Source organism: Spea bombifrons, chromosome 4 (genome assembly GCF_027358695.1).
Source record: "Spea bombifrons isolate aSpeBom1 chromosome 4, aSpeBom1.2.pri, whole genome shotgun sequence".
Lineage (NCBI taxonomy): Eukaryota > Metazoa > Chordata > Amphibia > Anura > Pelobatidae > Spea > Spea bombifrons.
This window is the reverse complement of record NC_071090.1, coordinates 63254622-63398800: the sequence shown is the minus strand read 5'-3', so window position 1 is coordinate 63398800 and position 144179 is coordinate 63254622. Positions and strand designations below refer to the sequence as shown.

At 35.7% G+C, this 144179-nt stretch overlaps 2 protein-coding genes across 5 annotated transcripts in view; both read left to right on the top strand.

The window, feature by feature from the left end:
* Window positions 1-37030, top strand: part of CACNA2D1 (calcium voltage-gated channel auxiliary subunit alpha2delta 1) — a 247077-nt gene extending 210047 nt beyond the window's left edge. The window contains exons 17-39 of one of the 4 annotated variants that reach the window (XM_053465051.1): window positions 837-911; window positions 1596-1670; window positions 5668-5739; window positions 5919-5990; window positions 7940-8001; window positions 12139-12215; window positions 14188-14208; window positions 14971-15031; window positions 16453-16550; window positions 18793-18877; window positions 19693-19755; window positions 22291-22394; window positions 22963-23049; window positions 23929-23996; window positions 24422-24460; window positions 25498-25569; window positions 26354-26506; window positions 26601-26653; window positions 27146-27201; window positions 28629-28758; window positions 29231-29343; window positions 29941-30023; window positions 36007-37030. In XM_053465051.1, the coding sequence (XP_053321026.1) occupies window positions 837-911; window positions 1596-1670; window positions 5668-5739; window positions 5919-5990; window positions 7940-8001; window positions 12139-12215; window positions 14188-14208; window positions 14971-15031; window positions 16453-16550; window positions 18793-18877; window positions 19693-19755; window positions 22291-22394; window positions 22963-23049; window positions 23929-23996; window positions 24422-24460; window positions 25498-25569; window positions 26354-26506; window positions 26601-26653; window positions 27146-27201; window positions 28629-28758; window positions 29231-29343; window positions 29941-30023; window positions 36007-36123 (1836 nt within the window). In that variant the 3' untranslated portion in view covers window positions 36124-37030. Of the gene's footprint in view, window positions 1-836; window positions 912-1595; window positions 1671-5667; window positions 5740-5918; window positions 5991-7939; window positions 8002-12138; window positions 12216-14187; window positions 14209-14970; window positions 15032-16452; window positions 16551-18792; window positions 18878-19692; window positions 19756-22290; window positions 22395-22962; window positions 23050-23928; window positions 23997-24421; window positions 24461-25497; window positions 25570-26353; window positions 26507-26600; window positions 26654-27145; window positions 27202-28628; window positions 28759-29230; window positions 29344-29940; window positions 30024-31085; window positions 31394-36006 lie in introns of those variants that run through there. The other 3 variants (XM_053465049.1, XM_053465052.1, XM_053465050.1) reach the window with 3 other exon arrangements.
* Window positions 37031-79115: 42085 nt separating this feature from the next.
* HGF (hepatocyte growth factor) lies at window positions 79116-129864 on the top strand. Its single transcript, XM_053463536.1, has 18 exons — window positions 79116-79235; window positions 91596-91761; window positions 94338-94450; window positions 96503-96617; window positions 100818-100960; window positions 101460-101580; window positions 108980-109098; window positions 112346-112511; window positions 116899-117026; window positions 117419-117521; window positions 118787-118920; window positions 119745-119783; window positions 119915-120008; window positions 121945-122019; window positions 125325-125468; window positions 126935-127041; window positions 128038-128183; window positions 129051-129864. The coding sequence occupies exons 1-18, from the start codon at window positions 79178-79180 to the stop codon at window positions 129225-129227; spliced, it is 2148 nt and encodes a 715-aa protein (XP_053319511.1). The 5' UTR covers window positions 79116-79177; the 3' UTR covers window positions 129228-129864.
* Window positions 129865-144179: the final 14315 nt, after the last annotated feature.

The window sequence follows — 144179 nt, the reverse complement described above, 5'->3', positions numbered from 1 at the left end:
TCATTTTTGCAGGACTGCCGTCACATTACGTTTGTCCAAATTATTATTTGATGCGCTACTTTTTATATCCTGATTGCCCTTTGTACAGGGCTGTGGAATATGATGGCGCTAAACCATTAATCAGCGTTTTAAATAATAATAAAGAGTCTGCATTTAAGAAATAGACATTAATAGTTGAAGTAAATGTGTTGTCATTATGCTTGGCGAGGATGAATACAGAAAAACTATGACAAGATCTGGTCTGCAAGCATTGATCAGATTTTACCAGTGATGTCAGATTTTCTATATCGCTCTGCATAGATCTATTTATATACACACACAGATATATATACTTTTTAACAGAAATCATAGGAGTTCCGAAATCCCCTTCTTTTCTGTGGCGTTATTGATTGTGCTATTAAGCAAGCCACGGTATAAATCTCGCAGACATTATTAAAACATTTGTTTTATTAGACTGCATATCCTCTGAGGGAAAACTCACTCTGGGCTTCCTGACAAAAGGCCATGTAATGTAAACTTGGCCACACACACTCCATATTCTTTATTGGTTTCACGGGACCAAAGGCAAACGCTAATGTTTAATTGAAGTCAAGGGTAAAATACTATCAATAATCTCTGTTTAGATAGGAAGGATATTAACATATGCACTTTTAGTTACATCATCTCGGTGAACTGTAGGAATTGTATAGGCTTTCTGAATCTTTAGGTACATTGGAGGCTTCACAATCTGCTGTATGCTCTATGACATTCAAACCATGTTTATCTTAACTAAGCAAACGAAACATCTCAAATTGTGTTTACTAATGTCATTCTTTTTTTTTTCTTTTTCTTCATAGAACCAGCTCATCCTTGGAGTCATGGGAGTTGACGTGTCCTTGAAAGATATTAAAAGACTTACACCTCGTTTTACAGTGAGCTCTTAATTTTACACAAACCGTTAAGGGTCTGTTAACGTTATATATGTTTGGGGGCTTGCTGGCAAGCCTATGCAATAATGACGTAGCAGTGTAGGTCCCAATGGGCTGGTTATGCATTCTCAGGCATGCCAAGGGTTAAATGCCTTTTCAAATAGCACAAATGGACAAAAGATTATATAGTGTTTTTGCTCATAGAATATAATATATAGAATATAAACCAAAAAAATATAATTTCACTCTGATTCCTGCGTCCATTTTTTTTAAATGTTCCTTTTTTGTAGTCACTGTGTGCTGGGACAGTTTACAAGAACATTTGGAATGTTTTCTCAAATAGTATTCAAAGCAGCTACCACAAGAGGATATCATTTATAACAATATTTATTTAACACAATACTGTAATTGGATGTATTTTGATAAATTTACATAAATGTAGCATTTTTGTGTGCCTGTCACAATTAATTATGGGTTATATTGAACAATCTTAAGATTCCTGAACTCTTGCAACTCAAGAATGCAAGACGGGGGAGAGTCTGTGTGAAATCTTGCATATAACAGCTGTAATAAGTGTATGTAAAATATATGTGTGTATTATAGCTGATTTAATGTTTTATATTGTAATTTTCCTATGCTAGATGTGTATTGGTGTGTAATAGTTCGCCCTCTTCTTTTCCTCTCCAGCTTTGCCCTAATGGCTATTATTTTGCACTCGATCCCAATGGCTATGTGTTGCTTCATCCAAATCTTCAACCAAAGGTACGGAAACGTGTCTATCTTAATATAAAATAGAACAATTAGAAAATAATACATTATATAAAATATATTGTTAAAAACGTTGACAAAGTTTACATTAATAATAATATAACATTTAAGCATCCATATTGTAGAGTTGAAAAGCAATATTATTTTGAAAGATATTGTATCAAAACAGATGTCACTACATACCCTTTGAAAGACTCATTAAAGACTGATTCAGAAGTTTCTACTGCATTGGATGACAACTCGAATTGTTTTTTATTTGTCTGAGTTCAATGAGCGCTTCCCATGTGACATGGTTTTTTCTATCCCCATTTATTTCATAATATACAATAGTTTCAGTGTATCTCTGCTATTGTATTTTTGTAGTGTTTATCATCACCATTAAATGGTGTAAGACCATGTTATTATATGAAAATAATAGCAACTTTTGTTATGATTTTCTCAAATATCTGCTTACTTTGCATAAAACATCCTTTGAGACTCGTAGTATACTTTTCCATTACTACTGATGGTATCGGCAGGGGAAAAAAATGAAATGGGCAATAAGCAATTAAAATATGTTATCCAGATTTCAGTTTTGCCTATATGATGTGATGGTGCATGCTACACTGTGTGAGAAACATATCCACTACAACTAAGGTGTTCAAGTAAGTTAGCAGTTTAAAGGATATACTTTGATATTCCATATTCATTCTTTTAACCTTCATTAGGACAATTTTACTAATAGACTAATATAACTGTAAACTAAATTATAACTGTGAGTTAACTCCTAATGAATCCACTGTATGCTTTAGGGGCTATGAAGGAAAGCTGAACCTAGGGAAAATATAGCGTATATTATAAAATTCCTGTCCTTAAGAATTGGGTATACAAATAAATACTTAAAAGTAGTCTATTGAAGATTATTACTTAAAAAATGTGCTACTATTTAGGCAACTGTAAGGAAATGTAGGATGTTGCATCAAACACGTGATTTTACTGAATGCAAGCTGTGGTCTTGCTTTTAATATTGGATGAATAAAAAGGTTATTATATCAGGGACCAAAAGCATGCATTAATAGTATAAAAGATTAATAGAAGCATAAAAAATCATCTTTTCTGCCACTTCAGCCTGTAGGTGTAGGTATTCCCATGGTAAATTTGAGGAAAAGAAGGCCTGATATACAGGTAACGGTGAATGATCAAGATCTGGTGCTAATAGCGGTCAGTCTGTATGGGCAGCTGGGAAACTAACTTTAAGCTACAAACAGCGCTACTATGCCTTCTGACGCATGCAATTTAGCCTTTAGACTTTATGTATATAAACAGACAGGCAGAAAGTGCCCTGATCAAAAAAAAAAAAGGCTTTATTAATAAATTCCGCGAAGATTCCTGTTTGGCTAGGGCTGTGTTTAAGAGACGCTTATATTTGCTTTTACCGCTAGGCTGGCAAAACAATACTTTGTGTGTGCCCAAAATGAGTATGCGTGGGGAGAACAGATGATGACAAAAGTAAAGTGCTTTAGCCATCATTTATTAATAGTTTATATAATTGGAGATTTTGTAAATAGATATAACCTTTACCTTTGCTGGTTTCTAACAGTAAACCAAGGACACTAAGAACCCTTTGATGTATAGATGTATATCTATATGTGTGTATATATATATATATATAGATATATATCTATATATATATATATATAATATTTGGATTTTACTTTGATTTGCCCCACTCATAATCTGATTATCTGATTTTATCTTATGTTTAAGAAGAGATATGAAGATTTCCATCACTCAGTTGCTGCTATGATTTTTATTTTCCAATACATCTAGTATGTGTGGGGGTTATATTACAATTTAGAGCTGCTTTTATGACAAATGTCAGATGGCAGCATGATAAAACTGTTGCTGATTACTCCGCATATAAAAGGACATTACACTTATAACCTAGGTGGAGGTTCATTGCAAGTCTGTATTACAGATGAAAATTTCCTAAGCATGGTCAAGCATGTCCATTATTTCAAGCCATATTTTGGACAAGAAAAAGAACATTTCAACTGTATTAACATATTTGGTTAAAAGTAACTTTTAACATCACAATAACTTTTCATCTGTAGTTCATTCAATAATCTTGTCCAAATTCATTTTGCATGTCTTGCATGGTTACAATATTGCTTGTATGTTGCATGTTGTTTTATGTTTGAATACATTTCCTGTATGCACCTAAATACAATTAAATTACACAGCACTTTGCTTCCATAAATGGACTTTAACTTTCAAGAGTTACAGTCATCACATTATTATTGATGATGGAATTATGTGGTGTTCCTTAGCCGTAGAAACAATACATTACATAATGTCCTGCATCCCTTAATAATTCAATTTAATTCGATTGCCAGCATTGCTGTCTAAAAATCTACCTGTAAGCAAAGCCTTGCAGAGATATCACAAAATCTACGAACTGTAAAACAGATGCTTAAACAAAAAAAGCATTTTTCAAGTTGCCCAATGATAGTTTTTGCTTGTTTGAGTTTGTTATTTTTATGTACATTGGTTGATTTTGTTTATTTCTTATGATATTATTTTCTTTTTCTACTTTTTTTTTTGGAATGGAACATATCTATTCTTCATGCATGATGCTTGATCCTGCTATTCGTAATCCGTTGCATGTAAGAACTGGCTTTTTTTTTGCATTTTGAAAATATTCATATTTTGTTATGTTTGTGCTTTCATTCTCATTGACATTTATCAATGCAGAAGAGGATAAGACAATATAAAACAGTAATATTTAATTTACAATATAGATAGATATAGATATAGTACATAATAGAGACGCACATGATAACCGTAGATTATTCAAATGGATACGAGTATGGTGTGTGTGAAGATAGGGATTCACAGGGGGTGTCTCTATTCGAAAGTATGTAAATGCATCTTAATATGAACAGGTCTGGTCCTACCAGGGAAATACCACTGTGTCTTGACCTATTTTAAATTGCATACAGCATTGCATACAGCAATCAATTTATCCATGGCCTGGGGTGCTTTCAATAACTGGGTCTATTTTTGGCCCAAATATGGCCTTGCAAATCTCTAAAACCTATGAAAAATATGCAAATCTTACTTTAATGCTACTCAGCACCTATATTTGCATACTGTCCAACATAACATACACTGAGCATGGTTGTTGGATAATTTAGTGTTAGTTATATAATATGGGAAATGTGTGTTTTTTTAGTCTTCTTAGCGGTTAATGTCTTCTCATCTGGGAAAGAAGTATGTTTATATATTTATAATATATCTGAATGTGGGTCTGGGCAGTGATGCTTTCGACTATCTGTTTTGCTGATTAAGATTTACATGTCTAGTGAACAGTCTTGATTTTTCATGGTTGTGTACGTTGGTAGGAAATAAAATAGTTTGGCAAATTTGGGTTTTTTATACTGTAATAACCAAACCATACATTCAAACTGTATGTATGGTTGAAATTCAAGAGTACTCAAAATCAAAGAAGGGGTTTGCTAACAAGTCGCCCTTTATCATTACCACTTCTCACTAACTTTGCCTTTTTTCCCATGGTTTAGAGAGGGACAGGCATGTTGTATTGCACCTAGACACAGCCCATAGTCAATATAATGCAAAACATATTCCAACGGTCACTTCTACTAGGGTGCATTGAACCATTAATGTGCATTGCAACATTAATTGCAAAATATACCTAACATTTGCACTCAATTGAGAAGAGCAGCATCTTCTAGAGTCTTGAAAATGTATGTACAATACAATTTGAACCAGATGAGAAAACATTCTCTATGTTCTTAGAACAATAGTTTGTTGAAATTTAGTCTCAATACAATATAATGTTATAGTCTTGATGGTCAACATTGTTTTGTAGCACAGCAAATCCAAAGTGGTAAGTGTTTTTCTTTAAATAGTTAAGTTTTTTTAAAATAGTAATTTGTAGCTACTGTTTTTTCAAGACCATTGTCTTATTATATTATATCTTCTGCCACAGAACCAAAAATCTCAGGAGCCTGTAACACTGGATTTTTTGGATGCAGAGCTAGAAAATGAACATAAAGTCGAGGTAAGATCTATTAACAGGACTAAAACACTTTTAAAAAATCTACATTCCGAAGACCTTCAGGTATGATGGACCTTGAGGAGACAGACAATTTGTTTGCCTAATGCTCAGATACTCCAGGTTTATTTTATATATGAATAAAATCTGAATACAATCAAATTCCATTGTTTTCTGTTTTATAGATTCGTACTAAAATGATTGATGGTGAAATCGGGGAGCGTACCTTTGAAACATTAGTGAAATCTCAAGATGAGGTAGGAGTCTTGTGAACTTAGTAAATTTATATAGAATTTCAATACATGAGAAGATACTGATTAAGAGGAACTACAAACAAATGTACTAAATTATCTATAGACATTAAGGTGTGGACCTCAAGGGCTATACATTTTGCGTAAGTGATGCAATTGACTGAAACAGAATTAAATGGTTTTCATGAAGCGGTAAATAAGATTAGTAATACATTCTTCTTGGGAACAAAGTTTTACACTGGACGCATCTCTGATCAACATTCCAATGTTCAGGTTAGATTGCCAAGCCTTAGATCTTTTAAAATGAACATAAATTATGCAATGGGGCATGAATACGGTTTAACAATTTTTTCCACTAGAAACAGCAAATGTCAGACTGTGTCTGTTTTTATCTCCTGATCAGCTTCAAACACCCATGTTATCTTACATTATGTAAACAACTGCAAAAAAACTATAGACATCTATTAAAGTGATAAATAAAATAACATTGGTACATACGATGACCATATTACGGAATAAGCGCCAGAATCGCATAATATGATAATAATAGCACTAAGTGATGATCTAGTCACTTTGGAAAAGGTGCCACAACACTGAGATGTTTCTGATACTACATCTGTAACATTGTGATTTGTAGAGGTATGAACCAATGTGATTACAGTTTTCATTTTATTAAATACTCTATATACTTTATAGCTTTTGAGGAGTACTTGGTGTGCAAAGCTGTACATTTTTGACTTACACTGGAAATATGTCCACCATGGTGTTACATTTTCCCCAGATATTCTGTAGATGTGAATATTTGACCTTGCATGTTTAATCCTTATAACTATCAGGGGAGGAGGGCAGAACAATCAAAGGCAATTCCCCCTACCCTCATTGCAAGACCACTCCTGCATATTTGCTGTTTTAGTTACCGTATTGGCTCGAATATAGGCCGCACTTTTTTTCCCCACTTTAAGTCTTTAAAGTGGGGGTGCGGCCTATATTCGGGGGGACCTGCATCCTACTCCCCGATACGCTCAGACAGCCTCCCCTGCCAGAACTTCCCACGGGGGGGGGGGTTATGCCGGCACGGGAGGTTGTCTAAGCGCATCGGGGGGGGGCAGAGGAGGACAGTGGTAGCATATCTCGGGGGGGGGACAGAGTGGTAGCATATCTCGGGGAGGGAGGACAGTGGCAGCATATCTCGGGGGGGGACAGAGTGGCAGCATGTTTTTTTGGTGCTTTTTTAAAGAAAAAAACTTTTTCTTTAAAAAAGCACCAAACTTTTAGGGTGCGGCCTATATACGGGGGCGGCCTATATCCGAGCCAATACGGTACATATCTAAAAATTATTACCCACAGTCAAACATTCAGCTTAAAATTGTGTTGGACTATTTGGACTATTATTATGGCTTACATTTCATCTTGATTCACATACATTGCATATGGAGTGTCATTTGTATTTGTTAGCAAGTACTGAGATCACCATATCTGTGAACTCTCCAGGCTTCACCCAGAGACACCAGATGAAGCACTGCTTCTCTGGGTCACTGTCTTCTTTCTCCCCCAAGGAAGCGGTGCCTTGCCATGGCTACTCTCACCAACTCCTACTCCTCCTCCCTACCCACTTAATACTGTCTGTGATCATCCCTGCCTCCATGGATAGCTAGCCCTGTCCCATTAAAAAGCCCCTTCCTTGGAAGAGGGAGAGCTCAGGGTAGCCTACCCCGAGAAGTTCCCTGTTATAGAGATCATTAGTCAAAATTCACCAATACAGTAATTCACCTTTTCATGACAAAAGAGAACACACTATAATAGAGAGAGATACTCTATGTTGGAGGATCAGAGTATATTGTGGCATTTTAAGCACACACCTTTATGAATGTATATCTCGTAACTGTTGAAGAACTCTTCTATAGATTATGGTTCTTGAGAAATCTGCTTTATTACTTTCAATTGCTGTTTTTCAGAGGTATATTGACAGAGCAAACAGGACATACACATGGGGTCCGGTGAATGGAACAGATTACAGGTACCAACATTTTCTGTTTCATTGTAATTTAAGTGTTTCGCTTTTGGTGGTTGAATTATTTTATTTTCTCATTTTTTGCTGAACTTGTTAGAACGTTTACCAATTTTTATTTATCACTCAAACCTATTACTGTATATCATTATACATGGCAACACGGAAAACAGTATCTTCTTAATTATGACTTAGTTTGGATTTAAAAAAAAAAAAAAAAATCTTTTCCACTCAGAAACAAACAATTGCTATTAGCCTTTAACTTTTTTTGCAGCTATAAATAAAATATGCTGGTGTACTCACCAAAGCTCTACAGAAGCCTGACCATAAGGCTATACCAAACTGCGGCTCATAAAAGAAAAAGCAGGCACATGTCATTTAACTTAAAACACAATTACAAAAAAAAAATCAAAACATGATTGTACCACAGTTGAATGGATAAAGCATATTAAGCAAGGAAATTACTCATTATTTCTTGAGGCATGAGTCATAAGCTTGTTGATTTTGGAGTTGAGTAATACAAATGTCACATGTGACACTGTTAAAGTTCACTTTGACTCTATGTGCAACAATGTACTAAAATGCTATCTGCTTAAGATGACCCTACATCCTCCGATTTTGCAGGCTGGATTAGGGATGTAAACTACGTTTTCCTGTCTCTAAAGTGAGCTCAATAACATGGGACACATGCTGTTTCATAATTACCTTGAAATTATATTTCCAACAGATACCTAGTTTCATATAAGTTCTGTGCCTTTAGAGTGGAAGGCTGTACATGGATGAATTGCAATTGTTAGGATGCAGTTGTACACATATCGACTCTGTCTAACTTAGCCAACTATTACAGCATGCACAAAGAGTCTGGGGATATCATTAAAGTAACCTAATACAGTACATGCTCGGTGAAGCCAAACATCTTAATGTGCAGTTAATATCAGTGGTATACTTGCTATCCCCATGTACACATTTCATTTCCTTAAAACTGCACAGAAACGGAAAATAAACAAGAAAATCACATAGGTCTAAAAAAATGTGGAAACAGAGAAAGCCGCTCCCTAACATTTGGTAAAAAGTATGTATTTACTGTATTTATTGATTATATCAATCTCAATAAGGGTTTGGCGCCGTTATTCCAATGGTCTTTACGGTTATTAATTTGCATATCCTGTATTAGAAATTGAAGCACTGGGTGTCTTAATTTGATGACATGATTGAACCTTAAACTTAGTTGATTAGAGTATCAGGGTAAAATTATGTCAGCAGGGTACCTAAACCAAACAGCTTACCTTCTAGTTGTAAGAAGCTGTTGTGATTTATCATCACATTTGGAATGTTGAGTCAAAGTTACACATTGACATATATAGAAGGTATGACATTTCTTGGCTACTTTTATATTTTTCTAGACTTGATATCTATTATGTCTATCAAAATAAATGCCAGTTGTAGAACCAGAAAACATACTTTTAATGAAAGTTTCTGTGCTCATAGTGCAGCTTTTTCCTTGATTCGGTTAAATGTCTCCACCTGTGCGCAGAGGGGAAGAAATTTAATGAACCTAGTAACATACAAGATGTTTGACTCAGAACAGATGTAGCCTGACATTTCTCAATAGCTTCTGAATCAAGCTCTAATTTGCAAATTTCCAGAGTTGTTTTTTTCCAGGTCAGACCTTGGTCTTCTAGTTAATTGCTTATATGTGTTCAAGCCGTAAATTAATGGCTTGACTAAATATATTCCTATAAAAAGTCCATGAAGGCTTTGTTTAATGATAAACAATTGTACATCATTTTTATATCTTCTTAAAACATTTCAACTACTGCTTAAGAAGTTTTTACTGACAGTTATACAGTCATGGCCAAAAGTTTTGAGAATGACACAAATATTAGTTTTTCACAAAGTCTGCTGCTTTATTTTAGATTATGGTAATTTGCATATTCTCCCGAATGTTATGAACAGTGATCAGATGAATTGCAATCAATTGCAAAGACCCTCTTTGCCATGAAAAAAAAAATCTACTGCATTTCATCCCTGCCCCAAAATGACCAGCTGACATCATGTCAATGATTCTCTGGTTAACACGGGAGAGTGTTGACATGGACTCTCTGTTATGCTGATTGAGTTAGAATAACAGACTTTAAGGAGAGGTTCAATTGTTGTGAAGATTGCGTCAGGACACCCAAGAAAGTCCTGCAAGCGCCAGGACCGTCTCCTAAAGTTGATTCAGCTGCGAGATCGGGGCACCACCAGTGCAGGGCTTGCTCAGGAATGGCAGCAGGCAGGTGTGAGTGCATCTGCACGCACAGTGAGGAGAAGACTTTTGGAGGAGGAAGGGCAGCAAATAATCCACTTCCCTCCAGGAAAAACATCAGGGGCAGACTGATAGTCTGCAAAAGGTACAGGGATTGGACTGCTGAGGACAGGGGTAAAGTAATTTTCCCCTTTCCGATTGTTTAGGGCATCCTTAAAAAGCTTATCCGGAGAAGACAAGGTGAGCCTTACCATCAGTCCTGTGTCATGCCAATAGTAAAGCATCCTGAGACCATTCATGTGTGGGGTTGCTTCTCAGCCAAGGTAGTGGGCTCACAATTTTGCCTAAGAACACAGCCATGAATAAAGAATGGTACCAACTCACCCTTCAAGAGCAACTTCTCCCAACCATCCAAGAACAGTTTGGTGACGAACACTGCCTTTTCCAGCATTATGGAGCACCTTGCCATTAAGGTAAAAGTAAAAACTAAGTGGCTCGGGGAACAAAACATCAAAAATTGGGGTCCATGGCCAGGAAACTCCCCAGACCTTAATCCCATTGAATACTTGTGGTCAATAATCAAGAGACGGTAGGACAAACAAAAACCCACAAATTCTGACAAACTCTAGGATTGATTATGCAAGAATGGGCTGCCATTAGTCAGGATGTGGCCCAGAAGTTAATTAACAGCATGGATTGCAGGGTCTTGAAAAAGAAGGGTCAACACTGCAGATATTGACTCTTTGCATAAACTTACTGTAATTGTCAATAAAAGCCTTTGACGCTTATGAAATGCTTGTCATTATACTTCAGTATACCATAGTAACATCTGACAAAAATATCTAAGAACACTGAAGCAGCAAACTTTATGAAGAGCAATACTTGTGTCATTCTCAAAACTTTTGTCACGACTGTACATGTTTTGGCTAACATATAAGGACTTTTAGCCCCGCTTCCTTTATAACCACTTTTCTGTTTTTGTAATAATCATGCTGGATATCTTTAAGAAATGGAAGACTGTTTATGTGAAAGTAATGTTTATTGTACTTCTGTGATGATTAAGCGTAAAGTGATCTATTATGTAAGTGTTATGAGTCAAACATGATCTTTACATATTATTGTGGTGTTTTCTGTATCAAAATACAGTACTTCCCAATATCATCAAAATCAGTCTTGCTGGCTTTCATTTAGTTCCAATGGGGGGGGGGTTTAACATTTAAGGGAGAAATACATTTCCGTGTAAAAAGTGTGTGACCAGACAGAGGAAGCAACAAGAGAGACCAATCCTATTGCTTATTGTGTAACAGACATCTCTTGGCCAATTGGTCTGTTATCTTCAAGTTTAGATTTGCGTGCTTGAATTCTATTTGTTTTTCTGATAAGTCTTTCTGAGTTTATAAATGTTGTGGAGTTTGTTTAGCAAAATAGCCATCCTTGTGGAACTTATTTTCACTACTTTCAAAAGGCCTTAAGATGCTGGGTGGTTGTAGGACCTTCAGACCAATGTGGAGCAACATGGAGCTCTCGTCACAATAGGAAGAGGGGCAGCAACAATGACAGTTAAAACACTCACAGCCTGGTACAATCGCGACGTGACTATTTGTGAAAATATAATTTGAGCTGTATTGCGGCAGTTTATCAATTAAACATACCACATTTTAGACAATGTAATGTTGTATCATAAAAGGCATAAGCGTTATGTGATCTTCTCTGGAGATGCCTACCTTCCTTGCTCGGGGAAGGCAGAGACAGGCTAGCCACATGGGAGTGTTTCCACCACATCTGGACCTTCAGAGTGTTCCTGCTCGGATAGCATTTACTGTGAGATATTATGACGGAAATGCATTAATGAAGAACTGTGTTTTAACATGCTAATGTATTTAATCTGTCTGTTCCAGCCTGGCCTTGGTCCTACCATCTTATGGCTTTTACTACATTAAAGCTAAATTGGAAGAAACAATAACACAAGCAAAGTGTAAGTAACTGGGTACATACTGGTGCCTGTTTATAAGGTGGGACAATAGATCTGCTCAACTGGAAATATTTTTTATTCCTGTAACCACTGTGAAGTTATGTGGATGTTTCCCCAACATTTCAACAGATCATAGCAATGATTCTGACTCAGTTCTACTCAACCTTGTGATATTCTAATTATGGCTACCAAAGCAACATTACATTTTTTTTCTACCCAAAAAAATAAACACACAAAGCCCACAAGACACTGGCTTCAGTAGCTACTTTGTCTTGTAAATTCAACCTAATAATTATATCAAGTTATATGATCTCACACCATTTATTAAGAAAGTCGTGCATTCTACAGGTTTGCTCAATTCCCCAGTAGGAAAAACACCTTTTCGAGGCTGATATGTTAACTTATCATTGAGGAACATTAAGGAGGTTACTCAACGCTCAAGATTAGCATGCATAGAATTTGCTCATTTAGCCTTGGACAGCAGCAACGACTCAGAGACTCAATCAAGCAAAGTGTTTTTCCATTTGATCTGCTAATCCTTTAACCAGCTAACCATCAACAGTCAGACATTATTAGCACATAGTTTTGAACTCGCGGGTTGAGGATAGCTGATCTATTCCTTGAGTGGAAGAAATAATTGAAATAGATACATTAAAATACAGAGGGTTTACCTTATATTCTATACATGTAGAATATAAACTGGCAATGTTTGGCCTGCAGTGTTAAAACCTCTTGTATTTCTAGAATCATTGCTAATCTCTCACTTATTGCTGATATTTAAAGGGTTTGTGTGCAAGCTTTAGTGTACAGAATCCAAGCATTAGCAAATGGATTGTATTTCATTTGAGAAGAGCTGCTCTCTTCCTTTCTCCCAGCCTGTAATATGATAGTTGGCTGTGCTTTACATGTTCGAAACTCGCAGATGGCCAGAAGCACATTGGTAGTAATGCAGGTGCATGTTTGCAGGACATTTATTTCAAGAATGGAAACACATGTTAATTTATGAAATAAATGCCTGATTGTTGAATATATATATATATATATATATATATATATATATATATATAATTTCCCATACATTGATTATAGGATACCTTCAAATAATAGCATTGCGGCAATGCATGGAGTTGACATAAAATTATTTTTTTACTCAATCCAAAGAAGAAACTTAAAAGCGTGTTATTATTCTACTTGTATGGAAACGGTTATGGAGGTCAAACTGAAAAGTTTAGCAAAGGATAGCATCTTTTATGAGACCGATACAGCAATACCTATTTTTGAATTAAACAGGAGGCTATTCATGCTTTAATAGGTCCAGTGAGACCTTGAAACTCCCTACAAATATGAAAATGTTTATTACCACTATGACCAGTCTGGGATTAGATATGTGTGTTTTTAGGGGCTTCTATACATTACATTATACACTGTAGCTTAAAAATAATGCATGCATTCTGCAAGCACAAATGAAACAAGCAAGATTTGAATTTTGTCATTGTGATACTTCAGCGTGGCACTGCATTCCATATTCTCCATCATACTTTGTTTGTTTACATTATTCATACTAAGCAAGTTTACAATTAGATGATTATTGCAAGTAACCATGCTGAATATCATTCATTCTCAAAGGAAGAATAAAATGAATACAGCTCTTCAATTAAAGTATTTTTTCCAACAAATATGTTTTGCAGTGATATTGATGTAGGAATGCTTATTCTTCTGACCTTTATCTTGCACAATAAACCCTCAACATGATCCTGGTCCAAGGAGGGCCTTACAAGATGAATTATTACTTATGTACTAGTTGTGATGAGTGTTTGTTGTAACTCTTCCTACTACACTGTTTTATTAAACCTTTGATCTATACGCAATAATTTTATTCAAGAGCTCCATTGAATAAAATATTGTTTGTGAACCCTTTTTGCTTTACCCTGTTTTTTCTGTTTCCCTGCTTTCTCTATCTGGTGGATTTTCACAGCCAAAAAGGGCAAAATTAAGGGCAAGTATTTCCTTGTTGTTTACTTTCCTTCGGTAGTCTCAAATCTTCAACTTCAAATCTTCTCCCTACACCATCTATAACTGTCTCCTTTTTCCATGTCATCAGTTACCAGAATGGCCCCTGCAAGGGCTATACAGAACTCAAAGCAAGAATGTATTACCTACCTGATTGTAACCATATTTAGTAACAGAACACAGTTTGTTTTTAACAAAACCGAAATTATTGGTACTACATTTTTGCTACCATCTAAATCTAGTGATGCGTGTATAGATAGTAATATTCCTATCATTAGATGTTGTTCAAATTGTGTATAAAGCTGTCATTTGGCAAATGCAAAAATGGCTCTGTGTAGATAGTCAAGGAAGTTGGTATAGTCAATGCAATTGTGAGAATAATGTCTGTATTCTTAACTTTTCCAGCAATTAATGAGTGGTGCTCTAGCATATCTAAACACAGTTTAAAATAAATGGTAAAGTTTTTATGATGGCCTGCTTCATAATAAATGTATGCATCAATTACTAACACTACATATTTCCCAGTAAGCAAAACCTGCGCAGTTAGGATGTAAAAAGTAGTCCTTCATCTTTGATCAATATGTTACATCCCAGCACAGCCAGAATTTTCATCATGAAGGACAATGTTGATGGTTGACTTGCTCATCAGCCTGTTGAGGGTATAACAAAGAATTGCTTCCCACCTATTGTGTTAGGTGTTATTCTTACAATGTATTTTTATTGACTCTACTTTATCTTTTTATTCTAGATTCTGAATCTCTGAAGCCTGAACATTTTGATGAAGTTGGATACACTTTCTTAGCCCCAAGGTTCATTAATCTCCTTCTATTGTTAACATGTTCCACTAACTGTGTTACTTTTGCATGACACTAGAAAGATATTCATGTCATGAGTCAGAAATACTGTGGATCAAGTATTCAAGCGTAAACTTTGTATGAACAAAGTGATTCCAGAAATACTGTCTACCAAGTCAAGGTTTCCGTAAAAGAGATGGGCGATGTTATATTATAGGACGTTAGAACAAGAAATCACATTCTAAAACTAGACAGGGGGTTAGCTGTAATGTGAGGAAGTTTTACTTTACCGAGAGGCAGGAGCGGACTGACCCATCGGGCATGGACCGGGGGCCCGAGGGGGTTGGAAGGACTGGGAGTCGGGAGGACCGCAAGGGTCTGAGGAGGGGCTGCAGAAGCAGGGCTGGTTAGAGAGATCTAACTGGCCCAAAATCAAGGGAGCGGGGCTCAGTGGGCAGCAGGAGCTCTGCTTACACCTGCCCCCTGTATAACATGAGGAGCGCTGGCCTATGCTGTGCGCTGGGATTTGATGTCAGATCCCGGCGCTCAGCGCTGAAGCAAAGCCATGCCCACTTCTGGACCAGAAGGCTGCTGGTTCCCTAAGGAGAAAAAAAGGCAAGACAGAAGAAGAAAAGGTGGAGAAAGAGGGGCTGCAGGAGAGGAGGCAGACACAGGAAAGGTAAGAAAACATTGTGAGAGGGGCATCACCAAAGGGTCCCATGGCTTTTTGTTGCCCATGGCCCTGGATGGTCTCAGTCCGTCCCTGCCGAGAGGGTGGTAGCAGAACAAAAGGTCAAGCAGAAGTTGTAGAAGCTAATAACCAGAGTGAATTTAAACATGCATGGCATAAAGCTATCCTGAATCTTAGACAAAGGACTGATTAAGATTTGAGTCTTTACACAAGGAAAAACAGGCAGACTAGATGGGCCTAATTGTTCTTACCTGCCATCAAATTCTGTTTTTCTTTGTTCTATTTTTACAACTTCGTAAATACATGAATAACAATGACACTTTGTATTAATGAAGTTGTAATAATACCTAAAGTGCATTAATCATATTGCTTTAAATGTATTCTATCCATAAAATTGGATAAAAACTTCTTGTTGACTGGACAAGTAACCGTGAACAAGTAACCCAAAACCACTCAATGATTGTGTACAATTATTTTGCTTCTGTTATCACATTTGTTAATAAGTAAATAAAACTGAAGCATTTTTGTTACAAGTGTTTGTTATAAGATAGGACGGTTATGGACACCATAACATCTACAGAGATATTTATACGCAAATGAAACAATAATACATTAATGCATGGCCATGTAATGAAGGGAAACCTTTTCAGAATTCAAAGCTGTTTTACAGCCATTTTCACCACCTTCTACATATTCTAAGCATGTTGTCACATGTAAAAATGAAGTACTTTTTTTTCTTACACAGGGAGTACTGCAGTGACCTCAAGATATCCACTAATAACACAGAGTTCCTCCTGGACTTTAATTCCTACATAGATCGCAAAACCCCAAGCAGTCCAGAGTGTAAGTTTAATGTAATAACGAACTTGCTTTCATGGTTGAGGATGAGATTTCAACCTGTTCTCCGTCATTGACTAGGTGTTACAATGTGAAAAATAAGTATGATTTCAAATAAAATGCTCAACCAGCTTCTAGATCACTCACCAGCTCCAGCTTAAAGCAGGGGGTGCGATTGAGTAAATATCGTGTCAATACAACTCCAGTGATAGCCAACCAACAACTTAAAGAAAGGAATGTGCTTTTGCTTGAGCACCTAGTTTAGGTGGTGCAGTATAAGGTGTGATATTTAGTGATGATAATGTAAAAGCTTTGTGTTCATCATACACAAGAATTGTGCTTGTGATATGCCATGCATCACCGCTGCTGTGGATTGATTCCAGCCACCAACTCCTAGGTCATTGTTGGTGGCTAGATAGCGGTATATATAAACTAGCCGGCTCTTATTCTACCACCAATAAACAAAGCCCATTATACAGGAAAGAAAGTTGTTTGCTTTATCAAAACGAATCCTTTACTTAGCATGACCCAAAAGTCCAACCTTCAGAGTAATATTCCATTTAAGCTATTGTGAGGTTATCTACTAATAACTTAAAAAATACACTAAAGTCCTGAAACATGGTTTGCTTGGTAAAACCAAGCTCTATTTCACTCTGCCAAAGCAAACACGGTATAAACCTTTATATTTACAGCAAACTAAATAGTAATGGTTTTCCTTTGTGTTTAGCGCTTTGATTTCATGATTTAGCTGCAGACATTCTCCTCTTAGGCAGGCTTGTTTAAATAATTATTATTTTTACTAAATAAGCGCAGTAGTTTCATGAAACTTGGATATGCCTTTGCCAAAAAGGTACTTAGCTCTTCTGTTGGAGAACTAGCTTGAAATAACATTCTAACTATTAAATGCCACAATCCCTGTGTAACTTGGTGCAGTGTGTTCATTATCACATTTAGTGTCATATACTCGTTCCTTCCGTGTGCCATTATCAACACAACCTCTCATTGACCTTAGGGGGATATTTTTTCTTTTTTTTCTAGTGAGTTATAATCAAATAAATTTGTGCAAGAATGTTAAGTAAAGGTTAAGGATGATCATACCTAAGGTAAAATGTGTTATTAATTGTAATTTAGTTTCCGAGATCAATCATAACTCAGGGTTTTTCTATAATTAATCATGTCCTTCTTTATTACATTAGACTATATATATATATATATATATATATATATATATATATATATATATATATATATATATATATATATATATATATATATAACCCTGGTTGATTTAATACTTTAAATTTACAAATAGATCTTTAACATATTTAAAAAAGACATTGTCATGCCTTAAAAGAATCTTACGTTTTGTAGCTATTTTTATATAATATATATTTCAAAGTTTAGTTGTTAATAGTGCAAAAAACTATTATTGTGTTGTTAAATATAATAGGTCTGATGTTTGACGGACAAAATACTACCAGAGCATCATTGAAAGTACGCACATGATCTCTTTTGTGGCACATAAACAAGCTTGGATATCCTGTTATGATTTTGCGATTGTTAGTTTGCACATCTTTGATTTATTTTGATTTGCCGTTATTATGATTTTAATCAATTTTCAATCCGTGTTTATAGGAATTTGTTTCAATTCTGATGATGCTGGCTTTCATAATTACCTTAAAATGTTTCGAGATTAGTTAATATGGTTCTAGTTTCCAGATGCGCTTTAAGGTATATACCAGATGGGCAAGTACCACCTATGAGCTATGCCTGCAAGGTGTGGTTCATTGTATAGAAATCTCCTGCACAGATTGATTTCAATGTCTTCCATCTGTTTAATCCTCTTAATTTATTATACTCTAAAAGGTACAATAAAATATAAACCCGTACCCCATAAACAATAGGCTTGCATTGGAGATGATTTATTACTTCCAAAGACTAATGCATCATTTTTTTATTTTCCAGCAATCTCTAAAGACTGGCTATTTTGGCACAGATGATTGTGTTAGCTATTAGCAAAGTTTAATAAATCATGCTCAGGTTTTGTTAGTCTCACTTTTTAAAGCAAATTTAGTGAATCTTTTTTTTCAAATACAAAAAAAAGTGTCTTAAACAACTGTGATAGTAACTAAAACTATATATATATATATATATATATATATATATATATATATATATATATATATATATATATATATATATATATATATATATAAACTATAACATCTGATATTCTTAACTACTTTAGGTATTAAAGACTTGATTAATAGAGTTCTTCTGGATGCAGGATTTACAAGTGAACTTGTGCAGTATCACTGGAATTCCCAAACACCGTAAGTAATGTGTTAAAACAAAATTAGTTAAATAAATAAATACAATAAAATTATTCTTAAATATCATTTAGACAGAGCAGATTAGCATTGCTTTCTGTGATATTTTTATATAACAACAAGATTTTTGACCATATGTATTTGTGTGGAGGGTGTCGGCAGGTGGGGTAGGAAGCAATGGCTGCAAGCTTTTTTTACATTTCTTCATATTTAACTTGCGGTATTCTCGACTGTCATATGGCTGTCTAGAACAGAACAAAGGCTATTTCCAGTATTTAAACTTTTGAAAAATAAGAAAAACTAAATAGTGTGGCTGCTGTTGGTCCAATGAGCCTTGAGCTTCTGCTCAATTAGTACCAATGTTAAGTTGGTCCTGAACGTCTGTACGGATACAAACGGAAGACATTTTCTTGATCAATGGTTCTTTTCTTAAAACTGTCAACAAAGCTTCAGCAGCGTGTACGCAGGTAATTGGAAAGCAGAAAGAGACTTTGGGATGAATATTAAAAGGGAGATAAAGGTAGTTAACGCCAATACGCATGGTGTTGATTTAATGCCATGCTGTCGTGATGAAAGTTTCCCAGAGCCAGTATCGTTCTGGAGAGATTGGTAATAAATAATTGGTAATAAATAATTACTGTTTGGTCTGGATGAGTTTTCATGGGATATTTGTGTCAAGATATTATAGTGCCAAGATGTTCCGGCATGTAAAAAGACATAGCTGTAGGAGTTAGGAATAAAGTCAGAACTGCTGATCAGTTATTATTATCATTATGTGCTCTACTCCACAATTTACATATTTATATACTCTATTACAGCAAGGGAGTAGCTGCTAGATTTGTATCAACAGATGGTGGAATTACAAGAGTATTTCCAAAAAGGTAAGAGCCATAGCATTTTATATATAGCTAACAAAACAAGAACAAGACTTTTATAACAATAATCTCGGGAAAAGATTTATACTTTGTATAACTGGATGTATTATTCTACCTTCAGCAACATTTTAATCCACAGGGGTCTTTAACAGGCTATATTCAGAATAACAAAAGCTTACTGTTATATAAGAATTATTGGCAAACACAGGTGTCCTTTTGCAACTGGAAATAGACTGTAAAAACCTTCTGCCAGTCAGGGGAGGACGTACTTCTAGTGGGTTCTGGCTTGGCTTTCATTGGAGCCTAAAACTGAACATGCCTACTAAGTGTGTAAAACTCACCATGCAAATGCACAGCGGCCAATTTTGTTTACTGGCACGGACATTACAATGAATAGTGATGGCCATTTATATATTTTTTCTTCCCTATTAACTTTGTAGGAACATTTTCTTGGTATTTACTCAGTAGAGGACAGTTTTCAGCTATTGCTATGACACTTCAGTTCTCTGTAGAGTATATACACCACTGGTATGGAACACCCAGCAAGATTTTACTTTCCTAGAAGCTTCCATTTATTGGTGAGAACACATACAAACCACACACTGTAAAATCAGCCGTAGTTTAATATATTGCTATACATTCTTGTTTATAGTTTTTGCCAAGGAGGACCTCAACTAGAATGTCCTCCTTTTTCTACGTTAAGTCATATTTTTTGCTATAACCAACTACAAGAAAAGTAATTATTAATTGCTAGATCTTTTTCCAACCAACTTAGAACAAGTTATATAAAGCTTGTGACATCCTGAGATATTTTGTAAGTTGGCTCAATAAAAGGTAATAAAGACTATTTCCTCTTGGCCTAATATGGCTATATCCATTTTCGTATCATTATTTCAACCCTAATACATTTGTGAACATCTCTTTTCCTAAAACACTCAATCCATCTTTATTGTTGCTGAGGCCATGAGCAAGTTACTTCTTGTGGCCCACTTACTGTATATACTCTATATATATATATATATATATATATATATATGTATATAAAACAGCATTAAAGATGTAGTATTTTACCATATTGAAAATGCATTGATACTTTTGGTGTAAATCAACTTTAAGTGACATGAATCGTTCCTTTTTAAAGTAACAACCCTGACACGTTAATCCAGTCTGTATACTGTGAGAACCTCCCCATTCCAATAAAAGCAAACCGGATATTAGTAAACTTCAGCTGACATGGGTATTTATAGCTTTGTTGATTTATGCCATCACAACCTGACTCCGAGGTGACGATTTATTTACTCAAACATTCCAGCCCAAAGGGCCTTTTGCTCATGTACTTAGCTCATCACTACTTGAGCCTCTTTATAACGTCTTTGTTTCCTTCTATCCTATTGCCTAAATGTTATATTTGGCAAATATGACAACAAAGATAATGTCAAAATCATCTTGACACCTGTATTTGCACCTGAACTTGATTTTTCCTGAACAATTCAAATTCTTGATGCATCAGTGTAAAAACTGTAAAGGGTTAATATTCTGCTAAAAGGATTAGGGACTTGTACCAATCTCATTTGTAGTGGGAAGAAAAAAATAAACGTGTTTTCATCGGAATGCATCTAGGTATTAACCTTTCTATTTATCACTGAGCACCATCTGTACCAAATACATTTTTAGGTAAGTTTAAAAGAACACGTTGTACAGAAATGCACAGATGTTTCATTAATTAAACTGATAAATGAACCTCACGGAATGTATTAAGGGTTTTTTTTTAAATCTACCTCTGTCTACCTAGTAAAGGATTTTCTGAATATTTAGAAAAACTACTTATAATTGAAAAACATTTTGTCAGCACAAGGAATACTTAACTTAAAATAACTCAAAAATAAAACTCTACGCTCGGTGAATAAACAAAAGTTATAAAATCAGTATTAATCGCATAAACAGCACATGTGTAGAAGTCTTTGTGAATAGTAGATGCCTTGGTCAACGGAAATCACTATTGTCAAAATAATGGCGATGAGATGTCAGCACTGTAATATGTAAAAAGTATCTTTTTAAATAAGTAACAAATGCACTCACATTATGACTGGCGCACCAAGGCTTTAGAAAGCACTGTGTGCAAGGCCATGGTAATTCTCCAAATCCGCCTTACACAATGCAATATGCTTTATTCATCTAAAAGCTAATGTACTCTGAGGGGCACAAAAAGGGCAGTCTGGGAACGAGAGATTCACAAATCTTTATATCTAATTGTGAATTTAGACGTGCATGGAATAGGCATATGGCTATCCTGACTCTATGATGAGACCAAATAGTGATTAAGGTCTGAGTCAGGAAAAATGGCCTGTCTGGATGGTCTAAATGGTCCTTATGACCCATTCAATTCTGTTTTTCTATTTAGAATCCTTCAAATGTTCTACAATGCATAATAGGGGTTGAGACTGGTGTTTAGTGCTATCTCACTATTAAATATATATATATATATATATATATATATATATATAATTATAATTATTATTTTTTTTATTATTTTTTTTTCAGTGCTGGAGAATTCTGGGACGAAAAGCCTGAAACATATGAAAACAGTTTCTACAAACGTAGTTTGGACAACGACAACTATGTCTTCACTGCTCCTTTCTTCAATAGTAAGTTACCATTGACACTCCCTTAGTTATTATTTACCACAAAATAATTATTAGAAGCAGAGAAAATACTTGTTTATCTAGACCATGGCAGAAATTTGTGGAAATAAAGTTTGTTGATTTTATCATGTTATACTTAATGTGACAAACAGAGTGCTGTTTATAAAATAAGCTTGACAAGATGGCATAATATTTATGCTTTCCGATGTTTAATATTCTTTGTATAGGTACAACCGCCTGTTATTACTAGTGACTCCATTCTAGCTCATTAAATAGGTACACACACAAATCTTTTAATATTTTTGTAATGATACAGAAACGAATTCTGAAGCTTTTTGGGGTTGCCAGACAGAGACCGCATTTCCTTCATGAAACAGTATCAGTGATATGCTGTATATATATGCCATTCTCATTTTTATTAGAAACTAAGTAAGGTCTGCTGGTAACTTCAGCAAAGTATTCTTTCACGGTAGCATTTTGCAGCCGCCACCATTGCAATACTCATTTAACTCCAATTCTCGTAAAATATTTGAACTGTCGCATCATTAAATAAATACATTTATCTTCTCAGAAACTGGTGTCAGTAGCTCCGAAGGTGGTATAATGGTGAGCAAGGCCGTCGAAATAACAACGGATGGTAAACTACTTAAACCTGCTGGTACGTATTAAAAAGGTTTGGGGAAAAATAAGGTGGTTTGCTGTCTCATAAAAGAACCCAAAGTTACATTTTGTTTAGTTGTACAGAAAAGCATACACCTCAGTGAGGAGCATTTGGCATGATCGGTGACAGATGCTTCCTTTGAAAATGCCATACGTTGGCATTCATTGACTTTAGCAATCTTGGTTCTCAAATCTAGCATCAGCCCCCTGTTGTCTGGTGTACCCGATGGACAAAAAGAAACAAAGGAAGAGGCTACAGTCCCATATAAATTCAAATGACAAATCCAAGCGTAGCTGGGTGCTGCAACGCCAAAAGGACCCGGTCCAGGTTCCAAGCTGTGACACAAAAACGGATAGTTGCACCAGCCGACACCAGTATCACACCAGGGAGTCCATGCATGTATACAAAAAAATACATTTATTAAACGTCCGTGGACAATAAAATCGAAAGGAACAACAGTACGTAAACACGAACAAAAAAAAGGCTAAACCGCTTGACGCGTTTCGCACAAACTGTACTTAGTCATAAGCTATGGACCCGATGGACAGTCAATTTTTTGTTCTGCATTTCGCAACCACACTACCTTTACATTGTTAACTTAAACCGGATTATCAGACTAAAAGTCAATAAATTAAAATATATTAGTTTTACAATAGTTTGCCATTAAAAAATTGCCTAAATATTTGCACAGACAAAAAAAAATACTATAGGTTAATTTAATTAACATAACACTGCAAATACTATTGTGCTTGTTAATTAAATAGTGGTAAGAATTTGCAGGCGCATACTAAGTAGATTTTATTGCCTTCCAGGAATGAGTTGGTTATGGGTTGTTTTGAAAGTGCACATGTTTAACTTGATTTATTTGTGTTTTAGTTGTTGGAGTAAAAATAGAATTTGAAAGCTGGCTGGAAAATTTTACCAGAGTTACAACCAAACCCCCGGTAAGGAGTGCATTTATATTTCAACATGGACAGAGTTTCAGTCTAAGACGAAGAACTGAGAACAGGGCTAAAGTCAGAGAGGAAAGGCTTGGCCAACTTAATATCTACCACACAACATGGCTACCATTTATGCTGACACCGTTAATAATCTTAGAACCATGGTACACCAGCAATTCTAATTAGACTTGTGAGCATATTGCTCCATAGCTTTATTCCTTTCTAACTGATAAATGTTTTGAACATTTTTATTGCTAAACCTTTATTTTTATTTTTTTTGTCTGTTGGTTCTAGTTCATTGGGACAATGTTTCTGACAAATACTGGTCTTCATACCTCTCTGATAGGCTTTTCTTCTGATATAATAGACCTATATGACTGCTTGCTATCCCACAATTATTAACTTTAAGCTAATGTTTTAATTTCCAGTGCAGGAAAGAAGCGTGTGACTGCCAAATTAACAGTCCGGTAAGTTTGATTATAAACTAAATTGCTTTTTGCAATTTTCAGTGTGATTGTCAACACAGTTAAGTTGATATGCACAGTGCTGAACCGGGGATTGAAATCAGCCCTGCACCTTTAAAGCCATTGGCCGCACGTTCTTTTCCTACACTTTTGCCATATGTATCTGTGTACATCAAACAGGCGCCCACATGGTAAAGGACGGGATCTGCCATGACAATATTGTCCGGATTGGCCAGTATGAGCCACAACATACGTCAGGATATGATATTTATGTTATTGAATGCGAACAAGTAGACATTATATGGCATAATAGGACATGTTATTGCACCAGGACAGGTATGTGGAATAGTCTTAATACATTTTAAAACCTCCTTCCTATGAAATTAATGTAATTCACATGCCAAATTTAAATGCCAGTGATTCATTTGCAATAATAAAGATACTATTAGACAGTAAAAATTGTAAAAAAAAGTAACTCTATATATTGCAATTTTTTTTAATTCCCACTTACAGTTGAATAAACTCACCTAATCAAGTTTTGGTGAAAGGAGGAACAAGTGATATTATGTTGAAAAAATGCAGGAACTTAAGAGAGTCATGGGAAAAAAAGTATTGTCACTTGAAGAAGATAACTAAAATCTATAATGGGACATAAAATTCATGGGCAAAAGTTTGAAAAGTTGGTCATTAATAGCCTATGGTATAAGAGTAGCCTCAATGTGGAATTATAAAATGAGAACCATGCAATATTTATATTAGGGTAGCCAGAGTTGATGACATAATTCCTTTCCAAAAAGTTTACATAATACATTACATGTTTATATCTTTTAAAATAATTAATACGGTATCTCAAAGGGCACAATCCAGTGGTTTGCATATATTAAATCCCTGCCTTCATTATTACTTTTAATTCAGCCCTTTGTATCCTCAGAACTCATAAAAACCTATTTTACTCCATGTGGATTTTATGCAACAAGTTGTTCCTGATTCGTTGAAATTATAAACCTGTTCCAGACCAATGTATACCTTTTATTCCACAGCAACTCGACTGTGTAATTCTTGATGACGGTGGATTTCTTCTGATGTCAAATCAAGATCAGTACAATGCACAGGTATTTACGTGCTAGAGTTTACATTCCATTTCTCTGGGAGAGCGGTTTGTATTATAAAACGTCAGCCGATCTGCCAAGAAAACTCTACAGCCCCCTAAGCACATTGTGAAAATAAGTAGAAACAAAGTCGTTATTGAGAGGGCATTTACATGTCCTTGTTATTACAAAGCCTGGAAACACCTTCTGAGCGGAAGTTTTATTTTACATTGTACTTGATAAATGTGTTACAGATGCTGAAATCTGACATGGATTTGGCAGACAAACACGAATGTCAAACGTTGGTCTGAAGCCTTTGTCTTCATGCAGATGTGTTAACATTATATTTGTAGCTTAACACAAGATTTATGAAGTCTTATTTAAAGACCTGGCTGGAAATATCAGGATAGTGTTATGTGAAAATTTGGGACTCCGAGGAGGAAACAGAAAGGATTATCCATCACTTGTTAATTAAGTGGTAGAAAAAAAGACAAAAATGAACATCCTCTTGTTGTTTTTGCCAATCATAGAGCTTTCAAAATATGATCTGGTTGCCAATCATAGACACGCATATTATACTTTTAATATACATTCTTCATTGGTGCTGCATAGGGAAACTGGAGTGTCCCTTTAAGGAGAAGTCTGAACAGTCCATATGTTGTCTATAGTACAACCTTTTTTGATCCTGATCCTGTCTTTTTCTGCATATCACCATCCCGCAACGACTTTCTACATGTTTATATTGCTTGGGATGAGTCCTGCATTCATCCTTTAAGAGAATTAAAGCTTAATATGTTTTCTGTTCTAGGTTGGCCGATTTTTTGGAGAGATCGATCCAAGTTTGATGAGAAAACTTGTTAATATTTCTGTTTACGCCTTTAATAAATCATATGATTACCAGTCTAGGTGTAATCCAAACAATGAACCAGTCAAAACAGCTGCTCCCCGCTCTGTATTTGTGGTAGGTAACATCTTTTACAAATACTTTTCAAGAAAATGTGCAACGACATCGGCACCATTACTCTATATTCTACTGATAAATATTTCTTTTGCAGCCTACTATAGCTGATATATTAAATCTCGGTTGGTGGGCTTCTGCTGCTGCTTGGTAAGTGTCTAAAGTTGGCAGATGAGTAAACATTTGAATTTATATTTGAACTGAAGCAGAGTGTGTAAAATTGACTAGCCATGGTACCCAATTTAGCCAGATCCATTCCATGCTGAAATATCTACACATACAGAGGGCACTTTCTTTACCTTGGAGCCTCTTAGTCAAATTAATTATTTTATGTTGTCCCAAGGCAGACGAGTAGATACTCTTTAAATCATAGTGGCACATATCAGCGTAAATTATTGGACCCAATGCCCCCTGTTACAAGGCAAGTTTATTTTGGGTAATCTGCCTGATAACCTGCAAAATGGAATGCATGTGATCAGACATCTCTAAGGCAAATCCAGGCTTCCTTATCTTTTGGAAGGTCTGTCACTGTTGTAAATCTACTTTGAAATACAATTGCTAGCTAACACAATGTACGTTTTTCATGATGAAGCAGCAAGTTGAAATTTACTTTGTGTTTGTTTTTCTTTCTTTCTTTTGAAGGTCTCTTTTGCAGCAGTTGTTCTGGAGCATTACTTTCCCTCGGCTCCTAGAAGCAGGTATGGCCAACAACTTGTACTGGGTTTTGTTTAAAACATTATTGCAACATAAGTGCGGATCTACTGTGTTAAATGTAATTTGCTATATCCAAATACAGCTATAAAAAGTAGTAGCAAACATGAAAGTGGCAGTAAACTTTTTTTTACCCGAAAAAGAGTTTTGCACAGTACGCATGTGAGAGCAAAAAAAGCTGAATGACTAACCTGCCAATGCTCAATTCTGGCTTCTCCCTACTCTTCTCTGCAGAAGCCGGTCGCTGACAGTATAGGAGCCACCTGTGTCCATAGCACACACTCAGATCCTCACCTAGTAGAGTAACATGCCCAGAGATATTTGTTTAATTATAACAAATTTGCTGGATTCATGTTTCTTTTCAATAAAAAAAATTGATGTAACCTTTATTAATGTAAAATAAATTTCAATGGAAAACCCTAGCGGTATGAAGGATCATCACCCCATACAGATATTGCATAAATAGTTTATTCAATAAACAGTGAGTTGCAGGGTCTATTCAACCCTTTAATAGAAGTCATTTTATTGAACAAATTGGTGCACTAAGAGTTCGTATGTCAAGTGGACAAACTCTTTTCTGACACTTTTTTTGCATTTTACTTGTATATTTGGAAATAACTTTCACGTTGGTACAAAGCAATTACCATCAGAAGTCCACTCTACAATTATTAGCGCTCACCATGATACTTAAGGAGGGAGACATAGTTTGTTTGAAGTACGATTTATGACATATGAAGATATTCATTGCAAATTACTTTGGCAGTTCTTTTCTCTAGGGGACCACAAACTAATCATTTCCTCCCCTTCTCAGGTAGTGATTTAGATATTGGCATTTACAATCCTGGCGTCTGAACACTAAAACAGACTCCTTCTGTTTAAAGTTGCAATCTAAGTTACTATTAGCAAATCTCAATAGATGTGTTGGAGTCATAAATTAAGGTCAAATATCTGTCTGTTAAACCAATGTATTCATTTGTTCAGCTTTCAGATAGCAGTGAGTATTTGTGAATGTCTGCCTTTTTAGTCCAAGGGGTTGTCCTCTCAATTCTTGTTGATGAATGTTTAATTTTCCGGATTATGTATAATATGCTTGCTGACACAGCTGTTAAAGTGAAGGCCATTGTCAAAAACATGTTGAAATTTAAGGAAATGAATACTTTCTTGCGGTACCCCCAAAGACCTGTTGCTGATTTGCACTGTATCCCTGAAACAATCTGTAATAATCACTTGGCTCTTGCTAGTTAGAAGTGGTGCCACATTTAACTTGGCACCGAAATGCATAAAATAACATTGAAAGTATTTTTTTTTTTTTTTTTTTACAAAGGCGACTGCTTAAGAGAGACCCACTTATATTACACACATTATCTCCATATACAATGTTAATATTTTAACACGTACATGTCTTGTTTTACAGCTGAATTTGATGATGATGACTTTTCAGACAGCCTCTCAATGCAAAGCTGCATTACTGAACAAACCCAGTACTTTTTTGAAAATGATAATAAATCTTTTAGTGGCTATCTAGACTGTGTCAACTGCACAAGGTACAGAAACAGTCAGTCATATTTGGTGATAACTGTGCATTATTAAGGCATGTTATATTTCACCATCTGAGTTTCTCCTACTCACCTGTAGCATTACATGGTTTTTTTATGGCAGCACACATATCTCTGCAGTACATGTAACTGGGGGACCTGTAACACCCTGGGACTTCAGACACATTCTAACATTGTTTCAAGGGCCATCCTACTCTTCACCAGCCTGACAGAGAATTCAGTAGGAATTTATTGTATGACTCCCTCGTAAAGATACTGGGAGGAAAATACAGCAATATGTGGGAGCTGGATGGGAATCTACAGGGGATCAAATAATTATTTTTAAAGTAGGCTATCAATTAAAATACCTACAGTTTAAATGTCAGATGGAAATGTAAAATAACCCTTTAAGCATTGTCGGTTCCAGTATTATGCCAAGAGTTATGTGTGACTTTTTTACTTCTGTTCATTTTTCTTCCAGAATCTATCATGCAGAAAAGCTTATAAACACCAATTTGCTATTCATAATAGTTGACAGTCTGCGTTCTTGCGATGCTTGCGATAAACAACCTCTAATACAAGCAGAGCAGCGTTGTATCCTTTGTATAGAAATTGTTATTTGAAATACGTCCCAATAAATAAGAAGTACCATTCCGTATCTTCATATAAGATATTGGATTGATAGGTTGTACACTAGGCTTTCACCAATGAAAAAAATCATTGTGTTAAAAGGCGCTTACCATACTATCATACATGTCGCAAGGAGCATCATGGTTGCTTTGCAAGTATAAATAATGATCTCCCATTACTGTATATAGTGAACATTTTTTTTTTACATATTTGATGTTGTAAATGTATTCAACAGACTGAGAAGCCATTCAAAAAGCCATAATTAATGTTGCAAAACCTTGACCACAACCATTGGAATATGAAATCTCCAGGGATTCATGTCTTACATTTTTTGGGTAAAGCTCAAGGTTCTAAATTCTTCTTGTGTCACCCGTAAACATTCTGTACAGTGGGGGGTAGCAGGAGAACTGTTTTATAAATTGTAATGGTAGTCATAATACAAAAGCTCTGTGCAAGGGAACAGAGGTGAGACCTGTACCATTTCTGTTATTTTGTTTATTTCAGATCTGCTGTTTGTTACTAAAATGTATAATGTAAGAGTTCCTTAACAGCTGCTAAAAGCTAATGGACCAGATCCATGCCTGCTAGCTCAGACACCAAGATACAGGAAAGGGCCGGATGTTTGTTTTGACCAAGATATTGCGGTAAGTTTTGGGACCAAGGGACATATTAGAACATCTTTCCTACAGCCGTATAGTGACTAGAGATATACAAAGTTTCACCAAGTAATGGTTCAGTTGTATTATTTATTGTAATTGGGTCTGTCTAAAAGCTGAAAATGGTCTAAATTATTTGTATTATTCTTGTAACAGTTCCATAATTGTTTTAGCAAATTATTTCAATCTTTCTACTTGGATGTAGAATGTTCTAAATGTTCCAGATTTACAAGAACAAAAACATTATGAATGTCCAAAAATATTTCACACATTTCATCTTCCAGATGCATGTTATGTATAACTTTCAGTTAATCATATAGTTTGATTGTATTACGTTATTAACATATATTAAATACAATTTAACTGCTTCTCTGGCAAATATACTTTCACACATTATTATACAAATGTGAAGCATTCCTTACTTAGCTAGGTATAGGTTAGAACAACTAACAACTGTTAAAAGAACTGGTGGTCCACTTTCTGAAGGCTTGTATGCAAGCGTCCACTTACGACGAAGAGGAGTATATTTTACTTATAGACACACATATCTCTGTTTGAAGTACAATGAAATACACTGAGGATGCCTAACACTCTCTCAATGACAAAACGTTTGTAGAGGTTTATAATTCTGGCTCCTAAAACACTGATTTGAGTTTGTGGCCCTCAGTTACAGAATGGCCACCCTCTTAGCCTATTGTTTTAAGGAAAGCCATGATGTAAATATTAACATATTTCTGGGGAATGCTAAGCAATACTAAGTTGCAAAATGATGTAGTTAGCATATGTATTATTCCTAAGTCTTAAATTGAAACATTTATATAGATTTGTGTGAAAGCACAATTTGCTTATCTTTAGCTTTTTTTGTGTGAATCGGTGGAAAAATCTTTGTTCTTGTGCTAGTGGATTACTTTGGTTTTGTTTCATTATCGTCTTCTTGGTCAGTGCTTGTATGCTCACTTCTAACTGCTTGCCAACTGCATGAAATCTCATTTTGTGTGCCTTTACTTTGTGTTTCCTTTCTCTACTCGCTACTTTGCCTGTTATTAATAGGATGAGCCTTTATGCACAGTGAGTCGTGCCGAAACCATGATGTCTGCTCCTATCGTCATTTTACTGCAAGTATTCATATGGTGTTTAGGGTCAGTTCTTCTCTTTTTTTCCCTCTTCATTTTCTACTTAAGTACCTTATTATATCAGTCTTATGCAGTTTTCTGTTTGTTAATGAAGCTGTGCTTTCTTTTGCATCAAATTTTTAAGCACTATTACAAGCGAGAGAGGGTAAAAATTGACAATAAAATTAAAAAAAATCTACCCAAAACTGACTATTTTATTAACAAACATTAAGACATATTAGTATAGAAGGAGAAGAGGTTCCTGCTCTTGTGAGCTTACAGTCTTTCATGAGCATACCCCTTAATGACAAAGCCTGTACATGGACGGGCTCAAAATGCATTGTTTTCAATGGGTTTAGGGCCCGCCCATTGTCCTTAAGGGGTTAAAGTAATTCATACAAAAGAACTATAGATATGGCTTTTATAATTATAGCTACCTAGCAGCATGGGTGTCCACAGGATTTGTTTCGGGGGGGGTTCAGCCAACTAAATGGATGACTGAGATTCATGAGATGTGCATTCCGCAGCAGCTGCACAACCAATCCATAATGATATAAAAACTAACCTTTGGCACTCCATTTGAGTTTTCATTTTCCCAATGAAGCTTAACATACCAAACTGGCTGAGAGTCATTGGGAATGTAGAACAGCTGGTGCATTAACTAACCCTAGCTGCAATACATGTTTGAAATAAACTACCTTGTGTCTGCAGCAAATAATCCCCTAGGCAGGGATTCTGTGCCTGTGAAGGAGTAGCTGCCAGAGTGAAGGGGAGGAGACCAGCTAGAGGGAGAGGAAGAAAGCAGGTTAAACCATTCTGACAGCAGAGGCTGTATAGTATTAAATAAAAGTTTTTTTGCTGCATCTTCTCTAACTGGTATCACTCTTTTTAAATACCTGTTCTACCATCCAGTGGCCACTCTAGGAACAATATATAGGGGGCACTAATAAGTTCCACCACTAAATCATGCCACTGACAAGGGTATATATATATATATATATATATATATATATATATATATATATATATATATATATATATATATATATGTATATATATATATATATATATAATGCCAAAATACCAGAGTATTGCAGTATGCAAGTATACCTTTTTATGAGATTAACATAACACTTTAAAGACAAGGTTTCAAAAATGTTCTTCTCCTCCTCCTCCTCAGGTATTGCTTCAGACCTGAGAAAAAGAGGAAAACTCTTGAAAGCTTTTCTTTATAGTTTGCAGAGGCAGAGTGACAGGCTCTTGCACTGCCTGTTTGTTGTGAGCAGAGCCATAGCAAGATCTTTTTTGAGCCTGAGGCAAGAATTGAATATTCCCCCCCAGCTTTGTTACAGAGGTTATTTTGATGACGCTGCGCTTAGACACTGCCTTTACACACACCTGCCCATAAACACACATATACACATACACTGCCCTTACACATGACTGCCCATACACACTGCCTTTTACAAAAACATATATGCATACACTGGCCTTACACACACCTGTCCACACACACTGCCTTTACACACACCTGTCTATAAAACCACATATACACATACACACTGCCTTTACACACATGCCCATAAACCCACATATACACATACACTGCCCTTACACGACTGCCCATACACACTGCCTTTACAAATACCTGCCTATAAACCAACACACATACACTGCTGTTACACACAACTGCCCACACACACTGCCTTTACACACACTCATATACACATACACTGGCCTTACAAATTTGTGACCATAAACACATAAATAAATACACTGCCCTTACACACATCTGCCCGCACACTGCCTTTACAAATACCTGACCATAAACACACAAATACACTGCACTTACACACACATGCCCATAATCACACACACACTGCCCTTACACAAGCCTGTCCATACACATATACTGTCCTTACACAAACCTGTCCATACACACACATATACAAACACACACCAGCTTACAAACACACAAATACCTACACTGCTCTTACACACACCTGCCCATTGTGTATAAACATAAAGATTCCACATTCAGGAAAACCAGGTCTTGTATGTAACAAATCAGACATCTGATTATGACTTTTGCTCTAGTGAATTGATTACTAGATACCGATTTCTGCAAGTTATTTATATTTGGATGGAAAAAGCTACATATATGTGGAGTGTGTAATAAAAGTTAGCCATACATTCTGATCAGTCAACATTAATATTTTGTAAAAAAAAAAAGTATGTTTTACTTTTTTAAATTAAGCTGGCATTATAATTTGCCCCTTTTCTGGCTATAAAGAACTTAAACTTTATTTGGTCCTACCCTGGCTTTGTCTTATGTTTAGGATAGCCTTATAATTATGAATGTTTAAATGCCACTGTGTTCTACTGCTCCTGTGGGGATGCTGTTCCATGTATTTAACATTCTTTCAATAAACTGTAACTTCCTTTTAGGGATGTCTGCCTGTTGCAGACCTTTGCATTATCAAGGAAAATGCATACCTTACACCTTTTAGACATTTTATATTTTTTAATATCGATAATACCATTATTAAAAAGAATAAGTAGTAATCCTTTTAATACTCCACTAGTAACTCGACTTTCCTCTGAATACCCACTATAACATTCTGTTTACTGGAGTTCAATCATTGACTTATCCATTTGTTGCATTAACATTCAAACAGTTTAATTTATTTATTTTAATTTATTTAAGTACTCTGTAAGGCACAGTGTCAAATGTTATACTGAAACCCAGAGAGGTGATATCTATTGCTCCTCCTTGGTGTACTATTTTAGTAACCTAGTAGAAAAGGAAAGTTTGAAAAGATCTTAATATTTAATGATATTTAGCATCAACATGGTATCCCTTAATTTTCCTGCTAATGATGTAAGACAATATTTGTATGACCAACAGTTAACTGTCTAGTATTAATTCTCCAATTTTGTGTATAATTTTACAATTGACATTATTCTAGCACTCCTTTAGAGGATCCAAAAGACAATTAAAAGATGTCACATTGTTTTTTTTCCCCTATTTTAAAATGTTCCCAATAATGTTCAACAGGGATGAGATCCAGTAGTTGTGGAGGAAGCCATGCAAATTAGCACTCGTTGCTCTTCCTTGGACTTCAGATACACCTTACACAGTTTTGATGTATGTTTAGGATAATAATACTAGTGGAAAATTAATTCTCTTGAACATAACTTTAAGCCAGAGAGGACAGCATGACTCTGCAGAATCTTAGACTTGTTCAAATGGACCAAAACTAATTCGGAATGTTTTTTGTTTTTGGTCCATTCGTTTTTGGACAACAAATTTCCTGCCCTTTCGGTTCAAAAGAAATTTGGAAGGTTTTTACATTTGGAAACTAAATTTGTTGTCACTCACCCTCATTCGCTATCTCATGCTCTTCCACACTTTCATTCACATTTTGGTGTGTGAAGAGGATATTCATGTAAATGGAAATTTCAGATAAAGATTTAAAAAAGGGATACATTATTTCAATCAGTGCTACATAATGTATTGCTGAATAAAAATATATGAACTTATTACAATATTTTACTGCCTTTTAATAAATAATCATATGAAATCATCTGGTGATGCTGACTCTTGGACCACATTTTGTATTAAACATCAGAGACACAAAACTGACAGTAACTAGGGTACATCAGGTTTAGTAACAGTTTACATAGAAATACAGTTGATGCTAGAAGGCAGCAAATTTGGCAGATGCAGCTGAGTAAACAGTATATATCCGAACAAGGAATACCACCCCACCTGGAAAAGAGAATTTAAAAAAGGAAATAAAAACTCCTAGAACTCTCTTTGTGGTGTAACTATATTTAGAGTGTATAGTGTATTTTGCAAAGTCAAGTCTCAAGTAGATCTACCAGAACATGAAAATGTGAATTTAGGGTTCATGCTAAATAAAGTCCTTGCTTTGAAGGTAAGCTAAGCAATAATGAAACTTCTTACGTTTTAATAAAGGATTAACACATTTGCTTCCTGTTTTTTTTTTTTTTTTTAATTAATTAATTAAAAAAATGTCTGCTTGTGTTCCCCTCAAAGCACGCATGCTTTTAAGAAGTGAGATTGTGTTTCCTGCCTGCAATCAAAAAATAATGCCCAAATTTGAGAAAACATACTACATATATAAAATAGAGGTTTATTGTATTGTTTAGCCTGTCCTTCGTGGTCCAAATGTTTCCAAGAAGGATTTACACAATGAGGAGAAAACACCTAATTCTTACAATGTACAGCCCCTAAACAACCTTTTCTGTGGCTGTAAAAGACCAAAATTGTTGGGGCATTGTGGTTAGACCCACGCCAAAACACCATTTGCAGTAAGAGAAAAGCAGCCCCTAATGGCTTTAACAATCTTTGGAGTCTGTATGAAAAAAAAATAGATTAACTAATGCTAGTCAAATACCTGATATAACTATCCTCAATTTTTAATTCATTAAGGTTGATTTGTAGCTATAAAACATTTATGCCCCTTACATCTTTTGTAGTCAGATGCATTTAATTAAAACCCCTTCATATCAGAAATTTTGAGTAAATGTGCTACTTGCTTGAAACAATTTCATGGTTGCTGCATTTTAAATACTGGGATATCCCTCCAGGACATTTGTTGTTTGGAATAAGTACATGTAATGGTGTGTGGGGCAGAGTCAACAAACTAATAAAGCCTTTCTTTCTGTGTTTCAAAATATAACAATTGTAATAAGGGATTAAGAAATCATTTGTGACCCTATTTGCTCAAGCGTTAGAAGAGAACCATTCTAAAATTATTTTTTGCATAAGTGAACATTTTTATTTATTATTAATATTATTGTTATTTATTTCTATTTTTCTTTACCTGCAGGAAGATGACAGTGATTGTGGTGGGGTTTCTGGACTGACTCCTTCACTGTGGTCCATGATAGGCATTCAGTTTGTCCTGCTTTGGCTTTTATCTGGTAGCAAGCACTGTCCATTATGACCCTGAAAACCAAAACCCACATTTGTAATGTCAACGACCTGCCAAAAGAGAAACCCTGGAAATACCTTAAATAAGGGTCACTTTCTTCAGATGATAGAAGAATGGATGTGTCTAAACTGTAACAAAACAGTGTGAGAAACTCATGATCGCACCCACAAATGCTGCATGTTGGAGTGTGAACCCTCAATGGCAACTTGTGTGAATGCTGCATCATCGATGCCATCAAAACCGAAATCTACAGTAAATGTGCTTTATTGAACAATCTATGATGATCTCTTTGTTGCATCGTCAATGACTTTATGTAAAAGGGCTCCCTTTCTGTACAACATAATTTCTATAGTTTTAAGGTTTGTTGCACTGCTAGCCCTTTATGAGTCCTGTTGCGTAAATCAAATATTTAATTATTGTGTACTGTGTTTTAAACACTACTACTGCTTTTCAATATATTATTGTACGTGAAGAAAGAGAAAATCAATCCTGTTTCAGTCAAGTAAAATTATTGGGTAGTCTACAACGTTCACAAAAACTGAAATGCCTTATATATTGAATGCTTGTTTTGTCAACTGAGTGCAGAACCCGACTAAGACTAATGGGTGTTTCGTGTTCTAGGTAAACTTCGTAAATGATACAACGGGTGCTTCAGAGTATGAACTTGGGGATCCAATACTTTCTGAATGCAGTGCAACACTTTTGTAAATGCTTGTCATCAAATTAAAATTAGAGACACCTCCTCTTTCTTTGCTTAGGGAACTTGTATTACCAATGATATCTAGCATGACGCTGCTATTTAATTTATGTTGGACTTTAATTTGTTCTTTCTTTTCATGGTCTTGTTACAGAGTGGCTGTTTTGTTCTGTGATAAGTTGCAGTGTGATACAGTAAAGCGTGCTTTGATATGACACATGATAGAGTATTCTACTGTGCAATGAAAATGATTTACATGAATGTACTTTGAGGGTATCATTCAATGATTAGCGATAAACAGACATTTTTCTTTCTAATGTGAGACTATAATAATGAAAGATGAGTTCTACACAACTTTTATGTTTAAATATAATGGAGTGTAACATTAACCCCTTAATGACAAAGCCCGTACATGTACGGGCTCAAAATGCATTGTTTTCAATGGGTTTAGGGACCGCCCATTGTCCTTAAGGGGTTAAAATTAAAACTTTATTTTAATTTTAAAAAGTCAAACACACACAAAAACATATGTTGGTTTTCAGTAGTGTTTTCAAAGAAATGGATGCCAGCTTACCAAATTCCACTATGGTTATTCGGTTTAATTATTGAATGAAAAATAGATAATTGTTATTTTAAGTTGGATTTTTTTTTTAAATAAATTGGTGTTGGAAATTAAATAAAATATACTGGTTTAGCATTAAAGAATCATATTGTACACTGTACTATTCGGCACACCTAGCCTCCCGGTTTCTGTCTGCGTAAAGCATAACCAAATAATGTGAAATTCTGCCAAATATTGTCCTGCAAATATAAGATGGTATTCAATAGTTTGCCAGTTTTATTGCTTAACACTGTCTTGAGGGACACAAAGATAATACATTTTATTTGGTAATCACAATACCTGTAACTGAAGTGGCTAGATCATACCGAGAAGGGTGCTCATTTGTAAATACCAGTAGCATTATGTAAATTTTCACTCCCTTAAAATAAATTTCTTTAAACACCTACTAAGTGTAAAATTCAAAGTTGGTCGATTACAAATGGTAAACCTGACAGCTATACACGTTGTTAGCGCATCGTGTTCTTTACTCAAATGTAATAAACGAAAACAATGGACTCTCTTTCATAAAGCTCGGGGCATTTTAGTTTACCATTTTTCATATTGCTTACAGAAATGCAATACAAAAGTCAGACTGCTTTTAAATTTTTCTTGCATAACCAGATAATCTAGGGATATGGATAATCTTGCCAAGTGAGTCATGCTTTTTTTTTTTTTTTAATTATTTTAAATTTGTTGATTGCACTGTCATATCAATTCTGCAAAGCAGTGTGAAAAATCACAATTAATCTAATTGATAACATTTTACATATCTGCAAAAGAACATGTATTGTCTTTATTGGGGTAGCCATTTCTTTCTTTGCAAACACTAAGCTCCCTGTGTGCATACAAACATTCTTATAGATATATCTGTATATAGTGGTGTATTCACAAAACTGGGAGTCTGAAGATGAGTTTAATCTCTTAACTCCCAAACTTAAAAAGACATTATACATGACCAATTCTTGTGAGCATCTCCCACATGGTGCTGTTGATAAGATCCTGTCTAAAATGTAATATAGTTAAGTTAATGGGACGGCTTCAAAAACCTCCCCATGTTGACATTATACAGCGCCAGCTCAGTCCTTTTTGCAGGAGAATCTTACTGGGCTTGGACCTTCATAATATCAGCAACATAAAATATTCAACTCACATGCAAACTTCCAGTTTAGTGAATATAGATATATAGATATAGGTAGGTTTATGTATGTGTATAGAGGGTATGTGCATGTAAAAAAAATCATTGGTGGTACAGTATAATTTTGGTCTGCATTATTTAAAATTTGGAATATGGCATGCTAATGCAGTATATACTAGCCAAAGGGTGAAATATTAAAATGTGCATAGTCATTTACATATTAAAAAAGCCTAAAAAAAATCCAGCATCACTGCCAATACATTGAATGTGATTTATATTTGAATTTTGCTTTATAGTGGACATCTTTGGCAAGTGTAACTGCACATTCTTGTATCTCTGAAATGATATGGTATATATTTGTTTCTGATAGAAATGTTATTGTAACTGTTTTTGACATTTGTACATTTCTCTCCATTTCTCAATGGTAATATTGGCCTTACTGAGTTTATATCACGAAAAAAAAAAATCCCCTTGAAGTGACCTTTGGACCCCAGTCGTAAGATAACTAACTGTTGAAAAAAAAAAATCAGTACTGCATTGCATTATCTGCCCTCCCATTTCAACTTGGAACGCTTAATGTATATGGATTTATTTACATTAGACTTCTGAGATGAGGATTCAACCCAAGACAAATACAAACTTGGAAATGTCAAGTTCTACAAAGTGCAGTTACATTTTTTTTTTTTACTTAAATGGATGTTTATATCTGTAAGATGTGGTTAATAATCACATCCAAACTTTTAAGGTTGTGTGCATTTGTCTTTAGTAAAATGTTAATCATAAAAAAATAATAGTTCTGTTAACTGATTCACATTGGTTTTTTTCACTAAACCGTTAATTTCCTAGTGGGTTGCGTTCAATTGAAACATGTAATCTTTACTGTGGTATACATTATGATGGGCCAACCCTAAAATCCTGAGGGTTTCCGTCGAAGTTGTCCTGCATTGCCGGAACTGGAGTCCATTTTTCATGGGCTCCAGGAATTTTACTGCATTCAAGTGCGGAAGTTCTTTAGTAGGAGTTCATCTGTCTCATATGAAATCCTTCCCAGGCTGCCTCTACTGAAAGCAAGGAGCATGCCATGTGTGTTTCTTGCACATGCTCAGTGAAATCACATTTATGCTTTCTGAAAGCTATTTTGCTATCATATGCAATTGGCTGCTGCTTCAATGGCTTCAGTCACTGGGCGCGTGCAAACAATGCTTCCTGATTTTAGTAGAAGCAGCCAGGGGAAAAATGAGACAAAGGTCTCTAGTAACTTTAGTAACTAAACAAAGCGTGCTGTAGTCTGTATACAAAGCAGACTCCAACATGCATAAAATATAAATGCTTGGGACTTGCGCAAATAAAACCCAGAGATCTAAGTACTCTTTATACTGCAAAAATGTATATATGTTTTTATATAGTGAATAGCAAGGACGAATTATAAGTAAATGACATTATGAATCTGCTTGTTCTGATTAAGTGTCCCTTTGCCATTTTTTACATTTCTGATTTATCAAAAATGAAAAAAGTTACATATATGTAATAGTTATGACCAAAACACGTGTTCAGATGCCAAATTAATATACAGCTGCCGAATAATTCAGTGGTGTATATATGTTGTCATGATTGCCCAGGTTATGTTTTCTAAGACACGAAAATAATGTGATTTATGTATTTCACCAATTATTGTGGTGATTCATCAGGGTGTTATCTCCTTTTTCTTCTGGTTATTTTTTTGACACTTTTGTGGAACTTGACACAACATATTTTGTAAAGATAATTGTACAATACTGTTATAAAAATTTATAATTATAGGAAATGTTGTGTTTCAGATATTGTGCAAAACCAGTATATTAAAAAATAAAAGTTTATCATTTAAAAGCACTCTGATTCATTTATTTTCAATTCTAAACATGTTTATGTTTAAAGGTGGGATACTATACTTTTGGAGATGGTATACGTAATACCAGGAATATATTAAAAAGGAAGACCTATTATACCAATTTATTTCTGGGTATCGCTTTACATTACTTTTCTCATGGTTCATTTTATTAAAGGATGCAAGAGTACATTTTTTCCCTACGTTATTTATCTTTTGAATGTAACACTAGATCGCAATGTGGACTCATAAATCAAGAGTTTAAATCTCTTGTGGATACTAAAAGTGGGAAAGGAACAGCTCTTATCCATCTTCTCCACAACATGAAGACAAAAATGATGACAATTAGAATATGATGTTGAGGTCCCTGGATGCTCTTCAATTGGTTTTTTGGTTTAATATTGTATCATTGTAAGTCCACTTGGCACTAAATAGCCATTGTACTTAAAATGTTTGCATCTATTGTTTTTGACAAATGCAAACTTATAATAAGACAAAGAGATTAATATCACATTAACATGCTGAATGGAAGAAAATACATTTGATCATTATTATAAGTATACCATTTTTTTTATGAGAACAAAATGATGATTTTTACTACCTTAAAAGTCTCCAATATAGCGAATAATATTGTCTAACACGAGACACAAAAAGGGCATGTTTGGAGGCAGATGCCCAGAGAGCCCACTGCCCATTGGCACAGAACAATCACCCAACCTATCAATCCAGTGGCAGATCAGGTGCTGCAACATGAGGCTGATGTCTGGATATGCCTGGCCTCACACCTTGTAAGCATAAAAATATAATGTGCAGCTGCACATATCGAGCTGTTGGTCGCACTTATGTCATTAAACAGCTGCCTTAAGGTGTCAGTGCCACCTGGTTATTCCTGCTTCATAGTGTAAATGGGACAGATATTTCCCCTGTAACAAGCCCACTGAGTGGTGACACACCAAGGTGCCTGACTTTCTGGTTGCCCTCCGTTGTTTGGCAGACCCACTACCCTTATCTTATGCCTGAATACACGCACACATACATACACACAGTATTTTGTTAATATAAACTTGATATTCTTTTACATTGGTTATTTTATACTTTAATTTGACTTTTTTATAACATATTTGCAAACGTTTATTGCCATTTAATGGGGACGGTATTTTTTGTTTATGCACTTTGACCTTACCTTACAGATGATTACTTTGTACAAATAAAATGTACCAGACAACTTTCCAGGGAAGGCTACCCGCAACTATTTATCTACTAGGTTTAGGGGAGCAATTACTTTTTCACATGAGCGATATAGTTTTTGATCAACTCTTTGTCACTTAAGGTAAAGCTGCGTTTTGTGCTTACTACGTTGTCTTAAATTAAAATTAGTTGGATTAATCTGAAACATTTAAATGTGAAAATTAAGCAAAAATAGAAGAAACTGGAAAGGGGTAAGTCCTTTTTCACAGCACATGTATCTATGCCTTTCAAATAATCTTTTTATTCTGTTTTTTATAACATATAACATATTAGAGCTGCTCACAGATTGCTTAATTATGTTTTTAAACAGTAGTAGTTTCAGTATTAAAATGACTGGGAAAAATATAACGAAGTAATAAGTTATATTATTCATCCCACTATCCCCTAAAGAAGAGTGGCCAACTGGGGTCTTTCCAGTTAATGTGGAAGCATTACAAATTTTGTACACATAGCAATAACTTATTTTTGGTTCAGACTTGCCCATATTGGATTAACATATCTCAGGGTCATCCTTTCCAGATGCGCAAGACCCTAAGCTGATAGGGGGCACTGTTATGAGGTTAGGGGGTAGGCATGGAGAAAGAAGAACATGGAGAGTACATGCATGAGTATGTATAAGCTTAATGAATCTCAAGCATATGGCCCTTTTCAAAGGTGCTCCTTTTGTACACTGATACAATTAAATCAACTGTCTTTAGGTGGAACCAGGGACATATTAATAAGTGGGCAAAGTGTGCACATGCGAAAGGCCCATCTGTAACGGGGGGGCACCAGAGCCAGCCCTTACTTGGGTCACAGTAGTTCCATGGGACCCAGGCAGCACTTTGTCAGGGGCATCAATTTGCCGCCCCAAGACATGTTCTTTCTGGATAGACTTGTGGAAAAGGAGAAGCATTTCTGCACCTTTCTGTGACTCTATCTACATTAATCATTGCCCCTCTCTCTGAACCCCCACAAAAGTGTTGAAGTGCACCAGGAGCAGTGGCATACTTAGATAGGTGTGGGTCATTCCACCCTGGGTGCCATTCACCAGGAGGACACGCAGGGGCAGGTTGCCCCTGGGCCGGTAAAAACATTTTTACATAGGGCTGAACCTTCCTGGTACTTTGAGAACAATTTTGGTGATGAGTGGAACCCAGGGCAGGCCGCACCCCCTCCGAATGTAGTGTGGTCACGTAACAGGAGGCTACGTGACCCCACGGTTAAACGTGAGGCTGCTCACAGCTGGAGAGGAAGCAGCGGTTGTGGTAAGGGGTGAGTGACGGAAGGAGGGAGGGAGTATGCATGTATGACTGTAAGTACGTTAGAGTGAGAGTGTATAAATGTTTGTGTGTAAGCATGTATGTGTGTGTGTGTGTGCGTCAGCATGGATGTGCATGTGTGTGCGACAATGGATGTGTATGTGAGCATGAATCCGTTGGGTATTATATTTTTTTGCCCAGGCCCCAGTAGAGCCTTGAATCGGCCCTGGGAGGAACTGTGTAGCACTATAATAAGTTTCCATGCTCAGAAACTCCTAACGTAGTACAGCATGTGCGTGAATACAAAGGAACACATGTAACAGTGGGTTAAAAATGAAAGGTGCTTTTGAGTCTTCTTGCATATTTTTGCATACAATCCTTAAATATGCCATTTTTTATATCATCATATTGGTGTACTATATAACATACATGAAGTATATAGACATAAATAAATGAGTTCATAAGTTCATGATCCATACGCACTTGCTGTAAAAAAAGAGTTTCCTCTTACCACAACGTGATGCCCAGGTAAGTGACAAATGCCTTACAAAAAGAGAGTTTTTAATTTGAGGAAGAGATGGGCAATTAAGGAAACTTTACCTTCATTTCAGCTATTTTTGCGTGTATATAACAAATACTAGTTAGATACATTGCACTTATTTCAAGAAATATTATTATATATATATAATATTATTCATATATATTAAGTAAGCTAAAATATGCAAGATGGCCATTTAAAATTTGGCACTTTAACTAGCAGATGTTAAACGTTCACGTCCGCAGAACTTTCCCAGAGATACAAAAGCTTGTTATTATTTATTGACATTGTCAGCTTTTGGCTGTAGGTGTTATGGGAACATAGATGGGATAATGTTCAATGTTTTCATGTTTTTTTATTTATCATTTATCCTGTTACAGAAACATAAATGTTCTGTATAATGTATAGGTTAAAAAAGTACAACTGTGTATTTTCTCTATTATTGTTCCAGCAGCAACTCCTTGATATGGTAAAAAAAATAAAATATGGAAAAACCATAAAAAGTTGATTTGGCACCATTTCTGATATTATCCAGAATACATAGATAACGTTAAGATTTTCTGACTTAATTATGTTATGTCATATATTAAAGTAAGATTTTGTTTAATAATGTCTGTCACTACAACACCATGTTGACATTTTGTTAAACATTACATAGAATCAAAGAATTTGGCAGCAGAAAATTCTGCCCATCTAGTTTGCCCATTTTTCCTGATGTAAAGATTCAGACCTTAATCAGTTTTTGGTTTTGTCTTCAGTATGCCTATTCCATGCATGTTTAAATTCTCAGAGTGTAAAAGCTTCTACCTCTTCTGAGGAGAGACTGTTTCATTTATTTACTGGGCCAGTCAAGACTATCGGAAATATGTGTTTTCCGATGGTCTTAGGCGACCCCTGTGAAAGGGTCGTTCGACCCCCAAAGAGGTCGCGACCCCCAGGTTGAGAACCGCTGGCCTAGGCCATAAGAAGATTGCCAAGAGCCTAAAACTGAGCTGCAGCACAATGGGTACAAGACCATACACCGGTTTCACGGGACAGGATCCACTCAGAACAGGCCTCGCCATGGTCGACCAAAGAAGTTGAGTGCACGTGCTCAGCGTCATATCCAGAGGTTGTCTTTGCGAAATAGGCGTATGAGTGCTGCCAGCATTGCTGCAGAGGTTGAAGGGGTGGGGGGGGGTCAGCCTGCTCAGACCATACGCTGCACACTGCATCAAATTGATCTGCATGGCTGTCGTCCCAGAAGGAAGCCTTTTCTAAAGATGATGCACATGATAGCCTGCAAACAGTTTGCTGAAGACATGCAGACGAAGGACATGAATTACTGGAACCATGTCCTGTGGTTCCATGAGACCAAGATAAACTTATTTGGTTTAGATGGTGTCAAGCGTGTGTGGCAGCAACCAGGTGAGGCGTACAAAGACAAGTATGTCTTGCCTACAGTCAAGCATTGTGGTGGGAGTGTCATGGTCTGGGCCTGCATGAGTCCTGCTGGCACTGGGAAGCTACAGTTCATTGAGAGAACCATAAATGGCAACGTGTATTGTGACATACCGAAGCAGAGCATGATCCCCTCCCTTTAGTGACTTGGCCGCAGGGCAGTATTCCAACATGGTAATGACCCCAAACACACCTCCAAGACAACCACTGCCTTACTAAAAAGTAAAGGGTAAAGGTGATGGACTGGCCAAGCATGTCTCCAGACCTAAACCCTATTCAGCATCTGTGGGGCATCCTCAAACGGAAGGTGGGGGAGTGCAAGGTCTCTAACATCCACCAGCTCCGTTATATTGTCATGGAAAAGTGGAGGAGGACTCCAGTGGCAACCTGTGAAGCTCTGGTGAACTCCATGCCTAAGAGGGTTAAGACAGTGCAGGTAAATAATCGTGGACACACAAAATACACTCTGCTACAATGTAAAGTAGTGAGTGTACAGCCTGTATAACAGTGTAAATTTGCTGTCCCCTCAAAATAACTCAACACACAGCCAATAATGTCTAAACCTTGGCAACAAAAGTGAGTACACCCCTAAGTGGAAATGTCCAAATTGGGCCCAATTGAGCCCAAAGTATTTGGGCGGTCGCGCTTCTAATGAATGACCGCGGCCAGCGGTTCGCGGCTGCAGGCTGCGCAGCTGCCAGCTCCCCCTCTAAGTAGGTACCCTAGGCTGGCGCCTACTTTGCCTATAGGTGGCGCCGGCCCTGCACTTATATATAGGCATCCACACTCCCATAGATATAAACATGCATACTCAATCCCTACTGCCCATACCAATTATCCTGCAGATATCGTTCTGGTGCTGAGAAAACGGAAGCAAGAGGTCACAGGGGTCGCCAATGTAGTTGCACCACTTAATATCTCTAGTTTTACAACCCAGCTCCCTGCCTGCTTTCTCCAATGCTTAATACATTGTGTGCTTACCTTTAAGTGATAAGAAATAATTACTCCTAAATCTCTGTCTTCTGTTGTCACTGACAGAGCTGTGTACCCTATGCTCTATTCTTGCCTTACGATTTTTACTCTGCTAGTCTACTTTTTGTCCCTCTTTGTCCCTCTTAACTAAACCTAATTCACCAAATATCTCACTCCATACTACAGTTTGTAGTGACAGGTCCTGACAGGGGACTAAAATTACCCCTGGCGCTTGAAAGCCATAAACAGATAAACAACAAACTGTATGTATGGCTGCCTGCTTGATACACTCAGCAAATATTGTAGGACTAAATCTGCTGCAGGAGTGGTGCCATCTAGCAGCAGCTCACTGGGCATTTGCCTGGTTTGCCCAGTGTTCAGCCTGTATAGTGATGGTGGTCACTATAGATGATTATACAACTGAATCATTAGCTGGTATTTTTATATGGCAATAAAGCTAGTGATCGATTCATAGTAAACCATTTTTAGAATGTATGTAACTTGAAATGCATTATAAGCATGGTCAAATGTCAGATAATACACATTAATATTAGTAACACATGGACCTTTAGCAGAGCACAACAATTAAACAGGCTGAATAAGATACAGCACATACTGCTGGGACCGCAATGAAACAATGAAATAAATGCATGAGAGCCAGGGGAGGGCTGGCAGCCTAAGGCCCATTGCACCATCAAAGCGGCTGCGAGCGACATTGAAAGCGGCCGTTGTGCGGCAGTCACTCCACCAGCGCCTAATGAAATTAAAGTGGCCGGCGTGCACACACCGCATGCCTCAGCTCTTCATCACACCCCTTTTAAGACGTGGGAAGAGGAGCTGAGGCATGGCCATTGGGTCTGACAGCCGCACTATGCAGGGGCGTACCTAGAGTATTTGGCACCTGTGGCAGACCCTGTATGTGGCACCCCCCACACACACACACACACACTGCATAGTTTCTATGGTTAGGCAAACATTGACAGGGGTACAGCATAACTGTTATCATTATATACTTAGGGATTACGCAGCACCACCGTCAATGTGTGCCTATACATTGAGCCAGACACTGACAACCCCTATCACTATATACTAAGCCAAACATTGATGTGATGTAGGCTTACCACTTTAGTGACTGGCATAGTATATAGTAGGGATGCACCGAAATGAAAATTCTGTACTGTAACTAAAAATTCAGCATTCACTTGGCCAAAACTGAAAAAAAAACAAAAAAAAAACTTTAAAATACTTTATTAAAAGTAACACCAAAATTAGACAAAAAAATCAACAATAATATTAACACACACATTTATATATATATATATATATATATATATATATATATATATATATATATATATATATATATACACATATATATAACAACAATCACAATCCTATCATGTCCAGGTTCTAGCATGTGCTGGCTGACTTAGCATGACAGGAGTGTGATTGCTGTTTGCAATTATATATATAAATATATATATATATATATATTAATACTGTCATTGAATTATTCTGTCCAATAAAAGTGTTAACACACCGAAGTTGGACCAAAAAATAATTTATAACAGCAATCACACTCCTATCATGCCTAGGCAGCCACTACATGCTGGAATCTGGGCATGAAAGGAATGTGATTACGGACTCCCTATGCCACGCTATCCCCCCAACACTTACACATCCATGCTATCTGAAACCCTTATTCACAAACATTCAGCATAACACCCATCACTCTCACACACTTACATTCAGCATAACACCCATCACTCTCACACACTTACATTCAGCATAACACCCATCACTCTCACACACTTACATTCAGCATAACACCCATCACTCTCACACACTTACATTCAGCATAACACCCATCACTCTCACACACTTACATTTAGCATAACACCCATCACTCTCACACACTTACATTCAGCATAACACCCATGACTCTCACACACTTACATTCAGCATAACACCCATCACTCTCACACACTTACATTCAGCATAACACCCATCACTCTCACACACTTACATTCAGCATAACACCCATCACTCTCACACACTTACTAATCAACTCTCTCCTACCTTTTCTTCTTTCACTCTCACTTTTCCTCTTCCTCCTCTTCTTCTTCCACTTCTACTTCTTCTTCTTCCTGTCCTGTGCACTGAGCGCGGAAGACGGTGGGCGTGGCTTCAGTGTTGTGCGCCGGGATTTGATATCAAGTCCCGGCGCACAGTCACAGTTGCCGTGCGCACCGTTTTGGAGGCGTGCCGGCACGGTGGCAGCCCTCAGATGAGCGGCAGCCGGGGCGGACCGCCCCCTCCCTCCCCCGCCAGGTACGCATGCCGGCCGCATTCAATCTTGCTCGCGGCCGCTTAGTTTTTAACTTTGCGGCCGCAGCCGCATTGAATGCCTGTCTGCCGGTCGTCTGTCCGGCCCACCGGCCCGGATTTAGGGCGGCCTGGGGGGCAATTGCCCCCCGGCCCAGCCCGCCCCTGATGAGAGCATAGCCTCAATGTGGATTATCCCTAACAAACCTAGAATTGTTAATGACTGATATTTACCATCTATGGAACTTTATGAGAATCAAGGGTTGTTTTTATTTTAGTAAATATGGATCTCCTACTTTTGCCTATGGTTTTTTTTTACGATTTTCAGTCATATCTTGCCTATTGCAAGTCATTAAATTTATGCACCCTTGTTTATCCGTTCTGTGAAATATCCAAGCTCTCTTCATCCACCTGATGGAAAGAGGCTATAACAATAAAAGAAAGGGGCTATTATTATGTCTCACTAGTGTAAAATAAAATGTTGTACACTTCAAATGTCAGTATAATTCAGACTGACTACTAATCACCACAGGAACATAATCCAATTTTGGACCAAAGCCCAGAAAATATACATATATTTAACCTAACCCATGAAAAAAGCACATTCAGTGCTAATTGTATGGCATTAAAAACTTTATATGTTTTATTTAGACATCTTCATATCAAAAAAAGCCTTCTGTAACAAAACAGTAATAAATATTAGACTTTTTTGCCCACACATGGACATACACATACCCCAAGTAATGCTCATAGTGTGGTCTAAATCATTGCCACTATGCAAAAAAAAAGATCCTAATAGTAATAAAATGCTTTTACTTTATAATTAACCTATTTGACAAATCAATTGGTTTTGACAGCGAGTCTCAGTATGTAATGTTTTACTCATGTACTGTCCTTTCAAGACGGGTGAATAATGCAATTGCTTCCCAGGCCAGTTCAAAATTCTTCAGACTGGTTTGGCTTAACCTAGACTGGCCTACTGCGAGGTGAAAAAGCAGTTGGGTCATGTAACCCATGTATATGCTAGTGTGTATGGTAGTTGCTAGAGGGGGCACTTGCCAAAAGGTGCAGGGCCAGGAGGTACCAGCCCTCCCCTGATTTACAGTCATGTCAATACAATATTAATGTCCCGACTATCGTTTCTTGTGGCCCTAGAGAATATAATTGTATTATTTGAGAATACTATGTAAATATTGGGTGTTATATATTATTGGAGCCACAGATCAGTAGTATGACTCATTAAGTGTTGTCCACAGATGTGTGAGGTGCTCCAGGCCATTCAGGAGCTGCTGATACTATCAGGTGTGTGATTCATTTGCTTAAACTATTGGATGAGAAGATATGCTTTTTAGTGAAGACTGTGGCTGAATTTCAGGAATCGGCTATCTATGGCATGCTATCGGATGCAGATTACAGTTTCTGTAATCTCGGCCAAACTTAGTATGATTGTTGACTGTCAAGCTGTCTATAAGTTCCAGTGTTTTCTGAAAATCACCTTATTTAAGACATCCATCGCTGTTTAATAGTATGCAATTAAAGGTCATGGTCATATGTGGAGCTGCGGCCTAACAGAATCTGTTTCCGTTTCTAAAATAGGAATTATTATTATTATACACACTATTTGTGTTGCTTAGTGATGTGGGTTATAGGTAAATCTTTCAAAGCCATTTAGACCTCATACAGAGATTGCATAATTAGTCTACTATACCACTTTAGAAAGGACAAATCCATGCAAAATTTGACATATTTTGACACCAGCTCCTCGGATCGCTCCAGCCCAGTTTATAGCCACATGAGTGGTTAGCGTAATCAGTAACCCCATGTGTACAAAGCAGCTATAAGCCCTCAGTCTTTAGGTATTTAGCTGATTTTTCACTTTCAACATGCTTGAGTAACAGTTTTTCCAGTTGTGTTTTGAATACATCTATGCATAGGAAACAACAGTCAAGGTATATGTTTAATTCCCATTGTTATCCTGAGCAATAAGAGTTGTCAAGACCAGAGTCATACAAATACTAATTTCCTGGGGGGGGGTCAATATAGATACAATTAAAGTAAATTAGAAAAATGTCTCCTTAGATCATTTTAAAAATGTTCTCACAAGCATTACATTTCTGACAGATTTGCAGGAAGGTGAGGGTCCAGTTTCCCAAACTCTAGTAAAAAAAAAAAAAAAAATAGGCATGTAGCCCTTGGCAATATCTACATTCCTAGAATACCACAAACTACATTTTAAACAATGATAATAACATGGGAAGGAAAGACTCTTGTGCCTCAAGGTCTCATTTTTGCAGGTTTCTCAATAAAGTTTGCTAATTGTGGATGTCCATAGCAATTAATCTTGACTGTGCTTGACTGTGAGTTACCTGTTGCCTGATCAGCAGTTTAAATTATCATACTGAACAGTACAGCATATGCCAGTATTTCAGTCTAATATTAAAAAATAAGGGCATTTATATTATTTATCTATATAGGGTCATCATATTTTGTGGGGCTGTACATTGGAAAAAGCCTTGATTGCGTAACTACTCTCAATTGGTTATATACATTAGGGCATAGTCATAGATGCGTACAATGCTTGAAATCTGCCTGCAAACCAGGCATTTGCATACAATGCCTAATGCTGCCAGGCTAGATATAAAAACAATACGCCAGATGCTCCAAACGTTTCCCATTAATAGTATGACCTATCATTTTATGTTTATACAACTAAATTTGCATATACACAGGATGTTGCGCAACACATTCGCATGTCATTGTGGGGAAGTTTCCATACTTAGCCTCATGCGTCACAATCGATTTCCAAAATTTTGCAAAATGACATCTGTTCTAAAGACTTTTTACTGACGTACATACCGGATTGCAAAGCCACAAGCACAAAATCTTTTCTTCCGGTCTATTTCATTAAAAAAATTCTCTGTTTTTTGAACTTCACAGACTATATTACATAGTAATATATGAACTCTTTGCATCTGCCCAAGTCATTGGCAGTCCTTTGAGCTCTGATGTGACATGTGTCCAGCTATGCTCGTTCCCTGATTTTACCCCATTCATTTGCATGTGGCCATACCTCCTAGCACACCTTTAACCATCAAGAGCATAAAGTTCTAGGCTTCACCGAGAGAAAAGTAAGAGAGGTGCGTGTGGGTGTTAGAATGATTTTTTTGCATGTTAGTACATGTGTTAGCTACTAAGATGCCGAGGTTGAACAAAATATGGAAATCAGGTGCCATTAACCGTAGACTCACCCCTGAACAAATGTACATAAAAAAGTAAATACGTTATGTATACCCAATTGAATCTAGAAAGAACAATCATGATCCACAATTTAAAATCAATGTTTTTACAACAGCCACAAAAGAGTAGTCCGACAAAACGCAGTGTTTAATTGTTTCAATGTGCTTTTAAAAATAGTTAGTAAATACAGACTGCAAAATATGTTGTATAGGCATAGTACACAAATGTATAAATGGTAAGCTCTAATGCATACATAAATAGAACAATGTTCTAAAAATTAAACAGTTTTCGGGCAAGTAATCTTGTTCCCTGCCCATTCTGTTTGGCATAAATTTGCGGGGAAATTTTTAATTCGGGAACTAAATTCAATACTTCATCAGGTCTGAAGCAATACTGATGAACATGACAGAGGTTGTGACTTAAAACAAGTGATGGTATTAGGGAACAGGAGGGTTGAGTGGGGTGTCATAAATAATTGGCCTGGAGGTGAAACATGCAGAGAGGGAAAGAGATAACCAAAGAACAGAACAAAGAAACCAATAAACACATTAACACATCAGAGACAATAACAACAATTAGACACACATTGAACATTACGATGAATGTCCATATGAAGTTCTGGTAGTGTGTCAGGAAACCAGAATTCACGTTAAGACCCTCTTTTATGGTGTTGAAATATGTTGTCATTTTCATCTCAAATGTTTTCCTTTCCTGAGAGCCTTTAAAATACTTTAATTTTCAGGTTTTGGATGGAGTGATTATTCTGTGTGAAATTATGTCCTACCATTTTGTAGAGCAACAATATTTTCTTTTCAGATCCTCAGAGAGTTCTTTGCCATGAGGTGCCATGTTGAACTTCTGGTGATCAGTATGAGAGAGTGTGAGAGCGATAACACCAAATTTAGCACACCTGCTCCCCATTCACACCTGAGACCTTGTAACACTGATGAGTCACATGACACCGGGGAGGTGAAATGGCTAATTGGGGCCAATTTGGACATTTCCACTTAGGGGTGTACTTACTTTTGTTGCCAAGGTTTAGACATTAACGGCTGTGTGTTGAGTTATTTTGAGGGGACAACAAATTTACACGGTTATCCAGGCTGTACACTCACTACTTTACATTGTAGCAGAGTGTCATTTCTTCAGTGTTGTCACATGAAAAGATATAATAAAATATTTACAAAAATGTGAGGAGTGTACTCACTTTTGGGAGATACTGTATTTAATCTCCTGGAAACAATTCTGTTAAATTAGCAGAGATGCATACTACCATATATAAGTTTATAATTACCACCCTTGTATGATGTTATGTATGAAGAGTCAGCACTCCTGGGAGGCAAAAGATAGAGAGAAATATAGAGCTATCATTAAATAGTGTTTTCCTACACCCAGCCCCTGAATACTCAGTCCTGCCCTCTAATGTGATCCATTGTGAGCCAGTTCCAGGTGACCATTTGGTTAATTGGGACAAGGGATGAAACACTTCAACCATGTGGCCTTTTGGTCTTCATTGGAATATGACTGACCACCCCCTTAGCCTTGGGGTGGAATTCCTGAATTGGGCTTGTATATGCGTACATGAGTGGAAGACCGGCCTAGTTCTAGCTCAGAGGTTTGAGTAATGTTAATATTCTATTAGCCATTTGAAAGCAATATCATACCTTTCATGATTAAAAATTGTGATGACATGAACCTCAAAAAAGGAAAAGGAGAGTGATAGAACAAGGAGATAGAACATAAGATGCAAGGTTCAAGTTGGGCAAAGTAGGCAGTCTACACCATTTCTGTCATCGGGTCTAAACGTATGTGTGAGATGGATGCCGTGTTAAACAAGGTTAGTTGGGTTTCAATTAGAACAATAATGTGTAGTGAACTAGAGGTGAAAGGATCATGTATGGATATTTATTATAGCTATTACACAGAGAATGGACTTTCCAGAGGGCGAACTTGAAAGCAGGCAAGAAGAGAGGCAGGGTATATGGATAAGATTACCAATGTTTCTGGGTGGGAATGGGACTAGTAGGAATGGGCAAATTGCTGAGAGTGGGAGGAGTCAAGTAAGAGAGAGCTGATGGAAGAGAAGAGTGCCTGTGATTAGTAAATGACAGATGAAAATAAGGAAGGAGCAATAATAATATACTGTAGTTTCATGATAGTGGTGCATGGAGAGAGAACGGTTTTAGAAATTACAGAGCAGACTGTGAATATAAAGAGGTGGGTGAGTATGTTGCCTGGAGAATGATGATGGTAGGATTGGGAGAGGAAAAAGATAATGGGGATAAAAGGTGGTAGGAGTTCTTAGATAAACACACCCAACCAGTATGAATGTAGTAAATCCAATATAATGAATGAGGCAAAAAATTACTTGACTTTTTTCATTCTGGTAAGCATTTAGGCATTACCCGGCATGCTATTTTAATGCAGCACTATCCAAGATAGTAAAAAAGGTACAATGTATACCCTATATACAATTTATGACTAATATGCTAAGATAACAAAATGCACTACAATCAAAAACTATGATCCCAATACTTATCGATATACGTAAATACCCATGGGTGCAGAACACATGTGTGTAACAGATTAACTGTAACATGACAAAATAGTTCAATGCAGCTGGAATACGATGTACTGTTTTGTTGTCTGCATATTATCACAAAGAAGATGAGACGGAGCTCCAAAAATAACCATTGTACTAAGCCAAAGCTTTTATGCATCTTAAATTTGTTTTACAAACTGCAATGCTACTGCAATCCAACAACCCATTGCTTAAATTGTTGTGTCCATGTTGCTGGAACAGAATCCACACTCTTGGAATCCTCTACTAATTTATTATTCTCTATTAAACAAGCCACCAAAGTACTACAAAGTAGTGTTGCGAGCTAATGGGCTCTGTTTCTCTTTTAGTCTGACCCAGTAAAAGTTATAAGGTCATTAATAGGTGCTAAAACAGCTAGTATATCTCAGAGCTAATCATTAATACATTTGATGTGTAAAGTAACTAAAACAGAAAGTATCAGTTTTTGCTGTTGTTCATTTAAAAACAGACTGTTTCAAATACAGTCACCAAGTAGATTTATGGTTAGTGTCAATTAGCATATGATCTAGTTAATAGTTAAATAATGTAGCATTATTGTAATAGTAGCTTTTAAATGATTCTTTTATAAAAGGGTCTAAGTGCCAGAGACCTGAGATGCTGGGGATCACCCCAAACCTCTTTGCCTTATGTTTCGTGGTTTATGTTTTGCAATAAAATTAATGTTAACAGTGTGTATATATTACAGTTATAACATATCCGTATATTTATATGTATTTAATATACATGACATTACATTTTATTTATATAGCACCAGCTGATCCCATAGTGCTTTGTGATTTCACTTATTTCTACCTTTTCTCAAAGCTGTCTTCTTCACATATGTTGTTTTCAAAGAAGCTGATGTGGAATTTGACTCCAGTTGTATCCATTATCCAGTACTCCAATTTCCAGCTCAATGCCCCAGGGATTTTCTTCATAGCCTTTTAACAAGGCTGAAGATTGAAAGAAAATGCACAATTTCTGAAAGAGGCGATAAGATTGTTTTTATTGGCAAGTAAACTGCACTTTACTTCTTTTAAATGTGACAGAGACATGAAAGTAAAAATCAGCAAGAAATGAGGATTGCATGTTTGATAAAATTTTATTATTCTTCTGCTATGTGAAACCTAAACATTATGGAGACAAGATACATTGATATTAAATATAAAACTGGTGGGTATTGACATCTTATTTGTCAACTGGAATATTCACTTTTATGTTCTTTTAATCTGGAAATGTTCATAAAACTAGACACATACACTTTGAGATAATTGCTGCTGACAGTTAAAGTATACCAGAAACTTATTTTTGAGATGATCACATTTTTTGAAGCATAACATCTTGCTTATAATGTAATATGCTATATCTATATATATTAAAAATGTCACAAAAACATGTAGTGATACACCATTTCCTTCTATATCCATTTTAATGGTGCACTTAGAAAAAAAACCTTTGCAGACCTGTCACAAACTATCAGTGCCTGCATTTGTATGCGTGATTGAGGGAATGAATCTGTGAATGAATGAGTATATGAATGAGTGTATGTGTGATAGCATGGATGTGTAAGTGGGGGGGCATGGCACAGGGAGTCTGCAATTGACCCCATACTGCTGACAGGGTCAATACACAAGGGGGCAGATAGCCAGGTTTTAGCATGTATTGGCTGACTTGGAATGATAGGAGTGTGATCTAGAAAAAAATTAATTTTTACGTATCCAGAGATAAAATGCCCTCCTGAATTTGGAGTCACGTCAGAGGACAAAACTTTCTAGGCTCAGAAATCAGTGAGAGGCATTGTAAAGGATTTTGTGTCATTTACTTTATTTCAATCTGCATGTTTTATTAAAGGTCATTTTTTCTCTCAGTGAAAAATGAATGCGGCCCTCGAACATATAAATTTCAGATGAAGTGGCCCGCTGCAGGAAAAACTTGGACACCCCTGGTATAAGCCATCTGACCAACAACCTTGACAGCTCATCTTGTCTCGACCAACTCATCCTCAGGCCTCTCCTACTGTTTCACTTCCCTCTCAATCGACTAGATTGTAAGCTTGCAAGCAGGACCCTCTTCTACTTTTGTACCAGTTTGTTATTGTTTGTGATTTTAAATGTATCCAACAGAGTGATTGCAAAGCACTTTGGTATCTGCTGGAGCAATACAAATAAATCTAATGTAAGGGTGAGGCTTTGAAATCCATAAAAGTTAATGCAAAGAGCATTGGTACTGCAGAGGGGATTGTTTGAGTTCATAAAATAATAATAAAAAAAATCACTGCTATAAATCTGTAGACACGTGTGCTACTTATTTTAAAGATTTGCTAGCTGCCAACAGTATATGTATGTTTTTTCTTTCTTTTCGGAGAACTGAGCCAGGCCTAACAATTGTAAATGATCCTGCATTTCAATCAATAAATTGAATAAATTGCAGGATGCAACTTTTATGCACTTGACTGACCAAGAAGTAGCAGTCAGGCTGTAACAGCTGCTTTCCTGCTCAATGCTGCGGCATTTTATTGCCACAGATTGGTTGCTTGAAGCAGTCTCCACGCAGCTCTCATATGCATTAAATCACACAAGATAGCTGGATGTCCTTTGCCAGGGATTCTGTTGTTTTGCATCAGTCTAGACCTGAGTGTTTGTGCTGTGCTGTGCTGTACCGTACAATCTTTTTAAATGTATCTTTAATTTTTTAAATGTTTTCAGAATACTGTTTTTATTTTTGACTATACATGCTATGTCTATATATACTGTAAATGCTATGCTGTTGATGTTGATGTTGTTGTTGTAGTGTACTATATTGTAGTGTCTCTTGTATCTAACATGTATGCTCTGTTTTGGAATAGGCTTAACATTGAGTCTAACTAACATGGACATCTAGTGTGGTATTTTATCTATCCAACAACCCAAAAAATAGAGTGACCAATCCTTCAATCAAAAATGAATTTAAAAAAAATCAAAACTCTTCTTTAAAAAAAGTAGCAAACTAGATGTAACTAGAGGAATACCTCTGAATTTTCACAGTAATTTACCAAGAGCATTAATCCACGTTAAGAATCAAATGAGTGTGATTTGGTTTCATCTCAATTAGTTTGGAGAAGTAAGTTGCCTGTACTATGTCCTGACTGTTTTCTATAGCTGCAGAGGAATATAAACAAAGCTTACCAACCACATACATGTTAACTGGAAACACTAGTGATCAGTATAGGTGTCAAATGAAATTAAAATATCTCACAGAAAGAATCATTTGACATGTTTTTTTAAAAAGCACTACAGCCAGACTAAACATTTGCATCACTCAATTCTTCTCCAAAGATTCCCAAAATAAAGCAGCACATCCAATTCCTTGTGTGTTCTTGTGTATTTGATACATGATTTTATTCTGATGAACATGCTATGATTGTTATGACTTGCATATACGTAGATTGTTCAATTTATGTAATTATTACTGACCTCTACGTAACAGAAACATTAAAATATAGCTTTTAAAAAGGAACATGAAAATGCTAGCTATGAAATTATAAAAAATCACGATAGCCCTCCCCAAAAAGTACAAATATTTGAAAATGGTACAAGGGACTAGTAGCAAAATGTGCAAAAATATTAAATATAGGGAAAAGACGAGAGTTCCACCTATAGAATATCTTCTGGATATAATAGAGTTATAGTGTTAAATGGACATATGAAGAAAATACATAAAAGAGATACACATAGTGTAACATGTTATAAGATATAAAACAGTTACACTTTATTGATAATACTTGAGTACTGGCTCAAGTTCTATCAATAATCAAGGTTACCAGAAGCCACCATCCTGTTAGATGGAACAAACAAACTCATTTGAGATACTTTCTCGTCAAATGCATAAAGGGTCCTGGATGTGAAGGTGGACTTTTTGTTTGATATACATTGTATATTTTTCCTCTACTCTCTTCCCTTCTGTGTGTATTTGTTTATACACAGATCACCCATAACATTATGACCACTGACAGATGAAGTGAACAACACTGTTGTTGTTATCATGGCACCTGTGGGTGGGTGGGATATATTAAGCAGCAAGTGAACAGTTCATCCTCAAAGTTCATTCTTTGTTAAGGGCCAAATTGGGATGGTTAGACGACTGGGTCAGAGCATCTCCAAAGCTACAGCTTTTGTGGGGTGGTCCAAGGAAGAAAAAGCAGACCTAATAATTTTAATTTACACTCCAAAGATACCTCTGATCCTAAATCAAAGGGTTATTTTACCTACAAGAGACAACTTAATACATAATAGGAAACACACAAAGTGAAAGAAAGGAGACTCTCACAGCAAGAGGAGAAGTGGGAGACTACACACTCACAATTAGGGAATAACCACACTTTACTATCAAAAGAAGATCTAAGGCCAATTAAAAATTATACATAGAGAGGGGGGAAATATTTTTAGAGAAGAGGACCTCCAAAGGAGAAAAGGGAGCATTTCAAATTACTTTAGATCTCATGAAGCAGATTAGGACCTCTTTAACTTATTTATTATTCATCTTAAAATAGATATTGGAAGTCACTTGTCTGTGTTTGCTGATGACACAAAATTAGGTAAGGTTATAAAGGATCAGGATGTAGCATCTATTCAGGATGATTTGGATAAACTAGGGGGCTGGTCAAATGAGTGGCAGATGAGATTCAATATAGATAAGTGTAAGGTAATGCACTTTGGTATCAAAAATAAGTATGCAACTCTTAAGGGTATTGCATTGGGAAAAGCAGACAATGAGAAGGACTTAGGTATGATTTTAGACCATAGACTTAGCAACAAATTGCAGTGCCAGTCAGCGGTTGCATAAAGAGGAGTATTAAATCACAAGATGAAAATATAATGTTACCTCTTTTTAAAGCAATGGTGAGGCCTCACCTTGATATGCAGTGCACCTTTCGCCAAGAGGTCTCTACAAAAGACATGGGGTCATCAGTTGAGACTTGAGGAAAGGAGATATTAGCATCAGCATAGGAAAGGGTTCTTCACAATAAGAACAAAAAGAATATGGAATTCTCTGCCTAAGGATGTTGTATTATCTGTTTTTAAAAAAGGTTTGGATGCTTTTCTGGTTACACATAATGCATAAGGGATAAAACTGCTAAAAGGACAGTCATATTAGAAAGTTGATCCAGGGAGTAATCTGATTGCCGCTATGGAATCAAGAAGGAATTTTTTCCTGTTGTGGCATAATTGGTAATTGCCCCAAGTAGGGTTTTTTTTGCCTTCTTTTGGATCAACTTTAGAACTAGGTATGTGTGAAAGGTTGAACTTGATGGACTGAAGTCTTTTTTCAACCTACTATACTATACTAACTTTACTAACAGGGCTATCCCAGCCCCCCTACAACTCATACGGACATAGATTCACCAGTGAAGAGAAAAAACAATAAGATCTCAATTGGAAGAAAATAATATTAAGAAACTGCTCCGTAACTACAGAATATTTGACATCTCTTCCCACTCTTTATCCCAGCCAGAAGCAATAATATTGCAGAAGGGTGCTTCACAAAAGGCTTGCAATGCTTGTAATATTTACATTCATGTGCAGAAATACTTACGAAATGAACTCTCACATTTTTCTTAATGAAGAAAATGGTGCATTGGCTAATTAACACTCCAAATGCTAAAAATGGAACGCAAAGCTATCAAACATCTAAACCACAATTCACGTTCTTCCCCCACATGGGAAAAGGTCTGTTCCTAGATGGTGGAGAAGGATCTGGAAAAGCTGGATGATAATGAATCAAATCAAAAGTAATCTGTCTAAGGCTGAGTCCCGTGCAATAAAATCTTTACAATCCGATCCAAATTTAATCAAGGGGGGAGGTAGTCATTTTAGACAAAAGTGCCTCCTGGGAGAAAGCAAATAGCTTATTGGGCAACCAGGTGAAATATGAAATTCTCTCTAAATCAAATCTGGAATATTTATACAAGTCATTCTCTCAGTCCACACCCTCCTATTTTTTATCAAAGGTACATAAAAACCTTGTGAAACCACCTGGATGACCAATCATTAGCAGTATTGGAATCTGTTGGTTTTCATCTCCAACCAAATGTAAAATCCACCAAATCTTATCTTAGAGACACATAGGTAGTTATTTTTTATTTAGAGGTTGTTATTTAAAACTTTCTGGCACCATGGGCATCAAGTTATTCTGAGCCTAGTTTTGAGAACCTCTATAAAAGTGATTGAGAAGAGAATATAATCTGGGTGCAAACTTGGTGTTCTGGCTTCTTTATATTGATGGCATCCTGGTTATTTGGGATGGTGCATCCCGTTCTTTAATTGAATTTATAAAATGTTTGAACCAATAAATATAATTTAATTTAGTACACCAGAATTTACCAAGCTTTCTAGACATTTTGTGGATTTAACTCTATATACTTGAGCATCTCAAATTCTTTAAACCTACAGACAGCAATGGGTAGGTGCTACAGACAGCAAAGTACCCCTACACCTCCAGGACCCTCCATGCACTTGATGAGAAAGTGTCTCGATTTAGTTTCCCCTGGAAGAGTTCTTTTTTTGGTTTTATTTTGGTTTTGTACTTATTTATTTGGTTAAAATTAACTTTATGTGTTCGGGGATAGTACCTATGTCTTTGTTACTAAATAAAAATAGTAAATTATTTATTATATTATATATCAAACTTTGTTTAGTTTTTAGTTGCTATCTGGTCTTTAGATCCCCAGGATTATAGAGTGGAAATCTCACTCATCTAAAGTAAGACAGTATGTGAAAACTGCAGTTCCAAAAAAAGGACACTTGTGTTTCCACAACTTGTAGCAGCACTTTAAAGGGAACAGAGTAATGAAAAATAGATTTATATATTTGTCATCATATTATTTTTACTTACACTGTGAATTTTTCACCAATGTGTAATGTTACTGTTTGCCAGTATGATTATTGTATCTTAATCCCTTAACATTCATTGACGGGTCAGGCACGGCCAATGGTAACGGCCAATCACTTTCTTCGCTTAGACGGTGTTGCTGAATGCCTCAGGGGCCATGTCTGGCGGTTAAAATACCAGCATTTGAAATACCTTGAGGTGTCTAGTTTTCAAAAAATATATGGTTTGATGGGGTAAATTGCATTGGCCAGCTTCAAAGATACCCAAAATAGCACATGGGGCAGAATGACCAGATTTGGGAAAAAATGGTTTTGAAACAGCAAAACGCTACTTGTACTTTTTGCCCAATAACTTGCAGAAAAAAGCAGAAAAACATAAAAACATTGGGTATTTCTAAACTCAGGACAAATAGCAGAAACTATTTAGCATGTTTTTTAATTAGCTTTTTCCGTGAGTAAAAGATTGTTCAAATAAAATAGAGAAAGGTTTTTTTTTTCACATTTTCATCATATTTTATTATTTTATTTTTTTTATAGGAAATTAGATAATATGATCAAAAAAATGTCCTGGAAAAAAACAATATATAACTTGTGTAGGTACACTAAATGAGTGAGGAGAACATTACATCTAAACAAGAGCACCGCAAAAGTGTTAAAACAGCCTCGGTCACAAAGGGTACAAAAAGTAAAAAAACAGGGGTTAATTTGAACTTTAGTGTCCCTTGTTTTGAGATCATTGTAAGTGTAATTTATATTTTCGTGCGCATTATTAAGTGCTGGATTCTTTAAAACATTTTTTAGTGATTTATTTAGCATCATCTTATTCCACAGCGTTGTACATTAAGTACACCCTATGTTGAACTGGTTATAGCTCAGTAGCTTTGTGGTGCTCATATTTTTACATTCCACTTTTAACTATTGTGGTGCTGAGTGCTCATCTTAGGTTTTGGTACCCGACAACCCCTGACATTATTACACAATTGTGTCTATTCTAGAAGCATGAACAGATAGAAAATTTCCACAAATTGCCACATCTGCTTCCTTGTTGTTTCTTGGCTTTTATAGTTGCATTGTTGAGTACATATGGGGAATTACATAAATGAAAGATCGCTTTGAATTAATTTTAATTAGAGGAAAACCAAAACACGTTAATCCACCCTACAGTTTTCTTAAGAGGCCCACTGACATTTAAATTCAGTAACTTTGTGCCATTTCCAACCTTTGAGATAATTTTCATTCTCTAACAAACACTAGTGTGAATTTAAACAAAACTGAATACTTATACTTAAAGGCTTTGTTTTAGATATAAAATGACAAACATTAGTTTCATTATGTTTTAAGTGTCTTGTTATTTCCCTATAGATTGTTTTTAATAACTCAGCTGAATAAATTTTGTCCAAAGGAATATTCAAAAGTTTGTATTTGAAAAAGAAAAAACAAAGATATTGTCTTTTAGATAAACTATGTCAGTGAAGATGGTTAAAACATGAAATAAAAATCTTATTTGAAAAGAGTTACATTTTGTTTAATATTTAAAAACATGTAGTGCTGATGGCTGTGATGGCTGTAATGGAGACTATTATAAAAAGTCACAGGCATGACAAGCATATGAGCCTTGTTTTTGCCAATGCTTTGTAAACCCTCACAGAAATATGTTATAACCTAAGTGGATTAGGCCTGGGGAGCCAGATCCAGGTAGTGGCAGTCCCTTTTCAATGATCAGGCACTCCAATGTGCAACTACTCAATGGTCTGTGCACCTTTCAGAGAAAGAGAGCTGGGATATGATACTATATGGTGCTCTGCTGTGAAGATGGCTGCCATGATTATATATTTGATCCATTCGTTCTTGGTCAACAAATTCCATTTTCTGCAAAATGGCAGCGTTTCCAGGCACATCCTCTACCCCGATTGGAGGAAGGGCAGGAAAGGGAGTGCCTGGAGGCTTCACCTTTTTGGCCAAAGCGACTTCACAGTGAACCTCTGCAAAAGGTGGAGTGTGTGTGCCTGGAAGCTCTTCCCCTATTGGTATTCTCCCCACAGTGAAGCTCTTTTTCTTTCTTTAATAAACTATCGCCCACGTTATAACAGACCAACACTGTCAAGCTTCTGGTATTAATAAAGCTTTGTTCCCCCACTATAAAACAGTAAATTTAGAGACCTTCAAACTGTATTCATCCATGCAACTATACGTTTTCTTGGCAGATATGAGTGCATCTAGTCTGCCTATTTTTTCTAATGTAAAGACTTAGACCTTAACAGTCCTTGGCTTTGTTTTATATTCAAGGAATATTATTTTGGAGTACTCGGCAACTAAACAGTATTACATGGGACTATGGGAAGGTAAATCTTTTACCCCTAAAGAACGGGATAAAATTGTCCTGATAACCCATAAATGCACTATTTCTAGTAAAGTACAAGAGGCTAGTTACAAATTGCTCTCCCGGTGGTACATGGTCCCAGAAGATCCTTATCATTTATCCCACAAGTGCCACCTCAGTGCTGGAGATGTTATATGTGAATAGTTGAGCAGATGAGTTTGAACTGAGGCTCTGTATATGAAGATTTAACAGCCATGTGCAAAATGGATATTGCCAATAACCAAAATGGCCACCACAACTCATTATAATGCCATTGTCATGAACCAAAATGGCTGCTGCGAATGTGCAACATACAGACGGGGATGTCTGCATCTTCAGTCAGATCCGACTGAAATATTACTCAATATGGATGCGCACAGCAGGCTGTATGGAGACTGGAAAAAAGTGTATTTTTGATATACTTGCATTAAAGTTTTACAGCAGATCTGATGTTATTAGAGTTTAAAGCATTTAAAGAAACCTTCCCCCCACGCTACAGTTGTCCTTTAAATGTGTAGCCTTAAACCTATCACATTACACATTTTATATACATTTATGAATTACAAGAAACCATTCCCTATGCACTCATGAATATAACATTAAACAATATCCATTACCTAATAAGACATACTGTCAGCTATGTAGAATATGGATTTGATGAGCTTGTAAATTCTTTTTACTGTGCATTACATTCATAACGTAACTATTTTACTCTTAATCAATACAGTACCATTCATAACTGGATTCACCAACTTAATTCTTCTGCCCATCCTGCTACAGAGATACAATAGCATCCTGCATCTTGAGATACGTCTGTAACAATGGGATAAATCTCATCTAGAGATTCATTACAAAACACAGCTATTCACAAGTAATAAATGTAATGTTTAATGTATTAGCACTTTTTAAGCAAAATCCTATATATATCCTGTATCCCACACAATATTACTGTAAGGTAATACTATACTGTATGAAACACCAAATGTATGCGTAATACTATTATAGATGACAGCATATCTTTTTCTTTCCTTTCCACATTTCTAGTAAAATGAGTCAATATGAATCATTTTAATTTTTTTTTTATTTTTTTTTTTCAAATCATTGCGGCAACCTTTGTCCTGCTTTAGCATGGGGTGAAAATTCATTACAACAATACTATATTACACCTTTACAGATATTTCTAAATAGCAGGGGGTCTACAGTGTTCCTACAGACGTAATAAAAAGTCATAGAAATGGTTTTGTAAAGATTAGCCTTTTTAAATCTAATGTGTTCATTGATTTTACCAATACAGATCAGGTTGAAGCTCACATTGACTAATAGGTTAACATCTGGAATAGATATTTCCATTATTATTTAGTCATTCAGGTCATGAACAAGTATGATTTAACAAGAGGTTTAGAGTGTTAGATTTAATCTTGACTATATTAAATAATCCTGCTGGAGACCTAAACAGGGCTGTACTCATAGCCTGGTTAAACAGTTTGAGATGAAAGATCGCAAGATATTGCCTGATCGCAGGGAAAAATGTATCCACAAAGCTCTTTTAGCAGCTTAGTAATGTTTAATTGTTTTTGTTTTAACATAACTATTGCTTGATGCTTGTGTTAAATTAAGAAGAAAACAGAATTTATCACTCATGCCTCAAGAAATTAAAAGATTCTAAAATCTTTATACTTCACGTATATGATTATGGTAGCCGAAGCTATATTTTACAGATGTAATTGCTTATTTTTTTTAACAATATTATTTTTATATTTTGGCAATTTTGTAAAGTATATGATGTGCCTCAATGATAGTTAATGTAAAATAAAAATGTGCGTATGGAAAGGTTAACTTAATTCTAAATATGATTTGATTATGTCTATTTTATCCTTTGTATACATTACGATTCATAAATCGTTAAACTGCAATATTTTATTAAAAAATATGTAGCTTTTTAGTAGCAATACACACTATCTATTAGAGTTTTGGCAGACTTATTTAGCCAGTCACTATTGGCAAGAGTAGTTCCAAAAGACTGGAAGTTGGCAATTGTGGTAGCACTTCATAAAAAAGGTAGCAGGGAAGCCTCAGCCAACTACAGACCAGACCACGTAAGCCGTATGTCAGCAGCTGGGAAATTAATGTAAACCATGAAAAGGGTTGTTAGATATCCGGATGTAAATGGTTTGCCTGATCAGAAACAGCATGGCTTTACTGCAGGGAGATCTTGTCAAACTCACTTAATTTTTTTTGACTGGGTAACTAAAATAAAAGACCAAGCACGGAGTATTTTCAGCCTGGTACCTCACGGAGCGTCACAAACGGTTGTTAGGACAGTAACAAAGATATATTGTTCAAGGAATATAAGAATTAAAGAATACCAGGGTTTACATTAATACCACAGTCACCAACGGAAGTTTTTGTTCCCCAGAATGAAACATTGAAATGCCAAATTTAATGGCAGATAAAAACCTGTCCTGTCTGGCCATTTTTCCTGATGTAGAGATTCAGACTTTAATCAGGGCCCTCTTGTGGCCTTCCCAAACACCTTCAACTGTGTGTGTGTGTGTGTGTGTGTGTGTGTGTGTGTGAGAGAGAGAGAGAGAGAGAGAGAGAGAGAGAGAGAGAGAGAGAGAGAGAGAGAGAGAGAGAGAGAGAGAGAGAGAGAGAGAGAGAGAGAGAGAGAGAGAGAGAGAGAGAGAGAGAGAGAGAGAGAGAGAGAGAGAGAGAGAGAGAGAGAGAGAGAGAGAGAGAGAGAGAGAGAGAGAGAGAGATATATATATATATATATATATATATATATATATATATATATATATATATATATATATATATATATATATATGCTGGGGCCCACCATGCATTTGCCCAATGTGACAATGGCCAGTTCAGGGCTGGGACTTATGTTGCTAACCTTAAAAAGTGTTTCAGTACATGAAACAGCTCCCTTAACACCTGTTCACCCAAGAGAAACCTACACAGGATGGTATTATCTTCACCCACCAAATTAAGGTTTATCACACTAATAAATATAATGGCGCAATATAAATCAATAAATAAAAATAATTATTGTAATTAAACCCAGCATGGAAGGTGGTATATTACATTTATTAATTTAATTTACAAATTATGAAGCAATCTGGAAACTAGTACATATTCACACACAAATAGACACTGTTGTTAATTATGGTAATAGTTCATGTTAGATTAAAAGCATACAACTACACCCAGCACCGTACAAACAATTTGAGGGGTTACATTACTCAATTCATAGAGCTGAGAAGCACATTAATATGGGAATAAACATTAATAAATTACCATACGGTTAAGAGACACTGTAAATCTCCGCTTTGTTACCATTTCATCCAATTTAGCACACTACACAATATACAAGAAAGGGGGGAGACTGACAAAGTTGTAAGTTTACATTCCTGGAAACATTTGTTTTCCATGAAAAGCCCAATTGGAGAATAAGGGTTCTGCATGCACAACGGGTATTACACAATACTCTGAGATCAGTGGTGACTCTAGAAACAATATATAGGGGGGGCACACAAGATACCACAGTCAAACTGGGGGGGCATTAATAATTTCCACCATTAAATCATACCACTGAAAACACACACACATATATATACACACATATATATATATATTGCCAAAAGTAATGTGCTATGGAATGATACTTTTGTTATTGGACAATACAATACTTGATCATTCAACATGGGAAGCCTGAAGCCACAATTTAGTACGACTAATCCTTGAAATCCTTTAAACAACACAATACCTTAACTTTTGCACTAAATGATTTCAGGGCCTAATATTAGATCCTGCTGCTGATATATATATATATATATATTAGCCCCTGCTGCCCATATATATTAATATTAGCCCCAGTTGCCGATATATATTAATATTAGTCCCTGCTGACGATATATATATATATATATAAATATTAGACCCTGCTGCCGATAGCAGGTATAGATCAACACATTAACACACAAACCCAGCTTTGCATGTATAGATCAATTTAAATTCACTTCTGATCTCAGCACTGAAGGTCTATATCAAATAAACAGAATGCAGGTATACAATAATAATATATGAAACGTAGCATCGCAGGTATAGATCAAATAAATACATGGAAACAGCATTGAAGGTATTAATCAACTGAACAAGACATACAAACCCTGTATTTGCAAGTATACATAAATAATGTATGGAATAAAAAGCATAGCAGATATGGATCTACAGAATAACACAGAAACCCAGCTTTGCAGGTACAGATCAATTGTAATTCACATAAAAACACAGCATTAAAGGTATATTTAAAACCCCCTAAATTACAGGCATAGATCACAGGATGCACACCCCAAAGCAAGCCCTGGCATCCACACTGTCCACATAGAACCTGGCCAGCACCCAGATAACACACATACGATTTGCCATCTTTGTCCCATATACACCCGGCCTGTGCCATCTCGGTCCCCAAGGCTCAAACATCCTGCTAGTGCCATCTTTGCCCTTCCACAATTATACATCTATGATACACACAAACACATTAACTCATGCTCTCCCTCATTCAGACAATTCATCCACACATTAACTCATGCTCTCCCTCATTCAGACAATTCATCCATTTTAAGAAACTACGCCCCTTGGAGCTTCAAATGAGGGGCTACATGTATTTCTAGGACAAAAGTTGAGTGCACAAATAATGATAGAATATGTCTCTTTGGCTAGAAAATATGTTTTTTCTATCCATAGCGACATGTTCCTTTGTGTTTAGTGCACTCCAGGTTTGTACTAGAAACACATACAGCCCCTCATTTGATGCGCCAAGGGGTGTAGTTATGGAAAATGTGTACTTTTTGTGCCATAATTTAACTTCCTACATGAGCAGTAATGCCACGTCAAGGCTTCAACCCTAATTACTGATCATTCACATGCCTTTCATATCTCCATTCACTCGCAGAAGCACACACCATACTTTCCATACATTCACTCACATAAGCACACACACCATTCTTTCCCCTTACAATCCCAAAGAAATGATGGTAAAGGGAGAAAAAAAAATCACTTTTACAGCAAAATAAGTTTTGCAGTAAAAATGCAAGGAGCTCCAGGGATGAGATGGTTACTCACGTACCACACAGGCTAAATGGCTGATTTTAATAATATTTGCAGTTCATCAGGATTTCAAAAATTGCCTCCCTCTACCGTTGGCTAAATTTAACCCCATGATCAAAGGGATCATGGGATTAAAAATTAGTATCGGCCATTTTTAAAAAGGGAATGTGACTTTTTATAGCTATATGATCGCTGTGGTAATATTGCCTATCACAGTGATCATTTAGCTAGAATACTTAAACTTTTTTATTTTTTTTAAAGTTTAACTACTTTATGTTTAAATCATTTTTTTTACATTTTTTAACGTGATTTTTTTAAATTCTTTTACAAGCTATATACCGTTGGAAAGGTGAGATAATTACCTTTCCAACGGTATATGTTGGAGGTCTGTAGCTGCTTAGATGCCTGAGATACAGGCATCTAAGCAGCATGCCCCCATACCGCTTTAACTGACAATTGTCAGTTATTAATAAAGTTGCGCGGTGACGTCATCGGCTCATTGTGCGGTGACGTCATCGGCCGGATCGGGTGGCCCCGGTGATGCCCTTCAGTGTGAGGGGCAGATCGCCGGGGTAGGTGGTGATGGGGGTCCACAGACCTCCATCAAGGTAAGATAGTGCTAGCGACGGCATGGTGCCGTCGTTAGCACCCGACTGTGACTGCTAGCGACGGCACCATGCCGTTGTTAGCAGTCAAGGGGACTGTCCTGAGTGACTTACTCACCCGATAGCCCATGAACAAACTACAGGAAAGATCCAATCACAACAGTGCAACTACTGCCAAAAAGTCCATGTTCCTCTATACAACCAAATGGGAATTGCAATTAAAACTCACAAACTGACTTCGAGTAATAGCCAAAATTCTTCAAGCCCAAGTGGAAATTGCAAATTTGCAAACCTTCCCCTGGTAAGCAAGTTTTAAATGTCAAGTCTTTACCCCTTTATGTAACAAATATTTATATGTATATTTATGCAGAAATGTGTGGATAAGGAAGTGTACTTCAGATATGATTTAAAAAAAGCATACCTATGTGAGCATGGGAAATTGCTAGCAAGCAGTTATACAAAGATAACGTACCTGAAATGTTATTTTGTTGCTATGATATGGCAGCCTTATTTTTTCATCTACATCTTTCTGTATTTTAACAACAAACCAATTACCTGAAGAGCTCAACAAAGACTAGCTAAATACTTAGGACATGACATTGATAGCATAACATCTCGGGTTATCATCTACTCATCCTAAACAAAAACAGTTTACATTAAAAGTTATAATCAGTTGCTTTGTGCTGAACGCAAAGAGAGCAAGCAGCCTGGTTAGCTTAATTCGAGTGCATCATTCATCTGTGACATTACACCTAGAACAGCCATATATAAAATGCAGAAACATAACCAAACTAAGACGCTCATCTTTTCACTTGGTCTTGGAGTAAGCAGTAGGTATTAGCTTGGTAATTTCATTATCCATACTGTGGTAGAGTTAACAGGATAATAGTCCTTAGTGCAAAAAGCCCATCTGAAAAAAGACCAGAAAAACAGAGGTTATGATATGTGTATTTTCCTCTATGAATAATTATTATTATGAATGAACCTTTAATGACAACGCACGTTAATGTAGACTCATTAGCTCTGTTTACAGTTCAGTATTCTTAGTAAACCGACCTAAGTGTCTACCTTCCCCATTGGATTTGGCAATGTTTGAAGGAGGAGAAAGGAGATAAGTGTTAAGCTAAGATAAGATAAGCTTTCCTCACAAGCCATAGAACATAGTTTTGGTAAAATAAAATAGTCTCTAACGTTTAAATAAAATATCTTTAATGCAACTGCATTGATTATATAAGGCTCAATATAGGAGAACTTAAAGATACAAAAAACCGTAAAGATGACAGGCCCACTTTACATTTGTCTCAATCAAAGGGGCAATGTCTCAATCTCTAATTGTTTGGAATCAGTAAACCACTTGTCAACTACTGCACTTTCTTTGGCCAAGTAATTTATTGCATACTGCAAGACTGAGAAGAACAGGCGGCATGTCAAACCACAGTATTTCAGAACAAAAAAGGGCTATTGTCATTCAAAATGCCATTATATGCCTTATGTCTTGGAAGTTGGAAATAATTTGGTTGCACATGCTGTAGCTGTTACATGTTCCCCGCCATGGAGCTACAAGCAGCTTGTATAAAATGCTAAATTCTATTGCTGAAGAAAGGCAAGGATTAAATGCATTTGGTTGATAGTATAAGCTTAGCTGGTTAGTATATGAACAAGCTAATTGAAAATAGTTGAGACTGTGCCCATTTGTTATCATATTGCTTATAACTTGAACCTCATTGTTTATGGATGCTATGTTATTCATTTTGTTTGGCTTAATAGAAGCATTATAGACTTTATAAGACAAAATAAAATGCATTTCATATTTAAGTACACTATTTCATTTTAACTATGACACCGAATACTAAAATATAATTTATTACTTTGAAACGTCCATAGAACTGACGGGTTTACATGGATTTTGTTAAAACCACACATATAAAATGAGCCAAGAGATATATTAAAATATCTTTGTAATGTATATGGCAATCGTTTTTATGAAAGACTCACTATGATTTGCAATATTTTAAATTAATTACAGTAGAGTAGGACAACATTTTTTGCTCTTTAAGCAAAGCATTATAGTTAAACAGAAAACACAGTGCTGTATACATTAATAACAATTAGGAATGACAAAAAATGGTTGTTGTCAGTCATGTGATATTTTGGGTGACTTTGCCTACTGAAACACCAGACTGAGCCGATTCTTTATGGCAATGCTAATAAGGTCCCTTCATCCATAGACTTTCATTAGTCAGAGTGTCTGGCTGGGTGATTAACAATGAGCCGTTGTATTGTTTACCCCCGGAAGTATGATAAGCAGTCAGTGTGTTTGTCTAGTAGATTAGGCTAAAATAACACTCACAAATGGTTAATATGCAGCTGTCTGAAAAATTATATTATGCAAAATTACAACTGTTTAAAAAAAAAGAAACAGTAAAATATATTTGAAAATCTGTTTTTAATCTCATGCTAGCAAAAAATGGTGGAAACGACCCTTTAAATTAGATAACTATTGCGTATGTAATTAATTAATCTTAAAACTAGGAATCTGTAGTTGATATCTACTAGAAATGTTTTTTTTTTTTTTTTTTACAATTAGTCATTCTTTCCCATGTATACAATTGTCTCTGAGACGCTGTTTCCAGTCCTTACATCAGCTGCTTGTAACTCCGTATAAAGAATTTTATGATATATTCCAGATTGTAGAGATTATTGGGAGGCCAAGAAATATAATTTTTAAATGTGTCCTTGCATAAACATTCTTGTGAATAAACTGGTTTATTTTGGATTACGTTGAAGTAAAATTTTATGTTACAATATACAAATCACAATCCAGGAACACGTAAAAAAACAAAACAAAAACCCCTCAAAACAGTATTTTGTTTTTAAAATCCTCCTGGGATATGAGAAAAAGAAAGAATGGAAACACAATAGTAAGAAATTATTAAACAATCTAATAATGTGTACCAGGCCATGAAGGGCCTGCTGTGAGCCGTGTGACTTCATCTGGAATAGTTACCTTAAACACATTCAGACAAAAATAATACCAAACAATATTCAGGTGTTAAAGAACTTACTACAAATAAAAACACATTAAAATGTACTGTTCCACTGTCTTACGGGAACTAATAACAACATTTGCGATCCCCTGGTTAGCATGATCAGGATATCACAGCAACCATAGCGTTCACTTGACCAAGCCTATGTTTTACAATGGGCAGTGTCATCACTTATAACAGATATCACATAAAAAAAAAATTGTTTGTAGATTAGTGAGAAGGGACAATCTGGATTGGGTAAGAAATGAGTTCGTTTTTGAAACTCGGAAAAACAAAACACTCCATACAATACAATGTATACTTTTTGTATACTGTTGTTCAGTCTCTACAATCTTTTTGAGGTTGATTTTTGGTTAGCCGGGGATTTAAATTATGTTTTTCCCAGCTCTGCTAGTGGTGTGCAATTTATTATAGATTTATTTTCTCCATTTATTACTGTATTTCATTGTATGAAAAGCAGCATAGGTGTGTGAAATAATAAAGAGAGGATTATTGTTAAACGCATGGCATCAATGGTCAGTCTTTTCGTTTGGATGAAGTATGTCCAAAACCCTTATGTAAAAAAGGTTTCAACTGATCTCTCAACATGTTATGTAAATAATCCTAAATGGATTGGTTATGCTACAGGCCCTTTTAAAAAGCGGTTTCAATTTCAAGGGGAACAGAGTATTGTTTTTGTCTCACATCACAATTAAGCATTCCCTGAAAATATATATTAGGGAATTATTTGTAGGAGCTGTTGGGGCATGAATAAACAAAAAGTGCAGAAAGTGAAGGGGTGTGCATTGAAATACTATTATCAGATACTTACCCATTATGGGGAGAAGAGATATATTCATGAGATATTCATATTTTGGAGAAATCAATTTCAAAAAAGAAAAAAAAAACACACATATTGCATAGTTTATACGTTTATATATAATGGGGTGATAAATTCACCAAATACAGCCCCCTATTTACCACACTTACATTTATTTGAGCTTTACAAATCCAAACTCAAAAGATATAAGGGTGTATGACCAGGTAATGTATTTTCTTCCTATACTCAACAAAGGGTACTCTGGATTGTTTGTAGCGGAAAACAACTAAAGAAATAACTAAATGAGAAGAGACCAGATATCAACAACATGCTTCTTACGTGTTTTGCTCTGACATTATATCTCAGCACTCAGCAGTGAGGTTGGACGCCCCGTGATGTCCCCTTCAGCATACCAAGACATTTTGGACAATGCTTCTAATTTTGTGGGAACAGTTTGGGGAAGGCCCTTTTCTATTCCAGCATGACTATGACTCAGTGTTCAAAGCAAGGTCTATAAAGACATGGTTGGATGAGTTTGGCGTGGAAGAACTTGACTGCCAGGCATAGAGCCCTGACCTCAACCCCATCGAACACCTTTAAGATGAAGTGGAACAGAGATTGCGAGCCAAGCCTTCTCGTCCAACATCAGTGGCTGACCTCACAAATTCTCTACTGGATGAATGGGCAAAAATACCCACAGAAACACTCTTATATTCTTGTGGAAAGACTTCCCAGACCTTACTGGGGTCACTGATGATGCCCCCCAACCTATAGATGTGGGTATTACTTTACGAGGAGGGGATTTTGCTTAACATAAATCAGTAGTGATGCCTCTTCTGTGACATAAATAGTAAGCAAAATGTATTCCTAATAAACATTGTGTTATATGTATTAACATAGGTTTAAACTAAAAACCCTACTTGCCCTCAAAATGTGGATGCACTAAATGATAAAAAAATTAGGATTGGAGAAAAATCTAGCAAAATAATGAAAATTACTATGGTCCAGTAGATGTATAATAGCCCTGTTCTTAAGGAAATACATTGATAGGATGATATCCAGATAAAGCACTGTACAAAATGTGCATTATGCGGGGGGGGGGTAAATTACCAGGAATAGCCCTTGGTAATGCATAGAAAAGGTGAGTGTAAATGCTTTATCTCACCTAAAAAAACGATTAACAATCCCAGAAACTATGTTTTCCTTATACTTGTGTATATCAGTGACTACTAAAACAAAAAATGACTCATGTTTTTTATTTCAATCTTAGTAACCAATTGTGGTTAGACCTTCATTTGGATATGATGCTAGTCTTTCTAGACCAGACTCCAGAAAACAAATTGGACTATTGTGGATAAATAATAGTTTCTTTTGTATTAAAATACTTTCCACTGAATTCCACTATAATGATTTTTTGACTCCTCTTATAGTCGTATTAACAAGAGGACCTTTATTTTGAAACAGACACATGTTATCTATTAGTGTAGCCAATCTAATGTGTTTAGTCCATGACACTTAAGTCGTTGAAGAATGTTTGAATCTGATCCTTTATTTTTGATGACTTTCCTGTAAGCAACCTTACTTCAGTGTTTCTTTAGAACCTAATCTGTTCTACATTTTTGAAATATGAATCAGTGTATTTTTATAGACTGTTTCAAACTCAGTTCCAACTTTAAATAAGCATTTCCAATGGGAATCTCCGTTGAATGTCCACAGAATACAGTATAACCCAAACTTTATTGCAGATGGCCTGCTGGTAAGGTTAGCCAGTCTAAGAAACAAATTAAGAAACACAGAGATTGTGGTTCCAACTGGCACTTCAAAATTAAATAATCTGCCAATTTTACTCAAGAGGGACAAAGTTACAGCTTTATTTCTCTCGCTGTGAATCATGGGACTTCAGATGCTAGATTTTACCAGATTATTATAATTTAAACATTTTGAATTGCTCCAATGATTTTTGAAAATGTTCTGGCACAGAGAGCTGTGTTGATATTAAGACATTATGTCTAGATTATATTGAACGTTTCAGAACTGTGAACTGTGGTACTTCCTTAAAAAGGAAATAAACAAGTCGAAGTGAGATGATTACACTTCATCAGTATAGTACTCAAACAGTGATTATAGATTACAGGACAATGAAACCAAAAAACATTCAAATATTGCAATTAATGGAGCTATAGTTTGATAGAAAGATTAGGTTACCTATTTTACGTAAAAATAATTCTGAGTCATTAATTTCAAGGAAATATTGCTGTATGTGATGTATATATATATATATATATATATATATATATAAATATATATATATATATATAAATATACAGTCCACATATATACATATACACACGTTTGCTGAGGAAAAGGCATGTGGCGCTCATGCAGTGTTGATTTACCCTTGAATAGCTTCAGAATATAGACTGTTTAAGAAAGAGATATTTTTAGAATGAATCATTAACATAAATTACCATGACCTCATCTTAAAAAAGAAGAGTATGGATGTTTTGCAGAATACTCAGCATGGAAGGGTAACAGGCCCGGACTGGGACAAAAAATAGGCCCGGGCATTTCAGACTGAGCAGCCCATTTTTATATGCACATACACATACATAATACTTGGTCATTCAACATGGGAAACCTGAAGCCGCAATTTAGTGCGACTAATCCTTGAAATAACTATTATAGAGTAAATAACACAATACCTTATCTTTTCCACTAATTGATTTCAGGGCCTTGAATGTTTTGTCCCCTGAAGTCACTACAAATTCCCAGAAAAGGCTAAAAGGCCCTGTTTGGCCAAAACATTGCTTTTTTTGTTTTGCTTTCTTTGAATAAAGTAACCTAAGGATTGGAAGCTGATTGGAGTGCTGGGGTTCTTTTCTGTGTTTGTACACACACCAGGACAGGCTCTGCCACACCAACACCCAAACACACACCCCAGGACAGGCTCTGCCACACTGACAACCGAACACACACACTAGGACAGGCTCTGTCACACTGACACCCAGACACACACATCAGGACATGCTCTGCCACACTGACACCCAGACACACACACACCAGGACAGGCTCTGGACAGGCACACCGACACCCAAACACACACACCAGGACAGGCTCTGTCACACCGACAAACAAACACACACACACACACCAGGACAGGCTCTGTCACACCAACACCCATACACAAACACACAGCAGGACAGGCTCTGCTACACTGACACCCACACACACCAAGACAGGCTCTGCCACACCGACACTCAAACACACACACACCAGGACAGGCTCTGCCACACCGACACCCAAACAAACACACACACGCCAGGACAGGCTCTGCCACACCGACACCCAAACACACAAACACAACGGGACAGGCTCTGCCACACTGACACCCAATCACAAACACCAGGACAGGCTTTGCCACACTGACACCCGCATCTGGAGGGTTTCCACGGACGGTTTCACTCAGCCTGCCTGTGGTATCTTTGCCCCCAAAACAGCTTGCCTGTGGCAACTTTGCCACCAAAACAGCCTACCTGTGGCATCTTTGCCACCAAAACAGCCTGCCTGTGGCATCTTTGCCCCCCCCTTACACATCCATGCCATCACACACACATATTCATTCACTCGTTCACAAATATTTATTCACTAATTCACAGATAATCATTCACTCATTCAGATATTCATTCATACATTGATACTCATTAATTCCCTCATTCAGATACTCATTAATTCCCTCATTCAGATACTCATTTAGATATACTCATTCACAAACATTCATTCACTCACTCCTTCACAGATACTCATTAATTCACTCTTTCATTCAATCTCACATACTCCGTACAGCCTCCCTCACCCCCTTACCTGAACTGATGATGTACGTGCCGCTCGCATACTTCCGCGGATCTGCACAGGGGAAGCAGACGTGCAGCAGGGTCATGTGACGTACGTGATGTACGTCACATGGCTCCGTTGGATTGCTGCGTCCCCCTGGTGGTAGAAGAGGCGCTGCCCGGTGTGCCCGATGGCCAGTCCGGGCCTGAAGGGTAATGATAACTGCTGTTTTTTCCTTAAATACTGCTTATTTTATTGTAGTGACCATTTAAAAAGTTCAGAGTAGGCACTGCTACATAAACAGATTAAGCATTTGGTCAGGGATACCACTGGTCTAAGTGCCCCCTCCTCTGTGAATATGTATCTGATCTACATCTAAGTCACAAGTATTGACAAACACATGTACTTAAATGAATAACACACAAACAATGATAATCTTTTTTGTCTTTATTGAACAAACCCATTAAACATTCGTAGTGCTAGTGGGAAAAAAAGTGAACCGTTGGATTTAATATCCGATCGAACCTCCTTTTGGCATCAATAACCTGAAACAAGTGCTTCCTTTAGCCGCAGATCAGACCTGCATAACGTTAAAGAGGAATTTTAGACTATTCTTCATTACAGAACTGCTTAAGCTCATTCATATTCTTAGGATGTCTGTTGTGAACGGCTCTCTTGAGGTTATTCCACAGTATCTCTAATAGGTTAAGGTCTGGGCTCTGACTGGATCACTACAAAAGGCAGATTTTCTTTTTAAGCCATTCTGTAGTACATTTACTTTGATATTTAGGGTCACTGTCCTGCTGCATCCCCTCACTTCTACTGATATTTCGCTGGTGGACAGCCATCCTGAAATTATCCTATATGATACCTTGCTAAACTTTGGAATACATTGTTCCCTCAATGATGACAAGCTGTCCCGCACCAGAGACAGCAAAGCAGCCACAAATCAGGATGCTCCCTCCACCGTACTTCCCCGTTGGGACAATGTTTTCATGTTAGTATGCAGTGACCTTTTTCACCATACGTAGTGCTGCGTGTTCTTCACAAAACATTCAACCTTAGTTTCATCAGTCCACAACACTTCCCAGTAGTGCTGTGGAACGTCAAACTTCATGCATGCAGTAATGTATTTTTGGAGTGCAGCGGATTGCTCTACGGTGTCCTGCCATGGTAGACTCATGAACAGAGATGTGAACCGGTACTAATGATTTCTTCAAGTCTTTAGCTGTTACCCTCATTGAGAATTCTGCATTGTGCCCTTGGAGTCATCTTGCCTTGGCGCCCACTTCTAGGAAGAGTAGCCATAGTACTAAATCGTTCATTACGAATGTGGAATTATTAATATATACATTTTTTGAGATTGCTTTGTAACCCTTTTAGCTTTATGCAAATCAACAAATCTTGATTGTGGGTCTTCTGAGATTTATTTTTTGTAAGGCATTCTTCACATCAGTGGATACTTATTGAGAAAAGCAAATTAAATATGTATGAGTGTTTTTTTTATGTCAAAGTAGCTTTAAAACACACATCAAATCCTGTTTCATTGACTGGACTCCAGGTTTGCTAACCCCTGACTCCAATTAGCTTTTGTTAAAGCAATAAGAAAAGGGGTTCACATACTTTTTGCAGCTCACACTGTGAATGTTTGAATGATATATTCAATGTTGACAAGAGCAATAATATTCCATGCATTATTAGTTAAAACAGATTGGGTTTGTTCATTATTATAACTTATATGAAGATTGCATCATGTTTGTTGACATTAATAAAAACATAATCTCGGTCACTTATGCTATAGCTGACAGCAGGAGAACATCTGCTGAAAGGCCAGATTTCTGAGTGATGATCAAGTGTGTGTTTTGTCCGTGAGTGGTGGCTTAGGTATAGTATTGTCACAGTGCTACAGAATATACTGGGACTGTGGTGAGTGTTACCCTAAGTATTTCACAATGAGCGTGCACCTACTAATTCTATAGCGCATCTATGTATAACCCTTTGGGCAGAACACATGAATCTGGATAATATTAATAATAATTATAATTTAGGAACACAATTGCCACATAAGCAAAAAACATCTAAACAAGATTTTAGTATGTTGAATTCACATGTAAAACAAATTATAACAATTAAAACAATAATACCGTTTCAATAAGGGGATTAAACTAAAAAAAAATATTGTGCACTTACTGTCTATTCCAAAGTGTTTGGTCACATTGGCTTGTACTTTTGGCACTACTTGTATCATTTGATTTTAGATAAGAATTGAGCTAAGCCTGCAGTACCAGCAGAGCAGCCTTTAGGGGCTGCTGCTACTAAGCCAATTTATCTGTAACATGGAAATCCCTCTAACAACTGACATTGTAACCTACAAGCAACTGAGAACTTTCACCACAGCTCAAAAAACAAGGAACCATTTCTATGCTGGCAGTAGAAACAAGAGGAGGAGTCTGCCTGCCACTCAACACTACTAAAAGGCTAGGAAGAGAAGCTGGGAAGCACATCTCTGTAGTTAATGGTGTACAGCAGTCAGTCAGCATCTCCTTCACAACTGACAGATTCAACATGTGGCCAGCAAAACTTCTACTACTAAAACTTCTGTTCCTACTGGTTATATTTGTAGGTAAGTAGTATGGGTGATGCTTTTTCTTTGCCATTTATCATGGTATAAGTGTGCATGACAGTGCACAGCTGATGAGCAGAAGATGGTTTATAAGATGTCCTTAAGATGTCACTTGAAATGTCATCTTTAGCAAATTATTCTCTTACTGCTGTTAGATCGGATTACTGTGATGCTGGTTTGGTATTTATATGAACATATACATATTTAATCATCTAAACTGAGGCAGCACAAGGTTATCTCTATGTGTAGTGATGCGTATTTAACAATGTTTGTATATGTTTATGCATAATATTATACATTTATAATATATATTATAAAACATTAAAAAAAAGCCTGGATTTATAAAGTTCTTACAAGTATTCAACATTTAACAACATATATACAACAAATATATTCAATTTTTAATATTATTATTTTTTTAAACAATCTGCTGTGATAACCTTCTGCTTCATATATTCTGTCTAATAGAATAAAGAATGGGTGGGGGTAGAGAATGGTACAGAAATTGTGCATCCGATAAATCAAATGAGAAAATGTCATTTTCCCCTGGTAATCCTGATGTAAATTTACCCTATACAGATTAGTGTACTTGTGACCTGTAATAAAAGGGTTACCTACTGAATGAGTGAGTGGGCACCAGTGAAGTGCACCATGTATCACAAAATTCCTATACTTTGATAAATATAATGTATTTGGCATTTATCTGCTTCATGTTTTTTACCAGCAAGGACACTTCAGTAAAACATCTAATATATCAGTGAAATGCATTTAAAATACCTATCCCTGTTTTTCTATTACAGTTACTATAGCTATAAGATCCCTGGCTATTTAATTAAACCTCAACTTTTATTGGTGATTTAGTCCACAGGACAGCAGTTTAAACAATATTTCACAGTCCTCTTAGGCTCACAAAAGATTACTGTTATCCATACAGAATTGTTTCAGCAATTGTAAAATATCCAGCCCTGTGTGATTTTTTTTAATTATGTGTTGGTGTCATATCTGGATTTTTTTGTGACCACACAGTAGAAAATGCAAATAGAAATAGGAAATGCAAAATGAGTGATTTTTATTTTCATTTCAATTTTTTGCATTTTACCAAGAGTGTCTGTAAATGATAATGGGTGTTGGGTGATTTCATTTAACTACTGCTTTGCATTATGGAAATGGATCCAGGCTTGAAACACTCATACATTGCTACTAATATTTACAGTTTACTGAAAAGTAACCATCAGACTAGCTTTTTCATGTTTAGTCATATAGTCTCTAAACATAACCAGTAGGCTGCAACTTTTTGTGTGTGTATATATGTATGTGTATTATACTGTATATATATATATATATATATATATATATATATATATATATATATATATGTGTGTGTGTGTGTGTGTGTGTGTGTGTGTGTGTGTGTGTGTGTGTGTATATATATATATATATTTATATATATATATATATATATATATATATATATATATATATATATAAATCCTATTAGGTCTTTTCATCTTTATTTCTATATCATTTAACCTAAATATACTTCTACCTGCTGATTTCTGCTTGTTAATACAATTGCATGTGATTCTTACTCAATTTCATCCAAATAATCATACTCTTGAACATCATAGAATTTATGGAACTTGATATAATGTAGATGCAGCCTCTTTCCACCAAGTGCTAACCAGTGTTTTTTGTTAAAAGAATCTTAAGATTGATGATGAGAACATATGCAATTCATTAGACAATGAGCAAATTGAGCAACATTTTGTCTAATTATTTTGTGAACCTACAAACAGCACATTTTAATACAGATATTAATTTATTTAGTTTTTTTTAAAATATAAACTAACATTTTAGTACCATGTCATCTTTATTTAGTTCATATGTGTCCTGTTACATTTATTGTAACATAACTTTGAAGTCACATATGTATGGTAAAACAGAGTGTTTTCCCATTGGTTTGTTTCTGATCTGCTTTGGAACATATGTATTTGAAAAAAAGGTATTTTTGGAGTCCTTGTACTGATCTCCTTAGCTGCATTTATTTATTATATATTTAACACTGGAAATGAATAATTATTGCATCTGTCAGCCCTTTAGGAGTGCATATTGTGCTCCCATATGTTAAAAATGTGAAAAAGAGCTATGGTATTTCAATTATATATTATATTGTCTCTAATTGGAAGAAATTGTTACTATTATTACCAAGTCAATCAAATATTGTTAATGGGCAAAGCTGGTCATGAAATCAATATATATATATATATATATATATATATATATATATATATATATATATATACCTCTAATTCTGAACAGTTTAGTTTGTAGTGTTCTTCTTGATGACCTTTAAGTGCTCATAAAGGTTGACTTACTGCTATGATTGTTAAGGGAGAGATGCTTCCATAGTTTTTCTGTTAGACTTTTTCCTTCACCTAAATGGGGAATTAACACAGTTGGATTTTGTTGTTTTGTTGTTTTTCTGTCAGTGGCACTGTTTTGAAGATATGCGTTTTTTAAATTAGAAGCTGTTTAATTTAGGAATTCCATGGCAAGTGGGGACAGAACTAGCAAATCAATGAACTTCCTGCATGGTGTTGTGTGTCCTTCACCTTACCCCACCTTTGCCTGTAGCAATCAACACCTAAAAAAAAGAGGGTATATAATCTACTAATAGGCAGAAATCCTTCTGCAGATCCTGAGGACAGAAAGTTAAGATAGCTGCTCCTGTTCATGGTAGCAGATTGGAGAATATATATATATATATATATATATATATATATATATATATATATATATACATATACGTACTGCAGATTGTATTTAAAAATTAAAAAAAAAAATTAAAAATTATTAGCTTATAGTTTTTATGCATTCCTGTCTATAGCAAGATCTATTTATTTAATTTGTATTTTTTTTTTAGAAAAAACATAAATCTAAGACCCATCATTCATGGATTTGTAAACCGTCGATTCATTTGTCCAGACTCTGTATAGTCATGTAACGGGCAATGGGAATTGTATAAGTATAAGCAGGCAGCCTGGCATTTTCATAATTGGTAAAAAGGAATTAGGAACAGTGCCAGGCCCAGCTTTGAACTGTCGTGTGTTGTTATCTGTTGAACATATGAACTGCACTATTGCTATTTATAAGATTTGCAAGATTTAAAAAAAATATAGCTTGGAGCTTTTGGTACAGAACATTCCACATATAATTAGATCACTTTGTAATTAAATTAAATAACGCCTGAGTAGTGATGCACTGGAAGAAGTTATGCCAGAATAAATCTGTGAAAATCCCATCATAATATACAGGAATTATTTTTAGTAGATAGATGGGTTTCGAAGACTAAGTAAGAATATTTAAAAAAAAATTGTTAAAATAAATGATTCAATAGCAGTGATCACTACTATGACTTGTTTTACATTGTGCCCTGGTTTCTTACTGTAAACTAGTATTTTTTACATAGAGATTCTCTTCTTCAAAGTGTGTTGCTAGAAGTGACTGATCAATAATGCTACTGAGTGAAAAGAATGCATGTAGTTATTGAGCTTTGTTAGTGAACCCATCGATCATTACTATTTTTAAGAAAAGGTCACATTCACTTAAAACAAAACTGGAATATGAGACCCAAATGACAGTTATAACCACGGTTCACAAGGTAACATATACAAGATATAAACTAATTGCCTGCCCCCCATTGCGGTAAAAAGGCAGACTTCAGACTTGCTCACTTAGTCTAGGCTAAATTTGGGATTATTGCATATTAATCTGGTTGTAAAATGAAGCATTTCAGAACATTCACGGATACATTGTTTCTGAGAAAAGTAGAATCTCTTACATTGCAATTTTTTTTTTTTTTTTTTTTTAAAGATTATGTATGGCAATTAGCCATGGCCGTAGGGTCATCTGTTGACTTCTGGAATGAGGCCTCAGGGTAGAAGAACTCGGGGATTATTTGTCAGCTAGAAGCAACCTTTAGTGGTAGCAAGAAATTAATTGTTTCCGTACTTTAAAGGAGCAGCCGATACTTATTTCACCTGTTTACAAAAGTAGCACTGTTTCAAACTGTGACCCTCATCCAGACAAGCTGAAAATACATAAAACAGTGCTAGCAGCAGAACAGTCAGTGTGATGCATTGAGAAACAGCAGATGTACATATTCTTAAGTAATTTAAACCGTTTACATAGAGGCTAATTGCCTTGTCAATATTATCTTAACATGAAAACATCATTTTGTGCTTTATTTATATAAATTTTCATTGCTTTAATTGGGCGCATAATTTATTTATAAAAACACAAAGCATATACTCTAAGTATAGTATAACTGTCATAAAATTAGACTTTTAAAATGTACAATAAATTAAAAGAATATGCCTATTTTTTATAGAATTTCATATGAAACTACTCATGAATGTATTGATTTCATAGGGTATTATGTAAAATGTGGTCCCCTGTTTTGTACTTAAAAGGGTATATCATACAGTATTATTCCATTAATGCAAATGTGCTAGTGATAGCTGTTTTAGTTTTAAGGGGAAAAAAATATGTCAAGTCATTGCGGTAACATGTTTTAGGTCATTGGAAAAAGAATGATAATGGATGAATCATGCGGATATATTAGGACAGCTTATTGGCAGAAATGTACAGTTCTGTGGTCAACAGTTCATTGTCTTCTGCAAGGATTTATATAAAAGTAATGTACAGTTTGTTTAGTTTACAACAATATGTTAACTGGGAAATTGTCAACATATTCAGAGGGTCTGTTTATCAACCCATTTCTCATACATGATCAGTTCTGCATTATTAGAATACCTAAGAAAAATGTATCTCTCTGTTTACCAACTGGCTGTTGGATCTACAAGGGTCAAGAATTACCCTTGTGCTGCCAGTAAAATATTTATGAAGTCCCAGTGGGGGACATCTAAGAGACAGCAACATTTTGCGTGATTATAATTTACAAGGCAGCTTCGGTTGACATTCACGTAGTGAGTTCAACTTCCACATAAAGGCAGTGGCGTACCTACCGGGGTCGCAGGGGTCGCGACTGCGACCGGGCCCCGGCGGCAGGGGGGCCCAAGCCAAGGGGCCACCCGAAATCGGGACCCGGTGGAAGGGGGGCCCAAGCCAAGGGGCCGCCCGAAACCTTTTTACGTTTTTTTTTTTTTTTTTTTTAATAAGGCAAGCCGTGCCACGGAGCTGGCAACGGCCACCTAGTGATTAGAGCAGTGTGAGGGGTGAAAGCTCCGCCCCCTCATGCTCAGACTGCAGGAGCACCGTAATGAGAGCAGCATGAGGGGTGAAAGCTCCGCCCCCTCACACAGACTGCTGGAGCTGGAGCACCAGGTGTTGTCACTCACTGACATTCTGTTTAAAAATAATACAGCAGTCTGCATCTATCAGGGCCCCAAAGTAGAAGTAGGTAGGTCAGTAAAATAATGTATTTAAAAAAAATAAAAAATTGTATGTGTGTATATGTCATTAAATTATTATTCAATTATTAATTAAATTATAAATATAAAAAGAAATCTATCTGTGTGTCTGTGGAGGGGGACAAACTGCATAAAGTTTTTTTTAAATTATTTTAAAAAATGGAGATTACTAGACTTCTTTTTATATAGATATATTTGTCTAGACACATATATAAACACTTATATATAGACACACGAGTTCAGCTCCCCAGTGTCACCTTTGTCCCCATCCAGCCAGGCACAGGATGGGCTGTTTGGGGACAAAGATGGCAAACCCTACGTGTGTTATCTGGGTGCTGGTCAGGTTCTATGTGGACAGTGTGGAGGCCAGGGCTGGTTTTGGGGTGTGCAACCTGTGATCTATGCCTGTAATTTAGTGGGTTTTATCTATACCTTTTAATGCCGTGTTTTTATGTGAATTCTAATTAATCTATACCTGCAATGCTGGGTTTTTGTGTTATTCTGTTGATCTATATCCGCTATGCTATGCTTCCATACATTATTTATGTATTCAAAGAAAAAGAGGCGCATGTACAAAAGGGGCCCTATGTACATGCGCCCCTTTTTCTTTGATTACACCCTATGTACATGCGCCCCTTTTTCTTTGATTATGCCCTATGTATATGCGTCCCTTTTTCTTTGATTACGCCCTATGTACATGCGCCCCTTTTTCTTTGATTATGCCCTATGTACATGCGCTCCTTTTTCTTTGATTATGCCCTATGTATATGCGTCCCTTTTTCTTTGATTACGTCTGGTCTTGAACATCCTGAGGAGTGTTTTGTCGGGTTGCTGCAGTGCATTGCTAGGGGAGTCTTGTTTATTATTTTTCATTTTCACTTTTTAATTTGAACACATATCACGTGATAGGGTGATCTATATTTGTTTTTAAGCCTTATTTATGTATACCTGTAAATACAGGGTTTTTATGTCTTATTCAGTTGATCTATACATGAACGTACTGTTTACATGTGTTGTTTATTTGATCTATACACGAACTACAGGGAGTAAGAGGTATGGTTTAGTGAATGAGGGACAAGGGGACTCTGGGGATGATTAAGGGGGAGAGTACCATGGTCAGGGTCAGAAGGAGGAAAGACTGCACCCTAATGTTAGGCAATTTTTTTTACCCAGAGATAAAACGCCCTTTCTGAATTTGTAGTCACTTCAGTGGACAAAATATTCAATCTGCATATTTTATTAAAAATGATTAGTGGCACTAAATTGTGGCTTCAGATGTGACATTACTTTTTTAGTGTATCGATGTACTTCCAATCCCATCACAAAAGATTCTATCTCATACATCTTCGAGCTCTGATGTAATCTTTATCTAGCATACATGGATGGTGAGGAGTTAATATTCTGTCCATTCCCTGCTACTTATTTTGGCCTTTTAACACTTTTGGTTCCTGGGATTGTAATGTGGTATTCTGTTATTGTAAAAAGTTGAAAAATTTGACAAATATGATTCAATATGTAATTTGTTGGAAAAAAAATTGTTGTGTAAAAATCATGTTTTTTGGGGGGTGGGGGGGGCCCATAACAGATTCTCGCACCCGGGCCCTGAGGCTTCTAGTTACGCCCCTGCATAAAGGTATTGAAAAGAGAAAACAAATTACAGTTTGCCGGATCACATCACATAAACATGCAATGCTGGCTTCCAGTTATAGAGTAATACTATGCCACTGACAGGGGTGAAGGTTGGCATTTGGCTTACATGTTAATACCCCAACCCCTGGTATAATCTTAACCATGCAACAAAATTGTACAATCATCTACTACAGAGAAGAATACGTAACAGTATTGGAATATTTAAAATAGTAATTTAGGTATAATATTTAAGAAATTGACCTTTTTTTCATGTTACTGTGCATCGTTACATACAATAACAGCAGGTTACCACATATCATGCCCTATAGCATAAGTAAAGATTAGTAGCACAGTTAAAGTGTAATCATCAGGGGAGGGATGGTATGATCAATCTCTGGACTAACCAAGCCAAGAGCCCTATTAACACAGCAAATAAGACAGCTTTGAGGTAGAACACAGGGGTTGCTTAGAGTAGTAGTGGACTTGTAATAGGAGCACAAAAGGGATCCGATCATGGTGTAATGCTACATATGTTACTTGTTTTCCTATACACTTTTGTGGTGAACTACAAGTAAAAGTGCCTGGCTGTGCCCCAGAATGATCTAAAACAGGTTCTCATTTTCTAATAATAATAATAATAAAAAAATATTATTATTACATGACCCAAAGCACTTACGCAGTGCTTTTATTTAGGCAAAAGTAAGTGTTGTTTACACAAAGGAAGGATAGACTGGTAGACAGACTGGTTAACTCCATTCATGTTTTTTCATTAGTCTGAGAAAACTTTCATTGGGGAAGTCTGCATTGATCAGCAGCCATTGTGTTATGTCTGAACCTATCGCCTAGGTCCCTGGCAATAGAAGCCTAGCTTTGGATAAGTCTAAATGATCTTTTCTGATGCTCCGTTATATCAATTGTAAGCGATTCCACCTTTCTAGAACAGCAGGGATGTGTTTAGTACTAAATCGGTCACTAATTTATAATGCATTTGTGAGCTTTGCATAATCATCCAAGTGACTATTTTTTGTTTTCCCGCAGGGAAACATTGGGGAGATGACACAATCTCCTAAAAAGGTCATTATGGGTACTTGAGCTGAAGCACATGTATTACATAACCCTACACCCTTTACTTTCAGCTCCGTCTTCCTGTGTTAAGTAATCAACCTCCTAGGACTACATTAGTAAGCAGATAGAAGTGAGTAACTTCTACATGTGGATATTGCTGCAGCGCATGGAAACGGCAGCTGTAACGAGAATGCTAACAGTGTCAATTAAACAATTACCCTGGGGTGCTGTAATTTATCTTACTTCAGTAGCACAGGTGAACCATAGTTCAGAGATCTGTGAAGACAATTGCTGTGCACTTCTCCTTTACTTCAATCCATGATGTCACACTTAACAGAATATTAAACTCTTACAACATTTTTTCTCCCCATCCCGTAAAATAACATAGCCTATGTTGATCTTTTTTAATTTGTTTTACTACTTTTCTTTTCTTTATCCCCCTTTGCATATGGCATCATAATCACATCTCACATAATAATGTAGTTTAATATGAACTTTGTTTTAGTTTACTTCCTTTTTTGAGAACTCCCTGTTTATGGCAACATCCTTTTATGATTAGTGGTTTCTTCCCTGCAGTCCCGTATATCTGGAAGAACGTCCATTTAACTTCCAGCTTTTTATCTCTTTTTCAATATTTAAGAACAACTTATCTCTTTATAGAAGCTCCAATTGGTGTTGATTATACCATCTGTGTTCCTGCTAACACCCGTCTTCACCCATATGCACCTATCACCCCTTTCTTATGTTTCTCTTTATTTTACATGTGAGTCTGTCCCTGTCATTTCAAGTATATCTGAATATGTTATGCTCCATTCAATATATAAAGAGCTGCATACACTGTGGAATGTAAATAATAATTTCTCATTGTAATAATGAGAAATTAGTGTCATAAAGATTCAATAAAATTGTAACAGCAGGGGAAGGCAACACAAATAAAGCAAAAAGAAAAGCATTCCCATAATAAAATCAATTTACATAAGAAACGTACAGAAGGTACAATATATAATTGTTTAGCAGTCGTTGCCAAACGGAATAACTATTTTTTTGTTGAGACATTTGCGGTGAAAATGATGGGAAATGTAGTAATTATTACACCTTTACATCTTAATGTTTTTTTCGAGATCACTCTTTTTGGACGCAGCTTTAATGGGCCTGTTGAATGGTGAAATTTGAAATATCTCATTAAATACAAACAGACACAATAAATCACATAGATTGTACAGTAGATTACAGCAACACAATTAGTGTGAATTGCTAAATCTTGACTGCATTAGAGAACTGTAGCCAGTTCACACACACTGTCTCTTTTGAAGTGTTAAATGATCCCTTGGTGTATATGAGCTATTGCAGAACTTCCAAAAGTTAAAATATTGGTTTGATGACACGTGTACTCATCTATTACAGTGAATAGACTGAGCATAATAATAGTAAAGAATGATGAGAAAATTAGTTCTCAGACAAAATAAATCAGCTCTAATAGCTGTGAAACATTAAAGACTGATTTGGGCCTATTTTTAAAGGACTTTTCATGCAAATGAAACTGAGGTTTCTTTTTTCTTTCAGAGTGATATTTTATTCTTTAATTTGGAATGAATGGTTTAGATATGTAAACAGAATATATTAAACTGAAGTCACTGTTTGCCATAGTAGACATGTGAACTATTTGGTGGAAACATGCATCGGAAATAATGGAGTTTTGTTTTTATCTTACTGAATGCCACATTATTGCACTTTGTACCTAAATGACGCAGTTTGTGCTCTGAAATATATATTACTAATGATCTCAGTTTACTTATAGTCCCTATATCGTAAGCAAGTGAATGGGTTGGCTTACCTCTTAATCCTCAAGGACTTTTAGGGCAGTTGTACATTCTATCATACGTATTGTCTAATGCAACAACATAGAGCTATATTTAGCTCTAAAAAATGCAGGCTTAGTCAATATGGCCTTGTAGGCTAGCAATCTCCTTTTCTATGACTGAAGAAAGACATGGGAGATGTCTTTGATTCCTTCCAGTAGACCACAAGAATGTACCATAACGCATTTATGAGGTAGCCATTGTTCCTCCACATCTTCTGATCTTCAAGTGAATGGATTATGGAACTGAAAGGTCACGACCATTTTGGAGATTTGGTTCCCGCTTCTTCTTCATAAATGAAGAATATCATCATGCCTAGCCTTTAGGACTACAATCATGTGTCCCTATCCGAGACCACTTGGACTTTGTGTCTATTTTGGCATCTATATTAATATTTAAAATTATTAATACAAACAGCACAGATGTTAGAAATGTTCATTTATGGCTGTACACACCTACTAATCTACATCGGTATCTCCAAAAATCATATTTCTGATGACTTCCTCATGCCCACGTTCTGCCCTTCTGACTCTTATCCATGGCCTGCCTCACTACCTTTTCCGTTAATTTTGTTATATGATTATTTATTATTCCTGTTACTACATGGGCACCTTAAAACTACATTATTATAAATCCCAATCATGGAAAACTGGAATATATATACAATTTCTGAGGACACATCCTTAACCGAAACTGGTTAAGGCCTGTTTTATCTCAACATAAAAATAATTCAAAAAACGAAAATGTAATTAAAGAATCAATTTTGCATATGATAATGTGATCCAGTACAGATTGCTAGGGAAGTAAATTTCAAAAGACAAAACATAATGTCATATTTGGAAACGTAAATGTTCCTTGTTATTTCATTACTACTGTTAGAATGAAGCATTTTTTTCCTTAGACTCGAATGATATAATTTGCAGAAACTTGGCTTTGATGAATGCTTGATTTATATGTTGTGTGGAACACGCTGTGTCTTATATTGTCTCCTAAAAATTACTACTAATTTAGAATAAATGGAAAATTGGTGCACAGCTGCAGTATATCATTTTACAGCAGAGATACGGCAGGTGAAGTGGATATGAAATGATATTAAATGTCATTTGTTCTTTCCAGAGGTAACATTACAGATCTGAAAGCATTTTAAAACAAGAAAGTTATGAATTAGCTCAGAGATTAGATATCAAAACATTCTATACATGACATTCCTGCCCCTTCAGGTTCCTTTAAACATTTCAAATTTTTGTATATCTACACAGAGTACGGACATTTTTATTTTGTTCATGTTGTTTGTACTGATTAGTATGTTTTACTATGATCTGTTCCCCAAAACGTAGTACTATACCCCAATATTCTATATAGAAGACTGCACAAGGAACATGTTGAAAGATCAAAGATTTCAGTTATAATGATGGTATTTATTTAAGGTATAAAACGAAAGTAATGGTCATTTGGCCATTAGACTGGAAAAGTGATTTTGAAACTTTTATCCTGGGTAAAAAAGAGGCCTATTCACTAAACTGCGAGTACATGCCAAAAATGCGAGTCGAGCATGTACTCACACGAGTTGGACAAAAGACTAGCTTGCAAATACACTAAAGACAAATCACATTAGCACTGAGTCAATATCACATTTGTTGTACTGTGGGGCACCAGGATTCTCAGTGGGATGAGGGAGCCAGATGCAGAGGAAAAACTACGACAACAAAAATCACTTAATGGCAGCAGAACATTTTTTATATACTTCTCTGCACCAGCAGTCCCCGTGATTGAACGTTACGCCTCATCATCCATAGACTTGGATGGACCCTGTTCAGGTTTGTAGACATTACCCAAGTCTACGGAGGACACAAGACAGCTTTCAAACACTGGTGGCCTCTGGTGCACAGGACGTGTTCAAAAAATGTTTTATGAAGTCAATTCACAGAACCTGGATTTATAAAGATCCAGTTCAACCTCCTTGTATGACAAAAATGCTATTGCAGACCCATCTGAATGCATAACATAGCTGAGATGATGGCCTTTTTTCAATCAGCTTTAGTAAATAAATGTCCATTGTATTTACTCTAGTTTACCTATATTTTTTGAGTAAATATACATAAAATATAAGAAGAAATGGTGGGAGATCTTTAAGTACTGATGATTGGACAGAGAAAGGATGTAAAACCTAGTTTGATGAAGGTCAATGAAATGCAAGCAAATATTACAAGCCCCAAGTGCTGGAAATGGTAACATAAAATCTAGTGGCTTTTTAAGGAACACAATCGTGAAAAATGCAACATTACACACACACACACATATATTGATGTATACACATACATGTACAATATTTTATGTCTAATTTTGCCACTCATTTTCTGATTGTTTTTCCTCAGAGGGAAAAGGAAAGAAACGCAACACTCTACATGACTACAGAAAGACTGCCGACACCACTTTAACCAAACATAACAACGCACACGAGGTGAAAACAAAAATTTTCAACACCACCGAAAACTGCGCTAAGAGATGTAGCAGAAATAAAGGACTTTCTTTTACATGCAAGTAAGTCGTCTTTCTGTCAAAGATCTAGACTTCCTTCTTGTTTTATGTCCCAGATAAAACTCAGCACACTTGTATTGCATGGATTTCTGGGCAATTTTCTACAAATCTCTGAAAAGGTTGTTGTGTAATGTTTGAATTATGTTCTAGAACTATGTTTCTCATCTACTGGTCTCTCTTCAGGCATGTGGAAGTTATTTAACGGTGGTTTTTACTTTTTAAAAGAATTTTTTTTGTTTTGGAACAATACAATTGTCAAGAGAACGCAAAAACTTCAATAATTCATAGATAAGGTGTACCATTGTGATAATGATTTCTACAGGCTCGTGCGTTGCATAAAATTAGAGTAGCACAATACATTTTTAAAAGAAGCCATGTCACTCAGTGTTGCTTTTCCCTTGAGTACAAGTCTCTCAGTCCTATTTCCGGTGCAGTGGGGTTTATTAAAGGATGCCGACGCTGAGCAGGATTGTAACACCCACACAGTACGGATTCTCTGTCATCACCCCAGCTTTCTTGTGTAAAACCTACGTTGTATGCTGTTTAGCAAGAATATTACCGAAGAACATTGATTTAATGTGTGAGGTTTGTTTACTTTACATTGGAATACATTAGCATGTAAATTAATAGCTGGCTAATATACCTAGGAAAGAGAAAAACTACATTTTGTAGTTGAGCCAAAGTTGAGGTTGAACAAAGGAACAGTCATGCAAAACAAATATGTTTTTTTAACAGGATTGTTCCTTCAGCCTCCCCATGAACAATGAAGGATTTCTGTAGGAAAAAAATCTGCCAAGCAATTTGCCCTCCATCTTGCAGAATCGGTTTAGAAGCCCAACTAGCCATTCTTGGGAACTTCCTATGGTAGGATTCATGGAGTTGTCCCTCTTCTGGGATGGCTTCATGAAGGGATGGGCTAGCCCAAGTAAGCTTTTAGTGGAAAGGAACTGGACATGGAGCAGGGATAAAATGGGTGGGGAATACACAGAACATGGGTGGGGAGCAGGCTTGGCCAAATGCTGCTTCCCTGCCTCGAGAAACTGACCTGGATGATGCAAGGCTTCATCAGGAGACTCCAGATCAAATCCATAGAGGTATGCCTGTGGCCTGGAGAGGTGATGGCTAGGTTCAATAGTGAAACAACATTTCCAAGAAAGTAAACAAGCATACTTTTCTGTGACAATTGGGTTCATTCACTAAAGGAAAAGTTGGTAAGAACTTTTTCAGGAGAGTTGTGGTTTTAACACCTCGGCTTCACTATACGTTATGAAGGTCCAGCTCCAGTGAGCTGCATGAAGAGCTTGGCTAGCCCTGTATGAATAGCTGAATGAGTAAGATTTCTCTAAAGTCTCCACACCCATTGAATTATGTATTATACAGGGGCAGCTCAGCCCTTCTTGCTGGAGAAACCTGACAGTGTTGGCCCTTCATAATGAATCGTGAATGTGGGAGCTGAAACAAAACCTTTCCTGCAAACTCTCCCCTTAATGGATATACCCCATTGACAGATTGAGCAAACAGTAAATTGATTAAAAAATATATACAAAACAAATTTCATTCATGCTAGTGCTTTAGCTCTGTCCCCAATATTATCTTTTCCCCTATCTGGAAGAACATCTATTAAATGCACCACTCCTTTTAATCTCCAATGCATCTTTCTGGCTCATTGTTTGGATGTCACATGTTTCTACAAATAACTCTGCAGCTGCAGAGCTCCAAGAAGACATCTGCACAAGTCAGAGAGGCCCTGAAAGGAAACATATGTAAACTTGGTTCACTTAGAGCTTTAAGTGATGATTACCGAACACATGCGTGGTGGATACACACATGGTTGTTCTGATGCAGTTACATAAACCCAAAAACTCAAGTTATTCACTGATCTTATTCAGGGCTGTACAAGCAGAACAGTGGCACTTGTTAGTATCCCAGGCATGAAGTTTTTTTTTTTTGAGAAAGGGACTACTTGACTATTATTTTTTTTTAGCGAAAACTTAGATAAAAATTACATATTGGGTTTTGCAGAATAGTTGTGGGTGGAATAGGCCTTTACCAAGAACGCATGTGTTTTGCAAGTAAAAATTAACTATGTACTAGCATTTTATAATTCCGGTCTTATTCTCCTTTTTGCATCCATTCATTTCACTGCATGCATCCTTTAGTTCATGGAAATTGAAAATAAGAATTGTCTTATTGTTATCCTTCTCCTTGCCGCCCCTGTAGTTGAAGAGACCTCTAAACTTTGGAAAGCTCATATGAGGCTACATGCTTTTTTATGTTTCATACCTAAGTATGCCTTTTAGTAGAGGCAGCCATGAGAAGGAGACAAACAGCTAATTTTGTAATTCCTGTAACTAAATAATGCATGCACTGGTTTGTCTGCAGTAAAATGGACTGTTTAAAAAAATATTAATATCTAGGTAACTATGCAATACACATTCAGTAACACTGAAACTGCTTAGCAGTGTAAAGAATCGGCATTTTAGTATTTCAAGAGTATTGCTGCACAAAAGACTGAATTATTTTGGGAAAATAAAAGAAAATGTGAGTTTAATGTTAACCAAAGTATTTATTCCCTCCAGGGCATTTGCTTTTGATAAAAGAACAAAGAGGTGCCACTGGTTCTCATTCAATAGTGTGTCAACCGGTATAAAGAAGAAATATGACAACACATTTGAACTTTATGAAAAGAAAGGTAACACTAATTACTTCTCAAAAATATTTTTAGCAAATGTTTCTTCATGTCTTGTTTTTCTTTTGAAGGGACCTACAATAAAAACTGAATGATTACTGGTTATAGAGTTTAATGTAGAGTCACATACTCTTCCAGTGCATCAGATGCAGAAGGGACCTCTGGAGTGACTCGACATCTTACTCTATGAACATCAGTCCACAAAACACAAATTTCTTTAATGTTGGCCCGTAAATAAAAATAATTTGTTACACAGAGAAGGTGATTGTAAATTGTCCAGCTACAAGTATGCTGGCTTGATCGTGTGGTATCTGGGCTCTGGCCCAACCTATGGAGCTAGCCCTTCGGTGAAACAGGTCCATCTGCGTGTGTGGAGAGTATGAGGACTTACTGGTGGAGAGGGGCACACTTAAAGCCTGCTCTAGCCATATATTCGTAGATAAATTAATATTCTTTTGTTAGACCATAAATTTAAAAACATTAATAGAATACTGCCTTAGGAAAACAACAAAGAGCATGTATTTCAGGATTTCCTGAATGTTAGAAGAGATAAGAGCTTGCAGAGAAATGATATAAAAAATTAAGGTTTATTATTTTAAAATACAAAGGAATATTGTATTGTAAAATAACATTTAAGTAATTGTCTACTTTGTCCCATCATTAGATGAGTTTTAAAGTTGTTTTATTTTTATTTTGAAAGGCCCTTATTAATTCAATAATGTAAGGCAACAGAACATACATTGGTATGGGCCCATTTAAAACCTTTAAATGCCCCCTTTACCCTACAGACTTTTAATATCCACAGGTATAGTGAATCGTTTCATAACGCACAATATAAAAAAATATTGCTTTTTATAGCATTATCATTTTATAATGATTTGTTAATATACATATTTACACTGCATACTTCCCATCTTGTTAGTGTTACCCAGAGAGAAGTTAAAACATAACGTTCTATACAAATACCAAGAATACATGTCACTTCTATATGTAATTTACATGTAAGTTTCTTTGTTCCTTGGAGATAGCAAGGTTGGCTTTCTACTTGCTTACATTCTTATTTTCAGTGAGCTTTTAGTTGTCCGAAATCTTGCTGGAAGCAATAGAAGCTAAAGTATATAAAGTTCATACCCCTATTCTAGGCTTATGTTTTGGTTACCATATAAATATGCATAATTATATTTTTATTTTTAAGGAATAGATTGTGAAAGACAATTTTTTGGCTGTGTATTAATTTACTAAAACAAAATGAGAGCAATTTAGATGCTAATGTACCCAACATTCATACTGCGGTGCTCTCTACTCTCCCTTAGCAAGACAAATAAACCTAGAGGTCAAGAACGGATGTGCTGGCAGGTATTGGTAGACACTGAATTTCCAGATGCAAATAAAGTAACTATTATCTGAAAGGCATTTAATAAACAAAAGATAGGAGACAAAATGGAATGCTGAACAGGTTTCACTCCAATAAGCCTTAATCACTGCATAATACCAAGTTTTTAAGAGAATTTGTAATGTTTAACTTAAAGCGTTTTTTATTCCAATGTGACTTATATGATTTTTTAATAACCGGTACATGATTTTTGCCATTTAATTTTTACTTCTCTGATTAAATTTACTTTGTGACTATTTATACCACTAGGGGACTTTTGGGTGACCTGTCCTCTGCATACGTGTTTACCATTAAAAGGAAATTGAATTTGTTATTGCTTTCATTTTAAGAAACAATTAATCTGTGTGGGGTTATTAACTGGATGTGCGCATTTAACTGCTGCAGGTCCCGATTAGGTTGTGCCCATGATTAAGCATTTTTTATATTTCTGTCCCATATCTCATTCTTTTACGGCTTTTCTTTGGCTAATAGAGTTGATTTGAAGACACACATAGAATGAAGATCATGATAATACCTGCCAGAATTTGCATCCTTATTAACATGCTTCCCCTGTTAAAGGCTGATGTATGAATGTGTTATAATTATGCCTATTATGCCTTTTTTGGAAATTTATTGTGAAAGGTGTTTTTTGTGTATATTAATATATTATTACTTAATATTAGATTATATCAGAGACTGTATTCATGGAAAGGGCAGTAATTATAAAGGCACCAGGAATGTGACAAAGAGAGGGCTTGCATGCCAGTCGTGGACTTCAATGATACCCCATGAGCATAGGTAAGAATACAAATGCACTCATTGATAGTTAATTTTGTAAAAAATATATGGTGATGTATATTTTATATATTATATTAAATTACCACGCTTCTAACACCCCCCCAAAAAAACAGAGGCACCATTTCCCCCAAATTGCTTGTATTTTCATCTTTGAAGAATGGAATTCATTCAAAAGTGTATTTTATACTTGATAGCACCACCTTCATAAGTGATGAACTCAATATCTTTACTGATTCTACCGTATTGAATCCTTTCTTGAACTGTGTTTGAAAATGTCCTACCTCAAGTCTCAATGGATGTTCTCATGTTCTTTGCATATTTCTTCTAATGCTACAGTCTTGGATATATTGTTACATACACCACCTATATACTTGTGTATATACATAAGCAAATATGTAGAAAGGGTTATAATATTAAGACACACCAATAATAAAACCATAACTCTGTGTTAGTGGAAGCATGTTTTTCAAATTAATTAAAGTTGTTTTAAAAAACAAGACAGGTCAATTTTGAAAATGGTTAAATTTAATGTGTTCTACAATTATGTAAAAATAGTACAAAAAAACAAACAAACAAAGTTTGAATATGATCTATGGATGATAAGTACATTTTAATTGCTGCGTATTGCATTGCTGAATTATTGATATTTCCAAACGCATTAAGATTTAACGTGTGGTTGACAAAGGTCAAAAGACAAGAATAGCCACAGCTTAAAGTATCCCCACCTCCAATCAGGGTGCAAGCTGGTTTCATTGTTAAATTTTATTTCATGCTGTAGTGTTGGAACATAAAAGGTCATTTGACAAATGGAGTAGCTGCACGCGATTATGTTTAATAAGGAGAAATTGATGATGTCATCAGGAAAGGCTGATGTGCAAAGCAGTAATGGGAACATATTAAACACATGCACATTTGCTCTTTGTTAATGTGTGGGCTGGAATGAAGAAGAAAAAAAAACAAGTTTGTCGCAACATCTGTTTTCAGGAAGGGAGTTTGTGTTTATCTAAAAGAATGTTATTGCAAAAAAAAATGAAATGTAGGGTATTTTCCACTAGTGTTTTGTAACGAGTGTAATGTCCTGTTTTATCTCTAGCTCTGATCTGGGTTATGTCTAATGCATCCACCGAGAACACCCCCTTTATCTTGCTAGTTAGTGACATATTTATAGTATTTGTATCAACAGGCATTTACAATGAATATTTTCATTCATTAATTTGTTTAATTATAGAGTTGCGATTATGAATCACAGATTTACATATTTCCAAATACCAAACAAGCAGACTAGATGTATGAGATATGGTGTATTATTCAGCAGAAAACATCTTGAAATTGTGTTTGAAATTGTTGTAAACTTAGATTTATAAGGTTAATGTTAAATATGCCACTTTAAGTTAATAACTAATGTCTGGCATTGCATCATTGCCTCATAAAACTCCCAATCCAGGAAACCATGAAAGGTCCAAGATGGGGCGGCCATATATTTGTCTCAGAGCTATATTCATAAAAATGCTTCAAAAGTATGTTAATGTGGAACAATTGACACCTTAGGTGCATTAATATAGGTGTAGCCTGTTAATTAATGATATTGTATGAAAAAATATTTTGACTACCATTAACCAACCAAAGCATGTAGATTACTTCAGGTTGCTAACTTCTAATTTATATTAAAAAAGCCTTGTGAGCTATCGGTCAATTTATTTCTGAAGAATTTACTTCTAGGGCATTGTCTCTCAGCCTATAATACAATGTGTTCTTCACATGTACAGTGCTGGTTCTTGTTTCCCCAAATGATCTAAAGTCTTAAGTAGATCATGATAACCCCTATTGTGTCAGAATATAAAGAGATGTAGAGTCACACAAATGAACCTTAGAGGTCTCGTCTTCAGATGGACTGAAAGTACAACTTTCTCTGTTTTTTTGTTTTGTTTTTAAGTCATCTGGAAGTATTCATCCCCCAAGGTGTGTGTGTGTGTGTGTATATAATTAAACAGGTTTCCTGAATTAGTCTACTGTATACCAATAGAGATACATTCACAACCAGGACTATTGGTGACTCACAAGGACTTGTTGGTTAAACACTGCCAGAAGAGGACAATGAATGCCTATTTAAGAACCTTTAATGTTCTATAATGGAAGATTAATGGCCATGCCCAAAAAACAAGGTTTTATGGGTACCCCATTGTGCTTCATTAACTTTTCAATGAATCTTGTCAGACCTGTGATAGAAGGATAGGATGGAGGAATGTTTAAGAATCCCTAAAACAGTTCTTATGGGCAGATTAAAAATGTATACGACTTTAAAAATGTCACCTTGCTTAACTCCATACATTGGATTTCAACAATATTTAGTACTCCAAATAACTGTATTTCAGCTAGTGAAAGGAAGAGAGACTGACATTATTTTTGTTTTCAGCACTATACACACACAGGGATTATTAAAACATGTCTTATGTTATTCCTATTATCTATATCATTTTCTGTGTAAAAGGGGGCTCTGCAACACATGTATTTTGGCTTGAAACCAATAATATCGTTAGTCTGAAGATGTTAAAGCTTCTTGAATAATCAGCTGCTACAAAACAGAGTGCTAATTAATAATGCGTACATTGCCTGCTGCTAATTAATATTGCTAATTTTGGGAGCGTTACTGTGGCTAAAGTTACCACTGACATATGTGACACATGTGAATTATGGTTGATACTAGGGGAGTATTGACAATTAGTTTCCCAAAGTGTTAGGAGTAAATGATGACCTTCATGCTATCTGTGACCTATTCACCATGCTGATAAATCCCTGGTTGTAGATGTAGAAGCACAGCAGGGGATGTGAGATATGGAAGCAGCAGAGACAGAACTTGCCATGCAAGGTTATTTACAATACATAATCAGTAGTTTGTCTTTATAGAATACAAAGGAAACCTCTGCAACAGCTTTATCATAATTAACTACTTAATTATGATAAACAACTACTCTTAGTACATTTGAAGAGCAGACACACTATCATCGAACAACACAATTAGGATCAATGTTCATTCTAATTTTTAGTAGTTGTGTACGCAGAAATCTTATGTTGTGCAAAAAATTTTCCTGTTGCTTGTGCAAGCGTAAAACTGAAATAGTTTCAAGATAATTTTGTATTACTAAAATGCAATCTAAGAAGTTGTGTTTATTGTTTTTAATGATTTAATTATATACTTTGACATTTGAAATAACTTTGCTTAGTTTGTTGTTAAATTAAATAAAAAATCAAGGAAGGTTCCCCGAATGTCAACTTGTGTATATATTTATGTATTATGTATTATGGAGTGGCTGTGTGTATCTTTGTATATATGTGTATATTGTATGTATGTTGTATGTGTGCATGTATGTGTAAAGTGTTAGAGTGGGTGTATGAATGTACATATGTATGGTGTTAAAGTTGCCGTGTTAATCTTTATCCCCAACCACCACCATTTCCATCCCCTTCTCTTAGCACAGTCCAATTTATATTTATACAAACACATTGTTCTCCTCATTTTCCCATTCTAGAGTCAACCTTGACTTTATTGATCAAATAGTACAATAAAAGCATAGGGATTTGGGATAGTGCGCAGGCAACTATTTTTTTGGTGTTTTCTAAAAACAGCAAATATGTCCCTTTCTGTCTGTGGAAACATTATGTCACGTGTGCCATGATCCCCATGGCCATGACATAATGTATGCAAAGTCATAGCATCATCGGCAGTGGAGGATCCTTGTGTAGATGTAGGGTGAAAGATTGGGGGTGCAGCCAATGCACCGTTTCACTAGGAGAAGATTGTCCTTAAATAAAATTATTAACAAAAATATTTTTTTGTCTACTAATGATGCAAGCAGGAGGTTCTAAATGGTAACCTTACCTAGGGGAAATGTGCATGTTAATCCTATTCTGTCAGTTAGGGCGCTGCATGGGGCATTCTGGTTGGCATTGGGCACCACCTAGCTCTGTTGTTCAAAATCAACAGAATCAACAGAATCAATTAACAATTTCATGAAATGCCCACTACTTTAAAAAAAAAAAAAGGGAGAAGAAGCTAGGCATGACATATTGATACACAAATTTAATGACCAATGTTTTTCGTATTAAATAAATACTAAAAACTGATATCTTAGACTGTTTTAGAAAAACCATCAATAAAACATTTGCACGCACTCTTATGCTGTACTGTCATTTTAAAACTAGCTTTTTGCCTTCGAGCTATCGAGGTAAAGACCTTAAGGAGAACTATTGCCGGAACCCCAGAGGAGAAGAGGGAGGTCCTTGGTGTTTCACCAAGAGTCCAGAGGTTCGTCATGAAGTATGTGGCATCCCGTTTTGCTCAGAAGGTATTTAAATACCAAAATTGTTTTTTCTATTATGTTTAATAACTATATATTTTTTTCTTTTCTGATTTGCACCATACAATTAATGCTGATAGCAGTTACAAATGTGCATCAGATATTCCAAATGCTTAATTTTCTTTTTGATTATTTAAATACATGTATTTTAAAGGGTAACTTTATAAATAAATTGTTTACCTTTGATCAGAGAGTATTTATGGAATATTTGATAGCGAAAAGGACATGTCATTTTATAATTTCATATAGGATATCAAGTTTGTTACACTTTTTTAAACCTTATCATTAATTTAGAAAATAATCAAAATAAATGAAAACAAGATCTCAATAATGTTGTAATTCATTAATTTACTTTTAATATTCCTGTAAGATGTGGCATATATACAATTTAAAACCAGTTATAATGTATATTGTATTTAGGGATGTACAGGACACTCCTTTGTAGGAGCTATTGATTTAAATAAGTAAATCATGTTTTCATTTCCAGTGGAATGTGTGTCTTGTAATGGCGAGCACTACAGAGGGCCAATGGACTATACAGAGTCAGGAAAAGAATGTCAACGTTGGGATCTACAAAGACCGCACAGGCATAAATTTCGTCCAGAGAGGTAAGAGTTTTTGATATACTTTTTAAACAAAAAAAAAATATGATTTGGTATTTAAAATATTTAAAGCAGATAAAAGTTTGTGTAAAATAATAAGCAAATATGAAAACAAATACATAGATACTTTAAAAAAAAGCCGCTGCTCAAGTCTAACTGTTTGATTTATAGTTTAAGATAAACGTTAGATGAAAAATTCAGGACCATTTATTTGAGTCTATTCACTAAGAAATGGAATGGTCAGTCGAGTTAAAGGTCAACTCAAAGGATTAGAAGTGACTGAGGTCTCATGGCCCCCCGCATTCTAACGCTTACAAAATAACCCACAGATTCACCAAAATACAAGAAGTTTGCTTGTGTCTGTGGCTTAAAATATTCTTTTCAATCGCGGCCAAGAGAGCTGAGTGCGGGGCGCTAACTACCTCTTCCCCCACCCACTATGCGGTGGGGCAGAAATAATATAATGAACATGGGTATCTTCAATTATACCTCCCTCAAGTAAAATAACTTTTACCACTAAGAAACGCAGGTAGTGGAATGAATTCCATTCAAGCACCCTTTAGTGTCCCACTTTAGTCTTTTTGCACCAATAAAAGTTACAATCGGGTCATTTTGTTAATTAAAGAACTATATTGCCTACTGCTAGGTATAATGCTGATTCAATTTATGCTACCTTTTCTGTGATTTGTTTTAACAGTAGTTCTGGCTATTTTTAAAACTATAGTGTAAAGTATGTTAAACTATTTTTTTCCAATTGCAATTTAATACAAAGCATTGGACTCCAAGTTGGACTCCAGTCCTAGTTACTTAAAGAAATTAGGAACTAAATGTATGCTGACTTTAAACCACTTCAAATGTCACATCTTCTTCAAAATAATGTTCATCAAGACAAAAGGTGGCTTGAATTTAATATCAATGTTGAACTCAATATCAGTTTTCCAACCAGAAAGCAGTCCGACCAGGAAATTGATTGTTCCCTTAAATGTCAGTGAAATTGTTTCTGAAATCCTAAGTTAACACAATATAATGTTTCTTCTTGTGCCTATTCAAAATCACATATATTTAAATCGATATGGACATAAATGTGTTCCATATTATTGTACCTAAACATCTCATTTAACTGCAATGTATATTTTTCATACGTTTAAGGGATACATTTCATAGAGTTGGGTTGTTAAGGACAGTTACTCCATGGCCTTAGTCAAATAATAATTGCAGTCCGGCACCAAACCATTAAATAAAAGAAATATTTTGGCGTGATTGTGGCATATTATTATCGCATAAATGGCTTAAGATGATACCTTGCTAAGCACGCACCAAGACTCTATACTACTTAACAGCATTGTAGAAGGTCAGAGCTATACAAAGTGTAAATATGCAGGATTACCAATGAGCCGCTAAAGTTTTGGTTTCTTAGGAAAGTCACCATCATCTGTTTGCATAGGTGGTCACATATGGTGGTACAGAGCACAATGTGTACTGTGTCCAAGGTAACCTCACTTGCCTGCCAAGCAATATTATATCTATCTATCTATCTATCTATCTATCTATCTATATACAGACACATATTATATATATATATATATATATATATATATATATATATACATATACACAGACATAAGTACATATACACATAGTGCCATAGTGCCATCATATTCTGTAGAGCTGTACAGTGGGTAAGCAGAACATAACTAGTGCACCAAATAACAGTTTGGACTAATAATGTTCAACATACCTAAACATGCACATTGGGTATCACTAAAAATGTATGTATGTATGGAAGCAGTTTGACCTTCTTCCAAAATGCATCTACCTTCTCTTAAAAATTACATCTAAATATATTATATGATCGAGGGATATGAAAAACCAGAAGTGTCAGTTTTATGTTTTTTTAAAGGATTACTGGCCTGAAATCACTGCTTTGTCTTTCACGCAGACACATGAATCAAACCATCATAATAATAGGAAACAAATGAGCGATTCTGGGGCAAAGTAGAGGAGTCTCCTCAGCAACCCATGGAATCCTCCTGCTGATTGCTCAACTTTTACGATTTTGCACCAGAATCGCCCTTTGTTATAACCCCCCATTGTGTCTCTTTGACAAAGCAGTCAAAAGGTTACTGGTTTAGCAAATTCCCATGACTGAATGCATTTCTTACACAGGTAATGGGCTATTACTCCATTTTCTCTGGACTGTATCCACTTACCTAACAGGCAAGTACAGGAATAAAAAATAATGAATGAATATGAATAAATACATTCTGTAAGTGCATGCTTTCATTTTTAGGTTTACAAAGTTACATAGGAACAGTAGAAAAGGACTGCTTGGCACCTCTAGTATACCCTTCTTGAATACATTTCTACTGTTGTTTTTTAGAATAGCTTTATGTACATCTACAATTTTTTTACATAACCCTTCAGTTTTACACCCTCTAACCTTAAATCACATCTAGTCCTGACGCTTCTTTTTTTTCTAACAGATAAGTTCAATCAAAAGAAAAAAAAAAAGCTGATTGATAATTCCACATGCCATGTGAACTTTAAAAAAAATATATAATTTTTTATTAGTTATATTCATATCTATAATATATGAGTTTCTATAATTCCCCCTCAGTCTTCCTGTCAGCAAAGAATTTTGTAATATACTCCAACCTGTCACAATGAAGTATATTAAATTAAAAGCAAAAATTTCAAGTTGCTGTTGCCAGTAAAGAACTGACATCTGACATTAAGCAGTGACCGCTCATCAAACAAGATCTAAGCTGTGAGACATTGATTGGACCTGTTGTAGTTTAACGACGATTACCAATTTATCTTCTACCCAGATGCATATTCAGAATTGTTGTACTGAGAAAATGTTTTACCCTAGGTGAGCCATGGTCCAAACTGCTTTGAAATAAAAGTATTTTTTTTTAAGATGAAAAAAAGTAATGAAATCATTAAATACTTAAAGCATATTTGTTGCTTTCCCCAAAAAGGCGTGAAGGTTATCAGCTCCTCTTTAAGGCTTGGAAGCTCAGATGATTATTTAGAATAATGACACTAGGGTCAATATTATATCTCAGGCTAACTTTTATTTTGGTTTATATTTAAAAAGCCAATATAAAATACTTATTATGGGTGATCGATAGTAAACCGCACCATAAAATCACTGGAAGAAAAACATAATTTATGTATAGTGTAATGAAATTCTCAACCAAATTACAATATTGAGTGATACGTTGGCTAGAATAAAGAAGAGTAGCTATTTCCATCTGAAAATAGGCCATTGATAAAACAAATCAGTTCAGTGAATGAGTTAAACAAAACAAAAAAAACATCAGATGTACAACATGTTATACATGTGTAAGATACCAATGACCAGTGTGGTGGGAAGAAATCAAAGAATGAGCCAAGAGCCCCAATGGTTCCCCTAAGGGGAACATCCATTGTTGCATTACTGTTAAAGCAATCTGTTGCTTTTCTCAAATCCTACAGTTCTATACACCCAATCAACCCATGTAATGATGCTTACCAACAGTAATAAAGCAAATAAGTGTATTAGAAACCCATGAGAGCAACCATTGAAACTGTGTTCTCAGGATCTGCATACTTATCCCCCCACTATTATCATCCCTCCTATTCCTACATCGTTGACAGTTGAAGAGAAGGGATACACAAGAGGACATGGAATTAATAGTTTAACCACCATCCCAGCTTTCCAAAGGCTTAAACTAAATAGCCACTTAAAATATTCTAACTATTCATATAGATTAAAGTATAGCTGTTGAATATGATTGAACAACCCTAATGCATTTTAGTAGTGTATTTGACAAGACCATCGTTAAATTACTTTCAGATATCCAAACATTCTTCGTCTGACTACATTTTATTCAAAGAATACATTAAACAGTACATGTGTAAGAAACATGTTTTAAGGACCCAAAGCTAATAAAAAGGAGGAAATATCATACTTTTTCCAGGTAGTAGATTTAAAGACGTAACAGATACAAAAAATCTGTGAAGGAAATCATTTTCTCTATTGCTCTTTATGAGTCATTTTAATTCTACCACAAATCCACATTTTGGATTAAAACTTTCCCCCAGATCTTTAACTTGTGTTTTTTTTTTTTTAGAGTTGGTATAAAGCATCTGTGTTTTTTTAATATTTGTGCTTGATACACCTTTAAGTTAGTCCACAGCTGCATATTATTTTTAATAGAGCTTATAAAATCATATTTCTGTAAACCACTTAAAATAATACTGTAGAATAATAAGACATTTTAGCCTCTGGCTACATCATGATCGCAGACTTAATTTCTTCATAATAAACTGTATACATCAAATTATTAGTATATCATAAAAATCTGCACAGCTGCAGGCTTAAGAACGGCGGTTGTTACTGCATTGTCTTGCGGTATGAGTTACGGACATAAATGGTCACATGACATTATATATACACTAATATTTATATGTATATATATATATATATATATATATATATATATATATATATATATATATATATACAGAGAGAGAGAGAGAAAAAAAAACTATATTTAATATTTTATATTGTGAGAAAGTCATGTCTCATTAATGTTCTAATATTAAAGAATCATAGTATGCTTGAAGAAGAGATCCAATTAGCCTTGATAGCTTACAATTTAATGCAATTCAGTATATATGTCATCCTTACCAAAGTTAATAATTTTCTTTACACAGTTAACATGATAAAATTCTGTACCTTAATATAAACCAAACAAGCTAACTATACAGTAAACAATTGTATAGAACTGTGCTGTATAGTAGTGGAATGTGGGTCTAAATACAATTACGCTCCCTAGCAAACAACATTACTAATTATCTAGTTACTACTAATTATCTACTAACATTACAAGTATCCACTAAAGTACTTACTAATAAACATGTAAAATATGATTTTGTTCAACGCTTGTGTGTTTCCAAATTACGCTACAATTTTAAGCAGTTGTCTTAGTCGGTTGTGTTATCATTTTATTAGTAGAATAATGTTGTAATAGTTTAAAGATTATAGGACTAGAATAAAAAATGTTTCTTATTGTCTTTGGATTTTCTTTATGTACTCTATGTACTCAAGAAGGATTCTGCTCTCACTCGTCTGCATTACTTATTCCATATTACAATATATTAAGTATATTTTGCTCCACAACAGCTGATGGCTCATGAGCAGCATACATAGTAAATAAACCAAGCAAATGTTGCCCTCTATTATTTTTATGTTTTTATGGTATGAAAGGGTTTTTCTGAAGTTATGTTCTGTAATAGGTCTATTAAATCACTTTGACTATTTATGGGTGAAGGTAAAAGAAATTGCAGCCTTTGAACTCCTATGACAACACTTTTTAAACAAAGTAAGACAGATGATTTTAATTATGCTGGAATTTCCATAAAGGCAGGGAATACCAAATTAAATACTTGTCTTTCTTGATGTTGTTTTTGAATTGCATGCATTCCCTTGTAGGTCAAACAAAAAGTGTTTATGTTATTTCACTTTTCAAATGGCAATTTGGTATGTCTCTTATTTTAAAAATACCTAATTGCGGTAGTACTTCAGTAATGGCTTGATAATGAATTGAAGAACAAGCCGCTATATGGGACGGATGGCAGACTTTAGGATCCAGTGGGCAGTGAAATGTGTAACATTGGAATGAATGTAGAACAGGCCTTTGGAATGTCGATGCTTCAGACGGACTTCTCTATTTACAAAGCCTGGTATTTTCAGACACTGTTAAGGTTTCAGTTATATCGATCCTTTACACTCAGTGCCATGTCTAAGTACTTAGAATATACCGGAACTAGTGGGATTTTAATTTACGATGATGATGATGATGATCAATTGTGCCTTCATCCCATATGTAAATATATATGAAAACATAAGATTCTAAAGACTGAATTTATAAATATCTATAAATATGTACCGTATTGGGTTTATTATAGGCCGCACCCTTAAAGTTTGGTGCTATTTTAAAGAACAAAATATTTTTAGAGAAAAAATACACATGAGTGGAAGGGTAAAGCGGTATTTTATCTAATGAACAATAATACATGCATTTTTGGTATCTATTATGCAGTTAGTCAGCATAGGTTATATACAAACAAAACACCAATAGTCATTTTAAGGTATCCCCCCCTTAATTCATAATGCACCTTACTTATAGATATGCCCCTCTTCCCCCCAGATATGCCCCTCTTCTCCCCAGATATGCTTTATAACTCCAGATATGCCACTCTGCCCTATGATATGTTTATGCCACCCTGATATGCCGCTTTGCTCCCCTCCCCCTCACATACAATGCATCCCCGGACTCCATGGTGTCTAGCGGGGGCAGCCGGTGGGCATCAGCGCAATGCACTTACACAACCTCTGCTGCTTCTTCCCACTTCCGCCAGAGCTTCTATGCTGACACTCAGTGAAAGAGCACCGGAAGGTCATGTCACGCCGGCGCTCTGTCATAGAAGCCCCAGCAACATCGTGCAGACGCCCACCTGCTGCCAGAGAGGAGGGTAAATGATATATAAAAAAAAAAAAAAAAAACACCTGCCCGGAGCCCAGAACTGCATGTCCCGTGTGTCGGACGGTACGAATTGCGCTAACCTCCGATTATAGACTGCACCCCCACTTTAAATACTTGTAGTGGGGGGGGTCCGGTCTATAATCGGGCCAATACGGTATTTCTTTTAACACAGACTGGCAAGTGTTGTATAAAACTGAACAATATCCAATGAAATTTATGTATTACTGTCAAAGGCAAAATTTGCAAGTAAATAGAGCTACATATAGGCAAATCATATTTAACACAATTTTACATCTCTGAACTGTATATTTACTTATGTAGCGGTATTAAAAAAAATCCCCTGTATTGTAATTATATTAGAAACTTTTGATAGTACCTTGTTAAAAGCTACTTTCTTTACCAAGTAAGAAACCCAGTCCTAACCACACATGCAGAATAATGCTTTACGGCAAGTAATTCAATTTTCGAAAAAGTGAGATCAATGTAGATAATCAGCAGATTGTGGTTTTTTAAGGTTTAAGTTGATAGGAAATTGGCAATCAATTACTATGCTATTCTATGCAGAATATATGGCTTTATAATAAGAGGGGGATAATGACAAACATGCAGCATAAAGCACATAATGATTTTAAAAATAATAACGTTAATCCGTCTAATTCTCAAGTAACAAGCAAAACATTGCATATCTCATTACCCAGAGAAAAGATGTCCTTCCCTCCTGTTATTACCAGCTCCCCTAATGAGTTTGGAATGCCATGCTGCGTTCATGAAATCCATGCTAATTGGGTCCTTTAAACTGAAAGGTGATCAGTGTCTGTCAGTCATGCTTGGATGACACATGTACGTTTTTTTTGCCTCTGCCTTTCCAGATATCCTAATAAGGGACTGGATGATAATTACTGCCGAAACCCGGATGGCAAGTCTAGGCCGTGGTGTTACACGCTTGACCCCGAGACCCCCTGGGAGTTCTGTGCAATTAAACCCTGTGGTGAGTTAAAAGAAAATGTATTCTTTCATTTTTTTATTGTTCTGTACCTTTAATCAAGATGTCAAACTGAAGCATGCAGAGAAAATAATAGTAATACTATGGCGTTTAGCTGTGTTCTGTTTAATGTTTTTGTTTCCATTTAGTTACATTTGTTTAATCTTTCTGTGTATGCAATGTGTTTTTTTGCATACATGTATACATCTAACTGTGTGCTATTTTCTAATAGGCTTGTGCAACTAAGATCCAAAGTTGTATGTATTACTAAAATACCAGAAAACAATCTTAACATGTACACCCCTAGAAGAGCAAAGGGAAGGGTTAAGATGTGATAGACATAGAGAATGTCAAGGGATTAAATAAGGAGGTAAACATTATAATAAAAAAAAAGGAGTGCCAGAACTAGAAGGTAGAATACTCAGAGGTAATGTGAGAAAACTGTAATTCATAGAAAGGTTAGTGGATACCTGGAATAGGCAGGCAAACACACTTAAGGAATTGAAGAAAACACAGACATATCTAGTTACGAATATGTTTGGACAGATAGGTGTAGATATGTTCTTTAATGTTCTCTGACTCCCTGGAAATTAATTTTTTTATACTTTTTTCAGCTTCCTGTGTTTTCTACAGTGAGGTTTTACCAAGAATAAAAATTACTATATATATATATATATATATATATATATATATATATATATATATAATATACATACACACACATACATACCTATAAGTACATCTGTCTGTGTAGATACATAACTTTCTTGCCAGTGTATGCCTCTATACACAATTACTAACTTTTAAATAAGCCAGTACAGCCATGTAGTATATGTAGAATATTTTATTTGTATATATATATTTTTTATACTTTTCTTTATTGCACGTCACTATATAGCTTTGTAAAAATAAGTCTGCCATTATCTTTACTATACTACAATATTTCCTATTTTACGCCACTATTATTTTGGAACTTTGACTCACTCCTGTGTCCATTAGTCACAATTGTTATTGGAGGTCTAAGTTATGCGACCTTTGCAATTAGCTTTGGCCTTAGGTCTTTCCAAAATACAAATGAGTTTTACAGAATCATGTCTGCAGCGAAATGTTAAAGGTTGCAATGAGCAAAAATGACTCACCTGTGGCTTTGCTAATTTACATTGTTTTAGTGAATTAACTCTACATGCCAGTCTAGACATATATACATATGTATGCAGCTTCAAAGTGGACCTACAGTTTTAGAACTGCTTTAAAAAAAGAAAAAACATTATCAAGTAATCTACTTTTTTAATTCTACTTTTATTTAATTGTCCACATGAAATAATAATCAATTCACAATGAAAATTGAGTTTTTATTATTTTTATTTTATAAAAAGTTACATTTAAGGAAAATGTTGGAAATAATCACAAAATAATATGGATTAGTAAACTGCACAGCTGTTGTGAGCACGATAACGGTTTATTAATTCAGATGGTACTCATGTTCTCATGTCCCATTCATTTATAAGGTTTAGCATATAGCTAAATGATCGAGGTACTGATTCCCATATTAGTATGCAGGGTTTTAGGTAACTTTACATTAAACAGTATTTGTGTACGCTGTTGGAAGGCCTGGAGGTTGATAGGGTCACACACTTAACATTACCGCTGCTCGAGCGGCAGATCAGGTCCTTCAGTGTGCAGCCACCAGCTGGATACATGCATTCGTAGAGGTAGCATATGGCGATACATACTAAACCAGGGGCCACACAAACATATTTTAATGGCTGCTGTTCATCCCCAGTTGGCCCTCGTTGTTTGGAGTAAATAATGGTTCTCTGCTGTTTTATGTGGTATATGTGATCTGCATGGGAATCTTAAACATGTCTTGGATATAAATATATAACTATTTAGCTCAGGGTTCTTGCTTTGACACTCTACCTGCAAGAGGTTCTGTTTAGACTGGTTACTGTAACACTAGACCGGACTTTGTACATCTGTCACCTGAAATAGCAATGACCTCAAATGGGCAACCCCTCACCAACTATTGGCTGCAAATTGGGTACATTAAAAAATCTAATGTATAGTGAAAATTGTGAAACCCTGATTGTAGAAAGAAAATTATTGTACAAAAACCCTTCTATTTAAACCAATGTGGTATTCAACAGGGACTCAGATCTCAGCTGGGGAGAAAGAGTCTCTGAACACGAGTTGTTGGCATGTTTCCCCAGAGCTTAGCAAGAAGCAGCAGCTGCCAATGCAATTTGCATTGTATTTGCTGGGGTCCAAGGTCACAAGGCACCCCAGTGAAATAAGCTTGTGAGTTAAGCCCTGAATAATCCATAAATAGAATATTTCTGGTTTGTTAAGCAATGCTGATACCCAGTATAACAAAGAACAGCACTGGAATTAAGCATTAATGTAAGGACTGGTGATAAAAAACTGGTTATATGTTAAATCCTTAGAGAATAGGCTATCAACTATGCTTCAATAAAAGTCTTAACCAGTCCACATTCATCCATACAGAGTGCAGGGTTCAGAGAGCTGGGCTGGTGAACTTAAAACAGACCATTAACATTACATTTATTTGTACAGAACCTGTGGATTTGGTAGGGCTTTCACAGACAGGGGAGGATAAAGATTAAAAATAACATTAAAGTTATTACATTCATCTTGAATCAGTTCTTAGTCACGATAGCTATGATACCTATCCATGCATGTTCCCTTGCTGTGTTAACCTCTACCATTGCTGGGAAGCAGTATCACTTACCTACCACCGAACACACATAGGGTCCAGGGTTCAGTGCAGTATGGATTTGGCAGGTGACTTGGAAGTAGAAGATATAGAAACAAGAGGCTTGTGAGCAGGCTTGTCCTGCATCAATGAGGATCTTGGCTATCTGAGGTACGGCTAACTTGGGTGGCACGAGAACAAGTAGCTAAATACAGGTAAATTCACTGTGTCCACCATGTGGATGATGCTACAACAGTAGCTACATCTGTGTGAGGTCTTTCAGGAACTTAGCAAGTTGAAATAAACATGTTTGATAAGCTGCTTAATGTATTTACCACTCCTTAACTTTAAAAGAAACCATCACAGTGTTAAAAGAACATTACATCTCCGTGCTCCTGTCTGTGTTTTTATTTTGAAATAGCTTCATAACCATGCTTACTTTGCATGTCATACTTTTAAAACATGAATCACTACTATTCCTAGATCATATTGATTAAATTACTATATGTATCTTAATTAATGCAATGTGTTTTCTTAAAGCATATAGCATTGTGAACAATACAGACCTTACTATAGACTGTATAAAAGGTCAAGGGGAAGGATACCGTGGTACCGTAAGAACAACATACAATGGAATTCTTTGTCAGAGGTGGGATTCCCAATTTCCACACGAGCACAACTTTACGCCAGAGAACTACAAATGCAAGTAAGTGAGCACTATGTAAAATGAATTTAAATGGAGGCATGTAGATCATTGTAAATTGTTTGCAACAAATAAATACTCAAGACTCTGCTAATGAGATTTTTCTTCACCCAGGTAGTGACTGACTTGCTTGTCTGGCCAGAGACACTAGCTTTAATAATACGTTTGTCCTGTTAGCAGTTTGTAATATATCATTAAGACGTATTATGATGCTACATTTGCATATGCATATTAAGTAAGGTATCAACGACTCTCCTTCCTATGCGAAGAACAGGTCTAGGATGTATGGACAGATATTGTAGTAAAGTGGTAAGGGTTATCAGGCACTGCAATAAGTACAGCACTTTCCATCTGTGTTCATTAGTACCTATAACTACTGTACATTATGCTTCTGAGTTTGCCGTGATGGTTTTGCCAAGAAACCTGGTATTCAGTTGTAACTTCAAGAGTCTTCATGTCAAACAGAAGTGATTTGTTGGTACTGATACCTTTGCCATTCCAATGACCATGAGCTTCCACTATTGGTTGACAGTAGGAAAATACAGCTCTAGGCTGACCAGCTTAGTGGTCCATTTTCCAATGATCCAGTTGGAGAAATCAATGTTCTAACTTGCAAACTGCACACTTACATTATAGAAGACTGTCCAGTGCAGCCTGATTGGTATATATACCTAGCACTGTGTGTATTATGCCCCAGGTCAGGCCTAGGGCAGACCTCAACATAAATATACCACCAATGCCAGTTGTGTATTACTAAACATACGTTTTGGTCAGTCAGTCTTTTATTAAGACTTGTGATTATTAAAGGACTGCCTGAACCTATGTCAGAAGGACCTAACATAAAAATATTTCATGGATTTTTTTTTTATAGTGTTATTGTCTGTTAAATATTGTCACTGTCCCCTACTATAATAGTGCTAGGGAATCTAGCATGTATAAATGAATGTAATGTAAAGTAATTATCCTTATAGTGATCCTTATTGTTTTTAAAAGGTTAGGATGGGAGAACTGCATCTCTACTTCACGATTTAGTTGGTGGAAGATGTTTACAGTGGGCAACCAGCATTATGTATAATTTTCTTGATGTGCAAACTGTTTATATATACTACGATGATTAGTACATATTTAATGCCTTTACAATTATTGATATAACCACGTTATGATAAGGAATAAAAACAGAAACCAAAAAACTGCAAACAGAATATTCAAACTAAAACTAAACTAAACAAAAAAAAAACCACACATATCAAAAAACTCTAAAGTGGTTAGGATTAGACAATTTTAGCTGGACTGTTTTATAGGAGATACATTGGTAGAGTGTACCCTTCAATAGCAAAAACTAAAAAATGTTTTATAGCAGATGTTTCTACTTTATGTTCACCTCAAAAAAGAAACACTCATAGCTCTTTTCAAAAGTGCCAAAAATCCTGTTTTTTTTCATACATTTGTGGAAATTCCTATCTTTTGAACATCACCAGACAGTAAAGACACACAGACAGGTCAGAGCTGCAATAGCTCATTTCTAAGCCAAACTGCATTGTCTACTCTATAGAAAATATTCTTGTGTTGCTATGAGCAAGTCTGAGGTAATTCATTTCAGAAGTTACTTTTAAAATTACAATTTTAGAATGCATGAGAGCTTAATGTAATCAGTGTCCATCACTCCCTTCTTTCTACACATATATTTAACATACAAACATTGAGTTTTACAGCAGATGGGAACCATTTGGCCCATCTAGTCTGTCCATTGTTTCTGGTGTAGAGATCAGACCTTAAATTAGTCCTAGTTGTAGGCCTTGGATTCCCAATATCTTTATACCTATCCCATGCATGTTTAAATTTATTCAATGCATTAACCTCTACCTCTTGTGCTGGGAAGCTATTCTATTTACCAACCATCTTTTTATTAAAGTAACATTTTCTTAAATCGAAACTTAGATTATGCCCTCTAAAATAAACTTCCTTTCTGTACTTTGTTAAATCCCTTAAAGTATTTAACTGTTTCTATCACATCTCCTCTTGCTCTTCCTGCCTCCAAGCTATACATCCAGTGTGAGAATCTGTTAAGCCCCCCAACCTGAAAACGACCCCTCGGCACCCCTTGGGCCCGCCTGACTGGCAGGACTCCAGGGCCCGGTCGCAGTCGCGACCCTGAATGTTCCACCACTGATATTATGATCTCTTAGTCTTTCCTGGTAATTTTTGTCCTTCAAACCTCACCATTTTAGTTGCCCTGCTCTGAACTCAAGTATGCCAATTTATTTAATAGAGACAGTGCACAATATCAGTAATTCTGATCCATCCATGTTTAGAGTACCATCCATTTTAAGGTTTTAAAATATGTCTGTGAATAAAATTTTTAGAGATCAAAGAACAAAAAGGCCTAAACTAGTGGTGAACACAGCAGGAAACTCTGCCTAAAAGAACAGAAACCACAGACAAAAAATTGAATAATGGCGATAGCATATTTGGTCACACTACACTCTGGATCAACACGCATTTATGAATGAGTTTACATTTATCTGCGCTGCATTTTCTTATTATGACAACATAAATAAAACAAATGTCGCCATAAGCTCACACAAATAAAGTTTTAGGTGGACTAATGTAAATAATGCAAATATTTGTGACAAGTATTATGAGTTGTTTGTGTCCAGTTTGTTACAGACACCCCTGCTCTATTGCTACTTTTTTTATTTTTTATTTTTTTGCTCAGAGCCCCTAAAACTTATTGTTGTCCCTCGTTCCCATCTTACACACTTCTGCATGAAATTGTTGGAGCATCTGCGATGTTAAAATATAGGTTACCATATCAAAGCAAACTTTCACTTGGAGAAAATAATTGTTACAACTTATTTGCAGTGTAGCGGCAAAGGCAGATACAATCTCGAAAAATGGCTTTTGTAGCGATTCTGCTTCGACAAATCCGTGAATAGTATGATATCATAGACCCCACAGTTTGTAAACATGTAATGTAATGCTGCATAAACAGCAAATGAGCCTAATCAGTGGTCAGTGATTTCATGAAAAACATTGAAACATGGTCCACGTTTACTGCAATTATTTTCAAGTCATCTGTAATGCAAGTTGATATTTGCATGTGCAACTACCATAAGTAAAGGAATGTGTATACACACAATGTATATTCAATTGGATGTGTGCTGCTTGAGCAAGACGCAAATCTTTTTCAACCTATATAACACAGCCATAATTCCTTGATTTGAGCTGAACTCCTTTTACCAGAAATCTTCCCTTTGTACAATGGTAGGGACTAAGACGAACTGTATATAATTTCTACCTATTTTTTCTTCTTAATTTGCTCTACCCATCCTCCCTTTCCATTATGCACTGACTTATTAGCAAATCTAATAAAGAATTGTTAGGATATCTTAATACCCTTCAGTAGTGACATAAACCATTCCCATTACATAATAGTGGCATGCAAATAAAAATAAAATGTGAGAAAATATAAATACCAAGTGGATAAAAGCCCAGATAGACAAGCTGTCTGCTTATTATGTTTACACAGAATGAAAATAGTGTTTTTGGCGTACTTTGACCCAGACACGCATTACAGATCTATATATAGTAAAGTAAATTAATAGACCATCAGTTGAATATTATAACTTTTTGGAAGCAAGAGTGCAAGTAGTAAAGGTTCTAAAAGCGTCATGACATATTATACTTTGTTATGGCAATATTTTATGTCTGTAACTCATCTACATACCAGGGAACTTACACCTGACACTTTCCATGTTCTGTGGTAGTGATCTCATGAACTGATGGAGCTAGTCACATGTAAGACCAGGTTTAGCCCTGACAGTGTTTATTTGGAAAAGTCTGCAAAGAGTAGGCAAAGAATGAATGACACATCTTACCTGCTCAGAGAGAAAGAGAGGAAACTCACCTGGAGACTCTAGGTCATGCTGATCTGTACAAGAACTTGCCAGTGGGTATCTCCTCATCCATCCACTGTTTTTCCGATAGCCCTGTTTTTGGAAGTCAGGAGAGCACATAACTAACTTTTTGGAACCCACAGCAAAGTAAGAAAATAGATTGTCTTTAGTCACAGGCATAAAATTATCCCAAGCTTGGCTAACATTCATTGTTATAGATTAAAATGAATATATGAATACACTTTCAATGGACAAGTGGATAATATGTTAGGGCATGGGATTTTAAGAAAACACATCATACAAAAACTTAGCATACATAAAGAGTATGTGACAGTGGAAGGCAATAGCACCGTGTAAAATGTACTAGAATGAGCATGTTATAGAAGGGATAACGATATTAAATGCATGCATTCGATTGATGATGTGTATGTATGTAAATAAGTAGGTTCTACCTTGGGTTCTAAATAAAATTATGCATTTTACATTATTTACAGAGATTTGAATGAAAACTATTGTCGAAATCCTGATGGTTCAGAGTCACCGTGGTGTTTTACTACAGATCCAAATGTTCGAATTGGACACTGCTCGCATATACCTAAATGTGAAGTTTCTAATCAGCAAGGTACATTTTATCTGACTTCATGCTATGTATGTCAGAGAGGGTCATGGAGATATTACAAATTATATTTACATTACAATTGGTGTAATAGTACATTATCTATATTGTATGACTGCTTTTGGTTGGCACCACATATGGAGTTTTATTTTAAATTGTTTTTCTCTTTGGCCCAAATAGTTTATTGTCCAAAGAGCCTTTGATCCATGTGTGTATTTTTTCAGCTTTTGAATCTTTATCTTTTGGTTTAATAGCAAAGCTTTTATTTTATACAATGTTTGCGCCTTTGCAGCAGCTGCTGTTCAAATACTCTACCATCTCCTTTGGGATGGGTTGTTTGCCTATCCTGCTTTGTTTAGCTTAAATAAACATTTTCTTTTCTGGTTATTTTTACCCAGAATGTTATTATGGGAATGGTGTTACCTACAAGGGTACTTTATCTAGAACAAGATTCAGGGTGCCTTGCTCCATGTGGGATAAGAATATGGCGGATTTAAGAAGGTAACGTAGCATGTATTAAATGGAAAATGAAGTATGCAATGTAGATAATATTTAGTGTTTTATTACCATTCTTGAATGTACGAAGAATCATTTTATTTTTTATAATGTGCAAGTGGTCCATCTATATTCATAATTTAAATAGCAAAGCCAAATTAGATATCCTTAGTTTAATGAAAAGGTGTATGTGTTTTTTTTCCATTTAATAAGTCTTAATATTTCTGTAAGTAGCCTCTATCTGTAGAAATATCCACCTATTACACTGATTACATCAGTCTAAACATAACAAATAAGATAATAATGAACATAAAAAGTGTTTTCATTACAAAGTAATTTATGTAATTTACATGTGCATTTGAAATGTTCATACATGTTTTGCATGTTAAAAGATCACAAAGAAACTAGAGAAAAACTTCTTTGTACGTGTGCAATATTGAACTTGACATTTATATGGGTACAGTGGCATGAAAAAGTAAATTCATAAACTAGGCAATTCATCGTCCCCTTAATTATGGCAATCTGTCCAGACCCTGAGGCAGCAATGCAGCCCTAATTCATGATGCTCTCTCCACGATGTTTTCATGTGGGTATGTGGTGCCCTATTTATGCCAAACGTAGTGCTGCGTGTTCTTTCCACAAATTCAGCCTTAGTTTTATCAGTCCAGGAGCGTTGCGGAGTGTCACAGTGCTTTTGGCAAACTTCATGGAAACAGCGATGTTAAATTGGAGAGGAGCGGCTTCCTTCACGGCTTCCTGCTATGGACTTCTTGTCTGTTCAATGATTTGCATATGGTAGACTCATGAACAGAGATGTTAACCAGTTCCAATGATTCCTTCAAGCCTTTAGCTGTTATTCTTGAGTAGTAGTACTACATTTTCTCCATTAATAAGCAATTTCACTGATGGGCTGATGAATATGTAAATTATTTACTTTGTTGATTTGCATAAAGCAAGAAAGGGTTAAAAAAATTTTTTTATTATTTTTTATTTTTTTACAAAGCATGGTTCACATCAACAGGTTATCTACCTCCTAACTCCAATTAGCCTTTGTTGAAGCAAGAAGTGTAGGGCTCTATGAATATTTTAATTATGTATTCGATATGGACAATAATGGACAAATATATTGTGTTTGTTCATTATTGTAACTTAGGTGAAGATGATATCTTTTAAGACAAATTCATCCAAAAATTCTGGTAATTCCAAAGGTGAAAAAGCTCACTTTTTCTTGTTACTATACATAGACATATCTCTATTTTTGTGTACCTTAGGCATACATTTAAGGAACCTGATGTATCTATACTTGAAAAAAACTACTGCCGGAACCCTGACAATGATGTCCATGGACCATGGTGCTATACAGATAATCCTTTAATACCCTGGGACTATTGTTCTATATCCAGATGTAAGTACATTTTATTGTTAAAAGCCTAATTTTCCTGAAATATATTCATAGTTAAACCATTTATCACTGCTTCAAATTATTTTCTAACATACCAAATGCATGTTAACTATATGTTAAATCCTTGTACTTGAATCTCTTAGAAGCATATCTCTTTGAAGATATAGATCTTATTAACTAAAGATTCCGCTAAAATCAAATTTTCATTAAATTAGATTACTAAGGAACATTCAGGAATTGTATCATGAATTCCATAATTTTGCTAAGCCAAAAATAAATCTAGGGTTGGTTTTCCAAGGCATATCACATCATCAAAAATGCATAGGGTCGACATATCTAGAACACGTTAATACGGAACGTAAAGTTCATGGACAAATTCTCTGTCTGATAGTATAGGCTCTTGAGCACAAACTATTTTTGACTAAGAAAGGAAGGATGCGTGATTGCAAGTAGATTTAAATGAGACAGACGTACATTTCAAGTCAGAGTATTGACAAAATAAACCTATAGCCCTAATATATACTTTTTATTAATATTAGTTATTTGCTCATAGGGTAAATTTAAAGGATGATCTTCCAACTTTAATTGGCAGATTATTCAATTTAAAGTTGGCGTTAAGTCATATGGAGCCTGATTAAAATTTTACAAAGGGAAGACAGAAGGGCCCTTTGTATTTTTAGTCGCAGAATTTCAAGACAGAACAAAATTAACGGAAGCTAAATGCAAATGTTAGAATAATTTCAGCGCTAATTTAAATAATCTGAATGTTTTATTATTTTAAATATATTTTTCTAATCATGATTATTGATGTATTTGTATTTATTCAGGTGAAGGGGATGCAAGTCCTTTGATGGCAAACCTGGATAGTAAGTGTTGCTCACAGCATATTTTAAGATGTTTGATCACATAATGCGACAACACTTTATGCAATTACGGGCACTGGGTTTCTAAAGCTAATAAAGTGCATTCTAAAATTTCTTGGTGTAAATTTGTTTAGGCCCAGGCACCTGTGCATCAACTAAACAAGTAAGAGTCGTGAATGGATCTCCAGCACAAACTAGAAATGGTTGGATGGTCAGTCTAAGATACAGGTAATTGAATTCATCTTTACACCTGACCACATTGCACAGTCCTGTGGAAGACGATGACACGTTATAAATCAATAAATGATAAAATAATATAAACTAATTTCCTTTAAAAATGTCTGCTGTATCTAAAACTAACAGGGATTCATTTTCTTGCTTCACTACACTCTTTCACTAGACACTGAAATTGTTATCTGAAAATCCAAACACTTTTGCAAGGCGGAACATTGTAATTCTCCAAATTAAGAACACTTTTCAAGGAAATTAAATAAGCAAGTAACATAAGCAGCAGCCAAGGCCACGCACATTCTCTGGCTTAATGGTGCAGGATGGGGGAAATGCCATTGAATTTTAATTTGCCCTGAGCATGGCATAAATGTGCTGCAGTTTAAGAATCATGATTATCACCAAAATGTTATGCTTTAGAGTGCAAAAAAACCCAACATTTTATTATAAAGAAACATTTTCCCATCTAAATTTATTTTTTTAATGTTTTGAAGTAACCAAAGTATGTGGATAGATGCCTGGTATCAATCACAGACACACATTATACATTATTTCCCACTTTTTTTCTCAACCACACCATCTCAATTAATATTTAACTTCTGATGTGTGGGGGGGGCTAAATATGTAAGATTTTCCATTGTAATATAGGAAACAATGTGGTCATAACTGTAATTGGGGGTAAGTAAAGTCACCTAAAACATCTTAAATTGGTTAACATATTAGAACACAATTATTGGCAAGAAATAATCACAGTGATTGGGATTTGAAATATTTCATGAAACAATTTTGAGCTGCCCAGATCGGCATCATCACTGGTGGTCTAATGGATAGAATGTGCATTTATACCTCCGCAAAGACCTTTCTCACCACTCCCTCACACTTCTTTGTGTGGCCTGAGAGCGAGCTCTGGGATATGATATCATATCCAGGGACCAAGCATCATCTAGTGGTGCACATCAACATGAAGGCGCAGTGAGAGAAGTCCCTTTAAGCAGAGCCAAAGATCTACCACACCCTTGAGCAATGCAACATAATGGGTCATTTCAGGATCCTTTGTTTTTTCACCAACAGTCCAGAGCTTGAACCCTATTCCGAAAGGCCTTAGACAGTGGCTTTTGGTGCCTAATGGGTTATTTGATTCTAGGTACAACACAGAATAGTTATGACATTCTAGTAAAGGGTTAACATTTTGGAAAAGTATGCTAACTTTACTGCCAATGGCAGCATGTGTAAAACAGTATGTCAGCCCCGTTTCTCATGCTCCCGATTATGCATGCTGCACCCACCGAGTGCTCAGAATGCATTAAGTAAACACACACCATTGGCTGTAATAATTTTGGCTTAAATCTCTATGTAGTGGCTGCGTTTGTATAATGTTGGCAATTGATCTCACTGACTAATACATAGTTTGCTTTGAGCTATTAAAGATTAGAACTGGGCATAAGTGATTCAGATTTGCTTAGTTTAACCAGATGTTTGATCCTTAGTTGAAACAGACCTACAGGAAACAAAAAAAAGAAAAGACATAAGAAAAAACAAACAAGCATTTATATTATCCTGCTGTCTTTCCTTAGCAATAAAGATCAGCCGTAAATTAGTCTGGGATTTGTCCAACCCTACTCTCTGATGTTTTGAACATCTGTGTGATTTGGATTAACTGTGTAAAGCTAACCCTTTTAATTGCTGCCCTTCTTGACTGAAGTACTGTGACAAATCTTAAGTTAGCCAGAGGTGAAATGAAATAAAATGCCTTTATACTCTCCCATAACATTTACATTTTTTTGGAAGTCACCCAGAACATGTCACTCTATTGATAACCTTTCAAATACTCTCATATTTCTAAATGTCAAATAGAAAACCTAATAATAAACACATTTACATTTTCTACATAAAGTGAATAAATGTATGACCTATTTATTTTCATATTCTTTTTCAGAAATGAACATAAGTGTGGAGGATCTCTTATAACAGAGAATTGGGTTTTAACAGCAAAGCAGTGTTTCCTCTCTGGGTAAATATTAACTCATTGAAATTCTATTTTATATTCTATTTAAATTATAGGGAATATAAAAAGAAAATCTGTATTTTATTATAAATAAAAATATATTTGTTAACAAAAAAGCAGCTATTGGTATGAAAAAATAAATTACAAAAATAAAAAATTTTTTGGGAAGTTAAAATTACAGCTCAACAATATTGACTCCACATGTAAGTACTAAGCAACGTTAAAAGTTACTTTTTAATTCCATTGGTATTAAATGCCATGTTTCAGTACGATCCTTTATGGGGGGAAATGATCATCCACAAAATATCTCTTGGCTCCTGTTGTTGCTTCTTGTTCACACATGAACTTGAAATTTATGCAAATGCTGCATATTTGAATAGGGATCGCTATGGTCTGTGGTAGCAAGGTGCAAGTTTTTTTCACAAATGGGACATTTCAACCTACAGGTATCGCTATGCATTATAAAAGAAAGATGGAACATTTAACTCTTCTGCAAACTGCTGCAGAATCTTGGGTCAATTACTATAGTGCTGTGAATAATTATTTGACCTTTCCAGACTTCTTCTATAATTGCTTATTTGTCACATTTCAATGTTTTATATAATGTAACTAATTTTAATGTATGACAAAGACAACGTGAGTAAACACAAAATGAAGCTTTTAAGTGATCATTTCATTTATTGCAGGTAAAAAGTAATTGTCCCCTAAACCTTATAACTGGTTGTCCTACCTGTGGTAACAGCTGCAATCAAATGTTTGCAGTAACTAGCAATGAGTCTTTTATATTGCTGTGGAGGAATTTGGCCCCTCTTCTTGGAAGAATTGAATTGTTTTAATTCAGCCACATTGGAGGGTTCCGAGCATGAACTGCTTTTTAAGGTCATGTCACAGCATCTCAATCAGATCCAGAGTCAGGATTTTGACTAAGTCATTCCAAAACCTTTATTTATTGATTTATTTATTTTTGAGCCATTCAAAGGTGGGTTTGCTTGTGTGCTTCGGTTCATTGCCCTGCTGCTCTTAAGCTTTAGATCACAAACTGATGGCTGAATATTCTCCTTCGGCATCGTCGGGTAGTGAGCAGAATTCATGGTTCCATCAATTATGGTTCTGAAACAGCCAACGCAGCCCTAGACCATCAGACTACCACCACCACTGTGGTGACTGTTGGTATGATGGTCATATTGTGGAAAGCTGTGTTAGCTTTACTCTAGATGTAACGGGAGCCATGTTTTCCAAAAAGTTCCACTAATCAGTCCACAGAATATTATCCCAAATGGTCATCAAGATGTTTTTTGGCAATTGTAAGAAGAGTCTTGGTGTTCTATTTGGTCAGCATTGGTTTTCACCTTGCAGCTTTCCCATAAATGCCATTTTTCTCTTTCTTATTGTGGAATCGTGTATACAGCGCTTACCTGAGGCAAGCGAGGCCTGCTGTTTTTTATATGTTAGTCTGGGTTCTTTTGTGACCTCCTGGATGAGTTGTCAATGTGCTGATAGATATCAATGACTTTGTTCTTAAATTTCTTGATTTTCATTTTTTAGCCTAATCCACTTTGCAAGATTCAACTGCACTGGCACTGCGTCTAGTGAAAATGAACTCTATTATCAGTTAAATTGGGTTAATTAGTTCTTCCTTATAAAAATGAAATAATCATTTAAAAACTTCATTTTATGTTTACTTTTGTAATCTTTGTCTCATAATAATAAAATTAGTTTGATTTAAAACATTTAAGTGTGTCAAATCTGGAAAACAAAGAAAAAAAAAATTGGGAAGACAGCAAATACTTTTTCACATCGCCGTATGCCTACGTGACTATAACAAGGGGCTGAACATCATAGAGGTTGAAAGTCTTTTTTGCCCATCCTTATGTGAGCACATTTCTATATTTCTGTTTATTTACTCTATCTATAACATACCCTGAGTGTTCATCAATCTGTATGAAAATGTTGCTTTTTTAAAATTCTTAACCTGTTTGAAGTTTAACCGTGTTTGCGCAGCTTGATCTTTTGCTTAATAAATAGGCTCTTCTTTTTCTTTTTGAACATTTATCAGACTGGCTTAGAGCCATAAGCACTGTATGTCATCTCATACAGAACACTAATTCCAAGTAATGCCACAAAGCTGATGGGAGTTATAATATGGATTCACTGTTAACAACCAACATATTCTCTAATATATACCTTCAGAGGCAGCTGTTGTGCCAGCCTTGATTTAGAACCCCCACAGGTCTGCATATCCTTGACTAGGTAGCCAGCATCCAAGTCATTGAAATACAAGTTCCATTATTAGTAGCCCAGAAGTTGACAGTACATGTTCTGTTTTACTTTTCTATGCAGTCTTTTGAATCACTGTCATTTTTTGGTTTATCCAACTTAAAACCTAAGTAATAATTAATATTTCATAAAATTAAATGTTTCAATGTTCTGATTCCGCAATATGGCTGCCTAGGGTGTGGAGTTGGCGGTAAATGCTTACATTAGGTTCTTCCGAATAACGTGAATACAGGGCAGAGATACAGTTCACCTAGGTCTCCACAAATCCTAGCGGTGGCCCTGGTTATTTTCCCTTAAATTGTGTTCTGTATAATAAAGTTGAACCCCAATAGCGAGGCTTGATGGAAGAACACAAAGGTTGAAAAAGGAAATACCAAATGACTCGATTGTCACAAGTTGTTATAACAATATCTTAATAAATTATCTAGTATAAAAATTGCAAACAAAGTAAACATCATTAAGAATAAATCTTCTTAATTTCCACTGCAATTATCTGTAGAATGCAATTTTCTTTCGCTAAGGGCACATAGAATGTTTGTTTTGTTTGGTTCTTTATTTAAAACATTCCCAATGAACTGTGATATGATGCAATACAATTCCAGTAATGATGTTTATTAAAAGGGTACACAGAACAAAACTATTGTTATTTTCAAATATGTGGACAGTTTTGAGTAGTAAATTTGATTTGATATAGTAAAACCCAGTACTGTATTCTCCTACATTTTTTAATTAAATTGTTTTACTTGATATAAATATTTTGAATATTTTTAGTATTTGTGTAATTTGTAATTAATAAAAAAATAGTATTAGAAACAATTGAGTGAATATATATAAAATCACAAAAGATGCATCTGTAGGTATCTAAGCTCAAAATAAAATGTCATTGAAATTTAAAAGGGTATTAAATTCCCCCCCTCCTTTTTTTTCTAAATAGAGGCTATGCACATACAAAATTCAAGTGATTTTGTTATATTGGTTTGTTTCCCTATCTATATCTCTGTACTGGCATACTGACATTACTTATATCTTTACAGGGATATTGACATCAAGGATTATGAAGTATGGCTCGGGACCCACAATATTTATAGCACAACAGAAAAACATAAACAAGTTAGGAACATTTCGCAGGTGGTTCATGGGCCAAAAGGATCACATTTAGTTCTTCTAAAACTTTCCAGGTGAGTTTGAGTGATTTTTTTTTTGTCTTAATGACTTCATGTTCCTCTATGATTGTCCTGAGTATTATGTTTACTCTGCCTGAGAGTACCCGATTGGTGTATTCTGAGCAAAAAAATGATAATTTCAGATTAGTAATAAAATCTGTGTCAGAGGGAGGTCCATCAGGTTCTATCCCTTACCAAAAGTATTCCGGGACATAAGTCCAGAGACAAAATACTTGAGCTGTGGACATTTTCCTCTGCCGAAGGAAGGTCATATGATAATGTGTGAAAAATCAGAGACCTTAAATAGTTTGGTCTATAGAGACCGATGTTAGGGAACTGTGTATTCTCAGAAATATAGCAAAATGGGTTTGTTTTAGTGAGAATACACTGGCTTCATATACAGTACTTCAGTTATATGGAGAATAGCTGCCAGTGTTCTTTGCCAAAAAATATAGCCCCCTGGGTAAAAGACTTCTCTACATGTTATTATGTTCTTGGTACTTGGGTTCAAACCTTTGTGTTTATGGGGAGTAAGAAGTGTATAGCTTTGTAAGGCTTTTAAAAGGTCAACATTGTTATAAAATGTTATACATCTAAAAAAAATGGCAATATATTTCATAATTTAATAAATTATTAAGGGTTTCAGCAAATAGGAACACACAGAAATCCACCTATATGATGTCTATTGCAGAAAACAGATGTTTCCCCATAGAAAAAAAAGAATCTGTCAGATGGAGACATTGTGGTCTGATTATTCAATGTGTAAAACAAACAAAGATCAGTAATAATAGGATGGATTATAGGCACATGAGATTTATCCACCCTTTAGGCATTTTTCAAAATATCTTGGCTTCAAAGTGTAGAAGGTGTAGTTTGTGTAATTCAGTATTATTTCAAAAAGCCTCTGCTGTGAGTTACAAAACTTTCAGAACTTAACATTCAAAGGGTAAACCTGGTTACTCCTTACAGCTTTAATATAGTGTTTGTGGGGTATATTCTCTAAGCTGAGAGTTTGCAGAAGGGTTAAACATTTGAACTCCCTGATATCACTACACATTATTAAAGGCTGACTTCAAATTTTGTCTTAAAAGAAGGGCTAAACTAGCCGTGTACAGTATAACGTATAGTTACATCAGGGAGTCAAAAATACTCAACTGTTGCAATCTTAAAAATTCTCTATTCTGCTTTTGTATGAAGGGATTTAAAGATAAAGCCTATCAACATTCTTTGTACATTTTCAGTTATGGAGAACATTTTCTACAAGAATAAAGTTTTGTCTTCTGGGACTGTGTGTCGAATATGGGGATTTTATCAGAGTGAAAAAATATCTTTTGTGTGGAGTATATCAAAGCAAACATGTAAAGCCATCAAAAAAAATTTTTTCCGTATAAATTTAACTGTTATATTTTAACTTCGCTTAGCAGAACCGTATTGCGTTGTAAAGGTAATACTAAGTAACATTGGTTGTAATCTCCCAACAGGTCTGCAGTCCTAAATGCCAATGTAAGCCAAATTAAACTGCCAAATTATGGGTGCAAGATTCCAGAGAAGACAAAGTGTAACGTGTACGGATGGGGACACACTGGGAGTAAGATATTTTCTTAAACTACCTTAATATTCATTTTATGTTTCCACCAGTTTAAAGAAAATCTAGTATCCATCATGTTTGTTATTAAAATAACAGATACCTTTCAGTATTATCTTAAAATGTTTAATGGAAAAGGCTACAGTATAATATATTCAAAAGAATATATAAAACATCAATAATCTAAAAATAAAGGGTCAGAGGCTTAGATGTAATGTAAGGAAGTTTTACTTTACAGAGAAGGTGGTGAATTGATGGAACAGTCTCCTATCCGAAGTGGTAGAGGTTAATCCATTGTGGGATAGGCACAAAGCTATCTTTAATCTAAGACAACACCAAGCACTTGTCGTTACCTCAGGAAAAAATGGCATTTCTGCATTTCTAAGTTACAAATTCAGTGGTATGCGATGGACCTGGCTAAAATGCTAAATCTGTTAGATACACCCATTTCAAAATGTATCTACTTAGTGGTAGAGCAATAGCTTTTACAAAAGTACCAACATGTGTGTGAGCAGAAACGGACAGCTTTTTGCTCACAATGCTAACTAGCATGAGATATTCCCTAGAATGTTACATTCTGGTGTTAAAAATCCCTTTTTTTTGTATTTGAAAAGTAGTTGAAAGGCATGATATATTTTTTTTTTAAATTGCATTTGAAGTTTCTTTTGGGTAGAGCCCTTTATCACATAGATGTGTTGGCCTAGGAAAATGGCCTTATGCCTAGATAATGCATGCCACAATACTAACCTCTATCCTTTTTTAACTTACACGTTGCATGTAATCACAGAAGTCTGTTAATAACTTGGACATTTGTTAAGTTCTAGTATATTCCGGTCAATGCGAAATGGGTCTGATTTTGCAAATGTAAAGTAGGCGAGACATAACTTTATAATATTAATTAAATCGTCAAGCCCACAATGATTACATTTTGAGGGAATATATATAATTTTCAATTTTTGTGTAAGGAAAAATACTAATGAGATTTTTTTTCTTTTTCAGCAAACAATTATGATGGCCAACTTCATCAAGGAAATCTCCTTATTGTAGGAAATGAGAAATGCAATCAGTACCACAAGGGGAAAGTTACTGTCAATGAATCTGAAATATGTGCCATGAGTGAAAGCTCCAACGTAGGACCCTGTGAGGTAAATTTAATAAAGTGAAGGGAGGGGGAAGAAATTTCACAACTAAAATGATCTAAAACTAATTTAACTGTATCGCTTTGAATGTGAAAAAGTAATAAAACAGAATGTTCAGATGTCTGCCCCAGAAGGGTTTTTTCTTGAATTTCAATCCCATAGATGTAATTCTTTAACAGTAAAATGCCTTGTTTATAGGCCAAAATATTGTTTTTATCAGTTTTATTCAGGACAAACAATGTATTTTGTGTTTGTGTTAGTATAAAGAGTTACACATTTATGCATGCTTGTTTTCTCATGTCATACCTCTATAATGTTTTTGAAAATTCCCACAATGCTATACACACATCTGTGATCCCATGATGAACTGCTTAAAATCAGAAGCAACACTAATCATAAAAAACATAAACATAAATTAATCCCAAGCAGCAAACAAATGGGCCCCCTCACCCTTTAATTTGGTTAACATTTCTCTGTTAGCATATTCTGTTTAGAGCGACTTGGCCAGTTTATTTTTTTGGCACTCAGCCTTATTGCTGTGTTTTATGGTTAGAAAGGTGTTATTGGAAGTTTGACTTTAAGGTTGAATGAAAATCCTTCATATTAGACATTCTTCTGTATTGCGATATTCTATACTGTGATGGGCTGGCAGCATTAAGCTCAGTCTTTCTAGCATACACCATCGGAGTATTCTGAACTAAGCCACATAGGCTGCAAAACTGGGGGCAGACGCCTTACTGGGAGATAAGTCATGCTTACCTAATGGGCCCATTGGAAAGATCTGCCTTCTAACTAACTCATTTATACTATTACCTTTTGTATTATATGAATATGGTGCATGATTCATTATTGTTTCTATTCTTTTTTTCCTAGCGAGATTATGGTGGCCCTCTGGTATGTGAAGAAAACAGGACAGACCTAATGCAAGGGGTGATTATCCCAGGACGTGGCTGTGCTATCCCAAACCGCCCAGTCATCTTTGTGAGAGTGGCGTACTATGCAAAATGGATCCACAAAATTGTATTGACATATAAAACCCCACAGTTATAATCAAGTTGTTTTTGGAGGATAATGGCTATCCTGGTAATTATGTATATATAAATCTTACTTGATGGTCAAGTTTTTTCACAATTTTTATTTTATTTATGGGCATGTTGTCTTACGTGTTGCGTTCATGTTGGATGAACAGTGGTATGTAAATGTGTGTTGACATATATCCTGATTATACTTGAACGATTTATTTCTGAAAACATATCTTATGCTGCTCTGGTTCATCTTTCTTAATGAACCCACATTTTACACTGTTTTATTATTACTTTATTTCATGGAAAAATAGATACAATGGGTAGAATATTTAGGTGCATACCAAACATTTCATGGAAAAATAGATATAATAGGTAGAATATTTAGGTATATTCCAAACATGTTATGATGATCAGTTATTAGAAATTAACAAAAAATAAAAGTAGAAATCAAATTATTGTTGAATTTAAAAGGGACCCCGTCACCTGAGCAATGTCAACTACTAAAGGGGACCAGCAGCATTGGAAGCAAGTATAGATCTTAAGAAGAAAAACACCTTAAAATATCAGCAACATTCCCTGTATTTTGTTTTAAAGACAAAGCACAAAATGATGCACATGCAATGGTTAATATCAGCATGTATGGGATCGATAAATGTTACCCCCTAATTCCTCTTCATACTACACAGTTACACATACTAAGTGCTGTTAGCGCTATGACACTGGTGGCTCTGTTCTTTTTATTGTGGTAAAGGAAAATGTACATACATATAACATTTCATTTGCCAATACATGCATTTGCAAAAGAGCAGTCAATGATATAGCACATTATATTCCCAAATACTTATCTCTTTCTACATCTCATGTTAAGTTAGAGCCGATGGCTCTGTTCAATTCATTGTATGGTTATTGGGTAGAACTGAAGCGTTTGGAGAGGTTGTCATTAATTGCTGGTCATTATGAGGTATCTAAAGAATTGCACTAAGGGTGATTTTCAAGAGCCATAATTATAGTGATACTAACCAACAATGTGCCCAGGTGGACTTATAACAATGTATAACGCCCCCTTCTGGAAGATAATCATGCAAATGAGCATCATCTTTTCAGGGTATTAAGAATGGTAACATTTCCTAAGAAATGATAATAGAAATTCAAACTTGGTAAATAAATTAATTTTGCTATCAGTATTATACAATATTTCATTTTCATGGAAAATGTTGACTTTTTTTTTTAATTTATTCCAACTTGGTGGCTATTTAATATGTTACACAACACTGATAAATAATAGTTATCTGAAACCAGATTTAAACTCATTTGTAAAAAGATGTGCTGTGAATACAGGTTTTGCATTATCTTTATTGCCCTACTTCTAAGACAATTCCTTAGTTTCAGGTTTTGTGTGAAACACATATGTGCATTCATAATTATTATAATTCATGTATACAGAGCCAACAACACAGCTCTTGACACAGTGCATAAGGTACATTAAAGTTTTTAGCGTGACAGAGCAGCTCATACAACAAACTATGAGAACCAAATGTTAATATTGGAACAATAATAGCCAGTGGGATTTTTGGGAAAAAAAAGTGTCCAAAAATACTTTTCAAAAGTTATAGGTTGTTGATCCTGTGCTAATACATGGTGCTAAGGTGCTGAGTTGTGCTTCTGTGTTTTTTTGCACAGTGAAATCAAAGAGGATTTAACCCACAAATGCTCACCAATGCCTGGTCAAAGGGGGATTTGTCCATCTCTCTGAAATTTGCCCATGTGTGCACATGTACGTTAGATTTTTTGGAGGCTCCACTTTCCTCAGTCTAAAACATGCTGGGAAAATAATAAAAAAAAATTTTTACATTCTTAAATAATACATTTACAAAATAGAACACAAAACATACAGAATAAAAAAAATATCCCAGTTGACCTTTATTAGAAAGCACAGATACATGTGTGCCTCCATATAAATGGTTAAAAAAATATTGGCATCTTAGAAAGAACCGCTGTTTTTTAAAAAAGAGCCGATGTTTAAAAACCATTTGCTTGATTATATGTAGATTTTCTATTTTTTTCCAAATCAACAAAAGTCGTCAGTAAAGTATTGCTATTTTGTAGAAACAGAAAATGAAAGAGATCAGTAAAAAAAATATAGACATACAGCAGGCAATTGTACAATTAATTTCTACTTAAAATATATGCAAATCTTTGTCTGTTTTATACAAGTCAAATTGAAATGTGTCAGTATTATGTATAAAGTTAAATGTAAATGCTTAAATATTTAATCGTATGTCTCTTGCTGTGCAGGAGGATGCCATATAATTGTCGGTACTGTTCTTTTTAGTATAACTATATGAAACATGTAAAGGTATGTTGCAGACTTAGAAACCGTAAAACAAAAATCAATGATGCTATTTTTAATAGCCAAAAATATGATTCCACACAAAACAACCAAGTAATCTTCTCTAGAGGATAACCTGAGTATTTGCTTTAGTAAGAAGACAGAAGATAGGAGGGATTGAATGTAGCACTGCCAACCATACCATGCCATCACACCCTATTCTCAACCCATCTTTGCTTATTAGCAAGGGGGAAAGGTTGTATTTTGTCTTTAGTTGATGTTGATACCTATATGGTTTATGGGACACATATAGAAAAAGATGAGCTTTAGGGACCAGAGAGGTTACTTCTCCAGATTCAGAAGTGGTCTCGTAAAAGAAGAAGAGACCTCTGAGGTCCCAAAAGCTTATGTTAATCTACATCATTTTCTATATTGGACTCATAGAAGGTGTTACTTGGACCAATACTGCTATATCCAGGTACCTAGGAAGTAGGATTCTAGTAAAATGAGGGATGTTTAGATTAGGGTTGATCACTGGTAGTATATTTTGACTAACCCTGTTTTTTTGTAAACTGTGAGCAATCTTGTTAATCTGTTTAGATCAGACCTAGTTTCTAAATATACTGCATTACACCAACTCTAGTTTCTTTCATCATGCATTTTAAAAGAAAAGACATTAACGTCAAGTGAGGTCATATACCATATCTTCTGGAATTCATTTAGTAGCTATAGAAGGAAATGCTCAGAGAGCCTTTATCTGGCTTTAATCAGTACCATAATATATGTGCGTTTGTATACGCACACAATAAAGATTACATACACTATATGTTTGTATGTATGCTTCATAGAACATTTTTTGTAAATAATTCAATAGGAACAAGTTGGTTAATAAAGTTGTTGGAATTTTGAAATTATTATCCAGTGATAACAGCGTATAGTACATTTACTGTATCCAAACCACTCCAGTATAAATGGATAGGGTCCGTTATGCAAATGTATGCAATGGTCACATGCCCATGAACATAGATTTTCAAAGAATATGTAGTTTTCCAGTGTAATAAAGATCATTTTCTTCAAATCGCTTATAGTATATAGAATCCCTGACTTGGCTGGTTTTGGCATATGTTAAAAGGGTAATACTGCAATACAAAGTAGATATAGTGATGTTTAGCGTCATTATATTCCTGTGGATGTTACTTGTTGGTACCAATGGTATCAGTTTTGTAATTATGACCATGTTTTTCATATATTTTTTTTTTTTACTCTTTAATCTGTGATTGTGAAGGTATTTAGCATTATACGGTTTGAAAAGACAGATCAGAAAAAGAGCCATGTTTTAATAAAAGGGATGTATTGTGGTAGGATTTGAATAATGTAAATGTTGTAAAAAAAAAAGTTGTATAATCATTAATATTTTTGTAACCCTGTTTTTCTCATTCCAATAAAATATTTTGACTAAATAAATGCAATACTGTAAATTGTTTGTTTTAATTAGATTTCAACCGGCAAGAAAAGTTAAAATGAACTTAAAATCTATAAGATATAAATATCACATAATGTGTCTTGGCAAACAGATGGGGTACATTATATCACATAACTTTTACAATATATTAAAATACTAAAACACAAAGAAATATAAAAGACATTGTAATATATTTACATTTTTAGGAGACTTTTTTGCAATAACCATGGATCAACATTATGCATGCTTATTGAGAGTTAAGTTTCACTATGCCTTTATATAACAGTGGGATCCTGGTACACCCATCTAGTGTCCAGGGATGTCTGGTTGGAAGCAATCTTCATGGAAGACTTGAGGCCAAAAACGCTATGCCTCCCATGTGGAAACAAAGTGACTCAACTAAATACGCAGGGTGCAGGAAAATGGCAGCTTTTGACAGATGAGTCAAATTTTGACATTTTTGGCTGTAGCAGAATGCATTTTGTTTACAGAAGGGCTGAAGAGCAATACGAGAATGTGTGTTTGCAGGGAACAGTGAAGCATGGTGGCGGTTCCTTGCAAGCTTCGGGCTGTATTTCTTTAAAGGGAGTTAGGGATTTGGTTTTAGGCCACTTTCCATCTAAATTCCAGTTTTCTAAGTGCCACTAAATAGGAGTTTACCAAGGGATATTGTTCCATGTACGCTGATACTCATCCTATACTAATCATCAGGAACTATTTTGTCATCTCTCTTCTCTCCTCTACATGCATTCCACTTTTTACATTTGCCAGTTTATAAGCTGCATCATTGCTGGCTATACTGCTTAATTAATTATTTAGGTATTCTACTTTTGCATTATTTTGTTTGTCCTTTGATTTGTCTATATTGAATTATTAGTACCCTGGTCGCTATCGTCCCCTCTCTCTACAATGTGTGATTTTATTGCCAAGTAACTAATCAGTTGGTAAATACCTAACAAGCAGCCATTGATCATACTGAACTAACTTTGGAGGCACAGGCCACCTTCCATCTGTGTGCCACTTTCCATATAATAGTTTTCTAAGTGCCACTAAAGAGGAGTTTACCAAGGGAGTTCACCAAGGAGGGAAACAGGGACAAGGATGAACAAAGGGGAAATTGAAAGCACCCCTTCAATCAATACTCCACTGAACCACCTGCTGCCATACTGGTTTATTGTGTTTGTTCCTCTCCTGTTATTTTCCACTACTATTTTACTTCCGTCACCATCACTCTCCACATATTCAAAATCTATTGTCAATAGAACTTGAATCTCTTTCCAGCAACCAGCATCACCTCACCATATTTGTATTGCTCTTTCACTACTTTCTTCTCATTTTCTCTCATGCCAGGCAATTTTCCCCTCACAACTCCCTCTCCCATCTATCCCAGCAATCTCTCCACTCCCACAAGTCCCATCCTCATCTTGTCTCACTCTCTCTCCCTTATTGCTTCCTTTCCTCTGCCACTCAAGGTTCTAGAAACCTGAATAATTTCATCCATATACCCTGACACTCATCCTGCCCTCTTTTTATCTTTGCTCTCTGAAATGCATGTTCTTGTGTATAACAGTCACATATGACCACTTCACCTCTAGTTCTTTGCACCTTCTCACTCTGATTGAAACCTGACTAACCTCATGTAACACTGCTTCGTCTGCCGATTTGTCCTATGGTAGCCTCCACCTCACTCACACTCCCAGACCTGATGACAGATAGGGTGGTTGTGTAGGCTTCCTTGTGCTCCATCACTCTCTTTCTTCTCATTTGAAGTTCATGCTATCCAGCAATTTAATCCCATCTATCTGCTATCTTGTACCACCCTCCAGGCCCTTCTAATGACATCCCCTCTTCTCCTCTGATGTCCCCTCTGTCATCCTTGGACACGTTAACATTCCAATAGACGCCCCTCTGAGCACTGTGGCTTGGCAATTCCTTCCCATTACTTCCTCTTCTGATCTCACACAGAATACTAAATCACCTACTCACGATAATGGTCACGCCCTGAACATTTTTTTCTAGCATGTGCTCCCTCATTAGCTTTGCTAATTCCCATTTTCCCCTCTCTGACCACTGCTTCCTATCATGCTCTCTCTCTCATCTTGCCTCTCACTCATTCCCTTTCCTCCCAAAAACCTTGCCTAACGAGAGTCCTTAGTTCTCTCAATCTTCAGAAACTCTCAACCAATGTACTCCCTCTATTCTCTCTCATCTCAAACATGTCATGCCCTAACCCTGCTAACTCTCTATATAACTCCACTCTCACAGCTGCTTAAGGATGTAGCCCCAACTATATAAATTCATGCTATGTTCCTACTACTCTGCTGTCCCCCTTACTAAGGAAACCTACTTCACCTCCCTTATCGCTTCCCTGTTTCATAACCCTAAATGCCTCTTCAATACTTTAAATGTCCTTCTTCACCCTATCACAACTACAGCTTTCACTAACCTTACTGTTTCTGACTATTCCACATACTTCACTAATAAAGTTTAAAAAAAATCAGATACAAAATATCGGCACAGTACTCATGCTGCTTTTGCCTGCCTTCTGACTCTGCACCCTCCCATACACTGAACTCTTCTTCATTTTCTACATTAAACAGATTCTCTCTTGTAACTGGGGATGAAGTTTGTGCTCTTCTTTTCTTCTCCAACTTCATGTCCCCTTAAAACTCTTCCTTCTTATTGTACCCAATCTCTCTCATCTACTCTAGTCCCTCCATTAGCTCATATCTTCAACCTCTCTCTCCTATATATATACTTGTAAATGTGCTAATCACAACCCAATTAACCCTTCTTTTTGTGTCATCTTTCTGTAGATGGTTGAACTCTAGTGTTCACAAATTATACTACAGAAAGAATACCATGTGGGAAGCACTTGCAGCGTTATTTGTTATCATTCTTTTACCGCAACTAAACTAAATAGCAAATGGGCAATACTACCTCTTCTGTGGAATTCTCTTCCCCGTTCCATCAGACTTTCTCCCTTGTATGCATCTTTGAACACAATTTTTAATCCTAAACAAGCCATCTGAATGATCAACAACCTCAGCAGATCATCTGGACCCTATCACCTCATCCTCATTCAAGCAGTCCTCCCCTATTGTTTCACTTCCCCCTCAACCACCGACTACATTATAAGCTCCAACAGTGGGACACTGTCCTTTTGTACCAGTTTGTTATTGTGTGTGACTTTAAATTATTCCACTGATACAGAGCTACAGAATCTGTTGGTGCTATATAAATACATGCGATGTAATGACTAAAGGCTGTCCTGCCGGAAAAGAACCCGTTTGGGGCTGCTAGTCAAATGGTCAGACTTGTTTTTTCTTAGAGGATTACGTCTTTATCCTTCAAATTCAATGATATTGAGGACATAAATTCACATTTTCTTTGATACCTGTCCTGCAGTCTGGCACATTGACAAATGTCTAGATTAAAATGATTGATATATTGTGTATTCCATTTCTGGTCTGCTGTAGCCACTATTTTGTTCTGGTCAAGGATATAAAACAAAAATTGACATTACTGTACTGGTCCAAAACAAAACAGTCCTAAGAAGCCTACAATATATTTTAGCTGACAAATGTTCACAGACAAAGATGTAGAGTCAAATGTTCAAGACATCAGAAGTTCCTTCACACATCTAAAAGAGACCCTTGAAGTCATGAAACTATGTGATCTAAGAGTTTCTTTATCAATGTTGGCCCACTATAATGTATTACAAACTTTTTTGGACATTGTATTCATGAAAATCTTTACTGTTACAAGACAGCAAAGCAGGCATTTCACACAATGAGGAAGTATCAAAAACAGTAACAAGCAAAGGAGAAAATGGCTTTATAAATAACATTTTATTAAAGTTTTTCACAGGAATAAACTGAGTAATATTGAAGATGGAGGGGGTTTACAAGGATTAAAATATTTGAACATATTAATGAAAATTTTCTTTCATGTTAGAAAATATTTACTGTTACAAGACAAGACTGTATACAATGGTTAAGTATCAAAATAGTAACAGGTAAAGGATAAAATTGGTTTATAAATTAAATTTGTATTAATATCATGGTAACCAGTTCTCATGAACAATGAAATGGGCGCTGTACTATCAACCTGCGTGTCATTTCCTCTTGTGGAAAAGGAGAACAAAGTGAAAAAAGAGGAGGCGTATAAGTATCAGAGCTAGGGGAGTGAGCTGTGACTATCATTCTAGAAAAGGTATTTTGCTTGAACAGGTATTTTGTCAGACTATACACAGGGACTTTCTGACAGGCAGAGAAGGTGAATTGTAGCCAGGACACCAAGGTGGCTGTATAGGTTGTGTTCTTAACCAGCTCTTCCACCGCCCTAGTGTCTTTCACACTGTCCCTAAATTGATGGAGTTTTTTTCTGATTTCCAGTATAGGGGTATCAGACATTTCACAGCATTGAGGTCAGCAGTAAGTGAACGGTTGTAAGCTGACATTGCCAGCAGAGTATGGTGAAGCATCACACCAGGGTTTAGCAAGGGAGGATTATCCATCACCTGATAGATCACTACCCAGATCATTACCTAGAATGGTCATAGCCACTCACACTCCCACCATGTGTAGGAAGGCAATGCCAACACATGGGATCAGACTCTGGGAACATTCTGTGGATTTCAGTTGGTGTGTTGTACCAGACTGTCAAAAAAAAGTGTTCTGTTGGATGGGTTACACTGGACTGCCTAGAGAAATGGCTTTTAAGGCAAGTATGAATAGGAGTGGGGACAAGGGACATCCCTTGTCCCACTTGAGATCTCATAGGGGTGACACAATGCTCTGTTGATTCTAATCCTGGAAGATGTCTTAGAATAAAGGGAAAGACTAAGACTAAGTAGCTGTCCATATGCCAGTCCACCCTTTTGAACAGCAACAGGCAGTCTCATTTTAAGATGTAAGCATGGTGGATTAGGTTCAGCGCTCTGATGGTGTTTGTTCCAGGTCTCTTTACCTCTGATCGCGGTGGACTGGGCAGGAGAGCCCCTATCTAGGACACTAGTATACTTGTAAATATCTTTAAATTTACGTATATATTGTTGTATATATTTTTTGAAACTTTCACATAATAGTTTGTGCAGCCTTTGTATAAAATGCCTGATTAGTCTAGTACAAAAGGATGAAAGAGCTGTAACGAACGACAACTTTGCACACGTCTGTAATACAGTACATTGGGATACTGCTAACAGTTGAGTACAGACTGTGCACTATATTTCCTTAACTAGTATACCTCAATCTCCTGATTATCATTTCCTCATCTTGTCTATACTAGGCATGGGTAAACTTCATCACTCAAGCTAAAGACACCTACAATATCAGATTATTAAAATTCAAGAGTATCCACTCCAGTCCATTCGCTTGGACACAGGGTTTGTATGATGTCTATTTTTATGTATTTTTAACAGTTAAGCTGTTTTATAGAAACAAAGGCAGAGAACTTGTAGCCAGTTTGTGGTAGATGCTGATATCACCATGAAATGTGATACTGGGAAGAAAACAGGCTTTTGTTTACTGGTTCATGAGGCCCAGCCTTGGAACATTGTCAACTTCTGACCATGGAAATTTGACCTCTGTATTGAATATTCCACAGAGCCACTGTGAAAAGCTTTAAATGTTTACTATGATCATCATACTGCTTAGGAACAATCACACAGAGAAAAAGAACTACAGATACATTTTACAATTTATATTTTAGAGGCTACTTAATGCACTATAAAATACACTTCAATGTGTTTATGGAACTTCCACTAAGTAGCATATCTGCTATTTTTGCAACCTGAAAAGTTAAATGTAAGGCTAAAAATGCTATCATTCTGACCGGTACCTATAATATATAGCAAACAAGGGTACCTATAATATGTATAACACAATGCTAACTGCTAAATGGTACTCAAATGGGCATGTTTACTTAGCTTTGTGGTTTAAATTTTGTACGCCTATATTTAAGGCTGCATCAAAAATAAACCAGACATTACAAGTCTCTGGTTTAGGAAACAGGGCCCCTTGTGATTTATACATATCTAATCTAATTTGATTTACACAGCCCCCAGACTGACAGGGCCCAAGAAGGTAATATAGACAGTCACCCCTCCACTCCAGACAGTTCTTATGTCATGCAATGATTTTAATAGCAGATAACTCGTTATTGCACCTGATATGAACTTTCCAGTGGAAGCTTAGACTAGTTCATAATACATGATTTACTGAAAATATTTATGTGAAAGATTTACTATTTAGATGGATCTGAAAACTTCCAGATGTGTAATTATTTTTTGGAGGAAAAAAAAAATTAGTAGTTTTTACTTTTAATCTCCTGAAACATATCTTAAAAGGAACTTGAACGGTATTCTTAACATGCGTTGTCATTTTTTTTTTAGTTAATAGCTATTAATCAGTGCTTGTTAAAATACTTGGTATGGGGATCACTTATTGTGAGATTGACCTTTTATGACCTACGGCAATCTTATATTTGCCACCGTGAATGGTAAATAATTATATATATATATATATATATATATATATATACACATACCTATATATCTATATATACATATATAATTGTGACTAGCTGAAACGAGAGCCACTTATTATACGATTAGACAATGAAAACTCGTCTTCCCTTTTTTCTTTGTTTAATTACTCCTAGGCAGACAGCCAAGGTGAAATATTCATGGAAAGATCAGATACCATGGTTACTGCAAGAGGTGACAGATTGAAGGTTTCTAGTACATATGGATTTGCTGTGGTGCCAATACAGCACTCAGTGATCTGGTTCTTTTTTGTTTTTTTTATCTGCGATTTGTCAGTTTGAGTATCTGCCAAACTGATGTTCTATGGATAATCCAAATTGAAACACAAAAGTAAGCAAGTTTTATATTGTGACATTATCAAATCAAATCTAATTACATTAACTTTTTAATTGTTAGAAACATCATTGGTTTCTGTTTTAAAAACAAAAACGTTTAGGTTGCAATTACGTGTATTTCTCAAGCTTATCACTTTGAATATAAATGATCATATACTTAAATTCTAATTTATTATATTGAGATCCACTGTATATTAATTGAATTAATAAGAAATTCATATTTATATCATATATACTGTATATATGTATATAAATATATACTCTCTCCCCTCCCCCATATATATTAGGATTAGACTTTTATTCCATATAAATTCATATTTTAAGGGCACAGTAATATGAATTTGGACTGACTGTGCATATATAATAAATTAGTTAAAACCATATCAATTCAGACCATTATACTGTGTTTTCCAGTGGTTGAACAAATTATATATTTTCCTATATAGTTATTTTTATTTGAATGTAGAATAAACAATTATTCTCATAAAAATACAGTAGTCTTATCTCTATTATATCCTTTTATATATACCGTGTGTGTGTGTATATATATATATATATATATATATATATATATATATATATATGAAAAAAATATTAGAATATATATGTCTGTGGATGATAGAGGAGTCTAATTTACAATGATCATACACTTAGATGACTGTATGTGCAATACAGTGTTCGACCAAAACAATTGAAACATTACTTTTGAATAATAAATTACATATTAAAAAAAAATCTTATGTTAAAGAAAATTGAAAAGATTAAAAGCTCCGTTCAGGCAACTTGGGGTTAATGTTTTTAGCCTATAGACCATCTCCTTTAAACCGGGTCCATTCTTTTAATAAAATCTTTGCCCCTACATTATTTCTTAACTATTGCTATTCATGTGAACCGTAAAGATGCCGGGTCGTTTATTTAGTAATTTTTTATATTACTTATATGTTCTCCTATATGTACGTGTAAGGGTCTAGACATACAGTATAGATACTGTAAACCACAGGGACATGACAGGAGATAAATAAAAATTTTATTAAAGGCAGGTTATCAATTGTTTTATATTAATTTGTTCTCCTGTAACTGATGAGCTGAAACTTTATGTGTATAGATTGGCAGGTTTAACAATCCCTGCAATATCAAAAGCCCTTTACTTGGAAAAGGAAATGCTGTTTCGCATTATGTTCCCTACTATTAGTTCTAACTAGTTTGGTGTCTATATTGTTTTGCTCCTCTATATTTTTCTTGATGGTGGGATTTTAGGAATTCATCTTAAGTACTATCTGGCAGCGTTTACGTTATGTTTGTTGATGTCCTGCATCAAAATCAAAAATTATAATGGGGGGGACGGGGACCTCATTATGTATATTGGTATTGGTATCCTTCCTCTTATATGTTCTTAATTGAAAACTGTGTTCCCAAATTTTTCATTATCCCCTTTTATCCCCAAAGAACAAATCCCTGACTTTGTTTGTATTTATATTGTTTCATTCTAAAGAATTGACTTTTAGGGGCACTGAACAACCAAGGAGTAAAACGACAGCTATCTTATTCACTTTTAACTATTAATTTTTTTTTTAAATGTAGTTATGAGTTATGTTTCTTCTATATAGATTTTTAGATCTAGGAAATCCACCTTACTGTTACTGTAGTTGGATACCATCACCCCTGCTGTTCTTATTGAGAAAAGATTCCAATTGAGTCTGGGAGTGGTCCCAAATGAAAAAATGATCATCTCTGCATCTTTTATAGGTAACCAGGTTTGCCTGCCAGTTATGCTCGCCATACCCAAAATGTTCCTTCCCATATGCCATAAAAGTTAACAAAGCTGTTCCCATCTTCTGCATATAAAATGAATCTTGATACCAGAAGTAGTTGTGTGTTAATATACATTCAATTTCCTCCAGAATATATTCTAATTGGAGGAGTTTTAATTTGTCATCTCCCCCTAAAATAGATTTTACTGCCTCACCCCAAAAACGAGTCCAGACCTCCAACGGATCAGACAAAATTAAGCAAAAAGCCTAAATTTTGTCTGAAATCCACACTCAACCATACTCACTCTCTCATGCATCTTCTCTCTTCAGTCTGCTATCTTCATCTCCATGGACATAGCCCGTAAAAAAATTTGGCGCTTGTTGTGACATCCTCTTCCCGTTCCTGACGTCGATGTCGAGGGATGTCACCAATAAGCACAGTAATTTTGCCCTCACTTGAACTGAGGGAAATATGGCAGTGCATGCAGTGATGTCCTCTCCTTGATCCTCCAATAGGGGGAGTGGATGTCACTGTAAGCACTGTTATATTGGCCCAAGCTCAACTGGGGGCAAAACAATGATGCTTTCTGTGATGTGCTCTCCCCAATTGGAGGATCAGGGAGAGCACTTCACCACAAGTGACGTCATTTTGGAGGAAGTTCCCACTGGATTATGTCCACAGAGTTGCAGACTTATAAAAAAGACAGCAGAATGAAGACAGAGAGAAGGGAGACAATAGAAGAAGATGCAGAAGTGGAAGTGTTCAGGAGAAGTGGAAGTGTTCAGGAGAAGTGGAAGTGGGTGTCAGAGAAGGTAGGGAATTATTTAGAAAGCGTGAGAAAGAGAGTGTTTGAGAGTGAGAGAGTGAGTAAACCAAATGGACAGTGAACGAAATTTGTTGCCTGAAAATTAATGGGCTAAAACCAAAATGAAAAATTTGACGTAATAGTTATTGGAGTATTTGCACATGCCTAGCAGGTTAAGATAGAGTGTGGTAAAATATTGTTAAAAAGCTTCAATAGACAATAACAATAGTAAAAAAAAACAAAAAACAATAGTAAAAATTCAGACTTTCACCAAGGATGAAACAGTATTTATTCATAACCATGAACAGTATAACATTTGCTGCCAAAAGCTACATTTCACAACAGCACCATATGTTATCAGTGCTCTTTATGAATACAATGTAATCAAAGTATTTTATTTTGATAACATGTGTTTCAGATGTTTAAAAGGGGAACAACCATAGTATTTTATTTTTAAATTATTACTAGTATGGAAAAAATTTTTTTTTTTAAAATTGTGTTATGCTTTTCTTTCCAAACTTAATATGCATATATACATTCACTGGCCACATTATTAGGTACCCCTTGCTAGTATCGGGTTGGACCCCCTTTTGCCTTCAGAATTGCCTCCATTCTTCATGGCATACTTTATACAAGGTGCTGGAAAACATTCCTTTTGGTCCATATGGACATGCTGGCATCACACAGTTGCTACCCCATCCCAAAGGTGCTCTATTTGATTGAGATCTGGTGACTGTGGAGGCCATTGGAGTTCAGTGAACTCATTGTCATGTACAAGAAACCAGTTTGAGATGATGTGAGCTTTGTGACATGATGCATTATCCTGCTGGAAGTAGCCATCAGAAGATGGGTACACTGTGGTAAGTTGAATGTTCATATGAAGTTCCAGGAGTGTGTCAGGAAACCAGAATCCACATTAAGTCCCTCTTTTATGGTGTTGAAATATGTTATTTTCACTTCCAATGTTTTCCTTTCCTGAGACCTTTAACGTTCCCTGTACTTTGAGTACTTTAATTTTCAAGTTTTGGATGGAGTGATTATTCTGCGTGATGTCCTACCGGGGTGCAATATTATGGTTTTTGATGGAGCTTCGGTGCAGGTTCATTCTAAGGTGCAGCTTAAGCCCCGTTTCCCTAATGTAGCACCCTTTGTCACATGCTGAACATTGTATCACGTGTACCACGTTTGCAGATGTACATGAGTAAGAGTTCTTGATGCTGAATGTTTTGCTGAGTGCCATTCTGTGTATGCTCATGTTCTGGTACTTTTCCTCAAGTTTGGTGGTTGTTTAAATGCCAGTATAGGGGTCTGAGGGAATAAATTTTTTCAGTATGGGGTCCTCAGAGTATTGGCTGTAGTTCTTTAATAATTCTGTGTGTTTCCTCAAGAGTTGGGTTGTAGGTAACCACCAGAAGGAATCCTGCTAATGGTATCATTTTTTTGTACTCTAAAAGTCTTTCCCGTGGTGTTCTTAGAGCAGATTTTTTTTTTTTTTTTTTTTTTTTTTTTTTTAGTTATAGTTTTTTCCCTGTAACCCTTCCTCTGAAATGATTCTGCCCGCGCGCCTAGGTGTTTGCCTCGGTCCTCAGTGTCAGAGCAAATACAGTGGTTTCTGATGGCTCGGCTGTAGGTGGGGGTGAGTGGCTCGGAATCTCTGTTCCAGGTCGGCTATGAATAGATTGGCATATTGCGGTGACATCTTGGTGCCAATGGCTTTTCCGGTCATTTGTAGGTAGTTGGTGTTGTT

What these genes read in the sequence shown, in the direction of transcription:
- HGF (XM_053463536.1), top strand. Translation starts at nt 79,178, where the DNA reads ATGTGGCCAGCAAAACTTCTACTACTAAAACTTCTGTTCCTACTGGTT. An exon ending in CATCCCGTTTTGCTCAGAAG is followed by an intron (nt 100,961 to 101,459) that starts GTATTTAAATAC and finishes TTTCATTTCCAG; the next exon opens with TGGAATGTGTGTCTTGTAAT. An exon ending in CCAGAGAACTACAAATGCAA is followed by an intron (nt 112,512 to 116,898) that starts GTAAGTGAGCAC and finishes CATTATTTACAG; the next exon opens with AGATTTGAATGAAAACTATT.